At 44.4% G+C, this 123,663-nt stretch overlaps 2 protein-coding genes across 8 annotated transcripts; one reads left to right on the plus strand and one right to left on the minus strand.

Moving 5' to 3' along the window:
* Positions 1–2,034: 2,034 nt before the first annotated feature.
* Positions 2,035–2,847, plus strand: LOC144606983 (testis-specific serine/threonine-protein kinase 6-like). The gene has a single exon (XM_078423484.1). The coding sequence runs from the start codon at positions 2,035–2,037 to the stop codon at positions 2,845–2,847; it is 813 nt and encodes a 270-aa protein (XP_078279610.1).
* A 15,862-nt stretch (positions 2,848–18,709) lies between these two features.
* Positions 18,710–119,177, minus strand: gatad2ab (GATA zinc finger domain containing 2Ab). 7 transcript variants are annotated; one of them, XM_078424272.1, is made up of 14 exons: positions 118,666–119,171; positions 93,551–93,640; positions 92,843–92,983; positions 78,376–78,434; positions 59,389–59,686; positions 43,394–43,523; positions 41,603–41,734; positions 30,896–31,027; positions 29,151–29,342; positions 26,614–26,887; positions 21,916–22,118; positions 20,987–21,082; positions 20,133–20,310; positions 18,710–18,843 (listed from the first exon to the last, which is right to left on the minus strand). In XM_078424272.1, the coding sequence occupies exons 4-14, from the start codon at positions 78,404–78,406 to the stop codon at positions 18,713–18,715; spliced, it is 1,797 nt and encodes a 598-aa protein (XP_078280398.1). In that variant the 5' UTR covers positions 78,407–78,434; positions 92,843–92,983; positions 93,551–93,640; positions 118,666–119,171; the 3' UTR covers positions 18,710–18,712. The 7 variants fall into 7 exon arrangements, with proteins under 7 accessions (XP_078280398.1, XP_078280399.1, XP_078280400.1 ...); XM_078424273.1 differs by lacking the exon at positions 92,843–92,983; XM_078424274.1 differs by lacking the exon at positions 92,843–92,983 and having other exon boundaries at positions 93,529–93,640.
* Positions 119,178–123,663: the final 4,486 nt, after the last annotated feature.

Raw genomic sequence — 123,663 nt, forward strand, 5'->3', positions numbered from 1 at the left:
GCAGGGTTGCCTTTGCTACACTAGCAATTTATGCACAGTAAGCACCAACACAATATTGACTGGATTGCCTGTGTCACCAGTATTGGTGGAAGGATCATTGCTGGTCCGGAACCACACTGGTGCCACCAGCTCTGCTCTGCCCCTTGGACTGTGGCTTCCCATTAAGGTGGACTTGTCGTACTGTACCTGAGGTCATCCAGTGAGGGGAGACATCACTGGGGAGGGGAGAGGACAACGTGCCCCTCTTCTCCCCACATGTTCAAAGCCCCTAGCATTGTAGGAACTAAAACACTATTTGACTGATTGTGGGAATGGAGTGCTTGGGTCTGACAGTCCGTTCGCTCTCTAACCGTCCAACACAAGCAAGGAGTCGACAGCTGAGGGTCAGATCTTCTCTCACAGGTATCGGCTGAGCACCTCACATCTCCCAGGAGGAAGTTCCACCACCCAGACGCAAGAAACAAGGGAATAGGAGCAGGATTAGGCCACTCAGCCCCTCAAACCTGGCCTGCCATTCAATGTGGTCATGGCTAATCTGACCCAAGCCTCAGCTCCTCTCCTCTCCAACTCCCTTCTACACTCACAACCCCAAAAAGCTCTCCTCTCACCATTACAGGAAGGGTGGGATCTGGCAGATGACTATTCTCTCATCTCTTCTCTCCAGTTCAGTGTATTTGGTGCATCTCTTCTCATGTTGACATCAGGTGCCCCTGATCTTCAGACACACTCTGCTTCTTCTGGTTTCCATGGTGTTCAAACCAAGAAAACCGCCTCTGCTCCAACTTGTTCTCCAGACTGTGGCCCTGGTCTCCTTTCCGACCTTCCTCACATGCTGGAGGAACGTTCATTGCCAAACCTACACTGACGTCAGTGGTTCCTCTGGCCAATCAGCCATGGACAAGGTGGACCAAGAGGTCCATTCCTGTGCTGTTTATGTCTATGATTCTATGAGGTGGTTGCCGGCATCCTGCCCCACAGACAGAGGGACAGTTAACGAGGAGTTAAAATGCCCAAATGGTAAAAACACCAACATTAAAAAACAATAGGACCCTTATTGAGGTCTTGTTTGAAGCACCTCGAAAGGTAAGTAAACCTCTTAAGATCATCTCATTTAAAGTTTCTTCACGGTGAACTTTCTTCACTTTAACAGGGAACCCCAAAGTTACAATCCCCTGTTTGAAATGAACATGGAATGAAAAAGGTCTCACAGCACAGAGAACTAAATGTGACTCAAATCAGATCAACTCCTTGCTTCAATAGAAATTCCACTGTTGCTGAAAGTTTGGCATAAATCTTCCTCCCTGATTGATTGTGACTGAGGGCAAGACAATTGCCACATCATTCCAGAAACGTCTGTTCGCAGTGTCGGTTGCGGCATCAGAGGAGTGTTTCCAGGAGATCCAGGGCAACAGGTGGAAGAAGCAGAGGGAAGGAAGCCAATGTTTGAAGAGACCACAGTTAGAATCCACAAGATTCACCCACTAGAAAAGAACGCGGTGGAAACTCCTGTCCACTGGGCAGTCAGCCTCCTGCTAGCAGCTCCCTCGACCCTTCACTTCATTGATGGGGGTGACCTCATAAGTATTGAGTGTCAAGGTCATGGGTCAGAAGTCACCCCACCAGTGAAAGGCAAGACAGATACTTCACATGTCCCAACCAGGCATTCTATGTTTAGTGTGGGGGGTTGGAGGTACATTCCTTATTGTTCTTTCTCGAAGCAACCGCTAGCTTCATTGAATCTTGGAATGCATGGAGCTGGATTTCTCTTCTGAGCTCTTGGCCTCCCGGCAGGAGACATAGGTCCTTTGTTGGACTTTGGAAAAGATAACTGAGGGGAGTGAAGCTTCAATTTATATTTAACTGCAAAGTCAGTGCAGTCAATATTTTTGCAAAAGCATTTCCAGCCACATGTCTATAAAAGGTGATGGGGATGATGCGTGACACAAGGAACACTTCACAACAGCAAATTATTACAGCAGGTGCATTGATCGTTTTGCACATCAGGATATTGCCATAGCAAGATGGCTCGGTAACATGTCGGGGAGTAAACTACTAGCACAGTTAGGTTATAAACTGGGGAAGACTATAGGAGAAGGCAGCTACTCCAAAGTAAAAGAGGCCATTTCAAAAAGGTACAACAAAAATGTAGCAATCAAGGTGGTCGACAGGAAGAAAGTTCCAAAGGATTTCGCCACTAAGTTCTTGCCGAGGGAGTTGGCCATTTTGAGAGGCATCAAGCATCCTCATATTGTGCATGTGTATGAGTTTATTGAAGTTCGCAATGGGAAGGTCTACATCGTCATGGAGCTGGTTTCAATAAACCTTCTGCAACTGATCCAACAAAGGAGCTGTGTCTCCTGCCCGGAGGCCAAGTGCTTGTTTTCCCAGGTCACCAAGGCAGTCAAGTACCTTCACGAACATGACATTGTCCACCGTGACCTCAAATGTGAGAACATCCTACTGACTGATCAAATGCAGGTGAAGTTGGGAGATTTTGGATTTGGGAGGAAGAGTTGGGGGTACCCAGAACTCTGTACCACCTACTGTGGTTCCGCAGCCTACTCCCCTCCCGAAGTTCTCATGGGCGTCCCTTATGACCCCAAGAAGTACGACATCTGGAGCATGGGAGTCATTCTGTATGTAATAGTGACCGGTTACATGCCCTTCAATGACTCCAGCATCAGCATGTTACCAGAGAGGCAGCTAATGGGTGTGATCTATCCAGAGGAAATTACACTGGAAGAAAAGTGCCAGGCTTTGATAGAGAAATTGTTAACTTACAATCCACTGACGCGTCCAACAGCTAACCAGGTGACGAGGCATGCATGGTTTAGAGAACACAAATAAAGGAATATGCTCTAAAGTGGCTCAATTCAGGATCCTTGTTGCATTATTGCCCTGGGCATTGTCTACATCTGCAGCTGGTAAACTAGTTTCAAAGATTGGTGTCTTGGCTGCAGTTCTCCATCAGGTTAAAACTGGGTGAGTTACACGACCTTTCCAAATTATTAGATTTCACAGCAACGAAGGAGGGAGGTAGAGGGGGGAGAGAGAGGGGAGGAGAGGGGGTGGGGGAGAGGGGGGGCAGAGGGGGGGGGGGGGAGGGGGGGAGAGAGGGGGAAGAGAGATTAGAGGATGAGGCAAATTTGAAAGTGAGAGAGGTTAAGGAGAGATTGGAGAAGGGGATTAAGGAATTAGAGAGGGGGATTACAGATTAAAGAAAAATAGAGTTTAAAGATAAGTCATAGATTTGAACAACATGGAAACAAGCCGTTAATCCTACCTTATCTATGCTGTCCAAATTGGCATTTTGGGCTAGTCCCATTTGCCTGCATTTGAACCACATTCCTCTAAACCCTTCCGATCCACACATCTGTCCAATTATAGATTTTTTTTTAAAAACATTTAATTGCAGCCTATCATCAAGGCAATGCATTTTACAAAGTGTTCATAAATGTAACTCAAGGAAAGCTGCAAGTCAATTTAAGGCCAGCAAGTCTCCATGAGCAGTGATGTGTTGGTTGATTCTTCACTACAGAGAACTCCCTGCACTTGTAACTGGATCCTACACGAGGGGGGTTTGGGTCAAATTTCGCCGGAGTCATGTCGCCTCCTGCGCACTGCCCCTGAAGTGGAGGCGTGGATGTTGTCTCTGGGGCAGGATTTGAACCCACAACTATCAGACGCAAAGATGGGAGCCCCCCAATTCACTGAGCCACTGCTACCTCTAAATGGTTGCTGCCTGGATCTCAGGGAGGGAACAGGATGTGGACTCCATCCAATTCCAATCACTTGGCTCCCAAGCCATATATTGTCAGGAGGTGGTGGACAGAGTGAGGCCAAAAAACATTGCAATCACGTGTACAAGAGGTGTGGGAGGCAGCAGAGGGCCAATGGGTGGACCAGTGGGTGAGACAGAGGGGCAGTGGGTGGGGCAGAGTGGCGATGAGGGGGAGGGAGAATGGAAAGAAGGATAAGAGACATGGCAAGGGGAGAGGCTTCACTATTGTGGCAAAAGGCCAATTGTGATGGGTCCTGGTGCTTGCCAAGGTTAAAAGGCACAAAGTGCTGTAGTAACTCAGCGGATCAGGCCAAACTCCACCTGCCTTCTGATTGCATAGTTGTTGGTCCAAAACTCGGTCAGACAGGTAGGTCCCACAGAGCTCAAAGGTGAACGTGTTCCACTCCCGCCCTACTGTATTTTCATCATTGGCTGCACTCCTAAAACTACCTCCCTTGTTTATTCTGCATCTGACCTATGCTGTGCCAATGTGCAATGGGACTGTGTTAGCAGACCTTTGCTGTGTCACCCAGGCGTCGATGGCAGAGCCTCTCTTTGTGTCCAACCTGTGGCCCAGACGTGTTTGATGGGGCAGCTCAGAGGAACCTCTCTGTTGACAAACTCATTTGGAAAATTGAGACAGAAGGAATTGCGGATGCTGGCTTATAAAACACAGCACTCTGGAGAGCCATGATTAGACCACGTTGCAGATCAAAGCGTCCCAACCGAAACATAACCTCTCCATGTTCTCCAGAGATGCTGCCAGACATGCTGAGTTACCCCGGCACTTGTCCACTTTGAGGGAAGCTCCATCCTGGGTTGCTTTGTGCGAATGAATGCTTGAGCCCTGTGTGAGTGTTCCCCACCATGTGGTTGCATCAATGATGATCCCTTATGTGACCTACTCCCTCTCTCCTTGATACCCTGAGGGTAGTCTGTATCTGCAACAAACTACCTGGGGAACCTATGGAAGTAGATAAAATTAGCTTTTAAAAGACAAATGGACAAACATATAAATGGAATGTGTTTTAAGGGACATGAGCAAAAGGCAGGCAATTGGGAACAGGCCAGTATGCCAACTTAATCAGGATGGACAAGCTGGGCTGAAGGGCTTATTCCCGTACCGTACAGCTCTGTGATCCTCCCTTTGAGTCTGATTAACTGAGTGGTTTGTCCACTCTAGTGGTGCCCAGTGGAGTGCTCCCTCTGCCCAAGGCTGAACACTATCACCCACCCCCTGCCATTGCATGGCTCAGCTTGGTGAAGGGACTAAGGCTTCGCCATTTTGTGAGCAAGAACGGGGCAAACCTGGTGATTTCTGGTAGCTTGGCAGGAAGAGAACAGCAGGCAGCTCAGTCCCTGCTGCAGGAACATACGTGTAGATGAGTAAATGTTTGCAAATACTAGATAGTGATGATGGTTATAAAAAATTATAGCAGGATTTTGATCAGCTTGCTCAAGTGGGTGAAGGAATGGTTAATTAAGTTTAATGCAGATAAGTGCAAGGTGTTGCATTTTTGGAAGTCAAACCAGGGGACAGGACCTTCAGTGAATGGCAGGGCCCTGAGCAATGTTGTAGAGCAGTGGGCTCTGCACTGGTAGAGTTCCTTCAAAGTGGTGTCACTGGTAGATAGGGTGACAAGAAGGCTTTTAGCACATTGGCCTTCATCAGTCAGGGTACCGATAATAGAAGTTGGTATCTTATGTTACAGTTGTATGAGAGAATGGTGAAGCTATGGCGAGTCCGAAAACTTGTTGGTTGTAGAAGAAGTTTATTGCAGCCGCAATATTCGAATACAGAGTTAAACAACAAGGTAAAGGACAACCATCAAAAACTTACTGTCTTCTTCAAAGACTTCGCCGAACTGTCTATTTCGGGCGCCAAAAGCGCACATGACATCGCTGGCCAATCAGCGATGTCGCTCCCTGGACCAATCCCCATGGTCGCGTTCACACGTGACCTCGCTGGCCAATCCGAGGGTTCGACGACCTGGACCATTCTCTATGGTCGCTACATGACCCCCCCCAGAACCCGAGGTGCGGAACCTAGCAGGGAGCCGGATTTCGCGACCATAACGAGTACGGAGAGGGACAGCCTGAACCACAGGAGCCGGGGGTTCCGGACTTGGCGGAACAGCCGGAACGGGAGGTCCTGGAGGAACTACCGGAACGGGGGGTCCTGGAGGAACTGTCGGAACGGGGGGTCCTGGACTGAGCGGAACTAACGGAGGTCGGCCTCTCCTAGGGGTTTGACCGACCAGGACTGGTTGATCCGGATCCAAATGTGCAGGTTTGAGCCGGGACACCGAGACGAGCTCACTCTTGCCGCACATGTCTAAGGTGAAGGTAGCCGTTCCCTTACGCAAAACCCGGAACGGCCCTTGATAGACCCTCTGCAACGGGGCGCGATGGGCATCTTTTCGCAGAAAAACAAACTCACAGTCCTTCAGGGAAGGCGGTTCATGTACCATGGGACACCCATGACGTGAAGTTGGAACTGGGGCCAGGGAGCCCACCCGTTCCCGGAGAGATGCTAACACCGATGGGACTGTAGGCAGCTGGTCTGAAAGGTCCGGAAACAAATCTCCGGGTACTCGAAGTGTCGAGCCATATACTAGCTCCGCGGACGACGCACCGAGATCTAGCTTAGGAGCAGTCCGGATGCCCAAAAGAACCCAAGGGAGCTGGTCTACCCAGTCCGGGCCTTCAAGCCTTGCACTGAGGGATGCCTTAAGTTGACGGTGGAACCTTTCTACGAGTCCATTTGCCTGGGGGTGATATGCAGTAGTGGGTTGTAACTTGGAACCGTACAGTTCTGCGAGCGCGGCCCAGAGGGACGAAGTGAACTGTGGCCCTCTGTCAGTGGTAATAACTGCCAGGACCCCGAAACGAGCTACCCAATGAAGGGCCAAAGTCCTAGCACAAGACGCTGACGAAATATCAGACAATGGGAAAGCCTCTGGCCACCGGGTGAACCGATCCACCACCGTGAGGAGGTGGGTGTAGCCCCGGGAGGAAGGCAAAGGCCCGACCAAATCCACGTGGATGTGGAAAAAACGAACTGCTGGGACCTCGAAATCCTGTACGGGGGGCTGGACGTGGCGCTGGACTTTAGCGGTCTGACAGGGAACGCAGGAACGTGCCCAACCCGCTACCTGTTTCCGTAGGCCATGCCAGACAAACCTCGCTGCTACCAAGGCAGAGGTGGAGCGGATGGACGGGTGCGCCAGCCCATGAATGGCATCGAAAACCCGGCGCTGAAGGGAGGGCGGTACTACCGGCCTGGGACGGGGAAGAGAAACATCGCACCAGACTTTTGTGCCTTCCGACCCACAAGCTACCTGGGCCAACTTCAATCCCGAAGTGGTGGACCGGTATGCCGAAACGGTATCCGCTAGAAGCTGTGCCTCCGCAAGCTCCTGGGGATCCACTTCGCAGTCCACCGCCGAAATAGGGGGAAAAGCGGGTCTAGACAGGGCGTCAGCAACGGCATTAAGCTTACCCGCGACATGACGGACATCGGTGGTAAATTCGGAGATAGCAGTCAGGTGCCGCTGCTGGCGGGCCGACCATGGGTCAGACAATTTCAAAAAAGCAAATGTTAATGGTTTGTGGTCCGTAAAGGCCACAAATGGGCGGCCCTCGAGGAAGTACCTGAAATGACGAACAGCTAAATAGAGAGCCAGAAGCTCTCGGTCAAATGCGCTATACTTCAGCTCGGCCGAATTTAGTTGCCGGCTGAAAAACGCTAAAGGCTGCCAACGGCCACCGACCTGCTGCTCCAGAACCCCGCCCACCGCCACGTCAGAGGCGTCAACCGTCAGGGCCGTGGGGGCGGAGGGGCTCGGATGGACCAACATGGTGGCGTCTGCCAAGGCTGCCTTAGCTGCTGTAAAAGCCGACTCTGCGGTCGGGGACCATATCAACTCTACCGGATTCCCTGCAAGACATTGGAAAAGCGGGCGCATGACTCGCGCAGCTGCCGGAACGAACCTATGGTAGAAATTAACCATGCCTACGAACTCCTGTAGCCCTTTTACTGTGGTGGGCCTGGGAAATGCCCGGATAGCCTCCACCTTCTCGGGCAAAGGGGAGGCGCCAGCAGGGGTAATTCTGTGCCCTAGAAAATCAAGAGCAGGAAGGCCGAATTGACATTTGGAGGGTTGGATAATGAGCCCGTGGTCTTGGAGCCGCTGGAACACGGTCCGCAAGTGGGCCTGGTGTTCCTGCACTGAGGGGCTGGCGACCAGGATGTCGTCTAAATAAATAAACAAAAAGGGTAAACCCCGGCCCACGCGGTCCATCAGTCATTGGAAAGCCTGTGCCGCGTTCTTTAAACCGAAAGGCATACGCAACCATTCAAACAACCCGAACGGAGTAATCGTTGCAGTTTTCTGTATGTCCTCCGGTCGCACCGGGATCTGGTGGTATCCTCGCACCAAATCGATTTTGGAAAACACCACCGCTCCTTCCAGCCCAGATGAAAAGTCCTGTAGGTGCGGTATGGGGTAGCGATCAGCCGTGGTGACAGCATTGAGACGCCGATAATCGCCACATGGTCTCCACCCCCCAGATGCCTTGGAGACCATATGTAACGGCGAGGCCCACGGGCTGTCAGACTGACGGACAATTCCCATTTCCTCCATCTTCCTGAACTCCGCCCGTGCCACCACCAGTTTGTCTGGCGGTAGTCTCCTGGCCCGAGCGAAAACGGGAGGGCCTTCAGTGCGGATGTGATGGACCACGCCGTGCTTGGCCGAAGGCGTGTCAAAACGTTGAATGAGCAGCTCTGGAAACTCTGCCAGAATCTCAGCATACGAGTCGGGGGCCGCGACGACGGCCTGGACAGTAGGGCTGGGCGAGGAGGCGATTGTCGGAGCGACGTGCTCATCTTCGGCGGAGGGTCGGAGGTCGTTACCGCGGACATCAGGGACCAGTGAAAAAGCCCAGAGAAAATCTGCGCCCAGGATCGCTTGTTTGACGTCGGCTATGATGAATGGCCATTCGTACGTGCGGAGGCCTAACACAAGGGACATCTTCCGTATACCGAAAGTGCGAATTGGGCTGCCATTAACCGCGATGAGGGTGGGACCTGTCTTACCCGATCTGGTTTCGAGGTCGGTCGGCGGCACTATGCTGACGATGGCTCCCGTGTCCACCAAAAATTCTGTGTCCGTGAATCGATCATGGACATAGAGGCGCCGGTTCTGGCCAATCGTAACTGCCCCTATGTACGATCGGTCGAGGCATTTCCCGCGAAGGTACAAGGCAAGCGGCAGTTGCGGGATTCGCTACCCCATCGTAGGTGATAATAGCACCAGCCGCGCTTGTGCGGATCTTTTTGGCGGGCTTTCGGAGAATTGGCGGGAGACGTGGCGCCATCTTGCCGTCGCTGTGGCGTGGTCACTGATGTCGAGACCTTGTTGATCGAACCGTTTGCCTTGTTTTTTGCCGCTATGAGCGCGTCCGCTTTCGCTGCATATGCTTCGGGGTCCTTAAAAGAACAATCCGTGAGCAGCAGTCGGACATCCTCAGGAAGTCTCTCGCGGAATGCCTGTTCGAACATAGGGCAATCCGTATGCTCACCGGCTAGCATCATCATTTCGGACACGAGGACGGAAGGCAGTTGGTCTCCAAGATCCGGTAGGTGCAGAAGTCTTGCCGCACCACCATGCTTATTAAACCCGAAGATTCGCAGTAATACTTTCTTCATGGCCTCGTACTTACTTTCCGCAGGTGGATTCACGATGAACCGCATCACGCGCTTGGTCGTGTCCGGCGATAGAGCGCTGACGAGGTAGTAGTACATCGTGGATTCGTTCGATATCTTCTTTATATGAAATTGAGCTTCGGTGTGGATAAACCAAGCTTGCGGTGCGTGCGTCCAAAACAACGGAAGGTGAACGCTTGCCGCGCTTAACTCCTTTGTGCCTGGCGCGGTCATCGTCAACGAGGCGTCGGGTTCCTGCTTAGTCGGTGATCGTCCAGATCACGTCGGGGTCACCAATATGGCGAGTCCGAAAACTTGTTGGTTGTAGAAGAAGTTTATTGCAGCCGCAATATTCGAATACAGAGTTAAACAACAAGGTAAAGGACAACCATCAAAAACTTACTGTCTTCTTCGAAGACTTCGCCGAACTGTCTATTTCGGGCGCCAAAAGCGCACATGACATCGCTGGCCAATCAGCGATGTCGCTCCCTGGACCAATCCCCATGGTCGCGTTCACACGTGACCTCGCTGGCCAATCCGAGGGTTCGACGACCTGGACCATTCTCTATGGTCGCTACAAAGCCATATTTGGAGGATTGTGTTCAGATTTGACCATGAGGGGAACACAAGGTTTTTCTACCCAGAGTAGGGAAATTAAGAACCAAAGAATATAGGTTGAAGGCAAGATGGGAAAGATTTAATAGGAACGTTTTTCACACAGAGGGTGATGGGTATATGGAACAAGCTGCCAGAAGAGGTAGTTGAAGGAGGTCATATAACAACATTTTAAAGACATTTGGACAGTTACACGGATGGTAAAATTTTAGAGGGATATGGGCCAGACGCGGGCAGGTGGGAAAGGTATAGATGGGGCATCTTGTTTAGCATGGGTTAGTTGGCTAAATAGACTGTTTCCATGCAGTATGACATGCAGCCAGCACTTCAATGGACTATTGCCACATGAACAAGGTTATCCTGATGCCAGGCTGGTGATGTTAGAGTGCTTTTTACTAGCTGCTCCAGATTGAATAGATTCCACCATCAATATCCCTGGCAAGCCCCTTCCCTGCTCTGGATGACTAGTGATGTGGGGTGGGGAGGGAAGCATTGTTCATCCAAGGGGTTCTGCCCGCACTTGCCACACATCCTTGGGGAAATTATCCCACTGTTACTGGGAAGTTCTGTTCCCCAGCACATACATTGGAACCATGTGCTCCCCCCCGAGAGAAGTATATAACATTATGAGGCATTGATAGGATTGAGTAGAACCTTTCGCCCAGGACGTAAATGCCAAAGACTAGAGGCCATACCTTTAAAATGAGAGGGGCAAAGTTTAAATGAAATTAGCTGAGCAAGTTTTCCCCCCCACACGGAGGGAGGTGGGTACCTGGAAGGTGCGGCCAGAAGTGGTGGTGGAAGCAGATATGATGGTGTTTAAGCTTTTAGACAGGCACATGGATATGCAGGGAATGGAGGGATATGGATCATGTGCGGGCAGATGAGATTATTTTAGATTGGCATCATGATCACAGACATGGTGGGCCCAGGGGCCTGTTCCTGTGGAAAGAGACAAAATACTGGACTAACTCAGCGGTTCAGGCAGCATCCCTGGGGAAAATGGATGACGTTTCAGATCTGGATCCTTCTTCAGGCTTGTTCCTGGGCTGTACTGTTCGATTTTCTATGAAACCTGAAGTGTAAGTCACTTTGTGTCTTAAGCGTGGCATGTCTCTAGACTGGGCTCAGTATGGTGGGCATCAGAGCCACTCTGTCCCTGGAATCTGAACTAATTGTTCTCATCTTTTATTCATCTCAAAACCTTAGGGTGCCCACACTCACTCATTCTAATCATCACCTGCACCCATGTCAGGCCAGCACCTCTCTCATTCTCCGCTGATACCCAGATACAGCTGTAGGAGGCAGCAAGGCAAAGGTAGCCACCACCACTCGACATTGTATCTGCCAATCGTCCATGGCTTGGATGTTGCAACAGCACAGAAATTAGAACACGAAACATAGATATACATCACGGAACAACAAAGGAAGACATGAAGACTGCATCAACCATGTTGCCCAGTTAAACTAATTTCTGCCAGCAAGTGATTCATATCCCTCCATTCCCTGCATATCCATGTGCCACTCTAAAAGCCTCTTAAACACTAATATCGTATCTGCCACCCTCTGTGTAAAAAAAACTTGGGAGTGGGAAACCCAGTCACAGGAAGAATATGAAAATTCCAGACAGCCATAGACAATAGGTGCAGGAGTAGGCCATTCGGCCCTTCGAGCCAGCACCACCATTCAATGTGATCATGGCTGATCATTCTCAATCAGTACCCCGTTCCTGCCTTCTCCCCTTACCCCCTGACCGCTATTCTTAAGAGCTCTATCAAGCTCTCTCTTGATTGCATTCACAAAATTGGCCTCCACTGCCTTCTGAGGCAGAGAATTCGACAGATTTACACAACTCTCTGACTGAAAAAGTTTTTCCTCATCTCCGTTCTAAATAGCCTACTCCTTACTCTTAAACTGTAGCCCCCTGGTTCTGGACTCCACTAACATTGGGAACATGTTTCCTACCTCTAACGTGTCCAACCCCTTAATAATCTTATATGTTTCGATAAGATCCCCTCTCATTAATGTATATTGTAAATAGCTGCAGTCCCAGCACCGAGCCTTGCGGTACCCCACTAGTCACTGCCTGCCATTCTGAAAGGGACCCATTTATCCCCACTCTTTGCTTTCTGTCTGCCAACCAATTTTCTATCCATGTCAGTACCCTACCCCCAATACCATGTGCTCTAATTTTGCCCACTAATCTCCTATGTGGGACCTTGTCAAAGGCTTTCTGAAAGTCAAGGTACACCACATCCCGCTCTCCCGTCAATTTTCCTAGTTACATCCTCAAAAAATTCTAGATTAGTCAAGCATGATTTCCCCTTCGTAAATCCATGCTGACTCAGAACGATCCTGTTACTGCTATCCAAATGCCCCGCAATTTCGGCTTTTATAATTGACTCCAGCATCTTCCCCACCACTGATGTCATACTAACTGGTCTATAATTTCCTGTTTTCTCTCTCCCTCCTTTCTTAAAAAGTGGGATAACATCAGCTACCCTCCAATCCACAGGAACTGATCCTGAATCTATAGAACATTGGAAAATGATCACCAATGCGTCCACAATTTCTAGAGCCACCTCCTTAAGTACCCTGGGATGCAGACTGTAATGTCCTCTGTAAGACCCTGTTGTGGCTAACACAATGAATATACGCCCAACATCTTGTAAGAAGATTTTATTACTGATCCTTCACCAGGAAACTTCTAGAAGGTCACCTGACCTCAGTCACAAGGCACAAGCCCATTGGCCAGCTTCTGTTCTTGGCCTCAAGGGGGCACTTGCATTTACATATACATCACATCTCACCCTTTACTTTAATTACATCACATCTCCCCCTTTACTTTACTTGCATCAATTTAATGTGGATGAAACACCACAAATAACACAATGCTCTTCAAACTACAAAACAAACTTTACATAACAAGCTGTGCCGGGGGTTTGGACAATCGCCCACTTCTCGTGCAAGTCGTATTTCCAACCCGTTCTGTGTCGTATTTATGTTGTATGCGTAGTGGGGCAGGCGCAGCGGGGAGCCCTCTCGCAGGTAGGCGCTGGGAGGCTTGAGGAAGAGTAGCGGCTCACTGCCCGGCATCGGGTTCCCCAGCTCCTGGGCGTGCTCGGCGTAGTTCCTGCCCACGCACACGATCTTTCTCTCCCACTCCCAGAAACGGCTCAGGTTCTTCCTGGAACTCATCCCCGCAGTCGTCCTGCCAGCAGGGACCCGACACTCTGACTCTGTCTCTGTCTCTGTTGCCGTCTCGTACAGCTGGAATGCCCGTATCCAGTCCTTATAATTCTTGGCCATGTTCCCTTGCAGGGAGAGTGGTCCCGGTGGCTTGAGTCCAGACATTCTTCTCCACTTCTGACACCATGTAATGTCCTCTGTAAGACCCTGTTGTGGCTAGCACAATGAATATACGCCCAACATCTTGTAAGATTTTATTACTGATCCTTCACCAGGAAACTTCTAGAAGGTCACCTGACCTGTCACAAGGCACAAGCCCATTGGCCCTAGAAGGTAATCTGACCTCAGTCACAAGGCACAAGCCCATTGGCCAGCTTCTGCTCTTGGCCTTGACATTTACATTGCACTGGCATTTACATTACATATACATCACACAGACCATCAGGCCCTGGGGATTTATCAGCCTTCAGTCCCATCAGTCTACCCAACACCATTTCCTGCCTAATGTGAATCTCCTTCAGTTCCTCCGTCACCCTAGGATCTCTGGCTGCTAGAACATCTGGGAGATTGGATCTGTCTTCACTAAGGAAGATACAAAGTACCAGTTCAACTCGTCTGCCATTTCCTTGTTCCCCATAATAAATTCCCCTGCTTCTGTCTTCAAGGGACCCACATTAGCTGTGACTATTTTTTTTTCCCTCTTCATATACCCAAAAAAGCTTTTACTATCCTCCTTTATATTATTGGCTAGTTTACCCTCGCACCTCATCTTTTCTCCCCGTATTGCCTTTTCAGCAGCAGAGGTCAGCACTGAACCCGGTTCTCCGGCACTGTGAGGTAGCAACTCTACCACACAATGTTTTTTTTAGCACATGATAATTGCAGAGTCACTATTCAAGGGCCTTTGGTTCCAGATTACTTCAATTATTTGAATTTAAATCCCCACTTGCCACAGGTTTGTGTCATTAGATGAGATCTTGACCTTATACCCAGTTCCACTATTCTCAGCATTCATGAGAACACTCTCCTCTGCATTCTGACCTTGTTGTCTGGGCCCATTTGTAATAGAATGTTAATATTGTCACCTCGTTTGTCAATGTCTTCACCGTCTCCACACACCTGCTTTGAGCTTGTCCACTCGACCCATCAATGTCCCTCCATCTCTGGCACCCAATTGTACACCAGCTTGTTTCACTGAAGGAATTGCACTGTCCTCACTACACCGCACCATCAAGCCGCTCAAGTAAACTCTTCATTATGTACTGTTTGATGACAGTATGAAAGGAATTTTAGTCAGCATCTAATACACATTGCTCCTCAGTGGGAGTGCTTGGTGAGCCCATGTAGGGAGAGCTTTGTGCTGGGCCCGTCTGCTGTACCTCCCTGCAGATCTGACAGGAGTACGAGGGGAAATTTAATCTGTATGCAATCCACACCATTCCATCCTCAAGTGTGTGATCAGTCAGTGAAGAGAGAGCTTTAATTTGCATGTAATCCATGATGTTCCCATCCTCAGAGTGTGTTGGGTCACGAGGAGGGAGCTTTCATCTTATGTAATCCACGCTGTTCTAAAACGTGTGTGCATTGAGTCAAAGTGGAATTCTGAACTCTAACTGTTCCCATGTCCCATGCTGTTCTGATCCTGGGAGTGTGCGACGGGACAGTGCAGTGGGTGCGTTACCTTTTATCAGCATAGTGTGCATCTTACCTGAGAATGCTCCACATTACAAGCCGACGACAGAGGTTGTTGCCATCACTGACTCTTCAACTTCATGCGCACAAGTTTAGAAAGCACCAAAGCAACACCAAACACCAAGAGGATCAGACAACCATGCCAGCATGCTGTTTGTCCTGTTTATTTGTCATTCAAATTCTAAAAATCCCTCAATACAATATACATCATCCATTTCAAGCATGGATTGAAATTCTCCAGTGGGAATAGGTTTCTTGCAGCAATTTCTCTGTAAGTTTGTTCTATTAGAGGTTATAGTCACAGTAAATAGAAGGTCCAAAAGGTATCAACAGATCTGTAACGGCTCTTGCGGTTCCAGTCACCGCAATATAAATTTGTTGGTGACAAAAAAATGAAGATAAAAATTATTTTGTGTGAGAGTTTGTCTTTTGCAGTTATCTCCTCGCTCAGAATGCGGCTCCATCGGTGAAACAATCTTCCACTCTCTTGACAATGTGTTCTTGAGGTACTTTGCGTTGGTACATTCATTTCAGGAAGAAAAAAACATCTCCGTCACCCCTTCTTTCCCCGGCCACCGGGCAATAATTCCGAGAGCTTGGTGGGAGCGGTGGGGTAGGGGTCAAATCTAAAAGGGATCCATGGGCTAAAGGATTTGCAAAGTTCCCTCAACCCGAGCGACTGCTGTCAACGTTAAGCTGGCTACGATATTTGGTATCAACATGTCACTGAACATCCAAATGAGGCACATTCTCCCGTATAACTTGCTCAACTCTGTGAAGTCCTTTCTTGACCTTTCCTTCAAAACCACTCCCTGAATACAAACCCAAAAGGTGATGCCCAAGTTGTTCGAACCCAGCGTGGCGTGGCACTGCAGAAAGCGAGCGAGGGTTCCCACAACGAAGACAGGCGCAAGCTCTGTCTGAAAGATTGTATCTAACCCCTCCCCACAGACCTGCACTCTTCCAGGTGACACCCTTGAGAGAGGGAGGAGAGAAGATGGAATGGTGGAACAACATGGTAGAGTTATTTACAGGTCTCTTTATTTCTAATAAAGTGTGGGATTCCCACTTAGTCAAGGCACAGGAATTCTCGACAGAGCGATCATTTGGCCGGGGAATATATTAACTTATAACACATGGAATATGGCTGCCCAAAGCAACCCAATCAGTCTTCAAATATATTCCAACAAAAACAACCTCGCAAATAAAGGTGGGAGAGATGGCATGGGGAACTGGTCTGCTCTCACGGACAAAGAACATCCATTTACCTTGTGAGCAGTAAGTACAGGCAGCAAAGAAAACACAACTCTCCCAGGAAGGACCAGAGAAGAATACCGCCACATTGCCACATGTGATGGACCTCCTTGGCTAGAATGTAGTGGGTGCCATTTCACCCCCATATCTACCATCCTTCCAGAGACCTGAACGTCATATTCTTTAAAGATCCAAATGAAAATCAGGACAAACTCAAACTTGTACACCAGTGTAAACTAGTTATGTACATGGCATTATAGAGAATCTGAGGCTCTCCAAGAGAAAACTTCCTTATCCCAACCCAATCTACAACGTCAATGAGAGACAACCTTTTCAACACCCCAACTCCAAGAGAAGGAAAAGTTAACACGCTTAAAAATGTTCAGAATGGTGGGGTGAGGACACATGCGTGCCTTTTAAAACAAGGGATAGGATTGTTTTAAACATGCACACAATCAGACTTCCCATCGGATGAGACTGGACTGCCACTAGGAACAGGACGATTTTGCCCAGCTCAATGGACAACCCACACATTAACCTACCCTACTGGGATCCGATGTCTGCAGAGTAGTGATGGGAGGTGGGACTGTCCTCTCTTGGACTGGTGTACACTGTGCACTCACTAAATTACCACCACAGGTGCAGACCTTGGGATTGGGATTGGCGATAAAACGTTGCCACGCAGCCCCTTGTGACAAGAGAGCGGAACTAGGCTGACTGGATCCAATTGTCAGGGCATACAAACTCTGCCATTACACTTCCATCTCCGTAGTGCAAAAATGCACACAAAAATATTAACCTAGAGGATACTTTGGTGGAATTAAATACGCCATTCCAGCTAACCAATTAAACACAAACAAAATCTCTAACAAACAAGGACAGCTGGCAAAATATTTTCAGTCTTACTAATGACTAATTTGTATCAAAAATTGGGGGGGAAAAAAAATCTGCCTAAATGCCAAAAGATTATTCACAGGTTAAGGGAAAGCAGCGAGATAAAATGTCTGCAATTTACAAGTCTGTGGAGATTGGAAGGAGCCACACGTTGGTGTTGATACTTCTACAGTGGCTGCTGTACCACATGCGCCTCCACCTCAGTTATCGAGTGATTCTGCCTTCCTCTGCCTTCAGCTCGCTGCCCAGAATTAAGTACGACTCGATTATCGATTACTGAGCCATCATCTAATTACGGTCCCATTCAAGAATGCTCGACTTACTCAACGGGTCAGGGAACACAAGGCCAGGTCATCCTCCAACCTATTGGCAAGACATGCCTCCTTCCCTCTTCGCCCAGTGAGCTCTGGACCACCAGAAAGCCTATGCCAGTGACAGGTTCGCAGGGACACCGCTCGAGAGCAGACACTCCAAACAATAGCTCAGCCACAACAGTCGGGCTGAGACAAGGTTCCTCCCCTGTACATGCATTTTGTAATGAAATAGCATTTGCTTATGTCACATCCTGGTCTGGACTGATATTCACATCACCAGGACACTTAACAGAAACAAAGCCCTGGTTCACATTATTGTCCCCACAAAAGCAACCGACCGTACGCTGCATCGAGGCTGACTACTTTATTCCCACATATTAAAGGCGCTGCTGTTTGTCAGTTTTGAAGTGTGGGATGTGGGGAGCTGACTGCTGCCCACGGTAGCTGAGGCAAGAGGGGAGGTGACATGAGGGATGGAAATAGTCAGCATTCCTGCATGAATCCAGTGCACGGTGCCAACATCGATCTCATCCCTCCCCCAGACATACCTTCAAATTCCAACTGAAGAGTCAGGCTGCTCGGTACGTGGGAAGGTTGGGGGTAATTCCCAAAGGAATTACATGGTTTGTTTAAGAGCAATTATATAAGCATGGTATGGAGGTGGAAGATGGGAGATGTCTTTACATCTGATATATCGTGCGAGGGGACACACAAGATCAACAAGGTTCAGTCCCCGAGACACCTGGTGCCTCTGCTGCTGTGAATCGACGCTCCCAACTAACCAAATGAGCACTCGGCCCTACCCCTCGCACCGAGTATAACGCTTGCCCTCAGGCGGAGAGGAGGCATCCCTTCCCTGCCCATTAGAGGAGCACAGGTACTCTAGAATACAAGATCTTCATTGGTTTCAAATGTGCAATGAAGTGAAAAACAGACGTGGGGGCATTAAAGATATACACTCACGCACAGGCGCCGAGAAACAGCAAGGAGAAAGGATCTCTTCTCCACCTACAGCTTTCCTTGTAATCTGGCAAGATGAAAGCCATTTCTAACTGGTCACGTTGTACCATTTGTTTTGTGCAAGAACAATGCTCAAAATGCCAAGAAATGCAGGTTGCATTCTAAACGAGTACGGGGAACGGCCTGGGTCACCCGAGCCTCATACCTTTGACCGATGGACTGCCCGGCTGTCACGGGGTACAGAATGATGGCCGCCATCTCTCAAAGTTTCTCTCTACCCCTCCCACCCACCCACCACTGCATCTATTTCCATGTGGAGGCTGAGTGACTGATGGATCGTGAAGGGATCATGTCCAGGAGATACTCGCGTTGACGATCCATCGTCGAGGTCTTGTGGCCCGATAGGTTGGGGCTAACATAAGCCATCGTCACCCCTGGAAACAAAAAATAACATTAGCAATGCCTTGCGCTTCCAGCCTGTTCCCAGTAACAATAAGCACCCAGGATCTCTGGACTCCAAAACATTCACACCCAGTTCAAAACTGGCACACCGGTAGGAATTTCTCATCTTCTCACTTCACTCCACCTTAGCAACTCTCTTTCTCGACAAGTACAAGACGCATCTCATTTAGGGGAATGGAGAGGATCGTCGTGTGCTGGTGAGGGAAGGATGGTTAGAGGAGGCAGGGTGTTTAAGAAATACAGCTAGGTGGGCGATGGGGAAAGGTTAGGGAAGAATGGGTGGTGGGATTAAGGGAAGAATGAATGGAGGGGGTTTAGGATAGGGAGGTGGATGTGTGGGTAGTGTAGGTTGTTGAGGCAAGAGTGGGTAGAGGCAGCAGGGGGTTTGAGGAAAAACCGGTGGGATGTGTTGGGGGAAGGTTAGGGAAAAATGCGTGGAGGGGGCAGGGGGTTTAGAAAGTGCAGGTGGGAAGAGGGGTTGCTACGGCTCAGGAAAGGTAGGTGCAGGGGCTGGCGGGGTTTAAGGGAAAATGGTGGAGGGATTTAGGACGGGCAGGCCGGGGTGGGAACAGTGTGGGTTGGTGAGGGAATAGTTGATGAAAGAGGCTGGATGTTATTAGAGAGTGGGTGGAGGGGGATAGGGGTGGAGAAAACAGGGGAAAAGTGGATGGAGGGTGGAAATTGTAGGGGTTAGAGTGGGTGAAGTGTGAACTGTTTAGGAAAGGGAAGGAGTGGGGGAAAGTTATGTCATAAGTGATTGGAGCAGATAGGAGCAGGTTATGTCATAAGTGATAGGACCATTCGGTCCCTCATGCCTACTCCGCCATTCAATCACGGCTGATCTATCTCTCCTAACCCCATTCCCTGCCTTCGCCCCATAACACCTGACACCCGTACTAATCAAGAATCTATCTCTGCCTTAAAATTATCCATTTTGGCCTCCACAGCCTTCTGTGACAAAGAATTCCAGATTCCCCACCCTCTGACTAAAGAAATTCCTCCCTCATCTTCTTCCTAAAGGAACATCTTTTAATTCTGACGCACATCCTCTGCATCCAAGAAGGAAGGGAAGAGTGGGTGGAGGGTTTAGGAAGAGGAGGAAGGGATGGGGTAGGGGAAGAGTGAGTGGAGGGTTTAGGAAGGGCGGAAGGAGGGTATGGGTGGGGAAAAGAGTGGGTGGAGGGGAGTTAGCAAGGGGGGGTTAGGTGTGGTGGTAGGTTAGGGTGACCGGCCAGCCCGAGGCGATAACTACATAGCTTACCTGTGTTGGAGATCTGCTTCCTCCAGGCTGTGGTGTTGCCTTTCCCCCCGGCTCTCTCGCCGTGCTTGCCCTGCCTGCTGATGAGAGACACATTCTGCATCTGAGATGACTGGCTAAACGTGTGCAGCACTCCCCGGGCTGTGGTTGACTGAGGCCCTCGAGACAGCTGGCTGGAGCTCTGCAACATGACATTCAAGAGTCAAATGTAAATGAATGGACCTTTCCCTTCAAATGTTGGCTCTTCATGCCACATTCCAACATTCAAACACACTTTCATTACTGAAAAGAAATGGATTCTGGAGAAAGTTAGCAACTTTCATACTGAACACCAAGGGTGGAAGGAAGGATGTGCAGTTCAGTGCGCAATGGGTTGCATGGCAAGTTACACTCTCTTCTATTTCGCAAAGAGCAAACTGCTGCAGCCCTGAAATATTAAAACTGGGCTATTATTCCCCAGTGTTTTGAGAGTTATATAAAAAGTGCAATGCTTTGCACAGTGGCGCAGATGATAGAGCCGCTGCCTCATAGCGTCAGAGACCTCGGTTAGACCCTGAACTCGGATGCTGTCTGTGTGGAGTTTGCAAGTTCTATATGACCATATGGGTTTCCTCCAGATGTTCCGGTTTCCAACATGCCAAAGATGTGTGGGTTTGTAGGTTAATCTGTAAATTGCCCCTAATGTTGGGAGTGAATGAGAACGTGGGATAACATAGAACTAGTGTGAATGGATTATCGATGGTCAGCATGGGCTCGATGGGTTGAACTGCCTGTTTCCATGCTGTATATTTCAATCAATCGAAGCGAAGCCAATTAACACGCTTTAAAATACAAAGATAAATTTAGATGCTACTTGCCTTCCATACCTGCTTCAACGTATGGTGTTGACCTGCAGAGTCTTGCTTGCTCTGTACAGTGGAAGTTGTCTGCTGCAGTATCCGCTGTTCAATCTCCTGCAAAGTAAAATGCATTGTCTGTCCTTTCTGCACCATAACCCAACTCCTTTCTACTAAACTTCAGGCAGATGTCTGGCTCAAAAGTCTCGGGCAACAATCCCTCCACCACTCTCCACATTACTGCAGAATAAATATCCCTTCCTATTCCTGAAGATATTTTTCTTGACTGGAATGTTAGGTCTTGGTAAGCTGAATTAATTCCTGCAAAATCACAACAATTTTTTTCTTTCAAAGAAAAAGAAATTACTCGCAAGCCAAAATTTCCAGAGAGCAAAAAGCCAAACAATTGCAGATGTTGGAAATCTAAATTAAAAACAAAAAATGCCAAAAACACTAAGCAGCTCAGGTGGTACCTGTGGGAAGAAAAACAGGGGTAACGATTCTGATTATAAAACTTACATCAGATCGGGGAAGGAGACAAAAGGAGCTTGTTAAGGTGCGGGAAGGATAGGGAATGGTGTGTCTCTACAGGGTAAAACTGAGGTGACCATGTGGATAAATTGGACAATTAAAACACCTTGTTGTACACACACATATGCAGTGCACTGGCGAGTAGAGGTCTGTCACTAACCCTGGGATGTAGCACTGATGCACTTGGGTCAGTCACTGTAGTACTGGCTGGTATAAATCTGTCAGTGCAGATCCACAATATTGTAGGGACAGGTCTCTCTTACTGTATCAGTGTTACAGACTGAACTTGGATACCAAAGTAAGTTTACATGTTAAACTGTGTGAGCAGCAATGTGCTGACTCCCAATAATTCTAGCACTGAGAATTGATGCCAGAATTCCCAGGGACTAACAGATGCTTTGTAGCTGTCAGCTGCCCACCTGTTCTTGCTGAAGAGCCTTCACAAATGCTGCTTTCAGACGATTAGTATGTTCAGCTTTCAATGCCTTCTTCTGGTTGGACGTCACACATTGTTCACACATGATAGTCCCGGTCTTTCCTTGTCTCCAGCGAGAGGTAAAATCAGTTTTACATTGAGAACAAGCATACGGTTCCTGGGCCAACGCCTGCGCGGAGGTTTTGCCTGTGAAGATGAATAGAGACAAAGTGAATCCCATATCCCTTCATACTCCCTCCTCATCCCCTCTCACTGAATAGGATGGTTATTGCAAAAGCTTCCGTTAGGCATGAAGCTTTGTAGAAATATGGTTCAGCAAAGGCTATCTCTGACATTTGCAGCTTGCATTCAAGATGCTGTTCCTCCAATTTGCGCTGGGCCTCACTCTGACAATGGAGAAGGCCGAGGACAGAAAGGTCAGTGTGGGAATGGGAGGGGGAGTTAAAGTGTTGAGCAACTGGGAATTTAGGTAGGTTTAAACGGACTGAGCTGAGGTGTTCAGCGAAACGATCGCCGAGCCTGTGCTTAGTCTCACCGATATACAGGAGTCCACACCTGGAACAGCGGATACAGTAGATGAGGTTGGAGGAGGTGCATGTGAACCTCTGCCTCACCTGGAAAAACTGTTTGGGTCCTTGGACAAAGTCGAGGGGGGAGGTAAAGGGACAGGTGTTGCATCTCCTGCGGTTGCTGGGGAAAGTACCTGGGGAGGGGGTGGTTTTGGTGGGAAGGGACAAGTTGACCAGGGAGTTGCGGGGGGAACGGTCTCTGTGAAAAGGGGTGGAGATGGGAAGATGTGGCTAGTAGTAAGATCCCATTGGAGGTGGCGAAAATGTCAGAAGATTATGTGCTCTATGTGACGGCTGATGGAGTGGAAGGTGAGGGTAAGGAGAAGGGGGACTCTGTCCCTGTTACGAATGGGGGGGGGGGGGGGGGGAGAGAGAGATAGGAGGGGGAGCAAGAGCAGAGCTGCAGGATATCGAGGAGACCCTAGTGAGGGCCTCATCTATAATGGAAGAGAGGAACCCCTGTTCCCTAAAGAATTAAGACATCTCCGATGACCTGGTATGGAACACCTCATCTTGGGCGCAGATGCGGCGTTGACAGAGAAATTGGGAGATGGGGATAGAGTCTTTACAGGAAGCAGGGTTGGAAGAAGTGTAGTCTAGATAGCTATGGGAGTCAGTGGGGTTATATTAGATGTCAATTGATAGTTTGTCTCCTGTGTTGGAGACGTTGATGTGCTGTTGATAGTTTCATTTATTATTGCCACGTGAAGCGAAGTGCAGTGAAAAGCTTTTTGTTACTTGCTATCCAGTCAGCAAAAAGACTATACATGATTAAAACTAAGCCGTCCACACTTTACAGATACAGTATAAAAGGTATAACGTTTGGTGCAAGATAAAGGCCACTAAAGTTTGATTAAAGATAGTTTGAAGGTCTCCAGTGAGGTAGATAGTTTGAAGGTCTCCAGTGAGGTCAGGACCGATATCTAGTTGGTTGGAGGACGGTTCAATTGCCTGATAACGGCTGAGAATAAACTGTCCATGAATCTGGAGGTATGCATTTTCAAACTTCTGTACCTCTTGCTTGGTGGGACAGGGGAGAAGAGAGAGAGTGACCAAAGACTGGTCCTTGATTATGCTGCTGGCCTTGCTGATGCATTAAGGTGTTGATGAAGTCAAAGGTTAACATGGAAAATAGGTGCAGGAGTAGGCCATTCGGCCTTTTCTTCGGAGCCAATGCCGCCATTCAATATGATCATGGCTGATCATCCAAAACCAGTACTCCGTTCCTGCTTTCTCCCCATACCCCTTAAAGTGTGTTCTCCCACTGGCAGCAGGTCCCTCCCATTCCTGCCGTGATGTTACAAGCAGGTGGAAATCAAGTGGTTGATGGTGAATGGATCATCTGCAAAGTGAAATACTCAACGTGGAACTGAAATGTACCGACTAGGAAAGACAAAGACTTGTGTTTGTATAGCAACTCAGAATTTTACTGTCAATTATGATTCATTTGAAGTGTAATCTGGGGTTAGTACGTCGTTGGTACATCCGCCAATCTCTGCGCAGTAAATACTCACATCCAATAATGTAATAATGGCAAATTAGCCTTAATACCAAAAGATGATTAGCAAAATTTTACAGCGGGAAGTCTGGGGATGAGGTCACTGAGGTCTCCACCCCACACTCACTGTCACACACCAGCATGCCTTTTTCATAAATTAACAGAAGGGTGGTGCTTTAAACAACTTTTCAATGAATTGTTGTACACCATACAAATTGCTTTGAAACTTCCCCAAGTACTGGCGACATTTCACCAGTGCAGGTTTAGCTGGAAATGCCCCAGGCTCTGCCACATGTGATCCACGTCACCTGGCAGCAAGGCCATGGAAGGGAGGCTGAGACCAAGGTCCCTCCTGCAGCAGAGCGTTGGGTCTGGTCCATTACTGTAGTACTCTCCCCACAATAATGTGAACAGCGCTCAGGGGTACATCCAAACACGGCAGAATTACTTCGAGATGTTATTTGCATTCTGACGGTGTGAAAAAATAATCAAAAGTTTAGGTAAACTTACCCAAACCCGATTGGTGTGAAGCTGACGGGTCAGATGCGAAGTGCATCCATGCCCCTCCACCCACACAAATCGTGCGCCATGGTCTCTGAGCTCAACACTGCATTGTACACACACAGGAGTGCTAGAATGCGAGGCAGGTGGGTTAAGTACTTCCCTACAGAAACCACCACCCACTGCAAACCACAACACTTGATAAGATCCAATGCACCCATGACATTGTTTATTACAATGACTCAAAGTGCAACCACCACAGTGCAACAGATGAGATATCCTCGTGTGCCGCACCTCTGACTTGGATCCGCTTCAACCTGCCTGCACCATTCAGGTCAATGGCAGCTGCTATCTCACTGCCTCTCCACTCTGCTCTGGACCACCTGCCTAACAGGTACCAATATGGTAGACTGCTGTTCATCGACTACAACTCAGAAACCAACACTATCATCCACTCCAAACTCTTCATCAAGCCCCAAAACACTGCTCAGTCCATCAGGGTTATAGTCATCCATGCCATCGAAAGCATCTCCATGAGACACTGGCTCAGGAAGCAAAATCTAATTATAAGGAATCCCCACCATCCGGGCCTTGTTTTTTTCTCGACGGTTCTGCTGAATGGCTTGTTTTGCAGTCTTTTCTTTTCACTATCGTGTAGAATTTATGTATAATTTATGTTCTGCTTGTTGTCCAAGTCTATGTGCCTGTGATGCTGCTGCATGCAAGTTCTTCATGGCACCTATGCCTCACCATCATTATGCATAGACAGTAAACTTGACTTGAGGCAGTGCCATACTTAACTCTTCACTGAATATGCAGCACTGCAGTCAATTCATCGGATCCATTGTTGTGGCATCATTTCGCCCTTTGTGCTGGGCTTTGATCCCAATCCTTGTGTCACTCAATGCCTTTCACATATCTGAACTGCAGCAAAATTATCCTCACCGTTTGATGTGTCACTGACTCTGGATTTAAAGGAGAGGGTAGAGTGGAAGGGTTTAAGGAGACAAAATTGTTAGGAGAGGTCCAGGGAAAATTGGAAAATGGGAAGGGGTGGAAAAGGGCATGGGCTAGAATGTGTATCTTTGTACCTGGACAGCACACCTATACACATGGTTGGCTCTGCCTAGGCAAGTCTGTATATCAGTATTAATTAGTGCGTTCCAAGCCTCTAAAATCTTACTGAAACTTCATGCAATTGGATTAGACTTCAGAGAAGTCCAGGTCAAAGTGCATGGGCCAATGGAGTTGTGTCTGAAATCTGCTGACCCTGGGAAGGGCAGCAGTTGATCCAACTTGAAGGAAACACACATAACACATGAGAAAGCCCAGTAGTCTTGACTCAAGCTGTGAAGGCAATGTCAGAGAATGGAATACACTCAGAGAAAATAGACACAAAACGATGGCTCAAATGGCCTCGTTCTGCAATCTGCTAGTTGTGTACCTTCCCAGATTTTCAACTTAAATATAAGTTGAAAAGATTCCGGAATCCAGGAATCTCATCAGCAGCAGACTTTAGAATGAGCAGTGTGGAGAAGTATTGAAAGTAGTGGGAGGTTGGGGGAGATAAGATTGGGGGAAGAGGGAAGGGTTTGGAAATATGAGGAACAGCATCAAATCATCAACTCTAACATCGGCTGCTCCAAGTTATATTCGCTTGGGTAGCTTACAACCCAACAGTATGAACATTGAATTTTACATAACTGACCTACAAACAACCCCCTTTTTCTCCCCCCTCTGTGTCTCACACCCATTTCCACTTATAATTCTTCCTCTGGCTTCACATTACGCACCTCTTCTATCCTTATCTCACATCTTTTGTCTTTTCATCTCGAATCATCTGCCAATCAAAACTCCCTCTCAACTGTACCCACCTATCACTTGCCGGCTTTGTCCCACTCCTCCTCTCCACCTCTACCACAATCAGTTGGAAAAAGGGTCCCAACCCGAAGTGTCACCTATCCATGTTTTCCAGAGATGCTGCCTGACCCGCTGAGTTGCTCCAGCAGTGTCTTTTTTTGTTGTTGCAAAGCAGCATCTACAGTTCCTTGTACCTCCTTTCTACTGGACATCTTCCTCCTGTAACCCATCATTAATGAGGTTGCGACTTTACCTTGAGTTTCTAGCAGGTTATGCACCACTTCTTCAAGTCCGACTAGGTAGATGAACTCATTATTAGCAGCACTTGGTAGGAAGTTCAGCTCGGGGGCTGGAGGTTTGGGCGGTGGAATTTCCAGCAGCGTTTTCTCCAGCTGCTTACGGAGCGCAAGCTTGGCTGCTGCCTGGCGACTGGCCGGTGAGTCGTTGGAGTTCACAACAGATGTCAATGAATTGCCGACATTTGACTGAACAGAGTTCAACGTTGAGGCTTTCATTGTACTTGAAGCCTGTAAAATAATTAGAGATTGAGGAGTGTGGAGGAGACAGTAAGTAATTAATACTAGAACAGAACAGAGCTTTTCCCCACTGTATAACGCTTCTCTTGTGGAGCATCCTCTCACTGGGGCTGTTCCAATATGGCAAAAAAGACCCTCAGCTGGCAATTAAGAGCCTCATAGTAATACTTGGGAGGTAGGTATTCTCAACAAACCAACTTTACTGCCCATTTCTAGCTGTGGTGATGTGACCCCTTCCTGAACAGCTGCAGCACACATGTTGAAGATGGGCAGATCATACTGTCAGGTAAGAATAGTGACACGGGGACCGTGAAGAAGTATCCAGCATATATCCCAGTTGGGACACTTTGCCACATAGGGGGCATTACAGATGTGTAAATCCAATTCAGCTGTAACACGAGGACTGTTACAGCTGGAAAACTGGTGCAGTGGGGACATGACCATCAAAATCTTGACCCTGCAGGTCCCTGGCACTAAAGCAACCAAGAAGTTCATAGTGACACTTGAGACCTGATAGAGCCTGGGACTTCTCTGCAGAGGAAGTGGATTTGACATTGTTCACATTGTTTTATAACATTTCAGCTAGCTCCGATACAGTGTAATGAGAAACTCACTGAAGGGAGATCTTCCAAGTGTAATGGAAAGTCATTGGTGAAATTAGGAAAGGCATACGATCGAGTATTGCACTTAAATCTCAGCACCTGGTCCTCTGATTGCAAGGTGCACCGAGAGGATGTGCGTATCACAAATCTTTCCCATGGAACAAGAGAACTGCACCATAAAACAATCTGCAGTTGAGAAGTATCTCATAGCAAATAAGGCGTTAAAAATTAGGCCATGATTTATTGATGGTTCAGTGTCTATGGCTGTCCCTGAATGAACATACCACCATGAGAATTTATTGGCTCTATCATCTCAACTTAATTATTTGATTCCAAGTGAACACTTAGAGCACGTACTGATCAGTGAGTTACCCACCTGTAACATCAATTTGCTGTCTCTCTCCACAAACACTGGGAATTTTCTTTAATCTGACTCATCAAAGGCATTTTGAGGCTCCTTTTAGCCATTCTAGTTCCCACAGGATCTTTCCTCCTTTCTTTACATTTCTCCAAGGCCATGTCTGATTCCAACGTCTTAAACCGCACAGGTGAATAACCTGCTCATGTTTTGTGTGCTTGGAACCAAAGGTGCTTTATTCTGCAGTTATGGGTTGTAATGTTGCAACTTTACAAAACACTGGTCACGCAGCACTTGACAGTACTGTGTAGTGACTTGTTACCACATGGAGGAAGGATGTGAGGCTCTGAACAGGTTTCAAAGTGACTGGATTCACCAGGATATTAGAAACAAAGAACTGCAGATACTGGTTAATACACAAAAGGACACAAAGTCAAAAGACAAGAACAAAGGACTCTTCAGAGTCTGAAGGGGGATCTCGACCCAAAATGTCATCCATCCTGTTCTCCAGAGATGCTGCCTGACCTGCTGAGTTACTCCAGCACTTTGTGTCCTTCACCAGAATATTGCCTGGATTGGAGAACTTTAGTTATGAGGAGAAATTGCACAGATAAGACAGGCCTGGCTTGTTTTTTGAAGGAGGCTGGGGGTGATCTATGTAGTATAAAAAATTGAGAGGCATAGATAAGAGTAAATAATTAAAGTGCCTTTTCCCATCATAGGGATATCAAAGACAATAGGACATTGCTTTAAGATAGGAAGGAGATTTAAAGGGGTTCTGAGGGGCATCTTATTTTGCACAATGGTTGATATCTGGGATAAACAGGCAAAAAAGGTGGTGAAATCATACAATTACTGTATTTATGAGACATTTAGACAGATCCTTAAATAAACAAGGCACAGAGTGAAACAGTGTAAGGAGTATAAAGGTTGGTATAGATATGGTGGGCCGAATGAACTTTATGAACCTTAGGTATGCTTTACTTGGTTTTCTTTGAGCTAATGGCACGTGAAAACAATGGTAATATTCCATAACACAGAAACAACATCCTTCAGTACAAAAATTCTCACACTTCTGAGGTTTCCATTGTGATTGTATGTAATCTCAAGACGGGTTTGTATTAAAATCAAAAGGTATACTCCTGCTCCCACTTCATTTCACTCTTAATCAAAACTCATGAACTCTTCCACCCCTACCTATTCTTGCTGTCCATATTCTGCATCACCTCCCCTCACCCCACATCATACTCCAGCATGGGTGTCTGCAGGATTCTGCTCCCTCCTGGCAACTTACCTGTGGAATGTTGACGAGCAGGCTGGTGTTGGGGACATTGGCCACACGGATCAGTCCCTGCTGTAGAACCCTCTGGCCCTGGATTTGGACTGCACTGGGCACTGATGCGCGGGGAGCCATCAGCAGGGGAGGTGGGGCAGTGCTGGCATGTTGTCTGATGGTGTGAATTTGCTGGGAAGAAACAGACATCGGCTGACAGAATGGGGCAACGATGGACAGAACGTGTGACAGGGATGGGTGAAATGAAAGCAAGGCAGGAAATAAAAGGGAGAGGTTATTCAGAATTCATGCAAGGTACATTTCACTACAGCGCAGCCAGACAGATACAGGCAATTAGGTCAAAAAATGAGGGAGATCACAATTCTGTACATTAATGTTGACAAATGCATAGTCCCCATATAGTTTATAAGAAAAACATGCAAAAATCAATTAAAAACAGGAGAGTGAGAGAGGGGATGGCGAGATGTGCATGGCAGGGTGAACTTTTCTCCCACCCATTGCATTCATAGATATTAAATACACATGCACAGCTGATGTTTAGGAACTTATACACAGAAAGTTATACACAGTATCTCACAGTAATACTGAGTTTAATATTAGAATAGTAGCTCTATGTACTCAAGATCATTTCACAAACCACAAGCAGGCAGTTTATGACATCAAGTTCATAATTTATGATGTTATTTTTAACCTGGGTCACATTCCTCCATTTGGACACATTTTATAGACATCTGATGCCCAGTCACTACACAAAGAAAGATTGATTGAGGTGATATTTTGTTCCGAGCAGTTAAAGTGGAGGTTGAGTATGGATATTGACACCAAGCGTAGTTCGTGTATTTATGAACAAGCATTGGGTTTAGAAAGGATGACATTCCGATATGATCACTTTGAAACGCTGCTATGCTATTTGGTTTAATCAACATATTAGTGCATGCACAGAGAATTGAGAACAAATCTACGAAACACCACCACTAGTTTAGTGCTTAAATGGTCTCTCTGGATCTGAATGAACTTTTTCAAAAAGTGTTAATTTGTGGATTATATCATATATCATATCATATCATATATATACACAGCCGGAAACAGGCCTTTTCGGCCCACCAAGTCCGTGCCGCCCAGCGATCCCCGTACATTAACACTATCCTACACCCACTAGGGACAATTTTTACATTTACCCAGCCAATTAACCTACATACCTGATTAAACAACTCTGGGAAGACAACACTCACGGCCCATCTCGAAGGTTTTGACTCAACCACTTATTCTGAGGGTTACCCGAGTCCCAATCTGTTTATTAAAAATTTAATTCGCTTTTGATTTCCCAAGAGAAGTTGATCTCAAACAATTTATTAAAATAAAGCTGTGGTTTGATTCACTGGTGCGTTCATCAATTTGCTGCATGCAGAATGGACGCTCTAATTCCTTAATGTATGATAATGTGATCCATTGAATACGGGGCAACTATTTTGCCAGGATATTACAAAGTGCAATGTAAATTCACGTTTGTCATCTCCCAACCTAGCCGCTGGACCCATTTCTGCATTGGACCCTGCAAGATGTGAAAGAACATAGAACAGTACAATACAAGAACAGGCTCCTCAGCCCACAATGTCTGTGCAGGACATGATGCCAATACCATCTCTTATCTACTTGCACATAATTATCTATCTGCACATAACGTGCATTTATTGGCAACTATATCTCAATAACTCAATATTTTCAATCTGTAGTCAGACACTTACCGGGGCTCCTCTCACTAATGGTGGCATCACAATCTGTGGGTTCTGCTGCGATCCAATCTTTGAGATCCCTTGTTGAACACCGCGAACCAATGGTGGTGGGATTACTGTACCCACTGCACGGGCAGTGGTTACCTGCAAGACAGGAGCACATATTTAGAAATACCTTCCAACTACAACAACCATATGATTATGCTGCCTGTCCCCACAATATTACTGCCAATATATTCCACCATGCCAATAGACAATAGGTGCAGGAGTAGGCCATTCAGCCCTTCGAGCCAGCACCGCCATTCAATGCGATCATGGCTGATCACTCTCAATCAGTACCCCGTTCCTGCCTTCTCCCCATACCCCCTCACTCCGCTATCCTTAAGAGCTCTATCCAGCTCTCTCTTGAAAGCATCCAACGAACTGGCCTCCACTGCCTTCTGAGGCAGAGAATTCCACACCTTCACCACTCTCTGACTGAAAAAGTTCTTCATCTCCGTTCTAAATGGCTTACCCCTTATTCTTAAACTGTGGCCCCTTGTTCTGGACTCCCCCAACATTGGAAACATGTTTCCTGCCTCTAATGTGTCCAATCCCCTAATTATCTTATATGTTTCAATAAGATCCCCCCTCATTCTTCTAAATGCCGACGTTGACCAGGATTTAACTTTTATGGATCCCTTTCAATCTCTACACCTTTCCCTCAAGGAGTCATTACTGGGCGACAGGCTCGGCATTGAATGCCACCAAGCTGCTACTGCACCTTTCTCACATTCAAGTTCATTCATGCACCAGTCTAAAGACCTACACACAAGGAATACCAGGACACAGCCACAATGCCCCACCAGATAACTCTACCATTAAGATATTGGGACTTTCATTGGGTCTTCCATCCCAACTGTGTTTTTCTCCCCATTGTTCATTATATCTTGATGTTTTTTGTACACAAGAATCTACTTCTGTCCTAAATACACACAATAATTCAGCATTACAGCCGACAGAATAAGTGAAGACATTTGGCATCTCTTTCACTTTCATCTGAGTGTATGCCTCTGGTTCATGCTGCTTTAGTAAGGTGAAAACAGCTATTCAACAATGACTGAATCATTGACTGATAGATGAACAGTTTTCAAAGTGGTTTTCAAAGTGTAGGAGGAACAAATACTACAGCATGGTAAACAATGTAACTTAAGACAGACAAACTTCTGATAATTACTAGTTGCTACTGCAGGTATTTATTCACAAAATGCTGGAGGAACTCAGCAGGTCAGGCAGCATCTCTGGAGAGAAGGAATGGGTGACGTTTCAGGTCAAGATCCTTCTTCAGTCTGAAGAAGGGTCTCGACCCGAAACGTCACCCATTCCTTCTCTCCAGAGATGCTGCCTGACCTGCTGAGTTACTCCAGCATTTTGTGAATAAATACCTTCGATTTGTACCGGCATCTGCAGTTATTTTCTTACACTGCCAGTTGCTACTGCAGAGCATGAAAAGGAAGGAATAAGGAAACAAGTTAAGTCAGGATTTTCCAAAGCCCTTACAAGGAGTTGAGCCCTTGAACTGTAAAATGGCAAACAATACGACTCGATTATTAATGAAAGGAGGGAGACAGAAACCAGGAACTACAGGCTTTCTTACATCTTCAGTTTGAGGGAATATATTAAAATCAGAAACACTAAAGGATCAGTACAAACCATGAATGCAACTTAATTAAGCTAGCTGAACCTTTTGCAAGCAGTCAGTATGATAGTGGATATGGATGTTGCAGATACAGACTTGCAGAAAAGTTTGGAGAATTCATGGAAGCGTACAGCATTGTGATGGGTCCATAAGGCCCATGTCACTGTCTTCACTCTCTGTAATCTTGTATTCAACTAATATTCTAAATCACACATCACCTCTTGCTTCCAATCTCACTTCAGTTTCCAGTCCAGCAACGCTCAAATCCCTCCGTTTCTCCGAATGCTGCACATCTCCAGTTCTTTGGGAACTCCAGCTGCAACCTGTGCCCCCAACTATCCCACCATCCACCTCTAATGGATCCGTCTTTAGCTGGCCTGAAGTTCCAGCATTACCTCCTTCACCTTCACTGACCCTGCCCGTCCTCTAAGATGCTTCTTAAAACTTACCTTTGAATCGTTCGTCCTACTGTCTCGCAAAAATCTGTCAATATTTATCTAATGGAGTTCATGTGGAGAGGAATAGAACACTAATTAAAGATACTTGAAATTGCAGTTGTAGTTTGGGAGTTGCAGTATTGCTCATTGTATCTCCCTAGGGAAAATGCTAAAGGAAGATATCTATTCATAGTTTACACATCCCTGCATGTCCCCAAGTTTTTACAGGCAATGCCATACTTTATTACCCATGGGCATTATGGTCAGCAAGATCCCAAAAGTTACAAGGAAAGGCTAACCTTTCCAGGTTGATCTTTATTCTAATTCCTTGATTTTTGTCAGGGAATAATGATTGAGAAGGTCAGGGAATCGCTCTTCTTTCAACAGTAGCTTGGGATCACTGTTATCCACATGAGAGGGTGACGCAGCCTCTGTTTAACTTTACCACAGACAGCACAGTATTACGTTAGAATGAACATTATATTATGTGCTAACTCTCGAGGTCGAGATGTGAATCATCCACTTTACAGATTAAACTATTTTACCTGCACGTGAACCATATCCCTCCATTTCTTACATACCAATGTACCTATCTAAAAGCATTTTCCATGCCACTATTGTGTCTACCTCCACTATCTTCACTCCCCCACCACCTAGCAGCATGTTCCAGGCAACCACCACTCTCTGTGCAAAACACTTGCCCCAATTTCCAGCTTAGCTGAGAGGGATGAATGTTGATTTCATTAAGTTATAATTCAACAACTTTTGGTGCATCATGCCTAAACAGACACTGTTATGGCCAGGCATTTCAGGACTCTCAAGCACTGCCATGGCCATGACCTATTTCTGATCCCATAATGTAAAGGCAGACACAAGCAGCCCCACTAAACCCTCACTCATTCAGGAAAGTCCTGACAGCAATTTAAAATAGAAACAATCCTTTCTTGTCTCATATCTGCTGACACAGATCAGTTACAGCAGTGGAACTGAGATTAGGAGCTCAGCAGAGATCAGACTGAGATTGTCTCGGTTCCTTAGCTCAGATTGACGAACCCCAGTAAATGATCCACTCCCTTCCAGCCACGTTGTGACATCCCTTCATTCATCCACTCGTTTCCAAAATGCTTCGACAGTGGTGGATCTTTACACTTTAACATCGGTTACTTTCTACCTTTATCACCATTATTTTGCATCTCTGCCACTCAATTACTATCAAATCATTGCTAGGATGTTGCCCTTAGCGTTTATACTTTCACTATTTGTCAGATTTAACAATCAAAGAACCATCACCAGCCTATTTATTTCCCCCTTTCTGTCATAGATGGGAACCTGACACGTGTCTCCTCTGTGTCCCATAGTTCTGCTCTCGCTCCCCCTCCCCCCAGACACAAGGACAGTTTCCTTGGTTCTCACCTTTCACCCACCAGCATCCGCATCCAACACATCATCCACTGACATTTCCATCACCTCCACTTTGGCGGCAAGAACAGGAAAGCAGAGTATTACCTGAATGGTGGCCAATTAGGAAAAGGGGAGATGCAACGTGACCTGGGTGTCATGGTGCACCAGTCATTGAAAGCAAGCGTGCAGGTGCAGCAGGCAGTGAAGAAAGCGAATGGTATGTTGGCATTCATAGCAAGAGGATTTGAGTATAGGAGCAGGGAGGTTCTGCTGCAGTTGTACAGGGCCTTGGTGAGACCGCACCTGGAGTATTGTGTACAGTTTTGGTCTCCTAATCTGAGGAAAGACATTCTAGCCTTAGAGGGTGTACAGAGAAGGTTCACCAGATTGATCCCTGGAATGGCAGGACTTTCATATGAAGAAAGACTGGATAGACTAGGCTTATACTTGCTGGAATTTAGAAGACTGAGGGGGGACCTTATAGAAATATATAAAATTCTTAAGGGGTTGGAGTGGCTAGATGCGGGAAGATTGTTCCCGATGTTGGGGAAGTCCAGAACCAGGGGTCACAGCTTAAGGATAAGGGGGAAGTCTTTTAGGACCGAGATGAGAAAACATTTCTTCACACAGAGAGTGGTGAGTCTGTGGAATTCTCTGCCACAGAAGGTAGTTGAGGCCAGTTTATTGGCTATATTTAAGAGGGAGTTAGATGTGGCCCTTGTGGCTAAAGGGATCAGGGGGTATGGAGAGAAGGCAGGTACAGGTTACTGAGCTGGATGATCAGCCATGATCATATTGAATGGCGGTGCAGGCTCGAAGGGCAGAATGGCCTACTCCTGCACCTATTTTCTATGTGATCCTACCACTAATCACATCTTCCCATCTCCATTTCTTTCCACCATCAAGACTACTCCACAACTCCTTGGTTCATTCAGCCCATCCAAACTACCCCCACCCCAGGTACGTTCCCCAGCAACTGCAGGAGATGCAAAACCTGCCCTTATACCTCCTCTCTTAACTCCATCCAGGGACCCTGACAGTTCTTCCAGGTGAGGCAAGATTCACATGCACCTCCTCTGACATCCTCTCCTGCATGAGATAGACACAAAGACACAAAGCAAACTCAGTGGGTCAGCCACAATATCTGATGAAAAAGGATGGGTGATGTTTCAGGTCCCAGCCCTTCTTCAGGCTGAAAGTAGGTGGTGGGGGTGGGTGAAGAGCTAGAGACCAGAAAAGGCCAGGACCAATCAGGGCCAGCCATCCAGTGTTCACGATTTTGACTCCTGTACATCAGTGAGATAAAGCATAGACTTGGCGACCGTTTCGTTGATCACTTACGCTGGGTCCGCCGAGGTCTATTGGATCCCCCGATTGCTAACCATTTTAACTCTCTATCCCATTTCCATACTGACCTTTCTGTATTGGGCCTTCTCAATTGCCAGAGTGAGGCCACATGCAAATTGGAGGAACTGCTCCTCATATTTTACTTGGCTAGCTTACAACCCTATGAACATACGGTATTCTCTGGTATGTACATTGAATTCTCAAGAAGAGTCTCGACTCGAAACGTCACCCAGGCCTTCTCTCCAGAGATGTTACCTATCCCGCTGAGTTGCACCAGCATTTTGTGTCTATCTTCAGTTTAAACCAGCATCTGCAGTTCCTTCATACACATTGAATTCTCTAATTTTAGGTAACTGAAATAAACACTCCCCTCCCCCCTTTGTCCATTAAAAGTTGGTTAACCAGTTCCACAGTTTGCAACGATATATCCCTCTTGGGATCATTCCATCCCTAGCCAACAATCGGCCTATCGAAACCATCCTGCCTGATGTCATGTTTCCAGCCCTGATTTGTCCTGGTCTTTTCTTGCTTCCAGTTCCTCCGCCTGCAATCAGTCTGAAGAAGGGTCCCAACCCGAAATGTCCCCTATCCATTTTCTCCAGAGATGCCATCTGACCCCCTGAGTTACTCCAGCATTTTGTTTCTATCTTTGGTATAAACCGCATCTCAGTTCATTTTTATTAGTATTTATTTGCTACACCTGCACATAGTGGTGCTATTTTTGCATCGTACAAGCTTCCTTTGAATTTCGTCCTATAGAAGAATCATTGAGCCATGAAGTAGTCTGTTTTTCTCTCTTTAAGTACCACTTTACAAGATGAACACTTCAAGCATTTGTTTTTTCATCTTATGCACTTACCTTGGAGATTTGTACAATCCGATTACTTGAACCCTTACAACTGATAAAGAGCTTTACATTCCAGGGACAGCGTTTCGCCCACAACCATGGGTGTCTAGCAGGGTACTGGTACAATGATGGGCTGGTGTATGAACTGATGCACACCAATGGACACAAGCATGACTTGCCACCAATACCAGATAAAATGTAGGGAATGCAAGAAAAAATAGTCAGCCTGAAACTAAAAATGAAAACAAATCATTGTTTTGGTGAAAGTATAAAAGGCGCTGTTGCAAAATATTTGACATTAAAACTGAGGGAAAACTGAGTTAAAAGTGAAAATGAAGCCTTTGAACACCTGTAGAATAATTTTAGGCCAAAAGAATATCCTAGCCTTGCCTATCACAGTATTGTTTACCTTGACAAACCATGTTCAGTAACACATGACATAGGTTAAAAAGCGAGATCAAACAGGTGCGATGGTTAGGAAATATCCGCAAGTGATAATTTTCACCACTTCAATCTGTTTTCTCCTGCAGAAGTTAGATTAGTGATGCATAATTGCAGAAACTAGAACACAAAATCAGAGGATTCGTCCGGGGGTAATATGGAAATTAGCTTTGGTGGCAGCCCTAGATGTAATTTCTACCATTTTTCCACCATTGCACTTATTCGCATGATGAATTCCATTTCCCCATTTTCCAGAGCCGAAGAGAGTCATAATATTCTCTGATCAACCCGAGAGGAAAGTCACTTCAATTCTAAACATTAGTTAGAAATTACATCCAGGGTTGCCACTAAATCTAATTTCCATATCACCCCTGAAATAATCCTCTCTGGTTAGTCTGCATTCAGTACCACGGTCTGCATTCATTACTTCAGATTACCACCTGCACTCACCACGATATTGCTAAATTAACTCTCAATGCACAATGCAAGATTAGAAAAGTGCAGCATACTTCTGCACGATACAGTGAGGAAACTGCTAAAATTTACTGGAATTACATGAAATTCCGATAACATTGTGCCCATGGGTTACAATACACACAGAGGAAAGGTTAATGATTGCTGCCCTTGTGTTTTCAGATTTTGATGATTAAGCATCTTTCCACTTTATTGTTCCAGCAAGGAATTACAGCCTTGCAATGTCTCCATGATTTCTCTAGCAGCAGTGGGGTTTTGTGGCAATGCCAGTGTCTGATCTCAGACCATCGTGAGCTTGGTCCTGTAATCCAAGTCCTGTCAATGAACCTGTCTCCCAGCTATCTCATTGACCTCCTTCAGCCAGCCGGGTTTACCTTGATTCCAGTATTCTCACAGCACGTCCCCACCCAACCTCCACCTTCAATGTTCAACCCAAAACCTGGCAAGGCCCGAGTTCTACACTGACCTGGAAGTTGGGTTTGCCAGTGGGAACATGCAGCGTTCCCCGTACCAGCGGGGGTGGGGTGGCCATGGCAGTGCCTGTCGAGACAGCAGGCTGGGAAGAGAATATTAGAAAGCACAAACACACATGAGAAAGCCGAGGAACACAAGAAATGCAAAATACTGCCCATTTGAAGAGATATTCTGTTGAAACCACACAAGCCAATAAGACTGCCAATTAGGACAGGCTAGCTGTGAAAAGGCAACACATCCATCTTCTAATCACAGCAACCTTTATTCCTGTCTACCTGGATCTTTGTCATGTCATACCATCTTTATGGTTCCTTGCACTGACACCTCCAACAATCTCAAGTCTGAACCATATCTGAGAACTGTTGAGAGTTTCTTCATGCAGAGACCTGATTCAAACGCAGGCACCAAGGACAGGAGTTCTGCTCACTGTCCCACACACAATCTACAGATTTTAATCGTGGAGTCACACTTGCTCACCCATTTTCCTTTCAGCCACCATATAGCTAACCAGAGGAAGGTGGGAAAGATACAAGGCTGTGCAAACATCTACAAGAGATCTGCCACGAAGCAGCACCTCAACCAGGACTCAAAATAGAGAAGAAACATCTGCTTTGCCACTTAGTTGGTAATTCACTTACTTTCCGAATCTGAGATCTTTCTCTAAGAACAAATTCCTCGCCATTAAATCATCTTTGTGCTTTCCTTTCTTCAAGAATTTTTACTCTTGATCATTTTCTTTTATTTTGAAAAAAAGAGAAACTTGTGACCATATCGCCAAAACTCTGAACTGATTTACAATTCTTCCATCAAGCCCCCACACCACCTTCATACACGGTATAGGTGAGCACAAAATACTTCAAAGGTCATGCCACTTACAAATGCTACATCCTACATTCATTTGACAAAAAAAAGCTATGGGCAAAATCAGGACGGAGTGGTGAATTTCTCAATCCACAAGGTTCCCGAGAAAATAATAATGAACCAAGTAACTTATTGTTCCTCCTTCTACTTGATCACCTCCACCAATATGTTGCAATTCTCCTCACCTTGGAGCTGAACAGAGAACCATTTTGAAGAATTGCTTGCAGAATTCATTCCACATTAGACATTTAGATGACAGAGGATCAGTCTGCCTTAAGATTACAGAGGGAAGCAGTATTCAAGGAAAAACTAGCTAAAAAGTTAGAATTTTTGTACTGTTTGCATAATTTATGCCAAGCATCTTTCACATTAACAAGGTCATTAAATTGATTTAAAAGGCTGGTGTTTAGAACCAGATACCTCTTCAAACGTTTCATATGGAGCTTGAGCAAATCTGGGGAAGGTTCATAAGGCAGTAGCCAGCAGTGCAAGTAAACAAATGGACAACTTAAAACTATTTAAATAGGCAGCCAACCTCTGGGCTTTTACAACAAGCATTCCATCATAAAATTGACAAAATTCAAGCTTCTGCTAAGATTTCAGGGGGTTGAAATTCCCTCCTGATTCCCCTCATTATGTTCGCCCTCCACTGCATATCTCCTGCTGGGGGATCAAGAATAGAGGACTCCATATGCAACAGCCATTCTTTGTGACACAAGTATTGCCATGCTGTGCAATGTTACAATCAAGCCCACTGCTGCCCTCCAATCTTCGCAACATTTCCGAGTTTTTAGAAGTATGTTGCATTGAAGGGAGCACAATGCTGGCAACTTGGGAAGAGTTTCCTCTTCCCCAAGTCTATGATTACCAAGGCCAACTGCAATATTCCACCATTCCAACATCATCCCAGATAAAAACAACTAACATTCACATCTGAGGAGGAGTTGGCTGCGCCTAACGGCTGCGGCTCTCTGGCAGTCTGTTTGTCTTTTTTTTTTGTCTTTTTTTTTGTCGGTGTTGGGATGGTTTTTGTTTCTGTTTTTGGCTGTGTATGTGTGGGGGGGGGGGGGGGGGGTGAGTGTGTTGGGGGGGGCGCGGGGGAAACCTTTCTTTTATTAGGTCTCTTCCCCGGGGCGCAGCTCGCCCGCGGGGCCTTCCATCGCCTGGCGCGGCTCGGCAGCTGGACTTAACATTGCCGGCGCGGCTCGGCCGTGGGACGTTTCAGTGCCCGGTGCGGCACGGCCGCGGGACGTTTCAGTGCCCGGTGCTGCTCGGCTGCGGGACTTAACATCGCCGGCGTGGCTCGGCTGCGGGACTTAACATCGCCGGCGCGGCTCGGCTGCGGGACGTTTCAGTGCCCGGTGCGGCTCGGCCGCGGCACGTTTCAGTGCCCGGTGCGGCTCGGCCGCGGGACTTAACATCGCCGGCGCGGCTCGGCTGTGGGACGTTTCAGTGCCCAGTGCGGCTCGGCCGCGGGACGTTTCGGTGCCCGGTGCGGCTCGGCCGCTGGACTTAACATCGCCCGGTGCGGCCGCGGGACGTTTCGGTGCCCGGGGTGGCTCGGCCGGGGGGCCTTCCATCCCCTTGCGGGGGCTGTGCGTGTCGGTTGCCTCGGTAGGGGTCGAGCTGTCTGTCCGTGGGTGCGGGGGGAGGAGAGGGGAAGTTTTGTTGCCTCCATCACAGTGAGGGGGTGTTTGGAGTCACTGTGATGGATGTTTGTGTTGGGGTCGTGTGTCCTGTGTTCTTTTCTTTTTTTGCTGTGACTGCTGAAATTTCGTTCGGTGTTGTGCCGAGTGACAATAAAGTTTTGTTATGTTATCTGTGTGGATGGCCACATTTTGCTATGAATGAGGCCTTCTATGTTTTCAAAAATATATATTTTTTGATTGGTTTAATTTTATTTAAGCAAAGATTACAGAATCAAGGCAGGCAAATACAGTTGAGGGTCAGGTGCGAATTGAACAGCAGGCCAACATGACCATAATCCACAGCACAATGATAGTGTGCTGAGCTGATTGGTACAAAATGGCTGTGCTACTAAACTGTGCCGCCAGAGGGCAGTTATTCACTTCAAAATAAAAGGTTCACAGATCTGACCTCATCCTTATGTGCAAGTCAATTCTAAAATTTGATCCAGCAGAGGTTTTACTGGTAGTAAGCATCACAGAAATGTGTCTGAAATCACTTTAAAGGTATGTGCAAACAACCCACAATTTTTTTGAGAAAGTTGGAAAACTTGCTTATTAACAAGAGGGCTGGCATTACAGATCAGAATCAAACAATAGACTTATTTTAGATTCCAGAAAATAATTTCGAAATCAAATGTCAGTAACGATGCAAAATGGAGGGACAATACCACTGCTTAAATACAGGGGAAGGGGGTGGTCTCACCGTGATCCGTTCCAGCGACATGAATTCTGTACAGGAGACCCTTAAGACTCATCAGCCTGAGTTGATGTTGCAGGCCATGAATTTCCTCCCAATCCATCTGTCATGGATGGATTTTCACCAGCTTTCTACTGTCTTTTCTGTCATATACTTACCTCATTTCCTTTTAAAGCACCTGGACAACTTGCCTGAGCAGCGTTCTATTTTCCTGAATGCTGTGTTCATCTTGACTGAGGAACTGCACCTCTCAGCATTTATGTCTTTTTAGGTGCTTGTGTTTTGTTATGGTTTGACTCAACATAATGCACTTTGAGAGAAATATTAAATTTGGCCAGATTGTGATGGTGAAACACACAAAACCAACACGATACCTTTGGAATAGTGGCCTCCTTCTGGATCTGACTCTGGCGGAGTTTCTTGAGCAGGACAAGTTTGGCCTCCTCCAACCGCAGCTCTTCCTTTAATTGCTTGATCATTCTTTCTCGCTCCTCTGGGGTGCTCTTCTAAAAGGAAAGAACCAATATTACTGAAATACATCAGTGCAAATTTTCCAATACCCTGCTTATCTGAAGGTTTCACAGGCACTAGTCAGTCTGCTGAAAACCCTATTCGTCAATGCAAGCCAAAACATTCAACATCATTTTCCACTCCACAATGAGATTGAGCTTTACAGAGCACCAGTAAATAACAGGAAGCAGAAATCTTGAATAATTTTTCATACAGGTTAGAAACTCTAGCAAGAACTGTTACATCTCTTAAACCCATCTTGTGGAATACAATGTATTTAACAGAGATCTGGAATAAAATCCAAAGCCTTGTTTGGGAGTTGTTGGGGTTGATCAGCATTTAGTGCCGTTTAAGGGCCATTTCAGGGGATAGTTCATCAATAACGACATTGTTTGGGGATCTGGAATCAGCAGAGTTTTATGCTCACCCTCACGGACATCATAAAAAGAGGACCCAAGGTGCTGTAGTAACTCAGCGTGTCAGGCAGCATCTCTGGAGAACACGGATAGGTGACAATTCAGGTTGGGAGCCTTCTTCAGACTCATGGACATCATACTTTGTACAATGTCAGATATATTTAATTTATATAATTTAAATTAAATGTGTTGAGATTGGAACTCTTAACTCAAGATTAACAATGTGGGATATTGAATTGTGTGCCCAACACTGCACCACTCTCTCTCTCTCTCTCTCTCTCTTCAGACTCCACCTGTATCTGGCATCTGATCAAAAGTTCCTTTCAGCTACCATCAGAGACAGGACGTCATCCTTATTCGAGATTTACAGCGTGGAAACAGGCCCTTCGGCCAGAGTTCACTTTGACCGGCGATCATCCCGTGCACTAGCATTATCCTACACACTAGGGACAATTTACATCTTATAGAAGCCAATTAACCAACAAATCTGTCCATCTTTGGAGTGTGGGAGGGAACAGGAGCACCCGGAGAAAACCCACGCAGTCTTAGGGAGAACGTACGAACTCCTTACAGACATTTTTAGTCCTATTCTTACCTTGCAGGAGGGGGAAGGGGGTGCAAAGGGAGGTTCAGCTTTACAGGTGTCAGACCCCATTACGACATTTCCAAGAGGAAAAATCCACTACCTTCCAGGCTATTAGGGTACACAGGTACCTGCTCTCTATGCCCAGTCAGCAAAGGCAGGGGAGAAACAGTTTTCACAATGTCTCGAACGAAGGAAGCTACAAATAACAGCAACTTGATTTAGATCAGATCAGCGAATGAATGGTCCATCAACTTAAACACTGAGTTGAGATTTACTACAAAACCCAATAGGTGCCAAAGGAAAATTGTCCAGAATTCCCAAAATCAGAATTCAGGAGTGGGCAGTGAGATTACATATAATCCCAAATGAGAAGCAGGAAGGAGAAAAATTATGTCTATCTTCGATTGAAACCAGCATCTGCAGTTCCTTCCTTCCGACACAGGAGAAATATACTTAGTTTCATAATCTAGCTACTCTTTTGAAATGGACCAACAGATGAAGGGTATCATTTGTGTCTGCCCTTTGAAAACGCAATCTCATTTCCCCAGCATGCAATCAGTACTTTAAAGGTAAATGTTACACTTAATCATGGACTTGCATAAAAAAAAAAATATTCTGAAGCTGCTGGTCTGACAAGTGACGCACTGCCTCACCATAATATCATCCGTGTTTGCACTTCTTCTTAGTTCCTTCGAGAGCCCGTTCAGCCTGGGACTTGAGGGTTCGTTGTCGGAGAGGACAATGATGTCCGGAGATAGGGGCCGCTTTCCCTTCTTCATTTCACTGAAAGAGAGGGGACCACAGGTTGAACAGGGCACACAGGCCTTTGGGTAAGGCCGGGTAATGTTTACAAATTTTAACCATCTAGAGTGTGACCTCTTAACCCATCCTTGGACAATCCAATGATTTCTCCATTTTACCTACATCTCCATTTTACCCATCTCTCAAATATAATACAGCACCTCAGGTGATCCCAGAGGGGTTGGGCAGTGGCAAAATCCAGAGGGATAATGGAGGCACAAGGCTGAGTATTGTGAGGGTAGGGGGACGGGGCCGAGAGGGAGGGGTGGGTGGGTGTAGACGAGGGCAGCAGGGGGTAAGGGCGGTGGGCTGTTGGGGGGGGTGTGCACAGAGGGTATCAGGAGTTGATGGGGAAGGGTAGAGGGGAATAGGGAGGGTGGGTGAGGTCCAGGCGGTTATAGAGGGGGTGGAGTAGGGGTGTTTGAGACTGGGAGGAGGGTTGTGAGGGCCAGAGGGAGTAGGAGGATTGGTGCTGAGGGCGAGGGGCTGGAGTGGAGGGATGTGGGGCAAGGGGCCAGAGAAGGAATGTGCAGCCAAGTTTATTGAGTTGGAATGAGGATATGGAAGACGGGGCTGAGAGAGGAGGCGGTGAGCAGTTTGGGGATACCAAATCAGATCATTTTTGTTCTTGCTTCGTTTCACTTCCAGTTGAATATACAGTTTGAGAACTGTGCAATTTTCTCCTTACTCAGAGAGGCAGCAGCAACCCAGTCTGAGATCACTGGGAAAGGACATGGGGAACAGAGAACTGACTGCCTGCCACCTCGTCTTTCTCATTGAGAGACCCAAAAGCTGGAGTAACTCAGCGGGACAGGCAGCATCTCTGGAAAGAAGGAATGGGTAACGTTTTGGGTCGAGACCCTTCTTCAGACCGTGTCTATCTTTGGTTTAAATCAGCATCTGCAGTTCCTTCCTACACATTTCGTCTTTCTCATTACTCTTCATTGCAAACCACGTACTTGACATTCTGCAAACTGGGGAGCTTTTATTCATTTCTTCAAAAGAAGAAATTACTTGAGTTGGGTTAAACTGGGCCAGGCACGTTTCCAAAAGTCATATCATCAATCATCATAGTCATAAATCTGCAGCTGAGTGTGTTCACAGAACCGGTGAATATTGTGGCATCTCTCTGATGCTCCCTCTGCACTCCTATAGATCCTGCTTAAGACGATCAATAAGGCAGCGCTGTCACCACCCATCAACTAGCAGGCAGCATCCATGCATTTAAGTAACTGGGAACAAGCTTCCTGTATGTTAATTGGCAGAGAGAGAAAGAGAGAGTATAAGATTGTCATGTGACTTAGGCATTTCCCTTCCGTGTCACCTGATTGCCCCAGTGGAACCCATGGCAACAGCCGGCTGAAACTGGTTTGAGACACATTGCCTTCATTTTGTGAAGGGAGGTAGGGCTCAGGTACTGAAACAAAATGGAGCCCATCGAACAAACAGTAAAAGTCTGGTTGGGCACACAGCCTCGTGCCAGCCCAGCTGTCACTCCCTTGCTGGCTTTAGATCAGTGAAGGTCAATGTAACTTCAAGACTGCATCGTGATGTGTCCACACAAAACATCATTTGAGAACCAGTATCTAAATTAAAATCCTTTAAGATGATCTAAACAGGAAACATAGCTATCTTGACTACACTTCTTCCAACCCTGTTTCCTGTAAAAGCTCTATCCCTTACTCCCAATTCCTCCGTTTACGCCGCACCTGCGCCCAGGATGAGGTGTTTCAAACTAGAGCATCAGAGATGTTTTCATTCTTTAGGAAACGGGGGTTCCCCTCTTCTATTATAGATGAGGCTCTCACAAGAGTCTCCTCTATATCCCGCAGCTCCACTCTTGCTCCTCCTCTCCCCATTCGTAACAAGGATCCCCCTTGTCCTCACCTTCCACCCGATCAGCCGTCGAATACAACAAATTATCCCCCACCATTTCCGCCACCTCCAACGGGATCCCACTGCTGGCCACATCTTCCCATCTCTATCTCTTTCTGCTTTCCGCAGAGACCGCTCCCTCCATAACTCCCTGGTCCACTCGTCTCTTTCCATCCAAACCACCCCCTCTCCCCAGGTACTTTCCCATGCAACCGCAGGAGATGCAACACCTATCCCTTTACCTTCCCCCTCGACCCCATCCATGGACCCAAACAGTCTTTCCAGGTGAGGCAGAGGTTCATCTGCACCTCCTCCAACCTCATCCATTGTATCCGCAGTTCCAGATGTCAACTTCTCTACATCGGCGAGACCAAATGCAGACTTGGCAATCGTTTCGCTCAACACCTTCGCTCAATCTGCCTTAATTAACCTGATCTCCCGGTGGCTCAGCACTTCAATTCCCCCTACCATTCCCAGTCTGACTTTTCTGTCATGGGCCTCCTCCATTGTCATATTGAGGCCCAGCACAAATTGGAGGAACAGCATCTCATATTTTGCTTGGGCAGTTTACACCCCAGCGGTATGAACATTGACTTCTCTAACCAGATAGTTCCTCTGTCCCTCTCTTTCCCTCCCCCTTCCCGGTTCTCCCACTAGTCTGTCTCCTACTACATCCTATCTTTGTCCCGCCCCCTCCCCTGTCATCAGTATGAAGAAGGTTCTCGACCCGAAACGTCACCCATTCCTTCTCTCCCGAGATGCTGCCTGACCTGCTGAGTTACTCCAGCATTTTGTGTCTACCTTCGAGTGTGGAATATAGTGTCACTGTTGCAGGGAAAGTGCAGGTAAAAAAATTCAAGGGCTGCAATGAGGTAGATTGGGAATTCACCTTATAAATGAATGTATGCGATTATAACTGATCACATTCTGATAAAGTGGCCCAAAGACAAATACCAACACGGCACAATTGATGGAATATTGTCCATCTGCTTGGATGGAGACAGCCGTTGAGTTCAAGTAGTTTACTGTGGTTTAGTTGTCTGCTAGACTGATACATAGCTTGTTCAGCACATCATCCAGCAGCACATCCAAGCTGTACTGAAGGATGCACCTGAGTCATCAAAGCTTCCCCTGGAAGCACACCAATATCTAGCAGAATCAGTGTGGGAAGGAAAGTTCGAAAAGGGATAAAGTTGACAGCTTTATGACACCCACCACTCTCACAAGGGAAAACTGGATGAGCATTTAACTTTGACCCTGGAAAATCTACTCAGAAAAAAAAAGTGTTTTTTACAAATGATGTTCACAGCAATCTTGAAGTGCTCATTCACAAGTGAACATGTAGTTACAACAAGCCACGAGGAAAACAAATGTTATTTGGTCTTTATTCAAAAGTTCATGTTCTAGGAGCAGAATTAGGCTATTCGGCCCATCAAGTCCACCCGCTATTCAATTATGACTGATCTATCTTTCCCTCTCAACCCCATTCTCAGGCTTTCTCCCCAGAACCCCTGACACCCTTACAAATCAAGAATCTGTCAATCTTCTAGAGTCATAGAGTCGTAGAGTGATAGTGTGGATACAGGCCCTTCGGCCCAAATTGCCCACACTGGCCAACATGCCCCAGCTACACTAGTCCCACCTGCCTGCACTTGGCCCATATCCTCCAAACCTGTCCTATCCATGTTCCTGTCTGTTTCTTAAACGTCTGGATAGTCGCAATTTGTGAATTGCCAAAAAGTGAATTTCTGTTACTTAGACGCCTACTTCCTCTCCTCCCCTCCCCCTCTCAGTCCGCTACCAACCACAAGATGCATCCAGCCACTACGGGGCCCTCGCCCCTCCCACCAACTGCCGCCGCCCCAACCCCTCCATCTTTCTCGCAGTTGCTGACACCCTCCAAGGCAAAGTATGTCAGCGACTCCGGAGAAGGAGGTGGCAGTGGTGGAGGGGGAAAGGAGAGGCTAAGTGGACAAAGTGATGGAGGAAGAAGTAGGAGGATGCAGCAGTGGAGCGGACAAAGTGATAGGCAGACAGTAGCAGGAGGTCGAACGGGAGCAGACAAAGCGACTAGCCAACAGGAAGAAGCAGCAGCCGGTGAGCGTCCTGAAGAAAGAGCTTTCCCCAAGGGCTCCAATGTGAGGCACAACAACAACCGCGTGAACTGGAACAGGGGGGTGGGTGAAGAGGGCTCACTGGTGCACCTTGGGAGTCAGGGGTGTCATTAGAAGCTGTCCATGCGAGTTCGGCTGGTTTCGGCAGGTCCGTCCGCTATAACCAAAATCTGCTATAAAGGGGTTCGTTAAAACAAATGATTACTGCACTACAACAAATTTGTGGCAAAAAAAAATTCCAGCATAAGAACATTATGAAACAGAATTTGACGTAGAGCCACAAAGTGAAACAAAGTGGTTTAGCGAGGCAATTTCAGTTTCCCAGTCTTCTCTCGGGTTCATCACATGCCACCTAAATATAACTAGTGGAACCTAAATGACTAGGTATAAAAAACAGCCAAAATTTGGAGCCACACCTTTAGATCTAAACGTCTAATGACACAGATACAGGAAACACCGAGCTTGCTCTTCCCAATGTAATCTATAAACATCCTGTTTTACCATTATAAGTGGTTCCTTTAACTTAATGAGAACTGCAGGATAACTGTATTTTGGATAGATAACAATACACAGATCCTAGCTAAGACAAATGACTGGACACAGGATTGTATGGTATTTTTGAAGATGGTGAGAATTTCTCCAGCAACAGTACAATATTACACCTTAGTTCTTTGCCTCACTTTGCTCCTCTTCGTCTGGCTATCAATTCTTTGTTATCTTTGTCTGCAGCAACCTCTGCCCAGCTCCACCTTTTCTGCTCATATTTTTCCCTTGCTCTCAGTCAACCTGCTCACCTTGAATGCCTACACTATTCACTACCAATTTCCCACAGCATCTTCCCTTCTAAATACCCTGATTTCTTTCTACATTTCAAACATTCTTGGCCTCGTGGTTAATAGATGTGGCTGGTTGGTGGGGTAATTTACAGTAACCAATTAATCTAAGTGTAGGTGGGTAGTACGAGAATCAGAATGGGATGGGATGTTGATGGGCATGAGATGTGGAAACGATTGGGGGAATTGGATTGGATTGAGCCAGCTTTGACTGGAGGGGCCGAATAGCAATGTCATGATCAAAGAAAATAAGAAAATAACATCAATGGCAAATTAGTTCAGCTGGTGAAGCCACCACCTCTCAGAGCCAGAGACTATGGTCCAATGCTGACTTTGGGTGCTGTTTATGTGGAGTCTGCACATTCTCCCCATTACCAATTGGATAGCCTGCGTGCTCTGGTTTCTTCCCATATCCCAAAGATGTGTGGGTTGGAAGGTTAATTGGCTGTAAATTGAACTTAGCCTGCAGATGAGTGGTAGAACCTAGGAGTTGCTGAAAAGGTAGGAAAACTAAAGAAAATGAGAACACAGGATTAGTGTAAATAGGTTATTGATAGTTAACATGGACTCAGTGGGCCAAAGGGATTCCGCACTGTACGATTCTATGGCTTTAATATACATTTTTCAGAAGTTGCCTACTTCTCGCGGTTTGGCAATCCAATCGAGGTAAGAGCATTTTATTGTCAAATGCCCCGAATCAGAACAATGAAATTCTTACTTGCAGCAGCACTACAGATATAAACATAGTACTACTGTTTTCATCTGTAAACACTATCAGTTTATGTCCCATGTATTGAGTAGATTCAAATATAATAAAACAGCAAACATCAATAGAAATGGGAAGAAAAGTACAGGGACCATTCAATCACTTGTCCTGGTCAACCATTCCCATCAGAACTGGTCTAATCTCAATCATGCACCCACCTCCACTCCATTTCCCTCAAACCATCATTGAACAATCATCTATCTTATTCAGGTAAATGTTAATTGACCTCTCGGATCAGCACACTTTATGTGGAGGTGGAGGGGACATTAGGTGAATACTGGCAGCCATCACTGCCCTTTGCAAAACAATTAGCTTCCTGACTTTATAGATGTGCCTTATATCACTAGATCTCTGGTTCATTGTTGGACCAAACTTGTGGCACAAATGCCTTATCTGTCAGAGAGTCTGATGCAGATATATAGATGACAAGAACAATTTTATTCTGGTTGATATGGGGAGCTAGGCCACGTTTAATGCAAAATATAATTCCCCCATTAATGGGGCACCAGACACATCTGGACATAAAAGTTTTAGACTTGCCAATTCATTCACTTTGTGTGAGTAGGACCGGCCACTTTACTGAGAACCAGTGTCTGTCATGATTGTTATAACAGAAATAATGGGAATTTCTGATCTTATTTGTGGCTTCCTACATGTTAAATGGCAGCATGGATACAGTACAGGAGGAATAAATAAATAAAATCCAAACCATTGATTACCCTGCACAAAATGTTTCTCACTTTTGCAGGACTTTCCTCTTGTACAGTTTCATGTTGCTACATCTTCCCTTTCACACAAGTGCCTTAGACTGATTATGAATGAGCCCTAGTGTAATTTTCTTCAATGTCACAGCAATTCACAGGGGGTATAAGTGGGCTTTATGTTCTAGCAAAAGCCTAATAACAATGCTGCCAGGGTTGGCGGACTGTTTATTTGAATGGAGTAATCAGGTTACTCAATTCAAAGGCAAATAGCCCATGGGATTTGTACAGATAACGTGAGAGATTATTCACGTTGGAACTGCAGTTATTCAAATCAAATAGCCTTGAAAGTGTTTTGAAAGAAGTTTATCAGCATATGATGCCAAAATTAGTGAATCCAGACACTGTCTCTTGGAAACTCAATTGTGCAAGGTGAGCCAGACAATTAACTCATTTGTGAAGGTAGTTTCTTCCATAAAAGAAATATTAAAAAACGGGAATGACATTTTTAAAGAGGGAGATTAAAAGATACACCCTCGGTAAAAACAAACTGGGGGTGGGAGAAGTGAGGAAACGGTTTAAATCATATATTTGGGGCTTTTAAGCGAATCTATAAATATAGAGGAGAAACATTGTGCCGGAAAGGAGTAAGTGGGAATACTGCGGGTCTAAGTGTCTTCTGTTCTGTATGATTTCACATAATCATCATACATTTAGGAACAATGCTGAGAACACTTTTTTCCAAGGAATTATCAAACACTATTGCAAATGTACAGTCTGTGCAGTTTAGTTTATTGTCACTTGTACCGAGGTACAGTGAAAAGCTTTTGTTGCGTGCTATCCAGTCAGCAGAAAGACAATACACGATTAGGGCTTAGTTTGTCAGTTTTACTTATTAAACTATCACTAGCACCAAACTGTTCTTCTAGAGCTCAATCATCCTGCTATTTATGTGCCAATTCTCAGAACTTCCAATGAGTTCACCCGGGTGCAGATTTTAATGCATCATTATCGGTGTTAACCAGCACTCAGCATGATCCTGCTCATCAGTGTTGTTTCTGCCTTGCATGCCCACCTGGCCCAAGGGTCTGACTGCAGATCCAAACAGGAACAAAACAACCAAGTTGCAGATGCAAGTCAAGAGTGATTGCTTTGACCAAGTATAGCAGTAAGAAGCCCCAATACTGAAGTCAAATGTAACCACAACTGACACGACTGGTTAGTGTTGCACCCCGTACAAGAAGATATTTGTGGTCACTGGATGTCTACCTCATGCCCGGGACATTTTTGTCCCCAAGGGCAGTTTCCCAGAACCAACCAATGTACATGTGCTTCGGCAACTCCTGCTACTGTGAATACTCATTCTGTCAACTTCTAAAACACAGTTGCTGAAGCGTGTGTAACCTAATAAATCAGAGCAGCAAAGTACAACACTACCCAAATCCATATTCTCTCCTACCTGATAGGGCAAAGGCAGTACATAGACATGAACTCCTACATTTTCAAGCTGCCCTCCAAGGGTCACATTATGGGGAAATTTATTGCCAATCTATTCACCAACATTGTTGAAACACCAACAATTCAAAACTATCTTTACCCAACAGTTCTCAGTAACCAGGGAGGGGCAATAAAAGCTGACCTAGCTAGTAATGCCCAAATCCAATAAATTAATTAGTTAAAAAATAAACTACTGGAAGAAGTCTGTGGGTCAGACTTCTGTGAAGGTAAGTGGACAGACAACATATTTGGTTGGGACCCTTCTTCAGACTGAAGGGTCCTGACCCAAAACGTTGTTGCCTATTTCCCTCCAGGTGATGTCTAACCTGCCGAGTTCCTCAAGCACTTTTTGCTTTACTCAAGATTTCAGCATGTTCTGCCCCTTGTGTCTTCAAATTACTATTTTCAGGCATGTTAATTTCTCTTTCTTGGGTATAATATGAAATTTTCCATCGATACCAGAAGAATAAACAGTCACTACATAAATATCTTTCTCTGGATCTTGGTCAGTGGTGTGCAGAGGAAGAGAGGTGATTAGGGAGAAGCAAAATGTTCAGATCATCAATTCACAGGCCAGCCTCACTCTGTGACGTGGGATTTCACAGGATCTCCCCTCCAGCTACCTGCACACCTTTAGTGCTACAAGAATATTTCCCTTTTACCCTGAGTAGCAAATTGCTGTTGTGAATGAGTCTGGAATAACTCTTGTACAGCATAAGCTGCCTGTGCTGCTGCCTTTTCAGTGGAATGAATAGCCATTAATGCACATAAACTGCTTGAATGTAGGTACTGACAGAGCCAACAACATTCTCACCTGGGCCAGAAAGTTGTTCATGCACCAGCTGGAGAACTTAGCTTAAAGACTTGCGCAGACATTTCAGAAGTGATAGGAGCAGAATTTTCCCATTTGGTCCATCAAGTCCATTCTGCCATTCAATCATGGCTGATCTATCTTCCCCTCTTAACCCTATTATCCTGCCTTCTCTCCATAACGCCTGACACCGTTACTAATCAAACTGAGGAACAGCTATACTGTTGCAGTTGCCAACTTTTAAACTAGACTGAACTGAAACGACGACTGCTCACTTGGGTAGATGTTAAAAAAAGAACTATTTAGAAGAGCAGTAGTGGAATTAAATCTTAGATCCTTTAGTCAAAGTCACTAAACAGTGCCTAAAATTGCTGGAGGAACCTATCAGGTCAGACAGCATCTGTAGAAGGAAACAGACAGACCAAGTTTCGGTGGAGACATTTCTCTGACGACCCTGTAGAGTTCCTCAAGCAGTTTGTTGTTTGCACAAAATTCCTGCATCTACAGTTTCTTATGTCTTCAGAAAAATCAATTAATCTGTCATTACTATAATGTTTGCTGCCTGCAAATTGTCTGTAACATTTCCTACATTACACCAAAGATTATGCCTCAAACATACTTCACTGGTTGTAAAATGTGTGTTAGCCAAAGCAACAAAAAAATCACAACAGAAGGAAAAGACTCTCTTCTCGTTTCATTCAATGGTAGTGAAATGTTGTGAAATGTCGTTGCCGGAAGCACTTTCCGAATGTGATCATCCTAGTTCTGATTCAGCACACAGTTCCCTTCACCTGGATTGGGGTAATCCTCAAGGTTGAGGATGACTTGCCTCCTCTACAGTTTTGTGGGTTCTGAGGTATCTGATTAGGTCAATGTGGGAGCTACTGGTTCTTCCATGGGGACAGGAGAGGTTTGTGCCCAATGTGGCAAGCAGGTGGTTAATTGGCGAGATAGTGTGATCCTTCACTGCTTATGTGGGGCCTGAGAGTTCTGATGCATGAATACAAGGTTCTTGATGCTGAACGTTCCTTCCCCATTTTAAGCAACTGTGGGCCAGAGATTCCTATCAATCTTTGGAGATGTTACATTTCTTCAAGGAAGTCGAGTACACCTTTGAACATTTTCCTTACCATCTAAACATAGCACAAAAAGTAAGGAAATTTGTGTTTGGTAGATTATTTCTTTGTTGTAACAATGCTTCTTGGCAATAAATCTTATACCGTTGGAAAGCTTGTTTATTTCCCTTTTAAATGGTGCCACATTTGTAAGGAACATGCATTTGTGGGATGAGCAGCAGAGCTGAGTATGTGGGTTGCACCCATGAAAAATCCGCCAAATCTTCTCTGCCAATGCCAAACAGCTTATTCTGCCATTGACTCTTGTTCGGTGTTGTTTGGTGGATTGGATGATTAAAGTCTGAAGAAACAAGACATATTGGCAATTTAACAATTTATTCATTTAATAAACAGGAGCCTCAGTAGCGTGTGGAAGAACCATACACAGCCACAAACAGCCTGGCACCTCCTCCTCATGCTGGTCACCAGCCTGGTCACACACTGTTGTGGGATGCCTCCACCAAAAGATGTTACTCTATCGGTGCAGCAATCAGCATAGCGTCCTCTGCGTCTTCTCCACACTTTGACCCTATGATCCAACTGCCGTAGGCAGAATCTGGACTCATCGCTGAACATAACGTTCCTCCACATGTTCAGGTTCCAGTGCACGTGTTGCTGACACCAGCGCAAACAGGCCTGACGGTGAAGGGCAGTCATGGCAGGCCTCCTGGCAGCCCTATGAGACCGGAGATCGGCTGCGTGCAGTCTGTTCCGAATTGTCTGGGCAGAGAGTCGTCGGCCATATCGTCCTGCAAACCTTGACTGCAAATCTGTGGAAGACAGCCTACGGTTCCTAAGTGCTGACAGGGTGAGGAAACGGTCTTCTTCGGGTGTCGTCTTCTTGGGACGCCCACTTTGCGGCCTGTCTCTGACATCCCCCGTTATATGGAACTTGGCCTTCACTTTGGAGATGGTACTAGGGCTCACTCCAAATAATGCCACAACTTGGTTTTGCGGAACAACAGCTTGAAGTTGCCCTATCGCACGGGCCCTATCCAGATCAATCAAACGTGGCATGCCGATTCTTGGAGCAGACACCTACTGACCACTGTAGCAGGGCCCATGCTCACAGGTGCTGCCAATCAGGTGCCAATCAGGCATCTGATTGTCAGCACCTGCGGGGTACCAGAAGCTCAAAACAAGAGTCAATAGCAACAGCAGAATAAGCTGTTTGGCATTGGCAGAGATTTGGCAAATTTTTCATGGGCGCAACCCATATACACAGCTCTGCTGCTCATCCCACAAATGCATGTTCCTTACAAATGTGGCACCATTTAAAAGGGAAATAAACAGGCTTTCCAACGGTATAAGATTTATTGCCAAGAAGCATTGTTACAACAAAGAAATAATCTACCAAACACAAATTTCCTTACTTTTTGTGCTATGTTTATATTCCCTTCCTATGAAGAAGCTTGGAATAGAGCATCAATTTCAATGTGTCAGGCAAATAACGGCCTCGAGATTGTCACTGACTGAGTTTAATGAGTTTAATGAGAACTCACTGTTGTCAGTGCTGGCCTTGGAGTGGATGCTGATCTTATTAGCTTATCCTCTGGATGATTTTTACAGTGGTACCTTTCCAGTGCCTTGAGTTACCCACTAAGGGTAGCCCGCTCTCAGACGTGTACAGGAGACCACAAATTATTTTGCTAGGTCTGAATCTTCATAAATCCATTTCTTCAGTTGATCAAAGGATATGTTGGTGCATATGGTGGCCATGGTGAATTTCATCATCCATGTCTGCCTTTGCCAAAGTGACACATTTTCAAGATCTCACCATGAAGCATTATTGTTGCAGCAATGGGGTGCAGTTTGAGCAGGTTGATAGAGGTTTTTTGTCTACTGGAAAGACAACTTCCTAAACCGTGACTCTGTCCTTGATGCGAGTGCTCTTGGCTCCATCTCATGGCCATCTAATTGGCGCAGCCTTGCTGCCACATCCGATTGAAAAGTTGGCAAAATGGACACATACCAACGGAAAATAAACTCTCAGGAGTTGACAATATTCTCACTTGGATGACAGCAGCTGTCTACTTATTTGTGCAGAAACTTTGCAGCTTGCTTCCTATAGTCTGCAGGTGACCCAATAAATGAGCTGATGGTTGACACTCCCCAAAACAAGTGATGAGAAAAGACCTTCCACGGTTTCCTTGTGGAAAGTTTTTTTTGTCATCTGTTTAATTGATTAAAAGTCAATTGCTGAAAATGCTGGAAACACTCAGCCTGTCAGGTGACACTTTGCTTGGTGAAAATTTCTGAACCCAAGGCATTTCTCTTTCCAGAGAAGCTGCCTGACCCACTGAGTGTTTCCAGCATGTTCGGATTTTATTTCAGATTTCCAGCATTTATTTTTTAATTAAAAGTATAATCGCCTTTTGGGAGATGGGGGAACTGCATTTGCATATTAATACATAATAAAACTTCTAATCCAATTAGCACAACATGACCCCAGATAACCAAGAGGTTTTGGTCTCTTAATGTTGCCATCATTTAAATGAGCCAATATTGATGTTCTAACATGCACTTATTCCAGAGAGGTTAGGGCCAAGCTGCAATCACACCCAGGGTTGTGCAGTTTACATGGCAACAACTAGTGACCACAACAAAACACACAGAACATGGGGCTGAACAGAGATTCAAACTTTTCTAAAAACAACTTGGTGCTGAGGATCTTTTCTGCAGCCGCTATGTGCACAGGCAACTCAGTTGCAGAACTGGAATTAGGATCAGTGATATGTCTGGTCATTCATGGGCCTTACCCGGGATTCAAGCCTGGATAAAGAGGGAGCCAGTGCTGCTTTGTTTGGTGACTCAGTGTGAGAGCTGTTGGATCCCACTGGCCATTCCAAGCCTTTGTGTCATTGCCACGTTGGCAGTCAAAGTTGTTAATCAATGTAATGGGGGTGGAATCTAAGCATATACAGATCTCTCTCTTGCACCAATATTTTGTCAAGTACTTCATTTCAGATAGAAAAATCTACTCTAATGGTATTAAAATATGCTTGCATTGTGAACTATTCAAAGAAAGTCTCTCTCTGGGTTCTGGGGGAGGGGGAGAAGCACAATGTGAGGAGGCGGGTACAATAGAATACAGACCTACAGATCCATCAAGTTTCTTTCATTTTAAGTGAGATCCACTTAATGTGCTCGGAAAATCCATCCGATTTTAATGCAACTCACCCACAAATACTTATATTTGAAATATTTTCCAAGCTGGAATCATGAGCCTCACTTACAAATCCCCTCACAATAACCCAACTTCAGCATTCAGAGAATCTACAGATAAATTTTCACATCTTGTTGAAATTAATGCAGATTGACAGCTCATTGCTGTCATTAAACAATAGAGTAACCCGAGGAACTGTGACCTGAAATATAGGGGCTGGGGGATGGGGGAAATTCGCTCATGGTACAAAAGTTTTATAGTTGACGTTGGAAACATACTGTCATGAAGGGGGCAAAATGGATTCTATGATTTTTATTCAATCTTGGGTAAATGCTCAGAGAATACTTAGCATCAGTTTGCTAAAAAAAATCTTCATCCAGATGTTCACCCCTCTAAGACTTTAAGAAAAACTGCACTTTATCAACTCCATCTCAATATGATATAATACAGCTTTGATTATATTTAATATGGGACGCGAAATTATCCTATTTCCAGCAAGAACAGCCGCGTTTGAAGAGCAAGAGGGCTGGAGCGAGGACCAGGGGAGGGAGGTAGAGAGTGGTGGGAGGGAAGGAGAGAGAAGCTGAGTGTGAGGGAGGGGTGGGGAGTCGAGTGAGAGGAGACAGGGGCGGGAGGGCAGGGAAGTGAAGGTAGGAGTGGGAGGGCAGGGAAGTGAAGGCAAGCCAAGGAGACGGAAAAGGAGGGGAAGGGGAAGGAGAGTCGAGGGAGGGGGAGAGGAGCAGAGGGGGAGTGAAGGAATGGAGCTGAGGGGGAGGGGAGCCATGGGGGAGGGAGGGGGGAGGAGACGGGTGGGGAGCAGAGGGGAGCCGAGGGAGAGGGAGGGAAGCCGAGGGAGGGGAGGGGAGGCAAGGGAGGAGTGAGGGAAGGCGGGGCGAGAGAGGGAGGGGTGAGGGAGGAAGGAGAGGTGAAGGGGGAGGGAGTCAAGTGGAGGGGTGGAGGAGAGGGGAAAGAAGCCAAGAAGGAGGGAGGGGGGCCGAGGAGGTAGGGGTGGAGTGTTACAGGTCCTTAAAGGCACCAGGACTGGTCTATGGCATACAGGATGCTTGCGTTTACAAGTAGCAGTATGGAACAAAAACATATGGCAGAACTACACACACTGGTGGAGCACAGAATACTGTATATAATTTTATATCACATTAAGGAGAGATGCACTTGCACAGCACTGAAATGAGTTGATAGCTGATTTACAGGAATGATGCTGGAAGTGGAAAAAGATCGCATAAACTAATGTTTTTATTTATATTGGACATTTTAATTCAGATGCTTAAAATTAGTCAAATAGAAGGGATCTATTTCCCTTTACAGAGGGGTTATATTCCAGCATCATTCTCAAATAACTTCCCACTGCTGTTTCTTAAATCCTTTCACATTTTTACTTTTACAGTTGAAGTCTGACCCGTGCATCAATTTATCTTTTGCGTGAAGCATCCTGCTACTTTTCAATTTACATTTGCTAATTAGCTTTGGCCTGTACTGTACATACTATGTAATACAGTGACATTTTCCAACGTCCTTTTCCCATTTCCCTGCCCTGCACAATAACCTGCTGTTAAAAGCCTATTTAGTTATTCTTTGGGCATACTTTATGAATAATTTTCGGCAACCAGACCTAAACGCAGCACTGAAGATGCAGTCGATATTATATGATAAGTTGCTCTGATATATTCCAAAACATTGGATCTTATGGTCTTATTCAGTCTCACAGCAGTTCTACTAGGAAATTTGCATTTCAATACAAATATATATTTGGCTCATAAAGAATCAAAATCTCCATAACATTATTGATGGCATGCTGTGAAAAGCTGAAATGCAACTTTTCTATGCTGTAAATTTCTAAGAGTTTATGAAGAGCTCAGAGCCTCACTCAGCTCTTATATCCTTCACCCCAACACTCTCCAAAACCACATCCAATGTTTCAAGCAGCAGACGCAAGAGACAGAGCTGGAGCAGATACTCTGGTTGTTTGGTACTGTCAGCTAACAAATAAAAAACCCTACCTGGTTATTATGATATACTATATACTGCATGAAACCCTGAGATCTGCATTTCCATTATTACACTTCACAAGTACAGTGGCTGCCCAGGTTACGGATGTCTTCATTTATGGAAATACGACTTTATGCAAATTCTCCCATACATTTTTAAAGCACCTTTCAAGCGAGTAATGAGAATAATAAAAAGTTCGTTTTAGTTTAGTTTAGAGATACAGCGCGGAAATAGGCCCTTTGGCCCACCGGGTCCGCGCCGACCAGCGATCTCCACATATTAACACTATCCTACACACACTGGGGACAATTTTTTATTGTTACCAAGTCAATTAACCTGCATACCTGTATGTCTTTGGAGTGTGGGAGGAAACTGAAGTTCTCGGAGAAAACCCACACAGGTCACGGGGAAAACATATAAACTCTGTACAGACAACACCCGTAGTCAGTATCAAACCCGGTCTCTGGCACTGCATTCGCTGTAAGGCAGCAACTCTACTGCTGTGCCACAGTGCCACCGAAATGTTTATGCTATTCACGAATGACTGAATCCGTTAGTTTTAATAACTGCAAATGTGGTTATTCAATAAATTTAAGAATAACAACAAAACACAAATGTTGGACGGACTCAGCGGGTCACTCTGAAGAAAGGTCCTGACCCAAAAGTTCATCTGTTCATTCCATCCACAGATGCTGCCTGACCTGCTGAGTTCCTCCAGCACTTTGTGTTTTGCTCAAGATTCCAGCATTTGCAGTTCTTTGATTCTCCAAAGCATAACAGAGCAAGACAACATCGGCAGCTATAGAAAACAGACATTTATGATGTTGAGAAATCAGCTTACGGACGGTTCTTCGCAACGTGACCCTTGCATGACATTGGATTGCCTGTACCAGCCAAAAGGTGATACAGAAAATCAAGCATTTTGATTTAAAAAATGTGCTGGTTCACTGTGGCATACTTACATCTTTGACGTACTCATGTCAACAGGTTCATCTCCAGTTGGTACTTCTACTTTGATAGTTGCTTTTACTTCGCCTGGCCCCTTTAGTAACCCTGCAGTCCTTCCACCACACTGGTCAACAGGCTCCGTTTTAATTCTTATCTCTCCTTTCAATTCCTCCACTTCACTGTCCATATCAGATCCCTGAGAACATTCCATCTTTGGTTTCTTCACGTCAACATCATTATGTAGACCATCTTGTTCCATTGCTCTCTTCTGGCTTCGTGTCCTGTACACCTCATCTGTCATGGCAGAAATATCTGTGGATGGACAGAGTAAAACAAAGTAAGGCATATGAACTCTGTGGGAGAGTCAAATTACTCAACCAGCACAATGAAGTAAATACAGACTCTGCTAATTTAGGCTGAATGGCTGCTTCTATACTGCAAATACTTTTTACTGATAGCCTATAATGGAATATAGTATATAATGGAACCCACAGCAGAAGAATGGTTGTTACTACATTATCAGAAGGAAAGGTTTATGTTTAAAACATCAATGTACTGGCTCGATGACTTGATCCACCTCTTCCCCACATAATCCGAATTACCAGTTCTCATAATGTCCGTCGTTCAGGACATTGTAAGCTCCTATTACTCTGAACAATAGATTAGCTGATAAAAAAGAACACTCATTCATTAATCTGACTGCAACAGGTCACCTCATTTGGGATCTTGCATTCATTATAATTTCACACAATGTTTTCATCAATATTCTTTCAGGAAGGGTGCCATGGCGATAAGTTGCAGATTAATCAGGTTGTTGGGTAAATGGGAGTAGCTAAGTTGAGAACTAAAACTATGAGTTAAGAGCAGTTACATAATGAGGAATGTGAAAAGGTTCATAAGTTCTAGGAGCAGAATTGGGCCATTTGGCCTATCAAGTCTACTCGGCCATTCAATCATGGCTGATCAATCTTTCCCTTTCAACCACATTCTCCTGCCTTCTGCCCATTACCCCCGACACCCTTATCAAGAAAAGGTGCAAAATGCAAAAGGGTGTTCTAATGGAAAGAGAATAACTAAGCAAATAACATGGTTAGGTGATATATAGCAGAAATGACCAGTGCAGGCGATTACCTGAAGTTGTAAATTCCCCAAAAAACATCAATGTTTCCAGACAGATGAGGTGCTGTATTTCAGGCTTAATGGGCATTGTTATAATAGTGGAACAGGGCACAGATAGGTTGGAGTGGGAGTGCGATGGAGAATCACAGGTAGAGAGCTGCGTTGTAAAAATATCCAACAGAAACACATCATCTTCCAGGCTCAATATCAAATTCAGATCATTTACTTTGACGGTCTGTATCACAACTGTCCATTCCACCTACAATAGTGACTCAGTTCTTCTCTCTCCATTAACATAAACACCCCTGCATCTCACTTCCTTTTATTGTGTTCTCTCTTAAACTGCCCTCAACTCAGCTTTTGTTCATCTTTTTTTCTTGCTTTATAACAGTTCCCATTAACCTATTGATCAATCTATAACTTACCCCCTTGTCAATCATGTCCTTGCCTCTGTCCTATCCACCCCTCGATACAGTGGACCACACCATCCTTATTGACCGTCTCCGGTACGCGGTTGGCATTGATGGCACTGCCCTGAGCTGGTTCGCTTCGTACCTCAAAGATAGGAGTTTCGCCATCAACATAGGCAGTTATTCCTCTGCTCCAGCTAGCCTCTCCTGCGGAGTTCCACAAGGCTCCATCCTAGGCCCCATTCTCTTCTCTCTATACATGCTCCCCCTTGGCCAAATCATTCAAAGGCACGGCATTTCTTTCCACTGCTATGCCGATGACACTCAGCTTTACCTCCCCCTGAAACCCAACAACCAGTCAAATTTAAACAGCCTCTTACACTGCCTTGAGGACATAAAATGTTGGATGGCACAGAACTTCCTCCAATTAAATGAGAGCAAGTCTGAGGTCATCCTATTCGGCCCCCCCGACTCCATCAAATTGATAACAGGCAGTCTTGGAAGTCTATCCTGCCTAGTCAAACCGCATGTCAAAAACCTCGGCATGATATTTGACTCTGCATTAAAATTTGATAAGCAAGTCAACGCTGTGGTAAAAGCCAGCTTCTTCCAACTTCGAACCATAGCTAAAATCAAACCTTTCCTCCAATTCGACGACACAGAAAAAATCATTCACGCTTTCATTTCCTCCCGCCTAGACTACTGCAACTCCCTATACACTGAGATCAGCCAATCTTCCCTGTCCCGCCTGCAACTGGTCCAAAACGCCGCAGCGAGACTCCTGACGGGTGCCCGTAAAAGGGACCACATCACCCCGATTCTGGCCTCTCTCCACTGGCTCCCTGTACGGTACAGAATCAACTTCAAGCTCCTCCTATTCACGTATAAAGCCCTAAATGGACACTCCCCCCCCACATCAAAAATCTTCTAACCCCCCTCTCTAACTCCAGGTCCCTCAGGTCGGCCGACTTGGGGCTACTCACTATCCCGCGGTCTAGGCTTAAGCTCAGGGGTGACCGCGCTTTTGCGGTTGCAGCTCCTAGACTGTGGAACAGCATCCCTCTCCCCATCAGAACTGCCCCCTCCATCGACTCCTTTAAGTCCAGGCTCAAAACCTATTTCTACTCCCTAGCGTTTGAGGCTCATTGAGGAGGCGCTGTGAACTGTTTGCGTGCTACTGTATATTTCATTTTTTTTCCCATTGGAACCTAATCAGATGTACAGCACTTTGGTCAACGTGGGTTGTTTTTAAATGTGCTATACAAATAAAATTGACTTGACTTGACTTCTCTACCACTTAAAACTACATTGATTTTTCTACTTTTTCAGTTCTGATTATGGTTTTTGATTGAAACATTAAATGGGGTTGTCTTTCCACAGATGCTACTCGGGTCCAGCATTTTTTTTGTTTTAGATTTTCAGCTTCTACAGTTTTGTGATTGTCAATAAATATGGTTTTGTTGATATGATCCACATCTGAAGAACAAAATAAAAAGTTCCTAGCAAGATCAATATTTACTGAAAATATGGAGTTGCTGTAAATCTGAAATAAAACCAGAAAATAGTGGAAACATCCAACAAATCGAGCAGCATCTGTGGAAGGAGAAACAACTTCTCTTTCCATAGATGCTACCTGACCTGTTGTGCATTGAAAACATTTGTTTTTAATTCAACAGTTACTGAAACCTCCCTTAACTGTAAAGTCTCAATGCTACAGAATATTGCACTATAAAAACACAATTCTCACTTTCACTCAAAATGTAAAGTTAATAGAGAAAATGCAATAGATTGTGTATTATTTTTACTTAAATCACGTTCAGATGAAATTCCAACAATATCTATGTTCTGCTATAATTTTTAAACATGCCACTTTTCAACGGCAATATTATGGTTAAAAAACAGAAATTTAAGTCAGAACAATATGGGGAGCAAAAACATACATTCCAGGAAAATTTTGTTCACTTCTGATGAAATATAATTTTTAAAATGTGATACTTGTTTTTTTGTTACCAATGCCTTAGCTGCCACTCAGTCGCAACTCTCCTGTTCCAGTGTTGAAATTGTGGCAACCTTCTTATTATGGCCTCTTCAGTCCAACTGATTTTAATTATTCCTTAATTAGTGGCCATGCTTTCAGCTGCTGAGGCTCTGGTATTCCCTCCATAAACTTCTCACCCTCAAAGTTGCTCATTAAAATCTACTTCTTTGACCAATTTTACACTAAATCCTTGTTAAGTGGCACATTAATAGATTTTGTTTGATTACCTGTATGATTTACTATGTTAAAAGCACTACAGTAAAGCTATTTTTTGTCTGAGCAGCATAACAATGGAAGCACCAATCGACCTGCTTTGCAAAGTGAGGAGTGGAGAGAATCAAAAGCAACCTAATATTTAAAAAAGTAAAGACAGAGAAAAGAGCCAACCAGAAAAAGTCCCTATCTAAACCCTGTAGGCATAATTTATTGGGAACCTGATGAGTCTAACTACAACATTTCATAATAATTGTAATAATAACATATTCCTTTATTTGTCCCACACCGGGGAAATTTACAGTGTTACAGCAGCAAAGTGGTTAGCAAGGGACATTCATTATAAATAAAAATAAAGATAAGGATAATTGTCATAATTTACTGTGTTTTTCCTTTACTGTTACTGTTTACTGGTCTGTTGACCGGTCTACTTGGAGTAGCGCTGGTTGTGCAGTCTCACAGCAGCGGGAAGGACCTCCAATATCTCTCCTTCACACACTTGGGGTGAAGGAGTCTGTCACTGAAAGAGCTACTCAGTGCAGTGACAGTGTCCTGCATGGAGTGGGAGTCGTTATCCAGCAGCGATGTTATCTTTGCCATCATCCTCCTCTCTCCCACCACCTGTACTAAGTCGAGGGGGGCAACCCAGGACAGAGCTGGCCTTTCTGATCAGTTTGTCAAGTCTCTTCCCCTCCGCTGCTGAGATGCTGCTGCTCCAGCAGACCACTCCATAAAAAATGGCTGATGCCACCACAGTGTTGTAGAAGGTCCTTAGGAGTGCCCCGTGCACCCCAAAGGGCCCCAGTCTCCTCAGCAGGTAAAGTCTGTTCTGGCCCTTTTTGTACAGTGCATTGGTATTTTTAGGTCCAGTCAAGTTTATTGTTAAGGTAAACACCCAGGTACTTATAAGAGTCCACCCTCCCAATGTCCATTCCCTGGATGTTCACCGGTGTCGACGGGACATGGCTGCGCCTGTGGAAATCCACCACCATCTCCCTGGTTTTCCCCGCATTGATCCAGAGCGGGTTCCGCTGGCACCGCCATGCTCCGACTTCAATGAACCAAGCATCGTTGGGTGGGGATAGAATTATAATGTAATAACATTTAAAAGACATTTGGGTAAGTATATGGACAGAAAGGGTTCAGACACTCATGGGCCAAAACATAGGTAAATGGTACTAGCTCAGGTAGACAACTTGGTCAGTATGGACGAGTTGACCAAAGAACCTGTTTCCATGCTGTGACTGCATAAACTTAGTGTCCTTATAATTACAAACCTCTTTTCAGTAGATTCTACTCCCAAATGCTTCAAGGAGGTTCTGGAATTAAGTAATTCTAATCAAGCTGTTCTTTGACTGGGAGAACCATATTTCTAGATGGAACAAAGATCTATGTGCACATGACCACCAGGGACCAACAAAATAAGAAAAGACGGTGGGTGGAAAAAATGCAGGAGATCCATCAACTAGCTTCATGATGATATGACCGATTCCTTGATGCATACCAGATCATCGACCTCTCGCGCAATCTTTCCAAGCACCCAAGGAAGCACCCCTCTGACAGCTGTCCAGAAGAGACCCTTTCAAGAATAGAAAAGGCTTCCTACTGGAAGCAGCACTTTGAAGCATTTGACAAACCCCAAATCATTTTTATATGCGAGAGTACTTTACATGATTCTACTGCACTCTTCTACAACCTAGGTATCCCGGGCTGAGAAGTTAATAAAAGAGGCTAGCCAACAGCTGAATAACAAATTCATGGAGTGCAAATACATGGAAGAGAAGCTCTTCTAGTTTGGATTCATAATCTTGCCTTCCTCAAGTGGAAGGATCGTACAACTATACTCAAGATGAGCTTGATTGTGGTGTTAACAGCGAGATTCCTCCTGTTGCCAGCCTTGGGAAAGGCCCTCACGAAGATGTACACAACTGCCTGTGATGAAGTTCTTCCATTATGCAATGCATAAAGAGATCCATCAAGAGATACAATGGTCATTATATCTACACCATTACAAACAGAAAAATGCAGGGAGCAGCAACTCCCATAGATGGTTTTTTGATGTAACAAAAAAAAGCTCAATAAATCGAGGGGAATATTGGAGAATACGCACATTTGGATCTCTCCAGAAATTCATTACGATTCGACATTCACTGCATGTTGAAATGGAAGCATGTTCACCAATTAGCCTACAGTACATCTCACCTGAGCAGAGACTGGGTTAAATAAGGCTGTCAACACAACAGCCCATTTTTCCATTTCTCCCAACAAGCTTTCTACTAGGTAGAAGTTAATTTGGAGGACAAACAAACTTTCAACATTTGTAATCTCCACCCCAATCTGACAGAAAAGCAGATGAGGCTGGTATATGTGCACATTCAGAGGCTGAGATCCATTCAAGTCATCACCGGCTCATTCAATGAGGCATACTTTCATTACACATTTGAGAAGATAAACTATTGCAACCAATTGTCATTCACCACCTGAACCTGTAACCAACAAACAGGTCCATCTGTAGAATTTGGGATGAGTCGTTGCAGGCATGCCAAACTTCTGAGGTACAAGAGTTGGTGTGCATTCTTGGCCGTGATTTCAATGTGGTTGGTTCAGGACAAATTGATGGTGATATTTTTGCTGAGAAACTTGATGCTTTCAACCAACTTCACCAGCACCATAACTAGCTCTTTCATCTTGCTGACATTGAGGGAGAGGTTATTGTCTTGACACAGTGTTACTAAAGCTCTCCATCTCCTTCCTGTACTCTGATCCAGGATAAGGATTATGTGCATGCAAAATGACTTCGTTTAGTTTGACATGTTCAACACAGACATCATGGGCTGAAGGGCCTGTCCCTGTTCTAATTCTGACAATTCTGACCACCAGCATTTCTACAATTAAAAACATAACAACCTTCAAAACACACAACTTTTAAATAATGTAAATGAATTACATCAATTTAACAGAACAACCTCTTCCTCAGATCAGAATTCAAAATTCCTCTTGGTCTGACAGCAAGTACTGGGCAGATTAAAGTGAAGAGGAAGAAAGACAAAACGACAAAGAGTTTCAGATTTATACGGCATGGAAAGAGCCTTTGGGCTCAACACATCCACGACGAGCAAGATGCCCCATCTAAGCTCGTCTCACCTGCCACGTTTGGCCCATATCCCTCACCCTTTCCTATCTGTGTACCTGTCCAAATGTCTTTTAAATTTTGTTATTGTACCTGCGTCAACTATTTCCTCTTGCAGATCATCATCCTCTATGTGAAATCGTTGCCCCTCAGGTTCCTATTATATCTTTTACTTTAAACCTATGCCCTCCAGTTCTTGATCACCCATCCCTGGGAAAAAAACTGTGCATTCACCCTATTTGTTTTACTCATGATTTTATATATCTATACAAGATCACTGGTCTGTCTCTTGGGATCCAAGGAGTAAAGTAGTAGCCTGCTAAACCTCTCCCTACATAGCTCGTGCCTTCGAGTCCTGGCAACATCCTTGTAAATCTTCTCTGCACTCTGCTCTGAAGGGCCCTAATCCTTCCAGAGATGCTGCCTGCCCCATTGAGTTCCTCCAGCATTGTTTTACACAAGATTTCAACATCTTGGTCAGCATGGTCCAGTTGGGCTGAAGGCCCCTTTCCTTGCTGAATAACTCTATAACTATCTACAGTTCCTTGTGTCTCCATTCACTGCACTCTTTCAAGCTTAAAAACATCTTTCTTATCGTAGGGTGAGCATCAACTGGGACTATTTACTGGTGTTTCAGCAGCATCAATGGAGGAAGCCAATAAAAGACAGCCCCTACCAGCCCCAGAACATCTTTGCTAAGGAAAAATAAACCGAGGGGATGAGAACATAATTATTCATCACGGAAACTCAGTAAAAGCACAATTTTTTGCCAAATGGATTAAATTTTTGGCTCTTTGAAGTTGCAGAATCAATTCTTCCCTAACCCTATACATTACACTTCCATTATTTTGATAATAATTCATGTGTAATTCCAAATGCAGTGAGGAGAGCTTACAGGTGGGTACACTGTCTGTCGGTCTATGGTATCCCTACCTAAGGCACTCTCCGGCCCAGACATCACCAGGTGAAGACAAGATGGAGCATGGTTGCTGGCAATAATAAGCTCGGACCGTCACTCTGGCTGAGGTGCGGAGACACACTCGGGAACAGACCAGCACTTTGTCAGTCTGTGGGGGAGGGGCAGGCAGGCAGGCAGGAGCAACATGGGTGCAAGAAAATGTTCCTGGAGAAACACCTTCTGACCAGGTCATTGCAGCATCAAAACCAGGATAGAAGTACACTATTAAACTCAGTTTTGTAACTTTTGTCCCCATTCAAAGAAGAAACATTTTAAGGCTTATTTTCACACATCAAAAATTCTCACTTTTTCAGCATACTTTTCACCATCTTCAATTGGATATAAATGGGCGAACTTGAGTCTCATTGCACTTGGCGAGATAATCTTTGCCGGGCCAGCGGCGGAAGAGTCACTCTCTGGGTACCTGCACACATCTGATAAATGGCTGAGTCACATCTGATCCCATTACATCACTTGGCCCCACACATGACTCTTCCCACAATTCCAGTCAACACACAAAGCACTTTCCAGAGAACCAGACTGAACTGGCTCCAGACGGCAGCCGTGCGTTTAACCCTTCGCAGACTGCATACTTATAGATGCCCCACATAGCGCACACATCCACCCACATAGCGAGGAGTTCACCAAAACAGGCTGTCCGTCTGTGCGCATACATACCCACCCACCCAAACCCCCCCCCCATCTGATGGTAGACACAATACCAAGATATATTCTGCTTTCTGTACAAGAGTCCCCAATCCTGGTAGAACATGATACTCGTACAACAGCTGCATATAAAGCCATCTTCATTCAAATATACCGGACAACTATAGCACTTTAAAAACAAACTAAATGGATGACTCATTTTGGGCTGTGGTTGTTGGACAGGCAGGCATTTGAAAATTTGGGGTCAAACTTTCGTAGACCACTCCAACCTTTGGAAATTGAGTAAATTTGTGAAATGTATTCTCCTATCAAGAGGGTGATGCAATTCATTTACTTTACTCTGCTCCACAACTACCCATGCCTATCCCCCTCCCTCTGCCACGCCTCTTCCCTCACAATCAACAACACATGCACTTCTAGTTCATTAACACAAAATAATCTGCCACTGCCGGTTTTATCACCACCATCGGAGATCTGTACCCCTGGCTGTGAATTTCTTCTGCAGATGTCAAACTGTTTAGAGCATTATTACAAACCCGAATACTTCAGCCCAGGATGGCAGTGATGGAAGGGGAGATTCGGAGGCAGCGAACTCTCGTCCCACTCTCGGAAAGCAGCCAAACCAAATCGATGACTGGCTTGGAGAGCAGGGCAGAGTGGCCTCGGTGCAGGGTAGCATTGGGGTGACCTCTGGAGGCCTGATAACAGCAGGTGAGTAAGCAGATCGGGTGTAGCCTGTGGCAATTACACAAAACTGAGGTGGTAGGAGCCAAGCGTATTGCGCTTTGCCAGGCAGACCCCAATTTCATCGTGTTGGCACTGGGCCTTGAAGTGCAAATATAGAAAATTGCACATATCCTCAGGCCAAGACTGGAGCTTTTAAAGATTCAGAAGTTGCAAAATGACACCGGGAACCTGGTGACTCAGTTTGCTGTTCCAGAAGAGGATCTATTGTACTAGTGTATAGTGTGACTTGACTGGATAGTAGGGCAGAACAAACTTCTCACTGCATGAATGCACTTATCAGTTTGACCTGAGTTAAGAACACTTACGCAGATAAAGATATGCACTCTTTCTCCACTGTAAACAGGACCCAGTCCAACATTCATTTTGATCTTTGGGTGATAACATCTCCAATTTATAACAAATGTGGAGAAAAACAAGTCATTCCACCATGTCACCTTCTGCTCAGTTACTTGACAGTGGTACTTTGCCTAGTGCTCAGAAAGCATTCCCAGCGGATACTGAATCATTGGAATTATTTGCCCAAGAGAGCTGTGGAGCTCAGTTGCTGATTATATTCTAGAAATAAATCAATAGATTTTTAGATATTAAAGAAATCAAGGTATATGGATGTTAGCACAGGAAAGTGGAGTTACAAGATTAGCCATGATCTTATTGAAGGGTAGACCATGCACGATTGCACGCCCTACTACTGTTTATATTGGAAGCTTTTTGATCATTCTCTGTGAACACACGCCTACAGAAGAGTTAAAAACTTGAGAGAGAGTAGCATCACCACTCCCCTCCATAAAATGAAAAAAGAATGGCTAAAGTTAAGCAAAATAACCAAATGAAGTGGAACAGCAGAGCATATGTGCCATTTTTTAATATTAAAATGGGAAGACAAATCAAATCAAATATGTAAATCTAATGATCTCTATAAACAATATATAGGAATATACAACGACTTGACAATCCAACTCTCATCACCTCATCCAGACTAACTCAGTCTACCAGTTAGATTAACTAACATAAACCTCAAAGAGAATAAATCTGGCCTGGACCTTGAACATTAGCCTTTGCCATCAGTATCCTGAGTGCAAACATCAGCATACCTTGGCCTCAAATGTCCAGTAATTTTGCCCACATAGTGTCCTGGGGTAGACATCTCCCAAAATTCAAAATTTAGTTTAGTTTAGAGATACAGTGTGGAAACAGGCCATTCGGCCCACCAAGTCCATGCCAACCAGCAAACCCCACATATTAACGCTATCCTATACACACTAGGGATCATTTACATTTATACCAAGCTAATTAACCTACAAATCTCTATGCCTTTGGAATGTGGGAGGAAACTGAAGAACTCAGAGAAAATCCACATGGTCATGGAGAGAATGTACAAACTTTGTAGACAGCACCCATAGTTGGGATCGAACCCGGGTCTCTGGCGCTGTAAGGCAGCAACTCTACTGCTGTGCCACCATGCGCCATAAGTGTTGAAAAGAAATTCTTCTAAAATTTCCCCTTAACTGGTGACTCCTCATTCATACACTATACTTATTTGTTCTAGATTTACCAAAAGGAAAACCACCTCCGTGTCAAGCTTCCTCAGAACACCATCAAATTGTACTTTACAATTTTCTGTTGGCCCATCAAGTCCAGCTCTCAGTTTCTATTAATTTCCTTCCCTCATTTATTTGCCTGCAAACCAAATGCCCTCTAAACTCTTTGTTTCCAGATATCTGACAAAATGTCTTTTAAAAGTTGTAATTGTATACATTTCAAGAGCTTCCCCTGGGAGCTCATTCCAGGTACGGACTACCCTTCGGGAGATAAAGTTACCCCGAAGGTCCCCTTTAAATTTCTCCCCTCTAATCTTAAACCTATGCTTCCCGGTTTCATACCCAGTGAAAAACATAAGAGCATTCATTTTATCCATGCCCTCATAATCTTGTGCACATCTATAAGGTCACCCCTCAGCACCGTACACTGCGAAGTTTTTAAAAAGTCCTAAACTCTCCATCCTCTCCCAATTACTTAAGCCTGCAAATCCAGGTAACATCCTGGTGAATTCTTCTGCACCCATTCCAACTTAACAACATAATTTCCATAGCTGGGCAACTAGAACTGCACACGGTATTGCAAATATGATCTTACCAATGACTTGTATGGCTGTATTCAGATCAGGAAAGAGCAGGAGTGAAATGTAAAACGAAAGGGAGGGATATTGGCGAATTGGGACATGGAGAGGGAAGGGAAGAAAGGAGAATTAAAGGAAAGTAACAGACTCACGGATGAGAGATGAGTGTTCGAAGGAGGGGAAAGGAGTAGTGTGTTTCCGGGTGAATAGTGGCAAAGTGGGTGTGCATGGGGGGGGGGGGTAAAAAGAGAGGGGTGGAAGACAAGAGAGGGGTTTGGAGGAATTCAAGATGTTGAAGGTGAAAGAGCAGTCTCGAGAACATTAGGAGAGCGAAGATCCCAGGTAACAACGCCATTGATTAGAAATCCAAAGTAGTCAAGTAAAAGCAAGAGGGACTATGTAGCAAATGGCTTTGGTCATGGTGATATCAGGAGCTATTTTTAATGGCTTTAGCAAGCAAGATGTGAGGGTAGGTGAGCAGGTCTCAATGATGTGAAAGACAGAATAGAAAACAAAGTTAATAATCACGCTTTTGGCTATTATCTGAAACTTACATTAGAAGAACATACAAGTGGGATAGTTTAAAGTCGGGGTGAAGGACACATGAAGCTCTGGAAAGATATCGCCAACAGGGTCTCTGCACAATTCTGCAGATCCACTGACAGGTAGACTGACAGTGTCCTCTCCCAGGCCAACTTTCACACATTGAGGTTATACCAGTTGGATCCAATAGACAGGCCATGTTGTTCACCAGTCACAAAACAGGCACTCTGTTCCATGTTTTGTCGCGGCAAGTGATTAATGGTTGTCATGGGCTGAAAACAATTCAATGATTTTTTCAAAGATCTCTTTAGAAAGTGTAATTAATACTATTCCACTGACCTATGAGAATGTCATGAACAGGATTGCTCCTGCGGAGGAGAAGCACTCAGCGTGGCACTGAGGACACCCAGAAGCCCAACATAAATGGCAGAAAGACAGAACCATCTTCCAATCTACCCAAAAGTCAACAATGCTAAGATCCAATTGACTAGCATGGTATACAGTCCCACATTAATCAACTTAGATCCACAGAACTTTAATACATGCTCTGTTGAAGATATAACTTCTTTGCTAATGAAATTATGGCAGATTTTGCTTTGTTAATATGCTTGTGAACCATTTATAAATGCTCTATTTTGATGCTCTTGATCAAAATGATAACATATTATCAAACCAGTGCCCACAGTGGTGACACCTTTTGGACACCACTATGTCACCTGGCATCCTCCTATGGAAACAAGGAACTGCAGATTCTGGTTTACAAAGGAAAAACTCGAAATGCTGGTGGTTCAGGCAGCATCCCTGGAGAAAAAGGATAGGTGACTTTTTGGATCAGGACCCTTGTTTAGAGAATTCTGCCTGATCCGTTGAGTGACTCCAACATTTTGTGTCTGGCCTTCTCCTGAACTCAGAGACATGTGAAAGAGAAGTGACTGCACGTGCACATGCTGACTATAGAAACGTGAGCAAATATTCACACACACACAACAGAAAGACATGTGGATATGCGCACTCACTTTAAAACAATGCTTGGGAAGGATACCATTATCTTGGCATAATGTGGAACAATCTGGTTTGTGATTCTTCTTTTCAATGTCAGGCAACAATGCAGTCAAATTAGATTAATCGCCTTTAGTTATCCGCTTACAAAAAAAATTTGCCCACATTTTGCTCGGCAAATACGACTTTTAAGAGTTGGATGTATTTGAGTGAGAATTAGTTTTAGAAGCCTTGGTTCTCCAAGCAGTTTGCCATCAATGGTAAATTAACAAATTAAACATCATGTTATCAGAACATACAACCTTCCACAATCAACTATCAGGAATGGTGTTAACTTGTGTGATACATTTTCCCACTACAATCTGAACAAAGATGACACTGTAATAATAAACAAAAAATTGTCTTCTTCTTAAGCAGTTCTTCAGGGTCAAAGATAACTTGTCTATTGTAGATGCATTATTAACATTGAAAAATCAGTTTTTAGATTTATGTTTCAGGCATATTTTAGAGTTTCAGCATCTACAGTTCATTGATTTTCAAAGGTTATTACGTAGGGTTGAATTTAGAAATGAAAATAAAATATGTAAATAACAAGTTAATATTATGAATATCAATATCTTAAAAGAAAGTAGCTTCTGTCCTCAAAACAACAGCACAAAATTCATCAGGGGCAGCTGGCCTGATATTTCACTGAAATTGCTTTTCATCTTTGAGGCAAATCTGTGCATGTGTCATATTACTAGGATCTCAAATGTGGACCACTTTGGTGTACACAACCCTGTACTCACCAGATCTCCAAACCAGCCAACAAAGAGGGACAAGAAAAAGCAGGAATGATCATGAAAATTACACAAAAAAACGGGAATAGGAAATGTGCTTGATTTACATAGTTTTGTCAAGAGGAGAAATCTCATGGAAGTTGAGCATGAATTAAAACATTTTCTTGCCCCTTTCCCAAGATGCTAACATCAAATGAAGATGGTAAAACCACAGACTTTCCTTTTGGAAAGGCTCATCTCACTGAACTATGAAGGACTGCAACTTGTTAAAAGCTCAGCTACGTTGTGTTTACTGAAGACTTGAAGACATTTTTAATGGTCATGAACCTCAGATATAACAGTAAATCAATGAACAAAAGATGGTGCCATTACAGCTATCCTTTCACATGGAAACCCACTGTGAATCATTGAGATCTGGTGGAGGTGACAATCATGTTTCTCATTGACCATACTTATAAATTCCTTGATTCAATCTCAAAATCTGATCAGATCAGATCCTTCAACCATCAGGCTATTAAGTATTACAACCTCCAAATAAACTGAATTACATAAGATATTTATTAATACACTGAACTTTCTTGTTGTTTATTATGGTGTTTACAATGTACTATGTTTACATATCTGTTGAGCTGATGCAAGAAATAATTTCATTGTTCCGCTTTGAAACATTTGACAATAAAACACTTGACTTGAACACTGAAAACAAATGGCAAAGGAGATAGGAAGGGATGGGAAGCGTAGTGGGGAATAATGAGGCCTGAACAAGGGCAAGGGACAGTATGGTGACAGTATTGATATTGTGAAAGGAGTGAAAGAGGAAATAGATAGGGAAGGGAGAGTGGCAAAAATCAGACACACTGAGGGAGAAAAAAATGAGGCAGTGAGACCAAGTCTCAGCAGAAAGATCATCAACAGAGAAACAAAGTCTCGATAGCTAACCCCCAGTTTCTAAAATCTTAAATGAAGCAAAGATCAAGAAATGAAAAAACGTCAGCGATGGACAAAACTGAACTCACCCATTTTCCTTTTTTCCCTTTCTCATGCACCCCTCCCTTGCCCATACACTGAACAGGACAGGCATTATACCAACAGCAGTGTTTTGTTTACTATAACACATTTTTGTTCATGCAACCCACTCAGAGGAGGGAGACACAGTTAATTGCCCAATGAAAGATCAGATTATTTTGATAGAAGTGGAATAAAGCAATAAGCTCACACATGTGATGAGCAACTTCAAGACCTTTCCTCATGTGACAAGCACTACGGGACGGATCCTTTTAAGATTGTTGGGATGCTACTGGATTTTTGTTTTAAATCGTTAAGTTATCATCAAGCAACTCTTGGGTATAATATATCTTGGGCAAATAGAACTAGAGTATCAACCAGATAGAAAAGCCCTGTGGAAATTTAAATAAATTACAAGATCCAAAAATAAAAAGACTTGCCAGCCCCAAATCACAGAGGCAGCAGCATTCCTCTAATTCCAGCCACTGCCTTCCCAATTCCCAATGGCAACAACTCAGACCTGGTACAATGCCTTGCCCTAATGTGCCTTGATGGACTTGGAACAGCCTAGTTCAAGCAACGTGTTGGCCAGGTGCAGCAACAATGGAGAGTTACATGTGCCCAGCAGCAGCCAAAAAAGACAATGCACAGGGTATTTTGTACAAAGAGCTTATTTAACAGTTTTTATTTAATCCATGATTGCACCTCATCATCATCATACACATAGAACACGGTAGCCTTCAACCAATGAGTAGAATGCAACAAATTATATCTCTGGAGACATATATATTTAATAAATAACCCATTTCAATCCTTGGCGTCAATTCTTAGTTGCTGTCCTGGAGACTGTGTGTGCAACATGCGTGATTGAAGCCATCAGCATAACTATTGTTCAAGGTGATTTATCCATGAAGGGAGCTCCTAATCACAAATACAGCAACTTTGGGTGCCAGACAGTCACTTTAAGGGCGAGGTGTTGAGATTTACACCTCAGGGCAGTGTCACACCACCAAATATGTGAAAATGTGACAAAGTGCTGGAGTAACTCAGCGGGTCATGCAGCATGTAGACCTCCGACACGCAACGTCACCTATCCATGCTCTCCGGAGATGCCGCCTGAGCCACTGAGAGACTCCAGCATTTTGTGTATTTTTTTGTACACCAGCATTGGCAGTTCCTTGTTTGCGCTGAGCCTCACTCTGACAATGGACAAGGACGTGGACAGAAAGGTCAGTGTGGGAATGGGAGGGGGAGTTAAAGTGTTGAGCAATTAAGGTAGGTTTAGGCGGACTGAGCGGAGGTGTCCAACGAAACGATCGCCGAGCCTGTACTTGGTCTCGCCGATATACAGGAGTCCACACAGTAGATGAGGTTGGAGGAGGTGCAAGTGAACCTCTGCCAAACCTGCAAGGACTGTCGGGGTTCCTGGACAGAGTCGAGGGAGGAGGTATGGCGGCAGGTGTTGCATCTTCCGCGGTTGCTGGGGAAGGTACCTGGGGAGGGGGTGGTTTGGGTGGGAAGGGATGAGTTAACCAGGGATTTGCAGTGGTAACAGTCTCTGCGGAAGGTGGAAAGGGGTGGAGATGGTAAAATGTGGCTTGTGGTGGGATCCCGTTGGAGGTTGTGGAAATTTTGGAGGAAATGGCTGGGAGTACAAGAACACAACATGTAGAAGTAGAATATTTGGCCCTTACATCTGCACCATCATTCAAGTTTTGTGTTACTTGCCACCTCCTCCAACCTCATCTACTATATTCATTGTCCAAGATATGGACTCATACATCAGCGAGACCAAACGCAGACTGGTGTTTGTTTTGCGGAACACCTTCGCTCAGCCCACTTGATCCAATGGCTGTGAGTTGAACAGCATCATTTCTTGCACTAATCCATATTCCCTAATTCCCTTAATATCCAAAACCTTATTAGCCTCTGTTCTAAAGATACTCAATAAATGAGACTTTGCTGCCCTCATGGGCAGATAATTACAAAGATTTATTATACTAGGGGTTTATTGGCCTGGTCTGCTTCATCTCTTCTCAAACAACCCTCCCCAGGCCCCGGAATCAATTTGGTCAACCTGATCTGCACTTCCTCTCTTACGAGAACAATATTCAGATGGTGGTGACATCAGATATGTATTCTAGTAGGAGTGTTCCCTGTGTAATTGCAGCTCGATGTCTTATTCTTGTATATGAATCCTCTTGCAATAAAGACCAACATACTGTTGATTTTATTGGCACAAGGAACTGCAGATGCTGGTTTTCAAAAAAAAAAGACCAAGTGCAAAGTTGTGAATGTAGCCCAGACCATCAAGCTAACCAACCTCTTGAATGGAACCTCCCTTCCATTGACCATGTACACTTCACACTGCCTTAGCAGGCCCACCAGCATAATTAAAGATGAGTCTCACCCCAGTCAATCCCCTTTCCCATCCGTCAAGAGGTACAAAAGTGTGAATATGTATACTTGCAGGTTCAGGAACAGTTTCTTCATAGCTGTTATTAGGCAACTGAACCACCCTATCATCAACTAGAATGTGGTCCTGACTTACCATCTACCTCTTTCAGACCCTCGGACTATCTTTGATCGGACTTCACTGGACTTTATCTTGCACTAAACGTTATTCCCTTTATTTTGTATCTGTATACTGAGGATGGCTTGAATGTAATCATGTATAGTTTTTCGGCTGACTGGATAGCATGCAATAAAAAAGTTTTTTGTTGTACCTTGGTACACGTGACAATAATAAACTACACTAAAGGTGCGTTTTGGTTTTGGTATTATCTGCAAGTTAAGCTTCAGTGATTGCTTTATACACAGGTCCCTCTGAACATCACCACCGGGTGGCGCCAGCAATGGCTGCCTTGCCAACAGTCTGTCCCTTCCTTCTCTGTTGTTTCTTTAGTATGTGTTAAATGTACGTTTTAGTGTTTGTGAGCTTGTTTTATGTGGGGGATGGTGGGGGATTGGGGAAACATTTTTAAATCTCTTACATCGATGGAGATGCGATTATTTTCCATATCGCATTTTTGTCCGCACTGCGGCCTAACATTGAGGAGTTGGCGGCCTTTGCTGGAGACCGACTGCGGGAGCTCCAACAGCTGGAGCCTGCAGGACTTAACATCACGGAGCTCGTGATCCCTGTTGGGGATCGACTTTGTGAGCTCCAACCACAGGAGCCTGCGGACTTTAACATCGTGGAGGTTGCAGTCCCTGGTTAGAGACCGACTTCGGGCGCTCCAAGCCGCGGGAGCTTCGATCGCCCCGACCATAGGAAAATAAAGAAGATTAGACTTTGTTGCCTTCCATCACAGTGAGGAACCCGCTGTGGTGGATGTTTATGTTAACTTTTATGTAGTTGTGTGTCTTGGTTTTTTTAAAAGTATGGCTGTATGGTAATTTGAATTTCACTGTACCTTAATTGGTATATGTGACAATCAAATCACCTCGAAATCTTGAAACATCAACAACTTTCAATCTCTCACCATCAAATAAATACTTTTCTGGGTTTTACTTCTATTAAGGTGGGTAATCTCTCATTTTTCCCACCTTATATTCCATTTACCATACCGTTATTGATTTACAGCTGATCTTTTAGTTTTTGCACAAACTCCTCACGGCCCATACTGGCATTTAACTTTGTAGATTTTACCCTTGAAATTTCACTTGATCTCCTCATCCAGAGATCTCTGCACTGACCTGTAACTAACCCATTTATTGATTAACCTTCGCTCAATGCCACGATAGATTTGAAATAGCCTGTTCCCTAACTGGTTCCTCATCAAACTGATAAAGAAAACACATTCCATAATTCCATCTTCTCTACCATTAGAGCTAAGATTGCTTGCCTCGTATGTACATAGTTTGAAGTATTACATGCACCTCTAATTACTTGATTTATACTATGCCCTCCAGACAACTCTCACCAATCTCCTTGGTCCTTAACTGTTTCATAGTTGTAGCTCAACTAATTCTATTTCACTTTCTAAGCTACGATTTGTTATATTATGCTCGATGCTTAGGGTTAACCCTTGTAATTTTCCAGTTTATCCATCTCTTCTAAAAGTTAAATAGAGTATATTTAATTCTCATCCCTGGCATTAAAAATTGAGCAGAAATATTAACTGCATAGCATACAAAAAGTGAAGTAGACTCAGTGAGGCGATAGAACCGTGGCAATTGCAAAATAAAATTTCAGTTATCACATGTTTAGCTGATTTTTTGTAAACACTTCTGGACAGAGTGTAAAACACACATATACATATGCTCAAAGATCACCTGTTAAGTCTTGAAGAGCCATCTCTTCCATGAAAGGGTCTTGACTTTCAAAGCGTCTCCTGGTGAAAGAAAAACATTTTTTAGTTTCATAGTTCATATGCAACTTTCCCTTTTACAGACTGTTAATAAAAGGTGAAAGTACAAAAGAAAGATTAATTTTTAAACTCTTTACCCTAAACACTCCATTTTTTTCAGTGGGCCTTCCTTCTTATTAATTTTGAGAATCAGTTCCAGTTACAACAACAGCATTGCAAGAGTGCATAATCCGATCCTAGCATAAATAACCCAACTTGAATTACTAGTTAATGACTAGATTGGCCCATACGACCAAATGAAAAACTCTAAACTAATTGGATGCAGATCAAGAATCAAACTTGGGACCTAGCTATTCCATGTAGTGCCTCCTTTGCTCAAATTGTCTAAGCTTTTAAAATGCTTACATAAGAGTTATGTAATCGGTTATTTGGGAGCACATTATTGAAATGTGGTCAAATGGCTCCACAGGGAGGCACTCTTCGCAAAGTCTGAACTGATGCAATCCAATATAAAAATTGTTCAAATACAATCTCTTAGAGACAATGGTTTAAGTCCAATCTTTAAGGGCACTGCATAGTTACGGTGGATGTTCAAGTCTCCCTCTTGAATAGTTGCCCACTAAAAACACATAATAATACCTTTCAGGAAATACAAACACACCTTTAATTTTTCAGAAAATTATTACTACCTTGATGTGTCTTGTAAATGGTAGAAAGGCATGTAGCCACAGATAGTGAATCGCACAGCTAAATACTCAGCATTTGACCTTCTCTTGTAGACATAGCACAGATGATCCCCACTTTACCGCCAATTGTGTTATGAAATTCGCTATTACAGAATTCACAAACCACCCAAATATTTGAGACGCAATAAAACATTTTTTTTCTTTTCATTGTGTTTCTTGATGCATATGCAGATGGAGTTTCTTCCTATGGAAATGGACTATAGGGCGATATGGACTATTTCTAGGAGCAGCTTAGAAAGAGCAATAGAAATCAGGAAAGGGCCAAAACTTTGATCTTGTGTCTTTTGTTCCACGATTTAGTGGCATGGTCGAGTATTACTATGGGTACAAGGGTGTGGTGGTTACGACAAGAGACTAACAGCCTGGAATGTTGGCTATATTTAGACAACTAGAATACAGAGAGTATAAGTCATGACACAGCCATTGTTAGACCAAACCACAAACCCTTGGTGTCTCTGGGCAGCACAGTAGCCAGTGACCCAGCAAGAAAGCATGTTTCTCCCCACAATTTAAAAGGCCCAATGAACCTCTTGTCGGATTGAAAGACAAGCATGACAGGCACTGGACACATGCACTCACCAATTATGGGGTGGAAATATGTTGGTTGTTACATTGACTTCACTGGAACAAAATATCAGGAGAAAGTGCAATAGAGAAAATACAGACGATCCCAGTATTACGTGGGTGGGGGTGGGGAAACTACAATACAGGGATCACACCACATGTGCACAATGTACAAAGTGTCTCAACCACTTCCTCAACCACTTCCATGCTCGGTGTGAAGAGGTTGCCCCTCAGGTTCCTATTAATTCTTTCCCTTCGCACTGACATCAATGCCCTCTAGTTCTTGATTCACCTGCTCTGGGAAAATTACATGTCTACATGCCTCGTGATTTTATACATCTCTCTGAGATCACCCCTCAGTTTACTACGGTCCAAAGAAAAAAGTCCCATCTTGCCCAACCTCACCTTACTACTCAGTGCTTTGAGTCCTGGCACCACCCTTGTACATCTTCTTTGCATTTTTTCCAAGTTTAACAGCATTTTTCCTATAGCAGGGTGACCAAAACAGATCACAATACTCCCAAGTGCAATCTCACCAATGTCTTGTGCAATTGCAAATGCTGTACAATTGTGACTTATAATGTAGGGATCAACATAGCATTGCATTGGTGGCACAGGTCAGTATTGGTATTGGCTTATGATTGTCATGTCTACAGAAATACACTTTTTGAGGAACTTTTTAAAAACATTAAAAATGCATTGAACATTTTTGAATTGGGTTCCGATAGTTGAGGATTTTTATACAGAGGGTAAGTGCCTGGGGTGCACTGCCAGGGGTGGTGGTTGAGGCAGATATGCTAATGGCATTTAAGACACTTTTGGATCGGCATATAGATATGCAGGGATTGAAAGGATGTGGATTATGCGGTGGCAGATGGGAATTGGTTTTGGCATCATATTCAGTACAGACATTGTGGGCCGAAGGGCCTGTTCTTGTGCTGTACTGTTCTATGTTGTTCCTATTCAAAACTATTGAGGTTGTTGAAACACGAGGTGGTGGGCAAGATTAATAAAAAATTCTGGATTGTAGAAAGAACATTGTGAATTCAAAAAAGAAAACACTGGTAATAAGCTATGAATGTATCAGAACAGAGAAGGCAAGTGCCAAGTGATTTTGTCAGGTTATACTTATGTGCCATGTACAACTGACTGCAGGCAACTTAAATGGTACACATATATTGGTAGAAAGGATGGATTTGGTAATGGAAATATATGCCCATCCTTTCTGCTTGTGATATGGACACTGTGAATTTCAGTACTGAGAGTTCAGAAATGCACTGCGTGCCTTGAATGCAGTCTCATCCATACAAATGATTGGAACATTCAGAGATCATAAAGGATAAAGATAAATCACGAGATTTCTACAGTTTGCAAGATGGATGAGCCCACAGAGCACGCTCAGGAGCATTTTACTTTCAGAGTGTGGAACAAAGCCACACAGACCAGTGATGAAATGGACTCATCCCCGCACCATACAAAATGAGGCCATTTCAACCAGTGGAATAGTCAGGATGGTGGAGTGAAATATAAGAGCACAAGAAACAGGAGCAACTCTCTGCAGACCATAACTCTGTCTGCCATTCACAGCTCACAGGTGACCCACCGATGGAACATTTTCCCTACCCCCACCATGCCGCTCAATTCGGCCAAAACGACATCTGTCTTGAATGTACTTCACAATTGAGCATTTCCAGTGCAGAACTCCATAGATTTGACGTTCTCAGGAATGCAAACAATCTCTCTCTCTCTCCTTAATCTTCTCATTTCATAATCCTAAATCTAGTCTTTATCAATCCATTTAGGAATTTTATACAATGAAGCAAAATCAATTCCGCCAAGCACATGAAAATAAAGACCCATTCATGTAGCCCTACACATTATTTATTGACAGCACTGCACTAGAATGAATTGGAGGTAAGAATCTGCATGGCATATAGTGCAGAGGAAACTGAAACCATGGTAATTATTCCCAAAAACACCAGGATGACTTTAGCAGAAAAAAAATACAGGGATTGAAAGGTAGTTACAAAAAATGTGCATAAAATGACTGTCACAGGAATATGGTTAAACAGGTTTGATTGACAGGGAAAAATAATCAAACATTTCCACTCCTGCCATGCTCTAACATTGTTATTGTCTAGATTTTCCACTGCTGGAGAAGTATAGAATATGGCAGCACAAAAACAAAGCCAGGCTGTTCTTGAGAAGTTGGAAAATGCTTCTTCAAAAACAGTGGCAGATATCTGAATTCATACCCACCAAATGTAGCTGTTAATTAAATTATAGATCAGGGATGGAAAGTGTTTTTTCAAGTTGTGAGGAAGAAATGGACTGAAGCCAAAGTTTAAGCATGGGATAAGGATACAGAATATCATAACCTCAATGAATGGCAGAGGAGCCTCTAGGAACTTACCATCCTCCTACCTTTTTAAATGAGGATTCAATTGTGATACAAGGTGGTTTGTTGGAACAGATATGGACAGGCTGTTGAAGGAAATTTAATTTTATCTTGAAGGAACTGATTAAATATAACTTTGTAAAAGGCATCATGAAATGCCTGATATTTACTTCCAGTGACACAGAGATTGCATGACAGAGGATATTTCCCCAGTGATTAGCAATAGAACTATGGGCTTGGTTACTGTGTAGGTATTGGAGGAGCAACTTAGACACTTGACCAACAATCCAAAAATGAGAATTTGAATCACACCATGGCAGTTATAGAACTTATATTTTATTAATAAATTGGAATTTAAAAATATGACAATTTCCTATTAGTGATGCAATTAGTAAATTATAACTCAAAACAGGATTGTTCTAAAATCCCATCTCGTTCACAATAGGGAAGAAAATCGACCATCATTGCGCTTTCTGGCTTATTTGTGATTTTGACCTGCAGCAATGATTCTGAAATGCCCTCTGATGCAGCCCAACAACCTACAGATAGGATCAAAGCCTGAAGTCTTGTCACATCCAGTCATGAATGCAGACAGACAATTAAATTGGTAAACCTGCCACTATTTCTCCCCATCAAAAATACCTCATCCTCAAAGATGACAGGGCCAGCACGTGAGCATTTTAGATAAGACTTAAGTGTTTGTAATCATATCCTGCCAGAAGTGCCGTGTTGATGATCCATCTGGGATTTTTTTTTTGAGATCCCCATCATCACAATAGCTAGCCTGCTGCCAATTTGATTTACTCCATGTGAAGCTACAGAAAGCATTTGATAAGATGCTGCAAAGGATATTGTGAAAAATAAAGAGCACATGGGGGTAGAAAGTCATATAATGGCATGGATAGTAGATTAGGTAACAGGAAATAAAATAGCCCAAAATGTTTTTTTCTGGTTGGTAATATATGAGTGGTGTACCACAGGCATTGGTGCTGGGAACTTTTTAGTTTATACAAATGGCTTGGATAAAGGCACTCTAGGAACAGTCACTAAACTTGCTGACAACACAAAATAGATAGGAAAGTAAGTTCCATAGAGGGTTTTAGAAGACTAGAAAGGGATTTAGATAGGTTAAGTGGACAGCCAAAGAACTGGCAAATGGGGCATGTTGTGGGAAAACATACAACGAAGATCGTGGAATACCAATATGCATGATTTGCAAAAGACTAGTAAATAATTAGATGAACTAACAAAGTTATTCTTTATTGCTTATTGTTAAAGGGGAACTGAATACTGAAGTAGGGAGGTTATGTTTCAGTTACACAGAATTTGATGAGATTACATCTACAAGACTGCATACAGTATTGGGTTCCTTGTTTAGGGAAGGATGTCACTACTTTAGAAGCATTACAAAGAAGTCTTGCTGGACATATCTCAAACGGGAAGATCATTTCATGAGGATAGGCTAAATATCCACAGGAATTAGATGAGTGAGAAGCGACTTGATTGAAACATACAAGATCCATAACAGGGTTGATATGGCAAGGATGTTTTCTTTAGTGGGAGAATCTGGAACTTGGGGAGACTAGTTAAAAATAGAGTGTCCATTTAAGACAGAGACAATCATTGTGAATTGTGAATCTTTGGAAGTCTCCTCAAGTGGAAGGAAGAACTAAATAAATCCATAATAAGCAAAGCAATGAATGGTTAAGTGGAAGGTGGGAATTTGAATTGAGGCTGCAACTAGATCTACCATGATCTCAGTCAATGGAGGAACGGATTCAAGGGGCTTAGTGTGAGTAGTACTTGTTTATATTGGTTGTTTCTCTGAGGCAGTGCAAGGAGTAGATGGAGTCAATGTGGGGGGGCTGGGGGCTATGGAGGCAGATTTGCTCGATGGATCACCTGTTGTACTGGTGCAGGCTCTGCCTCGATAGCACTGAAAACAGATTTGCTGGGGAACCATTTGTCACCTTAACAATGTTATTGTCTTTGCATTCTACTCGCCACCTCTGCACCCTCCATCTCCACTTCAGCTTTCTGCCACCTGTAAGCTTAGAGATGTTCTATTTAGTTCCCTCATGCAAATCAATGATATATATTGTGCTTATCCAGGATCCATTTCCCTGGGGCTGAAAATAAAAAACTCACAGTAGTTGGAAATCCAAACTAAAAGAAAATATTGGAAATACTCAGATCAAACTGCATCCATGGGAAGCCTGACAGTGAGAATTTTGTATATTTCTCTGAAACTTCAACATGATTTAGACAAGTTGGAAGAATAACAAAGTTAACGTTTCAGGTGGAAGAATGTTGAGTATTCTTCAATGGGATGGGGAGGGGGGAGCAGGGGAGAGCAGGGAGGAGCGGGGGAGGAGAGGGGAGCGGGGGAGGAGGAGGAGGAGAGGGGAGCGGGGGAGGAGAGGGGAGCGGGGGAGGAGAGGGGAGCGGGGGAGGAGAGGGCAGCGGGGGAGGAGAGGGGAGCGGGGAGGAGAGGAGAGGGGAGGAGAGGAGAGGGGAGGAGAGGGGAGGGGGGAGGAGAGGGGAGGGGGGGGGAGGAGAGGGGAGGGGGGGGGAGGAGAGGGGAGGGGGGAGGAGAGGGGAGGGGGGAGGAGAGGGGAGGGGGGAGGAGAGGGGAGGGGGGAGGAGAGGGGAGCGGGGGAGGAGAGGGGAGCGGGGGAGGAGAGGGGAGCGGGGGAGGAGAGGGGAGCGGGGGAGGAGAGGGGAGCGGGGGAGGAGAGGGGAGCGGGGGAGGAGAGGGGAGCGGGGGAGGAGAGGGGAGCGGGGGAGGAGAGGGGAGCGGGAAGGAGAGGGGAGCGGGGGAGGAGGGGGGAGCGGGGGAGGAGAGGGGAGCGGGGGAGGAGAGGGGAGCGGGGGAGGAGAGGGGAGCGGGGGAGGAGAGGGGAGCGGGGGAGGAGAGGGGAGCGGGGGAGGAGAGGGGAGCGGGGGAGGAGAGGGGAGCGGGGGAGGAGAGGGGAGCGGGGGAGGAGAGGGGAGCGGGGGAGGAGAGGGGAGCGGGGGAGGAGAGGGGAGCGGGGGAGGAGAGGGGAGCGGGGGAGGAGAGGGGAGCGGGGGAGGAGGGGGTGGAGTGGTTTGGGCCCAACTTGGTCTAGCAACTTTATAAACTTCTGTCAGGTAGCTCCTCGGTCTTCAACACTCCAGAGAAAACAATCAAGTTTGTCCCACTTCGCCTTGTTGCTAATACACTCCAATTCAGACAATATCCCGATGAACATCTTCTGCACCCTTTCCTTCACATCCTTCCTGTAATGTGGGTGACCAAAGCACTGCAAACAATACTCTGAATCAATTAACCTTTCTTTTCTCCTGTCATCAGGTCTACAAATGGTATTTGTTTGGTGTCTTTTTGTAAATACACCAGGCATGAATAAAATAATTCACAGGCATAAGTGTGATGTACAGCTAATTTTCAGGCTACATCAAAAAGAAAATTAAATAGGAACCAAAATCCTTTGGGTGAAAAGCCTCATTAGTATAGTCTGTTTGGAGAGGTGAACTGACAGAGCCACTGACAAAGTAAACAAAATGGCTGCACGTAACCCTTTCAGTGCCACAGTAGCCTTCCCGTGTGATGTTTTGGAAACATGTTCACACATGGAGATTTTATGCTCATCAATTTTAAGACGACTTGGTCCCAAAAGTGATTATTTTTATTCCTCCTATTAAACTTTGACTACTTCTGCTTTAAAAAAAATGGATGCGCATCTGTAAATCATATTAGCAGGTTTTGTTTTATTTTACCATATCAGGGAAGAAAACCCCAAACCTTGGATGATGATGACTTGGAAGTGAGCATGCAAAGACAAAAGCTTTCCTCAAAATTGCAGCTCTAGCTACTCTCCAATAACACATTCACCCAAGAGCCACACACAGATATGCAGCCAACTGCTTGGACAGGTACATTGGTAGGAAAGGTGAGAGGGATATGAGTCAAACCCAGGTAAAATGGGAATAGCTTAGATGGGGCATCTTGGTCAGTAAGAACGAGTTGGGCCAAAGGACCCTTTTCCGTGCTGTGTGATTCTATGCTTTTCTCTTGGTTGTATGTTAGAATAGAATCATGCAATTGACAAAACAATTTCCAGAGCTGATCAAAATTTGAACGTGTCAAACAAAAGATTTTTTGGGGGGACAATAGAAACTGGCTATGAAACAAAGAAGAAGTGGTAGACACTAAATGCCTCATCTCCATGAATCCACTATCCCTCACTTTAAACATGGAGCTTGGCAGGGTAGGTTCATGGGCCAGCACTCATGCTCGAGACTGTTGTTGCAGAAACACGAGTTTGAATCCCACCAAGGAATTTAGATTCAAGATTTAAAGTTCAGATTTATTTAATTACAAGTCGAGTCACTGTTACTGCAGACTACTGTTAAAAATACCTTTGGTTCACCGATGCCATCTTTCCTATAGTTGGTCTATATGTAACACCAAACCCAACAAATGTGTTTTACATTTAACTCCTCATTCAGTTCTGGATCAATTAGGGAGGAATAATAAATGCCAGCAATACGAGTGAATGAAAAAACATAAATGCATAATAGGGGATATGAAATGAGCAGTGGGGAAAGGGAGACTGGGACAGACTTTGACCAGTGAGTGAGACAAGGTCAGATGGATGCATAAAGGGATTAGAAAAATTGCATTCTACAATCACTCTTGGATGTAACACAATCCATATTGTAGAAGAGAGTTAAACCTAAAGTTGCTGTAATTGATATCATAAAAGGTACAAATTATACAACAAAATGAGACCCATATTTCCTGAGTCCTGCAGGCCAAATGGAAATCAGTCAATCTCCCAAGTGAAATGAGGCATGCAACATTAAAAATCCATTGCAATCTTTTAATTAATGTCATAAATACCAAATTTAAAAATATGTTTACTCTTAATTTTCCTACCACTTCAACCCACGACAGTCACTCGTTGCGGCCACACGAATGTGTAGGTGGTCAATTGGCCTGTACTTGGACATCTCCCTGAAAAACTGTATGGCAGCGACTGCTCTTCCAATCTTTCTTCATATCCTTGCAAACTTTTAATTTCTTTTTAGGGTATTATGTTGAACCTCCAACATCATTTATGGCAAATGTGGTTGGAGGTTCAACTGTAATACTGTAATCTATGTGGTGGAAGAAAACCTCCCAGACTCATCTCAATCTTTTCTGGTTGTCTTCTAATATTTAATTATCATTTTGGAAGTATGTTTCACGGCTTACCTCTCAATTTTTTGGAAAAATCTACTTGGATTTAAATTTTTAATCATTAACATTCCCTGATCCATTGGAATGGAGCCATAACCTTGTGAACTTATCATAATACCAGGAACACCATTTGTGCATTGGTGGCTCGAGTATCAATTCCTTGCTCCCTGGTTCCTATTCCACAATGGGAGACTGAGGGGTAAGTTACAATATTCCACACATGCATTACTTTCTTCGATACTGCTAAACTAAGTAGGGGGCCGAGGGGGCTTTCCGTCTCGTATCTATCAATCAGATGAAGCTCAAACTAATTTATCTGCTTTTCATAACCCTTATCAGAGTTGCTAAACAAAGGTTTATAAACCACTCTAATGACAACTTTAACTGCCTTTTTTTGTGGGGGACAGGGTGTTGGGGACGCGTATCATGGGGCGGAGGTGAGAGGAAGAGTAGAGAGGATAGATTTGTGGATTTGGGATGCAGCTTCTTGGTATCATCCTGAACAAACTACCTCTAAATTTGTTCTTGGTTCTGGTCTCCCCTTACCCCAGGAAAGAGCTACTATTTTCCTCATATTAAACAATTCCAATAGATCATCCCTTAAATACCAACATTCAAGTGATTACAATATTTGAGCATGCAATCCGTCCTTGTTATTTATTTCCTGATTCTGTGCAACTTTCTGTGAGCAAAGCACTTCGCAATCTCTACCTTTAGGTCTTATGCCACAAGTCAGTCAGTAACAGAGTGACATCAGGCCACCTTCAAAATACAACATATTGACTATGAGCTTCATAGATGTAGCACAAAATTAGGCCCTTTGGCCCATCAAGCCCACAGCAGCCATCCAGCATCCATATATACCAAATCCACGTTAATCACATTTTTTTTAACATTCCCACATTCTCATCAACTCTCTCAAGGTTCTATCACTCATTTGCACAAAGGGCAATATACAGTGGTCACTTAACCCACTAACCTGCTCATCTTTGGGATGAGAGGGGAAACTGAAGCATCTGGAGGAAGCACCACACAGTCACAAGAAGAATGTGCAAACACCACAGAGACAGCAGAGATCAGGACTGAACTCTGAGGCAGCAGTTCTACTAAGTGCACACTGCAGTTTGGAAATCTCTGGCCCACAGCCTCTCAAAGTAATGAAACTACATTTGCGAGCACAAGCCCCGTAGAAGCAGTGGAGGGAACACCTTACAAACTACTTGATCTACTTGCAGCTCCAGCCTAGTTTCTAGAACCAAACCAAACCAACTACATCAACCAAAGAACCCCACAAAATGAGAGCAGAGGAATGTCATTTTCAACCCAATGGTTGCCCATTTGGAACACATTCATGGAAGTCTGAGAACTTGGAGTGAAAAGTTCAGAACCACAGCAATTGAGCATCTGCTGATGCGAGATCAATGTAAACCTTAGGAAAGAATTGGAGACCAAAAATATTTTAAAGTGCCAATTGTAAAATACCATCATTTAAAAAAATTAACTGCGAGCTGTTTATCTTGGAGCTTTCTTAAAAGTTTGCCAGACTTTTGGTTTGGCCAGTACAATGCAAGAGTCGTGACTTGCTCCATTTTACATAAATTCAACTTGAGTGAAAGAAAAAAATTATCAAGATAAACTATAACAAAATGTGGCACCAAGCCAAACATGAGGAAGCGTCACCAGTCTAGTGATCCGCAGTGTACTAAGGTTTCAATTTCTGAGTATTTCTTCTGGGTTGAGGTCAGGGAACTATTGATGAGGTTGGATGGAGAATTGATAATGGAAAAGCACAAGTTGGCCAGATCTCTTGAGGTGGTGTTAGTGGGCTTGATAAAACGGCTCGTTGATGAATGTAGGTGAAATCCATGGTTTAGACAATGATCCCTTGGTCAAGGTTTGACTGCATTGCCTGCCACCAGCACATAGTTAAACGGCCCTGGGGTACGCGTTACCCAAGGTCAGCTGGCCCAAATAAGGTGGGGATATGGTGGTATTAAGACGGGTCACATTTGGAAAAAGACAGCAAGAAACTTGGAAACGGTGACAGTGAGGGCAACTGAGGGGAAAAAACCGAGTTAAATTATTTATAAAGTGACACAGTGAAACAGAGAGACTTGGTTTTCCCACCACTGAGCCTAGGTCTGATCGCCCAAGTTTGGGGTACTCTTATTTTGACGCGGAGGTGGGGCAGCCCGGCGGGGTGAGGGTGCGGCGAGGGCTTGCAGCACCAAGGGAGGGGCAAAGGAGGAGCGAGCCCAGGGACCTTTCGCTGCCCACCCGCCGGCCGCGGGGTTCACCACGGCCTGGTCCCCTCAGCCCGTGCCTGGCTGGGCCTTCCCGGAGAGCGGCTCCCCAGAGGCGGGGCGGGCAAGGGGAGGGGGGGTGAGACACACGGGTGGTCCCTTTAAATCCACTACAACTCGCTTAAACACTGTGCATCGCACTTACCAGCGACCCGACGTGTCGGCCCAGCCCGGCCCCGGCCCGCAGGCGTTCCCACACAGCCACCAACAGCGGCCCGTCCCCCGCCAGCAGTGGCCGGGAACCGCGGGCACCGATCGAGAGCAAGGATCCCGGCATTCGAGGTAGACGGGCGCGGCGCATGCGCGGACTCTCCCCTCCCCCGCCCACTCCGCCGCCTTAAAGAAACAGAGACAATGCTGGAGGTACTCAGCGGGACAGGCAGTATCTCTGGAGAGAAGGAATGGGTGACCTACCTTTCGGGTCCAGACTCTTCTTCAGACTGAGAGTCAGGGGAGAGGGAGACTAGAGATGTGGAATGGTAAGGTGTGAGAACGACAGATCAACGCAGCCGATGATCAAGGAAATGTAAGAATGTAGGGATCAGTCTGAAGAAGGGTCTCGACCCGAAACGTCTCTTATTCCTTTTCCCAATAGATGCTGTATGACTCGCTGAGTTACTCCGGCATGTTGTGTCTATCTTCGGTTTAAATCAACATCTGCAGTTCCTTCCTTTACATTGTTAGCTGAGGGGAGGGCAGCGAGTCATACAATCAGTAAAATTAATCAGGACAGTGAAACTAGTCGGAGAACTAGGGTGAGGGAGGGACGGAGAGAGGGGGAAAACAAAGGTTACTTAAACTTAGAGAAATCAATATTCATACCGCTGGGACACTTCTCCGCGCTCTCCGAGGGCAGGGGCCGCGCTCTCCTCATGCTCCACCACTCAGGGAAAGAGCGAGCGCCCTCCTGCTCCACCGGGATTGAGAGAGCTCTCCCTGCGCTCTACCACCCGGATTTGACAGCGCTCGTCCCGTGCTCCACCCGGGGCAAGAGGGGGGCTTTCCCAGCTGCACCGAGATAGAACGAATCCTCTTCCTGCGCACCACCGGGGGTAGGGACAGCGCTCCACCACCCGGAGGAAGAGGGACTTCTCCCGGCGCAGGGAGCTCATCCTGCGCTCTACCCGGGGAAGACAGCTCTCTCCACCCGAGCGTAGAGCGATTGGTAATAACCCGCTCGGTTAAATGCAGAATGCTTAAGATTTCCCTTCATATGGAGTCTGCAATAGTTTCAGCACATTCCCTCACTTTTCAAAAGTGAAATGTGCACTCAGTGTGAATGAATCAAACGGATAACAACTTGTGGGCAACACGGAGGCAGATCATTGGGAGGGTGGTCGAGATTTAACTAAAAATACAGGTTTTAAGCAGAGCGTACACTTATCCACAAGGACTACACAGTATTGAAACTGCCCAACCTGTTTGACCTGTACATATGCTCGACATGCGAGTCCCTGTACCCCTCTTCATTTTGCCTCATCGATTTTTAACACAAAGCATTAATGCTACAATGCTATAAATCTTCACATTTTATCAGAAAAACAGCCTCGAGCACTTCTCAGAGCACATTTAGCAAAGAAACGAGAGTGATTAAAGAAAAGACACAACTTAGTCAAAAGGAAGCATGGATAGAGGATCAAGAAAAGGAATCAAAATAGTATTGAGGGTGTAGTCCTGAAGGCATAGTTGCCACTGGTATAGCAGTTGGGCGTCAGACAGATGATGCAAGTTGTTGGAGTTAGAGGCACAAACAATTTGGAGAGTTGTTAGAGAACTTTGCCGAGATAATTGACCAACAGGTAGAATGTTAAATACAATATCTTCTGGTAAGCAGACACCATTGCCGATGAAAAATAACAAAGGTGGGGAGGATCTTATATAGGATAGCACATAGATGTAGGATTTTGTCCAAGAAGGTTAGAGTTCAGCCATGAAAGCAGTCAATGCAAGTCAACGATCAAAACATTGAAGGAGGTTTGAACAGTAATAGTCTGAGGAAGGAGCAAAGGCAGGGAGTTACAGAGATTAAAATGGACAGCTTATACGTCCAGCAAATATGTGGAGGGGGGGGGGGGGGGGGGGGGGGGAGAGGGAGGTATGAAGAAGCAGGACTGTTTTTTCCAGTAAATAAAAAGCATGTTCATTATCCCTTTGGGAATTTCATCAAGCTGAGGATCTTTTGTTCTGCCGATTATTTTTTCCCCTCAGTGAAAGGACCCTTGGGAGATGGAAACTAAAAGAAAAACCCATGATCAGGCCCACCCCAAAGGTAAGTGCTTGCCTGAGTACTGAGCTGAAATGACAGCTGTGACTAAAGCAATCAGATAAAGTGCAAGGATGTGTCATAGCAGCAGGGCAGAGGAAAGAGGACAGCAATATGAAGAAAACATTAAGTGCTTTCAACCAAACGCTTAACCCAACAAGCAAATTTTTTTTAGTCTCTAAGTCACGTTGGTAAATTTAAATCCCCCAAAAATTCTCCTGGAATAAACTTTTGCTGAGTTTGCAGATCTCAATCAGACACAACGTGTCTGTCGGGAGGAAGCATCAAAGATTCTCACTCCTGATTAACTCTGAATGATCACTCCAAGGAGATGGTCCATTTTGAATGTCAGATGAACATGTTTTAGATGGCCAGGATACCCTCCCCCAAATCCCTGCTGCAAAAATTAAAGCAGTCTCACTGGAATGAGGCCAGCACTGGTGGGATAATGTCTCAACACCAATCTTTGAAAAGTGGTTTAAAATAACCCTGTCTTCCTCAATTGGCTTAAAAGTTGAAAAAGCAAGTGACTTACAGCAATGGCGACAGCAAGTCAGTGCAGTGATCTGCTGTGGGTGGAATGTTTCATCATCCGAGTCCAGGTGTTAATCTACGGCCACTATACTCCTCAATGCAGAGTGCAGACTTGTGCTTTCCCCACTCTATGTTAATTCCCCACCAACCTCCATGGCTTTTCTTTCCTGTGTCATCCAGCTGCAACGTGACTGAAATCTCAATGTAAGTAGATCCAATTGACCCAGATTCTGCAATTTAAATATTGCAACACTATAGTTCATGAGAACAGAAAAGCTTCAACCATCCTGTAGATTTTGATTTCCCAACCTGTAGTCCACCAGGGGAATCAATACAGTCCACAATAGAACAACATACATTGTAGCAAAAACAGGTCACATGGCCGTTCAAGCCTGCTCACCATTTAGTAAGAACATGGGTGATCAGATCCTGACCTTGGCTCCACGTTCCTGTTGTCCATAATTCTCGATTCCCAAATGTATTTTTGGTCTGGCTCAGCCTTGAGTGAATTTGCTGACTCTGTCTTCATAGTCCTTGAATTCTAAAGATTCAGAAACTCAGAAATTTCCCATTTAAATCTGAGAAAGTAACGATTTCTCAGTCTGATGCTATGTCCCCTCCTTGCTATGTCCAGACTCCTATGCAGAGGAAACATTTTCCACACAACAAACTAACCAATACCACCCCCCCGAAACCCGTTTCAAAAAGATTACCTATAATGTGTCTGAACACAAGCTGCTCAATCATTCCCATCTTTTATCCCAGGAATAAAGAAAATGAACTCTGAACTTCCTCCAGGCCAGTATATCCATGTTTACATAAGACAACAAAATCTGTGCACAATATGGCAGGTGTGATCTCATCTATGCCTTGTATAGTTGCAACGAGACTGGCATGTCTTAATACTCAATAATTGCCCGTCATTTCACTTGCCAATGTCCATGCCAAGTATTATTCATAACAATCCAAATCAGCCATACCATACCCTACCAGACCATCACACACACTAACCTCCCTTCCATGGTCTCTATTTACACTTCACGCTGCCTCAGTAAGGCCATCAGCATAATTAAGGACGAGACTCACCCCAGTCACTCCCTCTTCTCACCTTTCTCATCAGGCACGAGGAAAACACACACCTCCAGATTCGGAGACAGTTTCTTCCCAGCTGCTATCAGGCAAGATTCAGGATCAGTTCCTGTGGATTGGAGGGTAGCTAATGTTATCCCACTTTTTAAGAAAGGAGGGAGAGAGAAAACAGGAAATTATAGACCAGTTAGCCTGACATCAGTGGTGGGGAAGATGCGAGAGTCAATTATAAAAGAAGAAATTGCGGAACATTTGGATAGTGGTAACAGGATCGTTCCGAGTCAGCATGGATTTACGAAGGGGAAATCATGCTTGAATAATCTTCTGGAATTTTTTGAGAATGTAACTAGGAAAATGGACAAGGGAGAGCCGGTGAATGTAGTGTACCTGGACTTTCAGAAAGCCTTTGATAAGGTCCCACATAGGAGATTAGTGGGCAAGATTAGAGCATATGGTATTGGGGATAGGGTGCTTACATGGATAGAAAATTGGTTGGCAGACAGGAAACAAAGAGTTGCGATTAACGGGTCTCTTTCAGAATGGCAGGCAGTGACTAGTGGGGTACCACACGGCTCGGTGCTGGGACCGCAGCTATTTACAATATACATTAATGACTTCGATGAAGGGATTAAAAGTAACATTAGCAAATTCGCGGATGACACAAAGCTGGGTGTCAGTGTGAACTGTGAGGAGGATGCTGGGTGACTTGGAAGTCTGTGTGAGTGGGCAGATGCATGGCAGATGCAGTTTAATGTGGATAAATGTGAGGTTATCCACTTTGGTAGAAAGAACAGGAAGGTAGATTATTATCTGAATGGTGTCAAGTTAGGAAATGGGGAAGTACAACGAGATCTGGGTGTCCTTGTTCATCAGTCACTTAAAGTTAGCATGCAGGTACAGCAGGCAGTGAAGAAAGCTAATGGCATGTTGGCCTTTATGACAAGAGGAGTTGAGTATAGGAGCAAAGAGGTCCTGCTGCAGTTGTACAGAGCCCTAGTGAGACCACACCTGGAGTACTGTGTGCAGTTTTGGTCTCCAGATTTGAGGAAGGATATTCTTGCTATTGAGGGCGTGCAGCGTAGGTTTACTAGGTTAATTCCCGGAATGGCAGGACTGTCATATGTTGAAAGACTGGAACGACTAGGCTTGTATACACTGGAATTTAGAAGGATGAGAGGGGATCTTATCGAAACATATAAGATTATTAAGGGGTTGGACACGTTAGAGGCAGGAAACATGTTCCCAATGTTGGGGGAGTCCAGAACCAGGGGCCACAGTTTAAGAATAAGTGGTAGGCCATTTAGAACGGAGATGAGGAAAAACTTTTGCAGTCAGCGAGTTGTAAATCTGTGGAATTCTCTGCCTCAGAAGGCAGTGGAAGCCAATTCTCTGAATGCATTCAAGAGAAAGATAGATAGAGCTCTTAAGGATAGCGGAGTCAGGGGATATGGGGAGAAGGCAGGAATGGGGTACTGATTGAGAATGATCAGCCATGATCACATTGAATGGTGGTGTTGGCTCAAAGGGCCAAATGGCCTACTCCTGCACCTATTATCTATTGAAAGGTAACTTGCAGACACAGTAAGCATTGCGGAAGCCAAAGAGCACATCGGTCTTTACTACCAGAGGGTCAGAGTACGACAGCAAATCATTCCAAACGTGTACTGAGCAGTTTGTTTTACACACCATGAGTTATTAGAGTTTGGAATGCACAATCAAGGTTGCTATAAGAGGCAAATTCAATTGCAGCATCAGGGGAGCTCGATAGGTACTTCAAAAATAATTGCAAGGCTAGGGTGTGGGCCAAGTTGGAGTGCCTTTGGGATGAAGGCAAAATGGCCTCCTTTTACCATGAAATTTTGCTGAAATTGCAGAGCTACAGTGAAATCATATCCGTTTGATGAGAGCCTATCAAGAATATTGTCATCGTTATATATAGCACAGGAGCATGCCCACTCTGACCAAGATGCTCCATCAACGCTAGTTCCACCTGCCCATGCTTGGCCCACATCCATCTGATCTTTTTCTATTCATGTACCTGGCCAAGTGTCTTTTATGTGTTGTTTCAGTATCTGTGCCTCAACTACTTCCTTTGCCATATACCCACCTCTATGTGACAAAATGTTGCCCCTCAGATCCAGTTTTATTTATTTTCTCAAGAAAGGACACATTTGCTTTAGAGATGGCGCATTATATGCTGCAGAGTTGTCCATTGAGGGATTAACTATCACTCGCTTTTATTGAGTTTAAATCTGCGAGGTGACCTTATTCAGACCAAATTCTGACAGATAAGATGCAGATAAAATGTGTTGAAGGAATTGCAGATGCTGGTTTACACCAAAGATAGACACAAAAAGCTGGAATTCACCATTTTCTGTCTATCTTAAATACAGATAACCTGTTTCCTCAGGATGGAGACTCGGCATCTGGATATAGTCTCAGGTTGAGGGCTGAGCTATTTTGGAGTGTGGAGGAGAAACATCCTTTCACAGAGTTGTAAATCTTTGAAATTCTCCATGGGTAGGAAATTAACTATGCCACATGATTTACCATTAGACTGGGCACACCACTATTTCCTTTCGGGATAAATATTCTTTAAAAGGTGGAGCAATATCTCTTACACTGGACTTTGACAGAATCATGAACCTGACAAATTTTTATCATCACCACCCAAAGACTGTAATTGCCTGACGTGAACTGTGTGCATGAACTAGCCCTAACGACTGCCCTGGAAGCCCTCGAGTCAAGCATGGAAACAGGCTCTTCGGGTCACCGAGTCTGAACAACCATTAAGCACCCATTTATATTAATCTCATTTTATTCTCCCCACATATCCATCAACTACCACTAGATTCTACCACTCAGCCACCCACAATCAGCAATTTACAGTGGCCAGTTAACCTACTGACCCACACATATTGGGATGTAGGAGGAAACCAGAGCGCCTGGAAGAACCTCATACAGTTGTATGGAGAACATACAAACTCCGTAGACAGGATTTTCCTGGACTCCCCGGAGCCGAAGCAGAGCAGCTCTATTGGCCACAAGCTGAGCAATGTGTCATATAAAAGTCCAATCAAGATACCACTACACGGAAATATCAAATGACCGATGATGGTTATGCACTACATTAAAAAACACACATTTTACAATAACATCACCAATGTAAAAACATTACACATTCTGTGCAACTTAGAGTTCATGTGATGGAAAAGAACACAAGTCATGAGAGAAACAGTAATTGATACACATCGAAGGGCTGTCCATTATAAAATAATCCAGAAGGCTCAGAATCATCAACATCTCTATCAAAGTTGATGTACTTATATGATTTATTTTCCAGCTTTCTCTCCCCTACTCCAATCAGCCTGAAGAAGGGTCCCAACCCAAAATGACACCTGTCCATTCTCTCCACAGATATTGCCTGACATGCTGAGTTTCACCAGCATTGGCATTTTGCTGAAGATTTCAGCATTCCGACTCTAGCATTGGCCACATATTAGTGTGTTCTACCAATCTATCTTATTCACAGCTGCAGAATAGCCACTGTGTTTCAAACGATCCCATTTCACGTGTCAACATCCAATTTACTGGAGTTGTTCTCATATCTGACTCACACAATTCAATTCTAACAAGTTTGAAGTTTTGTTTAACTGTGTTTATCTGGGTCCAAGTGCCCGTGTTGCTGCTGCATGCAAGTTAAAAAAAATTGTTCCTGTACCTCACCATACTTGTGCACATCACAATAAACTTGACTTGATTTGACCAAGGAAAAATAAAATGCATTAACCCATATTCACCAGAGTCTGTAAAACAAAGTACCATGTCCCAAATTACCTTCCAAGAGGATTAACAAAATTGGACACTGAGCAACATGACAAATTTCTTAAAAGGCGAATAGAGGTGGAATTCCAGAGTTCAGAGGCATGATTGCAACAGTGAGCAATGAAAATCAATGATTTACAACCTCAAATTCCAGGAGCATAAAAATCTCAGGGAATTATACGGGTGGAACAACGGACAGATGGAGGCCTTGGGTCGTGGAAGGTTTTGAAAACATGGATGAGAAACTTAGAGTCATAGTCATACGTCACAGACGTGGCCCAACTCGTAAATGTGAACCAAAATGCCCCATCTAATCTAGTCGCATTTGCCTGCACTTGGCACATGTACTCCCCCATTCTTTCCTAATCATGTACCTATTCATGTGTCTTTTAAATGTAGTTATTGCACCTGCCTCAACTCTTTATGCAGCTCATTCCATATACTACCACCTTCTGTGTGCAAGGGTTGCCCCTCAAATTCTCATTAAACCTTTCCACTCTCACCTTAAACCCATGTCCTCTGGTTCTTGATTCCTCCTACCCTGCATAAACAACTCTGTGCATACACCCTATCTGTGCCTCTCATGATTATATAAGATCACCTTTTAGCCTCCTGCACTCTAAGGAATAAAGTTCTAGCTTGCCCAATCTCTCCTTATAGTTCAGGGCTTCGAGTCCTGGCAAGATCCTTGTAGATAATATTCAAACCAAGCTATTGTAATGGCCCAGTCTCATGGCATATCTGGATATACTTCTGAGTAACATGTGAAATCAAGTTTGCTGAGGAACCCAAGATAAAAGGACATTCAAGAAAAATAGGAGTAAATACACGTTGAGGTAAGATCCTTTTTCCCCACGGTGGAATGTCCAACCACAAAGGGCAAAGGTATAAGATGAGAGAGGGGAAAGTTTATTAGAGATGTGCAGGACAAGATTTTTTTTATACAGAGAGAGCGGTGAGGGCTTGGAAGGCGTTGCCAGGGTAATGTCAGTGGAGGCAGATTCAATAATGATGTTTAAGAGGCTTTAAGATAGGCACGTAGAAGTGCAAATAATTGAGGGATATGGACCATACACAGGCAAACGAGATCAGTTTAATTTGACATCACATGTTCGGCACTAACACTGTGGGACACAGGGCCCATTTTTATTGTGTAGTTCTATGTTATGTGACAAAGTTGCAGATTCATGTTTCAGCACATGTGTAGCAGCAGCCAATGGGCAATGGATCTGCTCCTGACATTATCAGTGGCTTCAAGGTGAGAAATTGTCAAAACATAAAGGAGGTTACAAAGGGTCCATCAGTTATTTCAGTGGACAAAGACCTGAAAAATTGAGTACAACAGTGGAAAATATGAACTGTCGATTTTGGCAGAATAAAGTAAAACATTATTTAAGTGTTGAAAGATTCCAGGGTTTTGATTGACACAAATATCGATGTCTTTAGTGCGTAATTCACAAAAAGCTAATGTGCAGTTACACCAAGTAATCAGTAAAGTGAACAGAATGTAATTGTATATTGTGCATATTATATATTGTGAGGAAGATCACATATCAAATGCAAAGGTTGTGAGGTCATGACTTAGTTATATGTGACATGCGTGAGACCACAGATTACGTATTGATGTACAGTGCTGGCTTCTTTATTTAAGGAAGAACGAAAGCAGTTCAGAGCAATTTACTGCACTGCTACCTGAAATGGGTGGGTTGTTTAAATAGAGATCGTTAGATATGCCAGGTTGGCTGGAGTTTAAAAGAGTAAGGTGGGACTTGATTGAAACATCATTCATCAAATGTTGCCAGGACTTGAGATATTGGGAGAGGTCGGGCAGGTCGGGACTGTATTCCTTGGAGTGCAAAAGGGTGAGAGGTGATCTTGTTTAGGTGTATAAGATCATGAAGGGAATAGATAAAGAATCAAGAACTAGAGGACATAGGTTAAAGATGAGAGGGGAAAGATTTCATAGGAATCTGAGGGCAAGTTTTTCCACAGCGGTCGTGGGTATATGGAATATGCTGCCAGAGGAGATAGTTGAGGCAGAAACTATAACAACATTTAAAAGACATTAGAACAGGTATATGGATAAGAAAGGTTTAGAGGGATATGGGCCAAACGCAGGCAGGTGGGACTAGTGTGGATACGTCACCTTGGTTGACATGGACAAGCTGGGCTGAAGGGCCTTTGTCCGTGGTGCATGACTCTATGATATAGCATCCTAAAGGTACTTCTGGGCGTGGACGGAATATTTTCTCTGGTGGGAGAATTTAGAACAAAGAATCATTGTTTAGAAATAGGGGGTTTCGCATTTAAGACAGAAGTCATGATTTTTTGTTTTCTCTCTGAGGTTTACAAATCAATGGAACTTTTGTCCTCCAAAGGCAAAGGAAGTAAAGTCTTTGATTATTTATAAGGGAGAGGTACAAAGAGCGTTGATAAACATAGAAAAACAGGTGCAGGAGTAGACCTTTCGGCCCTTCGAGCCAACACCGCCATTCAATGATCTAAAATCAGTATCCTGTTCCTGCTTTTTCCTCATATCCCTTGATTCCTTTAGCCCTAAAAGCTAAATCTAACTTTCTCTTGAAAATTAAAGGTTATCAGGGCATGCAGAAATGCAAAGCTGAGGTTGAAATCAGATTAGTCACGATCTCACTGGATAGTGAAGCTCCTAAACTCATATGTTCAGACACATGTCCTGAAATGCATCAAAGTGCCGCAACCACTCAATTTAGCCGCAACCACTCAACCACTCCTCTGGTTTGTTTTCATATTCCTGCAAATGTTTCCATTCCAAATACTTTTTGAAAGCTACAATTGAACCTTGTTTCATGGTTTTCAAACAAAACGTATACGATCCACAACTCACTGCACAAAAATATTTTCATCTCTCGCAGATCAGAGTCAAACAGTATGGAAACAGGCCCTTCGGCCCAACCTGTCCATGCAACTAAGATGTCCCAGTTACATGTATTTGGCACATATCCATCCAAATCTTTTCTACCCATGTACATTCCAAATTTATTTTAAATGCTGCCATTGCACTTGTCACAACTACCTTCTCTGGCAGCTTGTTCCATATATTTACCACCCTCGGTGTTAAAAAGGTTGCCCCTCAGGTTCCTATTAAATCTTTTCCCTCTAACCTTATGTCAATTCGTTATTGAATCCCCTACCCTGGGAAAATATTTTGTGCATTCTCCCTAACTACTTCCCTTGAGATTTTAAACACCTCTTTAAGATCATCCCTCAGCCTTCTGTACTCCGAGGAATAAAGTTGCAGCCTCTTCAACCTCGCCCTGTAGCTCAAGCCCTCGCAACATCCTCGCAAATCTTCTCCAAACCTTTTCCAGCTTACGGCATCTTTCCTATAACAGGGTGGCCAAATTGAATGCAACTCAAATGCAGCCTCACCAACGCCAACATAAAAGATCTGTCAATTAATGTTAAACTGTGTCCTATGAATATCGACCAGCGAAAACAGTCAGTCCAAGAACCTTAGGGTTCTCCTCGTAACAGTAGTATCTTTTCTCATCAAAAATGGGTTTGCTTTCACTTTTATTTAGGTGGTGGCACTGAGCCAGTTGATTCGGAGATCATAAAGATGGTAGAGAAGGGTTGTTGTGCCATTCTGGACAAAATTCATTTGTAGGGACTCCCCATTTGTTTTTCCGCAGTATCTATTGATTGTCTTCCATTATCAGAAGACATCTCTGCTTTTTGGCATGGGGCCAATTTGAAAATGAAACATTTTGGTGAATTATTACAGTGAAGTAGCCATCTTTTCATTGCATCTTAATCATTAGATCTCATGATATTGTTAGGAACATTGTAAATTGACTCCATTTCAAGATGAATTACTGAGAAAACATGAAGAATAAAACCGGGCAGGCAAGGGGGAATATTCATCAGAGTCAAAAAATATCTATTGCAGAAGACTTGTGCGGATTTTAAATTTCCTACACTTTCTCCACCTCCATACACAAAGCTCGACAGACAAAAGGCATTTATCTCATTTGAAAAGAAAGTGTAGTGACCAGGTACGAATTCTCAGCATTAGGAAAGCATTTAACAGGTTAGATGCAAATGAGATTAATTTAAGGGTTAGAAGTAGAAGATAATCATTAATAAATCTAACAAAGAATCCAGGAGAAACCTCTTTACTTAGAAAGTGATTACAAGGTGGATTACAGACTGTAACTGAGGCAATCAGCATAGCCACATTTAAATAGTGTCCAGATGAACATAGAAGGGAAGAATATATTGATTGTCTTTGATAGTGCGGAGCATGTACATACGCACACTCTCAACCAAGCATTAATCTGTGGGGTCAAATGTTCTGCTTCTTTGATGCAATTAAGTTAATAAGTCAAAGGCTATTCCTGCAACAACGTCCCTCATACAAGGATAGACACAAGAAGCTGGAGTAAATCAGCGGGTCAGACAGCATCTCTGGAGAACAGGAACAGGCGATGTTTCGGGTCAAGACTCTTCTTCAGACTAAGTGGAAAAGGAAATGAGAGATATAGAAGGTGAAATAGAGAGATATAGAAAAAATGAAAGATATGCAAAAAAAAAGATAAAGGAAACAGGCCATTGTTAGCTGTGGGCTAGGTGAAAACGAGTTATAGACAAGATGATTTTGAAGCTAGTACAACGACAGGTGGGAGTGGGACGGAGAAAGAGGGGATGCAAGGGTTACTTGACGTTATAGAGAAATCAATAATCTTACCACTGGGTCGTAAGCTCCCCAAGCGAAATATGAGGTGCTATTCAATACAAGGATTAAGCAATGCTAAGACTTTTCCCCAAATTAAATTGTTATGATGAAATAGTGAAATATTGAAATGAAGGTAGACACAAAATGCTGGAGGAACTCAGCGGGACAGGCAGCATCTCTGGAGAGAAGGAATGGGTGACATTTCGGGTCGAGTCTGAAGTAGGGTCTCGACCTGAAATGTCACCCATTCCTTCTCTCCAGAGAAGCTGCTGAGTTACTCCAGCATTTTGTGTCTACCTTCGATTTAAACCAGCATCTGCAGTTCTTTCCTACAAATATTGAAATTAATTGAGTTAAAAGAAAAATTGAAGTCACCTTTCTAATTTTTTTAAAATATCACAGGAATAAGGGAGATAAAAAATGTCTTTTAACTGTAATATATCTGACATACAGAGAAGGGCGCTAGTTTGTGAGATGAAGATTAGGAAGCCATAGCTCAAGATCAGAAACTAATTATTTTGTAACAGTCAATAAGGTGAAAGTGTTTCCAGTGGCAGGAGGGTACGCTAACCAGATGAGACAGATTAAGGTGCAGGCACAAGGAACTGCAGAATGCAGGATCATTACGGTGAACAAGCTGCCAGAGGAGGTAGTTGAGGCAAGGGCTATTATCAAGTTTAAAAAACATTTGAACACGTACATGGTTAGGATAGGTTTAGAGGTATATGGGCCAAATGCAGGCAGGCAGGACTTGTGTAGAAGGGGCATGTTGGGCCAAAGGATCGCCTGTTTCCACACTGTATGACCCTATGACTGGCAAAAGTGGATGGGGAGATAGAGAAAATAATGTTGGGTAACGTTGTGCTGCCTCAAAAGATGTTGGAAGCAGATTCAATAGAATCCTTCAAAATCAAATGGGATAACTACTGAGGGTTGGAGCGAGAAAGTGAGATTTAGAGCTGTTAGGAAAAGGGGATGGGACTAACTAAATAGATTTAGCGAAGAGAAGGAAGAGGTGGTATCCTGGATGGCCTTGTTCTATGATCCGAAACAGAAACACATCAGTAACAAGGGTCAGGATGAAGTCTCTGATGCGACTGGCAGGCCGAGTGCTTGATTTATTTATTTTCCCTCAATTTGCAGAGACTGGGAACTAATTCACTCCTGGCTGGTGAATGAGTGGAATTTTCCAGCTCTGACTCATCCACAGTAAGAGACGCCATTTGGCCACGCCTGTTCTGCAGTCCCCAGTGTCTTTAAACCAGCTGTGGCTTGAGGCTCTCCAACTCAGAAGGGCGCAATGTGTCGCGAAAAACATTCCCATATAGTCCAACAGAAAACCTTTTGACAAACGTAAAGAATATGCTGAATATGTTGGTCCTCTTACCATTTACAAGCAGCCATGTAAAAGTTAATTGTAAAAATAGAATCACAGCAGTACTGTTTGTTAAAGCTCCAATGTTCAATTGGTGAAGCTGGTGATGCAGGAGATCGGATCAATAAAGATCTTTTTTAGCTCCCCAGACGTTTTTGTTGGGTAACACACCACCTGGCGTGATGTTCATACTGAGAGCAGGAACAATCAGCAAGCTCTTTGTCAGTCAAGCCTCAGCACCAGAAGAATTGGAGATGAAGATATCATAAAAAGGAGGCAATTTTGCCCTTCCAGAGAAGTGGAGGGTAATGGACAGACAACCTTTGGTCAGGACTCTTCTTCAGAAGGGTAGAGTAGGCAGGAGAAAGCTGTAAAAAAGAGGTGAGGATGGGACAAAGCCTGGCAAGTGATAGGTGGAGAACACAAAGTGCTGGAGTAACTCAGCAGGTCAGGCAACATCTATGAAATGCGTTCTGGGTCGGGACCCTTCTTCAGACTCAATGTGATAGGTGGATACAGGCGAGAGTGCTTTCATTGGCAGATGGGTAGAGTAAGTGGAAAAGGCTTGAGGTGAAAAGGATGTCAGATAAGAAAGTTCAGAAAAGATAAGAGCGATGAAATTAAAGTCAATGGGATATGGGTGGAAGGGACGGGGAGGAGAAAGATGGGGGGTGAAAGGGAAATGGGTGATGTGCATGCAGAGGACTGGAAAGGAGCATGGGGACAAGGGTGGTGGAAAAAACATGTGTGGACCAGGGCGTGGGGGTAGGGGAAGAGGGGGGTAGGAGGGGTATTACAATTTAACATTCATACCAAGTCTTGGCAGAACGAGCATGTGTTCGGCAAAACGTTCACCTAGTCTACACTTGGTCTTACCAATTGCATCGGGAGACTCAAATGCAATCGACAAGGTCGGAAGAGGTGGACGTAATTCTGTCTCACCTGGAAGGGATGCTAGGTCGTGGACCACCCTGGCCAGGTGACTAGCATTTCAGTGGCAGATTATCTTGGGAACAATTATCACAACACCATAAGTGTGAATGATAGTTATGAAAACGTTCAGGTCTGGATCTTGGGGGAAAGTTCGAAAGGGGGACAGATTGCAACATTATTAGGCAGGAACTAGGGAAAGGAAATTTGAAGCAGCTGTGACTGAATCTACTTCTAATGTGATAGTTGTTTAAAGACCAGTTGATCAGAGTTCAAGACTGGCATGTTCCAGTAGGGCGGGTGACAAGGATGGCAATGGAACAGAATGTTAGATGATGTAAATTGGGACCGTATCAATTTGGTTAAAATGAAACAAAAAGCATATGCAAGATTGAGGAAGATAAAATGAGCCAGGGACTTTGATGAATATAAAGAAAGCAGGAAAGAATTCAAGCAGGGATTAGGTGGGCCCAAATTAAAGAGAATCCCAAGGCATTTTATGCACACATTAAATAGCGTGGTAAAGGTAGTGTATGGTATGCTTGCCTTCATCGGTTGAAGCATTGAATATGAGGCAGGAGGTCATGTTGCAACTTTATAAAACGTTGGTTCGTCCGCATTAACAGTATTTTGTGCTATTCTGGTCAATCTATTACAGAAAGGATGTGGATGCTTTGGAGAGGGTGCAGAAGATGTTTATCACTATCAGAATGTTTCCTGAACCAGAGCTATTAGATTTGTGATAAACTTAGAGTATTTTCTCTGGAATGTTAGAGGTCAAGGGTAGACGTGGTAAAAGCTTATAAAATCAGGAGAGGCATAGATAGGGTAGACAGACAGACACCTTTTTCGCCAGGGTGGAAATGTTAAATACTGCGCTTAGCTTTAAGATGCGAGGAAGAAAATTTAAAGGAGATATGATAATAACATTTAAGAGGCTTTTAGATAGACAAGTGGTATGTAGGGAATAGAGGGATATGGATCACATGCTGGCAGGAGGGATTAGTTTAATTTGGCATCATGTCGGACACAGACATCATGGACTGAACCGCCTGTTCCTGTGTGTCTGCTTATTATTCCCTTTTATCTTCCCTCAGCTCATGCTTTCATTTTTAATTCTACTTGCATGCAACATTCAGAAGAGGCAGATATACTCTGGTTGGGGAACTCAACATCAACCACCAGAGTAGTGTGTTGGAATCCTATTGATGAAGCTGACTAAGTCTTAAGGTCCCAGAATGAGTGCTTGAACCTAAAGATGAGAAATGGCAAATGAAAGAAGAAAATCTAGTTGATTTAATCCTCACCATCTACTTGCATCTGTCCATAACAGTATTGGTAGTATCTTTGTGGAGATAAAACTTACAATGAGGACATCTTCATGTTGTGTGGCACTAATCCTGCTAAAAGGGATCAATTTCAGAACAAATCTCACAACTTAATGCTGGCTTTCCTTGAAGCACTGCAAGTAGTTAATTCCAATCTGTAATTTCCTGGCCTGGTATATTTCTCAACAAGCCAGGAGACCAACAATAGTTCAGTGAACAATGCAAAAGAACACACAAAGAACAGCAGAAGGTATGGTTGAAAATTAGGCACCATTCTTGTGTTAGCTCAGGATTACTAGCAGAAGCACCACAATCCTACAGACAAAAACAATGCGATCAAAATTCTGCCGTCTGTCCACATCTCATTCCGAATGATGGCAGACAATTAGTCAACAACATAAGGGAGCTTCATTGACAATCTGTCCTCCACAATGATCAAGCACAGTACACGAGTGAAAAGAACAGCCAAAGATAGACATAAAATGCTGGAGTAACTCAGCGGGACAGGTAGCATCACCGGAGAGAAGGAATTGGTGACATTTCGGGTCGAGACCCTTCTTCAGACAAACGCGAAAGAGTTTCCAAACACTTTCTGACAAGTGCCAGGGGCTTGGCCCACCTCAGCCTGCTCTTGAGATGCCCATTATCATGAACACATGGCTTTAGCTTTGCACGCTTTCATGAAATGTCTGAAAATATTTGCAAAGGCTATGGTGCCTGACAGTATCCTAGCTGAAATGATGATGAGTCCGAGAACTAGCTGCACCTCCAGCCAAGTTGTTCTGGACATTATGGAAAATTGCCTCAGTTGTTCCATCTACAAAAAGCCAGACCAACCCAATATGGCCAAATAAGCTTCATTAGCCACAGTTCAATCATCTGCTAGAAGACGATGAGACCATTGACACCACTATCAAGAAGTTATTTGGTTACTGGCCAGTACAAGATAATGATCGAGTTCTGCAGGCAGGCATATGAGTGAGGTAAAAAAAAAGAGAGGAAAAGGGCCGAGAGCTTGCGGGAGGAGCACAAAGGGGGTCAAAAAATGTACACAGAATTACCAGTTTCAAGCCTCTTTTAGTGCATTTCAAAGTAAAAACAGACATTACAAAATAATGTGAATCATTGCACACTAATAACATTTTGAAGTAAATTTGCACATTAATTGATAATCAGCCCAAAAAGGTGGTAATTGGCTGTGTTTTATATTTTAACCCTGTCTTAATTAATTTAGTTATATAATCTTGCACTTAAGTTTAATATTTCCTCATTCCAGTTTCACATTGATTTTCTGGCACTCTTGGTTCCAGAACTTTGCTGGTTTATCCAGCAGGATAGCTATGGAGATAGATTTGCTGGCTCCAGATGGGCTGGAGTTCCAGAGCCCATGCCGCAGGTTGCAAATTCAATCCACCGATCGGCCGTGGAAGTCTCGATGAGGTCGAGATTGGCTGCCTTGCCCAGCCGAGGTGCCACATTTTCGGGGAGACTTCCACGGCGCGGGGTATTTCTCGCAGAACCTCTGGCGACCTCCAGCGGCCGAATTTACAAATTGGCCAAGGAAGTCCCGATGAGGTCGAGATTGGCTGCCTTGCCCACCCTAGATGCCACATTTTCAGGGGACTTCCAGGGCGGGCGGGGGGGGGGGGGGATTTCTCGCCGAATCCCTAGTGACCTCTAGCAGAACCTAGTGTACATTACAAGTCTATACATCGTTTATTCTTTTTTTCTTTTTTTCGATCCGATTTCACCGTTTATTTGGCAAAGTGAAAAACGCGGAAACCATGCAAAAAGCGCAGAAAATGGATTTTAAAAACGCGGAAATCCGCGGAAAATTCACATGCCTGTATAGGCCAGTGCTGGGTATATATAAACAAGAACTCTTCTCAGCGAGCAAAGACAAAGTGCTGGAGTAACTCAGCAGGTCAAGCAGCACCCCGACGAACAGGGATAGGTGATATTTCGGGTCAGGACCCTTCTTCACACTATGAAGTGCAGATGGAGTTGATTGGAGAAGAGATGGGGAAGGAAAAAGAGGTTGGGTTAGGGTAGACTGGTCAGTGTACTGGACTAGTCAGTGTACTGGACCAGTCTGAAGAAGGGTCTCGACCCGAAACATCACCCATTCCTTCTCTCCTGAGATGCTGCCTGACCTACTGAGTTACTCCAGCATTTTGTGAATAAATACCTTCGATTTGTACCAGCATCTGCAGTTATTTTCTTATACTATATATATCTTGGACTAGACTACATCCACAACTCAAAGAGACTTTATGGTCCTGGGATAAACAAAGAATTATACTTTTAATTATGTAGCAGCAGTCCCTTTTCATATAGTTGAGATAGAACCATCATGATATGTTCCTGGCTCAGGTAGAAAACATTAGCAAAGAAGCAAACCAAACACTGCACCAGGGCAGAATGGCCCACAAATCTGGATTTGTAAAGATTAGTAAATGCGTGGCAGTTAGCTGCAACGTCAAGATTTTGGATTTAGTCCACATCGTTCACTCTTAGCTAGGGCAGCACTTGGTTTATGAAATATCATCAAAACATTGAGCTTACCAGTGACCCGTCATGGAAAACAGAGACTTGGTCAGACATTGTAACACCGCACAGTGATTATGCAGCTTTACACCCAATAATCAGAGGTGGAATGTAAATTTGGTAGAAATACGAGGGGATGGTGATCACACCCAAAAGCTTATTGCAGTATAGGGCAACACAGTCTGAACAAGGAAAAAAGTGAGAAAGGGAAGTGTGGGCAGGGAAATGAAAGGAAACCAGAATATCATGGAGTGGGTAAAAAAGAGAGAGCAAGATTTTTTTTTAGTCAGGGAATGACTTTCCATGTCATTTGAACTAGAATGACACCATCTCCTGAATGAACATAGAACAAAGACAATACAGTACAGCACAGGAACAGACCTTTTGGCCTACAATGCCTGTACTGAACATGATGCCAAGACAACCCACTCTCATCTGCCTGCACACGATCCATATGCCTATCTAAACGCCTTTTAAATGTCGCTATCGTATCTGCCTCCACCACCACCCGGCACTGCGTTCCAGGCACCCACTACTTTGTGTAAAAAAAAACATGCCCCGCACCTCTCCTTTAAACTTTGCCCCTCCCACCTTAAAGCTATGGAGTCAGAAGGGTCCCAACCCAAAACACCACCTATCCATGTTCTCCCGGGATGCCACCTGAACCGCTAACTTACTTCAGCACTTTGTGTCGTATTTCATAAAGCAGCTTCTTCTGTTCCTTGTCTCTACATCTTCAAGCTATCCCTCTAGTTTTTCAGCTTTGTTTTTAATAGACAATAGGCAATAGGTGCAGGAGTAGGCCATTCGGCCGTTCGAGCCAGCACCGCCATTCAATGTGATCATGGCTGATCATTCTCAATCAGTACCCCGTTCCTGCTTTCTCCCCATACCACCTGACTCCGCTATCCTTAAGAGCTCTATCTAGCTCTCTCTTGAATGTATTCTGAGATAAATTTATGTACTTCTGTCTGGTCTCCTCTCAACCTCTAGAGTTTCAAAGAAAACACACTGTCTGAACTACATTCTTCCTGAACTACATACTTATAATATTCACGAAGAAATTTGAAATGGGACATTAATATGAAGAAAAAATTGAATGAGCTGGAAACGACAGCCAATTTGAGAATGAATAGTATTAAATCACAAGCCACACGCAATTCATTCATTTCTGATGCCGCTGAAATTTGGAACTTCTGGGAGTTACTAAACAAAGTTCTTCAAGGGAAGCTCTCTCAGAGCAGGACCACTCAGGAGGAGGAGAGGAATGGAAACCGTCTATTGCCCCCCCAAAGCATTCTAACACTGGAACACCCTTCCCCACAACACTGGTAGCACTTTCACCAGACGTACAACAGAAAGTTCACTACCATCTTCTCAAGGACAATAAAGGGGCAGGTAATAAATGCTGGTTTTGGATTCACAGACCGCGACTGTAAATAGTTGTGATACTGGGGTGGCACAAGATTGAGTATAGCACCAGGTGGCTTGAGCATTGATGGAAGAAAACCATAAAGCAAAGTTTCACATACTTCAGTGGTGACGCTAAGATTTCTAGAATCTCTTCCAGTGGTCAGAGTGAGGAAGGAGCCAACAAGAGAGTCACAGATCAATGGCCCAACATTCACACAATACATGGACCACATGATATGAAGATCAAAGAATCGGCTGCCCACACTGTCATGGAAATGAAATAGCCTGTAACTGGAAAATAGTGCTTCATTCTCAGGACTTTGTGCACAAAGCCACCAGCTACATCAGATACCAATGCCAAAAAAGGACAGAAAAGTACTGCAGGGCTGAACCGCACACAACACAAACACTTGCTCATCGTCCTGCCTAAATGAACTGCTGTCCCTGATTGGTCATCCTCTCCAAATTTAATTGAGCATAATACTGGGGAATTCAATTTGGAGGCTAGTTGTTGCTTTAGAAAAGTGGTTGGGTTAAAGGCTTTACCGTACCAACCACAAAATCCCGAGAAACAAACACAGAGCAAGCAAGCTTCCCAAAGGATGCTCAATTGGAGGGTTCTTTCAGACAACTCAACCTTTCCCGGAAAGTCCACGTTTTAGCTGTGATTAATCCCATTCCTTGACCAATTACACCAATCTTTACAGTAGAAAATATAACAAACCAGCTGGAAAACTACCCTCATACGGGAACCCACTCTGAAGCAACTGTGCAGCAATACAATTGAGTCAGAATGGCTACCCAACCACACCGGTATAAAATCTGATTATGAAACGTCACTTATTCTGACCAAATAATGAGATTTCTTGTTTGCTATCTCATTGTTACCAAACATTACTAAATGTTTAGTGTCTCATTTGGTAACAATCTCTTCTGGCCCAGTTAACAACAAGATACCAAACAAGAGCTTCCCTGATGATAAAATGGAGCAGAATGGGGAGTCGAGCAGTCGGTATAAAGATGACAAATCAGATAGAAGCCAGGCTGAAGACAGATAGCCGCGAGGCAATAAATGGACTGATAATATTCCAAAATCCCAGAGATTTCAATTGTCATGCAAATAATAAAAAGAATGTCCAAGGGGGTGTCAAGAAAAACTCTTTGACCCCATCTGTCTGTCAACCACCCCCCCCCCCCCCGCCTGTATCTTTCTATTACCTGCTACTCTCTCTCCTGCCTCTCCCCTTTCCCCCGCTACAATCCACATGAAGGGCCATAACCCGAAGCATCACTTATCCATGTTCTCCAGAAATGCTGCCTGACCTGCTGAATTACTCCAGCACTTTTTGTGCATTAATCAGCATTTGCTGTTCTTTGTTTCTAAATCTCTACTCTTTTAATATCTTTAGCATGCATTTGTCTCCATCAGTCCTCCTCTTCAGTGAATGTATGGATAAAAATTATGGAGGTATGAACCAATATTTTCCAATTGTCCTCATACACAGGGGTACTTCCAGGAGACAGGGGAACTGCAAATATGGGATTTTCATTCAAAAGGAATGGACTCAGAAACTCGCAGAGAACCAATATTAGTGGTGACTTGAGGAAGCCAAGATCATGCACTAATCTTAGATGGCAACAGGACAGGTTAAGGAGGTGATTAAATAAATATTCATTATTCTGAGCTTAGTAAATAGAAGCACTGAATACAAAACACAGGTTGTGAATCTCTGGAAAACACCGGTTCAGTTACAATTGAAGCGTTGCATCCCATTCTGGACACTGCAATTCAGGAAGGATGTGAAATCTTAGAGTGCGGAACAGAGTCACCAGAATTTTTCCATGAACCAGGTTCCATGTATGTGAACAGATTCGAGAAAGCCGAGGTTGGTCTCCTTGGAGTAAAGGATGACAGGAGGCATGATGAAGTGTTCAAAGTCATTAAGGACTGCAAATTATGAAGGGTCAAGACAAAACAAATAAAGCTGTTCTGACTGATGGGAGAACCGAGCATCAGAAAACACAGATTGAGTTGTATGGAAAAACTTTTTCCATGCAGTACAATGACCTACAATTCACCGCTTCAAAATGTGGTGGTAGGTAGAAAGTTAAGAACCTACAGGATTACAGAGACGTACCAGTAAATGGGACGACATGGATTGGTCTATTAAAGTCCTGAATGGACTCAATTCAGGACTTCTATTCTATGATATAGAAGCCAAAACTTGTGGTCAAAACATAAATGTTAATAAATGAAAAGAAATTCAGCAACCTGTCTATCTATGGAATGGCTAGAATGTGGTGACACAAAGAACTGCAGATGTTGGAATCTTAGCAAAACTCAGCGGCTCAGGCAGCATCAGTGGGGGGAATGTCAGGTGGCATTTCAAGTGGGACCTTTTGTTAGAATGAATAGGTTACATTTGTGCTGCTGGAATGTGCTGCTTGCCACCAAACAGGAAGGGTTGGTGTATTTACAGAAAGCCATTACGCAGAGCGTGAAGGATAAGGAAACAGCAAGATAGCGTGAGAGCATTGGATGGGAGGAGGCCACTATGTGTCATTAATCTGTGGTGAACTTGAACATTGGGCTGGATTGCCTATTTCTGTGCTAGAAATGTGATGTAACTTCCCAATCAATGGATTTAAGGGGCAATGGCAACTGCCTGCTCTTCAATCATACCAAAGAACTACCTATTTGCAGAAATAGGAAAAGTGTTGATTAACCACTAATCAGCCTAAGTCGCTGAAAATGCTGCATCAAAATGGTGAGAATGATATTTTGTACTCTGTATTTTTCCCTTTGCTCTTCCTATTAGCAGTGTGAGGGGTCTCAGAGCAACACTAGCTTCAATGGGCAAGTCATTCTCCCACTTGCCTGACACCCGATTACTGAGAGGATGCTCGCTCTGCCACAGAGATAAAGGCTGAGGGATGTTCTCAACATCACCTTAAAAAGTGAAATCACCCCACAACCTGGGGGTACTCTTGGGCCCACGACTGCCCAAAACATAGCAGTGGCATTCAGATGGCATTGAGAACATTGAATCCAATCACTGAGTACACGGAAACCCTGTGCAACTGAGAGGAGACCATAACCTTCCACACTGCTCGCCTACCCACACTGTCAAGTATCTCCTGTGGCAGAATCTGCAGTTTCCCTCAACAGCGTCAGAACTGTGGTCTTTCTCGACTCCAGGGGACTGAAGGAAAGATCCGTTCAATATCACAATGTAACCTTAGTTTAGATACGTTGGTGCAAGGTCTAAACTTTTCCCATCTGACTTAATAATCTGTTGCCACTTAACTATTGTTTCCATTATTAATTCTGGGGCAGGAATCCTTTGTTCTCACGAGTTCACTCAGACACAATGGTTTAATTCCAGTTCTGTCATCGGCTAAATCAATAGCTGCACGGAAGCACAGGGGAATATCTGAGAACGTTCGTTGAAGTTAACAGCAATAGTATAAGCGACCCTTCACACCTGCTCTGGCTCTTGACTAAAGCTACCTAAACACAGGCCCTCCCCAGGTTACAAACGCTGATCAGCGTTTGTACACGTGATCAGTGTTTGCGAGGCTGGCAGGATGGATTTTTGTCAGCTGCTGCAGAGTTGCAGGCATCTTCTGCGGCCTGGGCACTCAGTTTGCATCAATATCTACATGGTTGAGTTAAACACCCTGAATTAACTACACATTGTCTTTGTTTAAATATATAGTCTGCCGGTCACATTTCCAACTTGCGAACTGTTTACGTCAAGAATGGTTCTCGTGAATTGAACCCTGATGTAATCTGGGGAGGACCGGTAATGTCATTCAGATGTCCCGTATCCATCAAGTGGCACAATAGTTAATGAAGCTGATGCACAGCTCCAGTGACCTGGGTTTGATCCTGACCTCAGGTACTGTCAAGATGGAGTGTGCTTGTTCTCCCTGTGACCATGTGGATTCTGTGTGATCTGCTTTTCTCCCACAAAACAAAGTCATGTTGGTTGATACCTTGATTGGTTACTGAAAATTACCTGGATGATTTTTTTAAACCAATATGTAGAAGAACTGACTAGAGGGCAGGCCATCCTAGACTGGGTATTGAGGAAGGATTAGTTAACGACCAAATTGAGTGGTTGAGGCACTTTGATACATTTCAGGACAGGTGTCTGAACATATGAGTTTAGGAGCTTCACTACCCAGTGAGATTGTGACAAATCTGATTTCAAACTCAGCTCTGCATTTCTGCATGCCCTGATAACCATTAGTTTTCAAGAGGGAGTTAGATTTAGCTCTTCGGGCTAAAGGAATCAAGGGATATGGAGGAAAAAGTAGGAACGGGATACTGATTGTGGATGATCATATTGAATGGCGGTGCTGGCTCGAAGGGCCGATTGGCCTACGCCTGCACCTATTGTCTATGTATCTATGTGTCTAACGTGTCCAAAATCCTTCATGTTTCTATCATCCACAGAATGGAGTATATGTTGTCTACTGGCCTCTCATCCTCTATTAACACTGACATATGCTTTGAGTGGATGCTGCAAACGTCTCAGAAGCGTATAGGATGTCACCCAGGGGATCATGGGCTACTCTGGCACATGATTTGGGACCCAGTCACCTGACCGCCCACACTGCTATTACATTAAAAACACCACTCTTATCCTTGCAAGACCATGGACTTTAACACTGGATCGCAGCAATCTATTTCAGCCGAGCAGTCTCTTACAAGTATGTTCATCCATCATATGAATTCCCTCACACCCTGCATCCGGTTAAAATAGATCTGGAACCTTCGACCTACACTATGGTTCACAACTCTGAACTTTTCACCTCCGGTTCCAACATTTCAAGACTAATTCCTGATCAAGCTTTCAGTAACACCTTCTATGCCAACGTACCAGCCACAATGTGCATTTTCCATCCGTGGAGCACACTGGAACATATTGTTTCATTTGCCTCTGTAAATGGGTTAGTTGAGGATGTAAGGCAAAGGGAAGCGGAGACAAATAGCCTCTTCCGGTGTTGTAATGAGCAAATACAAATTGACAAATTATTTACAGTCCCTTCTTAACTATTCAGTCACCTTTTACACGTACTGATAACATGATTTGCATTTATATACTGCTCACACAGAATCACACATCCAGGATTGCTGCACAGAGGCATAATGACTCAGAGAAAAAGTCGATGCCAAGCAGTCAGTGGATAAGAGGTCAGTAGACAACATACAATCAACATTGTAGATGATGAAAAATGCTATCAGGTTATCGCTTATATTGTTTTACAATGTAGGTGGCGGCTATTTGGCCCAGCAATCCAATGCTGCCTCTTGAACTATTCCTATTGGTTCCATTTGCCCATAAATGATCCTGTAACCCGTTCTTTATTTACAGAAACATTTAAAATATTGTTCAGTTCGATAGAATTTATGGATGACTTTAAGGGGCAACTATCAGGAACATACAAGATGGGCACAAAATGCTGGAGTAACTCAGCGGGACAGGCAGCATCTCTGGATAGAAGGAATGGGTGACGTTTCGGGTCGAGACCCTTCTTCAGACTGATGGAGAAAGAGGGGGAAAATATCATGAAGGATTTTAAACGCAGGAATTACATTTATTACAGGAGTTGCAAATGATTCACATTAACATCTATGTCCAATGCTGATTCTCCTGTGAAATGGAACCAATGTGGTTGTCAGCAGTGTTAGCAAACCAAAGGAAGGATGAAGTCAGGATCAGGGTACTGATTTTAGATGATCAGCCAAGGGCCGAATGGCCTACTCCTGCACCTATTTTTCTGTTTCTATGTTCGATGTTTCTAAACACAACTTTTTGAGGAGAAACTACAACGGTAAATGTTCCCAATTGAACAAAGGCCAGGTGTAGAGGAGGGGCATGCAGAGGAGCCAAGGGAAGGAGAGTGACCAGGGGAAGGCATGAGAAGGAAACGGGGGTCAGAGTGATAAATGGAGGAGTCGAAGGGGGAAGGAGATGGTGAGAGAAATATTTGCGTACCTATGTGGGGTACGAGAAAGGGAGGAAGTTTGGGGGGGGCTAGCTACTTGAAATTGGAGAATCCATTGCTCATACTGCTGGATTGTCAGCTACTCAAGCAGAATGTGAGGTGCTGTTTCTGCAGTTAATAATGTAATATGGCATTAAATCATAATGTAATATGACAGCTATTTCTCTGCTCTTTTAATATAGTACCTCAACCATTCAAATGGACTTGTCTTTGCGGAAATAGCAATGTAACTTCACCAAAATATCTTCCACAAACAATGTCCTGGGCTACAAGTGTGCATTTAACAGCATTTCTTAAATTCACCGAGATTTGGAGTGAAATCATTGTAAAAAAAGTGATAGGTGCAGATCAGGGCAGCTTGTATCCCAGAGCAGAAAGATTCCATGTAACTGCTCCCCAAAATTTATCCAGACTTTTGGAGGAGCTCTGACCTTTAGAGGAAAAAAAACACCATTTGTCCCTGGAAGATGGCACCAGAACTGGATGACTCTTCGCCTGTTCCTTACAGGGAGGAATCATAGTCATACAGCATGGAAGCAGGCACTTCGGCCCAACCTGCCCACACCGACCTATATGGCCCATATACCACCTGCCTGCATTTGCCGCATATCCCACTAAACCTATACTATCCATGCCGGAGTGCAGGCAAGGGTTGGAGGTGTCGGCGGCAGGTACGGCCTGAAAGTGGCGTGGGGGCAGCCAGAGCTGCAAGCAGCTGGGGAGGCATCGCAAGCCAGGGGCGGCATGGAGGTGGCGCAAGCTGGGGCTGCAAGCTGCCAGAGTGGAGGCACGAGCCGAGGGAGCCGTGGGCCACTGCTGCAGTAACCGGTAGGGAAAGCAGCGTGAGCAGCCAGCATTGTAAGCGGTAGGGAAAGCAGCGTGGGCAGCCAGCAGTGTAAGCGGCAGGGGAGGCAGCACGAAGCGGGAGTGGCAAAGGCAGCCAGCACTGTAAGCGGTAGGGGAGGCAGCGTGGGCAGCCAGCACTGTAAGCGGTAGGGAAAGCAGCGTGAGCAGCCAGCACTGTAAGGCTTCAACCACACAGACCTCTTCTTGGGCTTCTTCTTTCCTATTATTCTTGTCCTTCTGTCTTGCTGATCTTAAAGCATGAGGGTCGCTGCAAGCAGCAGGGTTTCTTCTTCTTGTGAGAGCAATGCCCTCTGATGTTGCTCCATGGTAGTCATGATGCAGAATGATTGGAAACCCTACCCTACACCACCTTTTATAGGGAAACCTGGTGATTCCATTGTTTTGGAGGCTAAAATGACGTGAATTGTCTGCAGTTGTCGCCGAGAGGGTCGTAGCTTGCCGCGAGTGGAGGTAGGTTGACTTCGGTTGTCACGTGTGTGGTCGCAGGTTGTCGTAGGTGGACATCCTAAGTCACGATGATTGGGTCGCCGGTAGCTTGTCGTAGACATTGTCATAGGGAGGGTCCAGTCACCATTTTTTTGGCGACCTGCTACGACTATGACAGTCGCCTACACAATCGCCTATAAAAGGGGGTGTAGGGTAGGGTTTCCAATCATTCTGCATCATGACTACCATGGAGCAACATGGTGGGCTGGTCCTGGTTTTGTGCTGTTCAACTCTATTTAAACATTTCCTTCAATTAAGGAAGGAGCATACCATCACCCACACTATCCAGCTGATCACTGTATGACCAGCCTGTGATACAGTCTACAGGTTTGACATTGACCTCTTCAGCCATTACAAAACTGGACTGGAAACCAACTGTATTTAATCCAGGAACACCTTCTTAACTCCAATCATTGTCCTAATCATTTTTTTAATAATAGTTCATGGCCAGTTAATTGGGCTGTTGTTGCTGAAATATTAAAGGTCGCAGCTCCAGATTAGACAACAGACTTGACTAGACAAGGGTCCACAGTTTCACTAACTACCATCATTCTCTATACAGCCTCTGCTTCCTGTCAGCTGACCCCTGTCACACATACACCCTCAATTATATCAAATCTTCCTGTGCAGAGCAGCAATGGTGGACACCAGACATGGCATAACAATACAATCTTACGAAATTCCCAGCCAGAAAGCCCCAAACCTTTTAAGTTTTGGCTGAAATGGGATTGGAGAATTGTAAAACTCTTGCAGGTCAAAATGGCTAACATGGACATGGTGGGCCTGTTTCTGTGCTCTACAACCATGACAATTTAATGACTTGGATCTTTGTATGAGGGAGTCACATCACAGATCGCTTCCAAACACAAACCTTGTTATTTTCCATACTAAACACTGCAGAAATTTGGTCTTAACACAGAGTCAATCTGTGACAGTGCCAAACCATCTTCAGCAACTCATTATAAACAACCATTGCTTATGTAAATACTAGCTCCAATCATTTGGCTCCTGAAGTTTAATAACGATGGCCATGTTTGACACTAGGAAGTATTTTTGTCTCAAGACCTACTGTGTACTCGAGCTTCCTACATCAAAGGAACTAATATTTCTACATTGAAACTATTAAACTTGCATCTATCCAACTTGCTCACCAAAAGTATTCAAACAATTCACAGCCAATCCCACAAGTTAACTTCACAAGTTCAAATTCTTAAAAATAACATACAACAAATATACAATTAGTTAATGAATCTGAAAATATTCTATAAACTTAAATAAAACCATCATTAGCACCTCAAATTTCACACAATACCACGTGTTATTTTCAATTAAAAATTGAAAAAAAACTATAGCTTCAAGTTAAGCAATATAAAACTTATTTTGTTTAGTTTCTGAATGTTAATGCGAATTGAATTTGGAGCTTCTCTATTATGCCCCCCCCTCCCCCCCGCCATAGAAAGTTGACCAAGTTGCCTCAAACTCTCCCACGTCTGTCAGATCCAGCAGTATCCAGTAAGCTATTCAACCAGCTTTCCTGCAGAGTGGGCCGTGCTCCAGCCCCCCCCCCCCCCCCCCTCATACTATGAACAGAACGAGCAACGTTAAGCTGGAACCTTGTTTTCTGATACCTGGAACTTGGCAGATTCCTCCCTCCGGGGATTATTTGCTTTGTGGGGGGTGGTGGAGGAAACTCCGGGCCGTGTTATGTCTTTTTTGTTCTTTAGTTTATTTTCTTCGTATCTTTTTTTTTTAACAAAAAAACCTTCAGCATCAGCGCTTCATTGATGCCAGGGTGGCAGCGAGCCGGCACGGACTGCCCACCTGCTCGACCCCGAGGCTTCACCAGCTAAGTTGGGCCTCGGGCTCCACAGCCGCCATTGTATTTATCTTTTTTGAAAACAAAAAGTTTTTAAAAAATAATAGTCGATTTAAAAATAATTAATGTCGGGAGCGGGGAAGTCGAGGTGAACGGGAGGGGGATTTATCTCCTTCCCCCCCGTCCGTTGCTGTGAGCGATAAACAGAATCTCCCCTTTCGCCACCGTAACAATGGTTAAAATGGAGGCAGACTTCCGGGTCTACTGCAACCTAAGTTGATAGCGAGCGGCCGGCGTCGTGACTGATAGCAAGGTGGTCAAATCAGGCCTGCGACCAGACGCCACTCGTCCAATTGACAAGAGGACAATGGACGGGTCTTCGTGAATCCCGTGGCATCCTAACTTGCTGGCTGGCGTGGGCGTTGATTCATGTAAAGATTAGTCAATAGGAAAACCAACATTCTTTCCAGTGGTCCAATCGTCGAGGAGTGTGGGCGGGACATTGTTATCAAGTTTGAACAACCGGTAAAGGAGGCGGGTCCATATCCTGAATAAAGCAATCAGCTTTGAACCTTGGCCGGAGTTGCCCAATGACGAGCTCTGAAGAGGAGGGCTGATTTTTCAATGGACGTCAGTTTTCATTCTACGTCACTGTCAGGAGGGAGGGGAATCAGAGCTGATTGACATTATGATTGACCAATCATAGATTGGTGATTGATTCCGACCAACCAATCCACGAGTCACAGAGGCGGGATATTAGTCTGCCTGGCAGAGAGCCAAAGTGTGGGGTTTCTTGAAGTGGCGAACAGGGTCTCTCCCCTCATCCATTTGCAATGAACTGCGATGGTGGCCAATGTTGGGGTCATTAATTGGGTCAGTGCTTTGGAGGCTCTGCAGGTCAAAGTTGGTTTATCCCTCACTCTCCTCTAATATACCAACTTCATGAAAGTTCTCATGTATCAGCCATGATCACAATGAATGGCGGTGCTGGCTCGAAGGACCGAATGGCCTCCTCCTGCACCTATTTTCTATGTTTCTATAAAGGAGACACAATGAACTACAGATGCCAGCATCTTGAGTACTGGATTCCATTAGCGCTGGAGGAGGAACTCAGCAGGTCAGGCAGCATCTGGAGGGAATGAACAGACGACGTCACCTATCAATGTCCTCCAGAGATGATGCCGAACCTACTGAGCTAACTCCAGCATTTTGTTTGTTAATTGCATTAATCTTTAAATAAGTTCACATCTGTCTCAATCATTAGGTCCATGGTGACTTTGCACTTTGCAATTATTTCTTCTGAGGCACTGCCTCTGGATGGAGGCTGACAAGAATGTTGTCTCTAATGAGCTATAGGTAGGCTATGGCTTTATTCCTTGAAGTGCAGGAGGGGAATCAAGAACCAGAGGACATAGATGCGGCACGGTGGCGCAGCGGTAGAGTTGCTGCCTTACAGCGAATGCAGCGCCGGAGACTCAGATTCGATCCTGACTACGGGCGCCGTCTGTATGGAGTTTGTACGTTCTCCCCGTGACCTGCGTGGGTTTTCTCCGAGATCTTCGGTTTCCTCCCACGCTCCAAAGACGTGCTGGTTTGTAGGTTAATTGACTGGGTAAATGTAAAAATTGTCCCTGGTGTGTGTAGGATAGTGTTAATGTGCGGGGATCGCTGGGCGGCGCGGACTTGGTGGGCCGAAAGGGCCTGTTTCCGCGCTGTAGAATCTAAATCTAAAATCTAAAAAAAAAAATAGGTTTAAGGTGAGGGAAAAAAATTAATAGGAACCTGAGGGGCAAGTTGTTTTTTTTACACAAAGGTATATGGAATGAGCTGCCCAGAGGATATAATTGAAGCAGGTACTATCAGAACATTTAAATACCACTTGGAAGGATATGGGCCAAATGTGGGCAGGTAAGTGGGACAAGCAGAAGGGCCTGTTTCCACACTGTAAACTCTATGACTCACTTCGCAGAAATGAGGGGAAACATACGGTTGATGTGGCCAATGTGCGATCTGCAGTCTGCTGCAGCTGATGCTTGACCGGACAGGGTGGGTGATAAGTTTGTGCAGTGGTGGGTTTCTTCTGGAAGGAAGCAGTTGTGCAGAGAGAGGGCAAAATATTTGTTCCTGGCTCAGACATAGTGTGGTGCAGCTGTGTCTGCCCATTTGGGCTGCGTTTTGAACTTTTGTGATTCCTTCTGTTCCAGTGCCCCCATTGTTTTTATATAACTGGCCTAGTAAAGGGCAGTGAGGTTGGATAAGATAGCCCATTCTGTAATCAAGGCCACTTACATCAAGGGGTGGGATGGTTACGATAAAAAAAGTTCCTTTCAGCACGTGCTGACAGCATCCCTGCTCTCTTCTGAACCTCTTCACAGAGTAGGCTGTGGGTATTGGATTTTTTTTCTAGACCGATAGTGAAAATCTTTGTTTTTTACATAGGTAGGCATGTATCGGCCAGGAAGCCATACACAAGTACAACAGGCAGTGCAAAGAGAAAAATACCAGAGTGCAGAATATAGTGTTAAATTAGAAAGAACTGTTGAGTGGACAAATAATAGGAAAGAAGTTGTTCCCGAATCTTGTGATATGTGGTTTGTATCTTCTGCCCGATGGGAGAAGAGGGAGCTGGATATTTAATGAGATCAAGCTCAAACTTGCCAGATAATGTCTTCTTTGCTGAGTAGGAACTGACAGACGAGGGAAGCTCGAGCAAGAGGGAGTGACAAATGAGAAGGGAGAGAAAATACCGTCAGAGACAAGTTCGCTCAGTGGAATCCTACGCAAGGGGGGAAAAAAAATCAGCACAAGAGCATTAAAAGTTTAGATTTTATGAATTTATTTTAAAAATTCCCTGATATATAGAATAAAAAACAAAAAAGTTAATCCAAATGTAATAGAAAGCTAAAAACACAGCGACAGGCAGGTTCTGTTTACATAGATTCATATTTACAAACCAACCTATCCCTGCTTCACAGCGGCATCGTCACTGAAGTAGGGAACTCCTTTACATCTCAAACATCTAGACATCTATAAACTATTGTAAAGGTTCAGTGATGCTAAAACACAAATTACGTGTTAACAAACCTGCCATAATTCTTAGGGGAACATAATTACATAGAAACTGGTTCACCAGATACATGATGTAGGTAGCTATTAAAACATTGTCTCAGTCTAAGAACACTTTGAATTGTCTGTACAGAAAATAAACAGAAGAGCTGGAAAAAAAAATTAATGTGATACCTAGTGATTCTGATATACATACTTCTGGGATGCAGTTTGTAAGGTGTGGGTTACTGCCCAGTTGCCTCCATAAATATTATTGCGCAGCACAGTGTAAGATTGAATTTAGATATTAACAGGTGAATCTATTGTGTCCAGTTTACTGCTGCCTGAAATAGACAAGTCCCATGTCACCTTAGAAGCCTTAAGCACAAAATCTTCTGCTGATCTCCCCCAGCCAGTTTCAGCCTGCAGCATGATGTTAAATTTGGGAATGGCCAGAGCCCCTCACTGCCAGGATCAACCTTTGCTGCAACTGTTCCTCAGGCAGTGCAGCCTGTGGGTGATGAGTCAGGGCCAGTTAGCCCTGTCCCAAATACACACCTTCCAGGAGACAGGTCTGCCTGGTGTTATTCTGAAGCTGGATCTGCTGAGACTGACTACAGTGCTTCTGCACCGACCAAAGGCAACCCTGGGACTTTCCTAGACTCCAGTACCAAATCCACTGGGCCATTCACCTCGGTCACAGCAAGTATAATGAGAAAAGGGAGCAGAGCAGAGGCAGGAGAGAAAGAAATAGCCAGACATAGAATGGCAAAGAGCGTAAACGAAGGGTGGGTTTTTTCAGGTGACAAATCACTGGAGGGGTGGGCAGGGAGGGGTAATAAAACAGACCCTGGCTGCTTGGTTTAAAGTCATTAACATAACTTCAAACACAAGTGGACGCCACTGAAAGCACAACCCTGACCTCAACCAGACTCCATCTTCACTAATAGGACTGCAAAAGCTTGGTCACATCTCCACACCACCCCACCCTTCCCTCTGGAGCCATGGTGAGCCTGGGCGAGGTCTCAGAGCTCTGGCCCTCCCCAGCTCAGGCGAGTCATGTCTCGGGGAGGATGGCGAACTGGAGTTGATGGTCGATGAACAGCGAGGTGTTGAGTGAGGGAAGATCCACCAGGCAGGGTGGAAGTGCTGCTCCGTCTGTTTCCTGGCTGGGGTATCCTCACATGACATTCATACCATGTAGTGTAGGAGTACTTGTCAGTGTGCCTTGACTAGGGTCACGTCAGCAAAAATGTGTGATGTCCCATCTGACAGGCCGGGCAATATACATACCCTCCTCACAGGGTAACTGGTGTTTATGTCGTAAGAGAAATATCAGCCATCTGATTATATAAAAACATTCTTTACCTAACCTACATTTATTTATATAAAATATATCAATCCTTACCATAGATACATGTTTCTGCATTCGTACCCACAACTCAACCCTTCCAGCCAACACTCGCGACAGGCAATCGATTCAGGTGCCCAAGGGCTGAAACAGTTGTACCTCACTGTAACTTTGTCTGTGCCTGGACCACATTTTCCTCTGACTCCCTCCACAACTGCTCTCCACCACTCTATCCAAGGAGGAGGCTCTAATTCAGGTCAGTACTACGACCCGCCAGGTCCAGACTTGTTCTCATGGCAAGTCTAGACGTGGAGGGTGAAAGATCCAATCTCACCAGCAAAGCAATCTCCCCTTCCAGAGCCAATGAACACACACTGGTAGATTGCAGGAGGAAGATTTCCGAATGGTCCTTCT

Source organism: Rhinoraja longicauda, chromosome 28 (genome assembly GCF_053455715.1).
Source record: "Rhinoraja longicauda isolate Sanriku21f chromosome 28, sRhiLon1.1, whole genome shotgun sequence".
NCBI lineage: Eukaryota > Metazoa > Chordata > Chondrichthyes > Rajiformes > Arhynchobatidae > Rhinoraja > Rhinoraja longicauda.

Coding starts and splice junctions, on each gene's coding strand:
- LOC144606983 (XM_078423484.1), top strand. CDS start 2,035: ATGTCGGGGAGTAAACTACTAGCACAGTTAGGTTATAAACTGGGGAAG.
- gatad2ab (XM_078424273.1), bottom strand. CDS start 78,406: ATGGAAGAGATGGCTCTTCAAGACTTAACAG. Junction 43,524..59,388: donor GACATGAGTACGTCAAAGAT/GTAAGTATGCCA, acceptor CCTCTCTTTCAG/TGAAATGAAGAAGGGAAAGC. Junction 22,119..26,613: donor TAACCTGCTAGAAACTCAAG/GTAAAGTCGCAA, acceptor TCATCTTCACAG/GCAAAACCTCCGCGCAGGCG.